The sequence below is a fragment of the Rhyacophila brunnea genome, unplaced genomic scaffold, assembly GCF_057557595.1.
Source record: "Rhyacophila brunnea isolate RB1 unplaced genomic scaffold, BYU_Rbru_1.0 scaffold_1, whole genome shotgun sequence".
In the NCBI taxonomy this organism is placed as follows: domain Eukaryota; kingdom Metazoa; phylum Arthropoda; class Insecta; order Trichoptera; family Rhyacophilidae; genus Rhyacophila; species Rhyacophila brunnea.
This window is the reverse complement of record NW_028232751.1, coordinates 34,393,197-34,537,375: the sequence shown is the minus strand read 5'-3', so window position 1 is coordinate 34,537,375 and position 144,179 is coordinate 34,393,197. Positions and strand designations below refer to the sequence as shown.

General features: G+C 33.4%; 3 protein-coding genes across 7 annotated transcripts; 1 reads left to right on the top strand and 2 right to left on the bottom strand.

The window, feature by feature from the left end:
• Positions 1–47,126: 47,126 nt before the first annotated feature.
• Cat (Catalase) lies at positions 47,127–60,547 on the bottom strand. Its single transcript, XM_085943354.1, has 2 exons — positions 60,401–60,547; positions 47,127–48,902 (listed from the first exon to the last, which is right to left on the bottom strand). The coding sequence occupies exons 1-2, from the start codon at positions 60,455–60,457 to the stop codon at positions 47,433–47,435; spliced, it is 1,527 nt and encodes a 508-aa protein (XP_085799480.1). The 5' UTR covers positions 60,458–60,547; the 3' UTR covers positions 47,127–47,432.
• A 4,843-nt stretch (positions 60,548–65,390) lies between these two features.
• On the bottom strand, positions 65,391–112,065 carry syd (JNK-interacting protein syd). Of its 5 annotated transcripts, XR_015070190.1 has the most exons (21): positions 111,518–112,065; positions 109,917–110,072; positions 108,231–108,378; positions 106,716–106,903; positions 104,626–104,773; positions 104,097–104,132; positions 103,318–103,335; positions 103,026–103,083; positions 101,803–102,106; positions 101,280–101,398; positions 99,938–100,115; positions 87,802–87,938; positions 85,990–86,251; positions 81,971–82,195; positions 81,182–81,465; positions 78,246–78,406; positions 77,250–77,421; positions 76,139–76,401; positions 73,127–73,369; positions 70,657–70,794; positions 66,084–66,853 (listed from the first exon to the last, which is right to left on the bottom strand). XR_015070190.1 is itself a non-coding variant. In XM_085943408.1 (20 exons), the coding sequence occupies exons 1-20, from the start codon at positions 111,842–111,844 to the stop codon at positions 66,717–66,719; spliced, it is 3,564 nt and encodes a 1,187-aa protein (XP_085799534.1). In that variant the 5' UTR covers positions 111,845–112,065; the 3' UTR covers positions 65,391–66,716. The 5 variants fall into 5 exon arrangements, 3 of the variants coding, with proteins under 3 accessions (XP_085799534.1, XP_085799542.1, XP_085799553.1); XM_085943408.1 differs by lacking the exon at positions 70,657–70,794 and having other exon boundaries at positions 65,391–66,853; XR_015070191.1 differs by lacking the exon at positions 103,318–103,335.
• Positions 112,066–127,086: 15,021 nt separating this feature from the next.
• veli (L27 and PDZ_signaling domain-containing protein veli) lies at positions 127,087–143,677 on the top strand. The gene is made up of 4 exons (XM_085943454.1): positions 127,087–127,359; positions 132,789–132,944; positions 134,379–134,623; positions 141,439–143,677. The coding sequence occupies exons 1-4, from the start codon at positions 127,323–127,325 to the stop codon at positions 141,592–141,594; spliced, it is 594 nt and encodes a 197-aa protein (XP_085799580.1). The 5' UTR covers positions 127,087–127,322; the 3' UTR covers positions 141,595–143,677.
• Positions 143,678–144,179: the final 502 nt, after the last annotated feature.

Here is a 144,179-nt window from a genome sequence, read left to right as displayed (position 1 = left end):
TAGGTATTTTTGCTATTTCATAAACAGAAGCAAATATTAGTTTACTGCGAATCTAAAAGAAACAGAACAAATTTCTGCTGTGTGTTTTTTTTTTCAATATATCGCATTAACATTTTTTATAGGTTTGAGGATCATGTCTAAACCCTGAGACCCCTGAGAGGAGCATTTCCTGCGCCCGTTAATTAATCCGACACTGGCCACATACAATTTTGTTTTCAGGTGTGTGATACACATACCTAGACTATGTAGAACCAGTCACTATCAACAAGTAAACAAGATTTAATTATTTTCAATCTACAAGAGATAACGTTACAAAGTACACTGCACTAATGTAGTTAATATGTTTATCATTAAAGTTATCAAAACCGGAGTCCAGGATACCTACCTAAATTCTGTGAAATATATTTTTTTACGATTTTTTAAATAAGTACCTACATAATATAAACCTTCTAAGCCAGATAGTAAATATAATATACCTACTGCATATTAATATGAATCTACCCTCTTATAGTGAAGGTATTGTTGGCGACCAATCAATAGAACAATATAAGTATCTAGTATTTAACAGGAAATTGATTTCTTATAAAGACACATCAACTAGGTATGTTCCTGAAGTGAAAGCAAGAAAAAAATCAATATTGTTGATGTCATTCATTTTCAGTCACCTCACTGAAAGCAACTGATATACCTGCTCACCATTTTTAAGCAATACCAATAAAAATATTATCCCTATCTAATGCCTATCACTCTTCAGCTAAGAAGTTAGTAAAGGAAATATTATACTAGCAAAAACAATGTGGTTTGGTTTTTTCGGTGCGCTGATGGAGACGACCTTACGCTCAGAAATTGTACTTTGCCCACTTTCAGTTATGACTCACGCTGGTGATATAAAACCTGCGACTGTGTACTGCATATTATCAATAAGATAACCAATGAATGGACCTGATTGCCTTACCAAATGTCAGAAACTATGTAGGTACACGTCAAAGTTATGCGAATTTGCCTAAAACCATATCCTATAATATTATGATAAATCATTGGCTAAACCTAAACTCTTAAAACTAAGAAAACTCAGCAGGTCCATATTGACATAATATGACCTTATCAAAAAGATGTGAGGAACCTAGATGTACGTGGAAGTTCGGCGACACCGTTAAGCACGCCATTTCTCGATCGTGTATGATTTACTCTTCAATAGACTGAAAGGAAAGAAGAGATCTGCAAATCTAGACACACTTAATATTCCTCAATAGTCCAAAGAAGTCAACGAGAGCTGACAGTAGACATAGGGATTAGGGGCATTTCCTGGAGGCGATCAGGACCAAATATGCCGTAGTAGTCCAGTCAATCTGTACTTTATGGTTGCAAAAGGTGGGGTAGAAGATTTTTTTCCTACTTGTATATATGGTAATGAGTGAGAAAAAAACAAGGTTGCCAATTCGAATGACTTCGGCACAACTTTTGGCGGGCAAAAAACCGCAAAATTTTGGGATTTTTTTTGTTTTTCGCTTATATCTCAAAAACGGTTGGTCGTAGAAAAAATATTGTTATATACAGAATTAAAGATACAACCATACAACCACAACGTATTTTTCGGTCTAATTTGACTGAACTATAGTTTCGATGATGACGTTACGCTCAGGCTGGTGTCGGTAGTGCGTAACACCGCATACAATCACAAAACATGTAGTGCTTATAACGTTATCATAGGTATCCTCTGCATTAGTGATACGCCTACAATATTAAAAATACTACAGGTCATGTTATAATTTTAATCTAAAATGTAATATTTAAAAAAGAGATGTTTTAAATTTCAATTCTGGGTGGCCAAACGGAACACCTAAACAGTTTATAGTTATCGTTATCTTGCCCAACTACACAAACTATAAAAATATCTACCAACATTCATTATTAAATAAACAGAAATTAAATTTAATTCATCTAAAATTTACCTTATTTTACTATTTGTTATTATGAATGTTAAATATGTACATTTCTACTACTTAGGTATATGTGAATTATAAAGATAAGATATCTGCCAGTTCTTCGGAACAGAGATATTTGCAAAAGAGATTACACAGACTAAAGAAAGAGTCCCATTACGATAGTTAGCCTACAGTTAAAACAAGGATACATTCATTGGCTAAACTAAACTATAAATTCTGGGCCCTTAGCGATGGTGCCCATAGAACGCGTCGAGCGGGCGAAGTCCGCGTATGCAGCGTTTATTCATAACCATAATCACACGTCTCGTGCCGCGCATTACCCTTCACCTATGTAATAAGCGGCCCAAGCAGCACAAAATAATTATTATTACAGTGCCTCTCATAACAAAGCAATAAAAATATTATATTATTTCGGGGCTTGTAATTAATATTTACGACGACATTATTCAACCAGCGATAAACTTGACACGCAATAAAATTAAACAATGATTCTCTGTTATTAAATAATTGCTTTTCGCCCGTCGATCGACGACGCCTCGAGCAGCGTAATTTTGGTAGCCGTGTTCAATGAATGGTGATTCGCGAAAAAACGATGATTCATGCGGCGGGCGCGTATAATGCGTCGTGAAATCCAGTGGGCGCTGGCGTATTTGATTACGTTTTATTTCCGTTGATTTACGCGCCACTTGTAGAAATTTTGCGCGAGCGCCGCACTCGCTGAGTCAATGGGCTTTATGCCTTAGAGCTCGCGCTCATTAGGCCCCCGGCCGTTGCGATTTGACCTCACTATAACGCCGTACAAATGACACATGCCTACTATCTCCCTAGTTTCCTGCAGATGCACAGACTTCACTGTATGTACTCTAGCGGGGTCAAATCTCAACGGCGAAACGATGTAGTGAGCGCGCGCTATTTCGTAAAAATCATAAACGCAACCAATATCCACCTGTTTTTAAATAAAATATGTCATAATTATTTCATTGTGTAAAATTCACAAATATGACCGTAAAGTTGTACATTTCAAAAATGGAGAGAAACTATTTTGCTTATAACCTACTATTTTTGGGATAAATGTTTCTAATATCTATAAATACTAGATAACCACTACGGGTGACCTGCTTTTGAAATTATTGGCGGCCAAAAATAAGTCTAAATTGAAAATAAACATAGATAATGTCAATACCAATTCAATATCAAGCTATTTTAGCATGGATACATGCTTTTACCTTGACCTCCTGGGCGGATTCGTTTCGAAAAATCGCACATGTGTAACGAAAAATAATGTCACAAAAGTAGCGCGTTCGCTAGAGACTCCAATCAGCGCTTCGGGGATGACGTGTAAATCCGCCCCCCGCAATTTATTTTGATAATTGAATTTTGAAGTTTCAAGCTGTGCTATAATTTTTCTTTAATACTTAAGCAGAGATAAGTCGTTTATTTTTGTTTTACTTACTGTTAATCTTTATTCCGTAGCCCCATTTTATGTAAATGAGGCTAACAGAATATTAAATATGATATGTAATCTTTTTAAATGCTTGTATACTCGACAATCATTATGTACTAGTGTACTTGTGAATATATTAAACATTATCAAATCATCACAAACTTCGACGATAACAACGTACTACGCCATTTGACATTTTGCTAAACGTTTCAAAAAACATTGATAACAATAAATTTAACATTACAAGGAGACGGCAATGTTTTGCAATTATTATTGTAGGTATTCCGTATGTATGATAGGAGTTTTATAATATTTTTAGACATCGAAGATTAATCATACTCATAACTTAGGAAGGAATCCAATATTATATCCAGCCTAATTAATGTAAACAATATTTTCCAACCGTGGCAGAATAAAAATATTTTAGGTATCAAAACTATGGATTGTAATACCGAATGAAAATGTCAATACCGGTTTTTCGGTATTTCCTATTGAATACCGGTATCAATACCGGTATCAATCCCTAATCAAAACATTATAAGTGTTCGCAAATGTTTGCATAAAAATGTTGGGTTGACCTGTATCCCTTTAATCATCAAAATATCAATTAATTCATAGCGACTTGTGCGGCATAATATAACGAAAAATAATGTTTCAAGTTTATACAGTGATCAAAAAGGTAGTTCTTTCACAAATAAGGAAAATTTCCACTTTCGCTCCTAAGCGGAGTATACAGGTATCGATAGAGCGGATGTTACAATAACAATCCAATGCGCCAAATCTACGTGGTCGCAGCTATGATTTATTCTGTATCGGAACCGTTTCCTCGTGTCAAGCATATCAGGCACCATTAGCGAAGGGTGCAAGATTAGTAAATACGCTCCCTAAAGACATAGACATTTTCAATGATGTACTTTGCATTTTGTTTTTGAAACTTTATTTTTCTGTATAAAATTGTATGTTTTTTGTTTTCAAAATTTTAATTTTTCCGTATTAAATTGTACTATATATATATATGCTATTATATTTTTTTCTATATCCTCTTCTTCTCTCTTGTGAGGGTAATATTTGACTTATAATGTAATTCTCATGTTGAGTACGTCTTGAATTTAGATTGTTTATGTCCACAATGTTTTGTATTCATAAATAAATAAATAAATAAATCTTCCTATACCCATATTAAAACATCACCAAAGATTTCGGTCTGCAAATTGCAACCTCAAAATATATAAAAAAAATTAAAACATAATATCCAGATTCCATAATTGCATTTTATCGTGGTAAGATGAAGACATCAGTTACAATGAAAAAGTTTAATTTGTTAAAAAAATAGGTATTGAATACGATAGTAGTAAATCGTAATGCTGAATGGTTCCCACAATAATAACTATTATGTTCTTAATTTGGATTTCCCAAATCCCAAAAAAAACACTTGGATGATTAGCTTATCGAACATACTTAGGTATATACTTATTGACCTCATAAAACAACAATATTTCAAAAACAGGAAGTGTATTTTACAAAAAAAAACAATGTTGTCTAAAACCACAGGGTTGATAATATCGATGTAGGTAGGTATTTCAAAGTGACATTTCTTTTAAATCTCGATAAGAAAATAACAAATAAACAATACATACACCCTCAACCCATGTCGTAAAGAAATACATAATTATAAGTAGATAAACAGATAAGTAGAAAATATAATTATTGGTCAAATTGCTTTGTTTATGGAAATAGTGGCGCACTCAGGATTTAATATTGGGGGGAGCCCAAGGAGGAGAATGTAAATTAGTCCCATAGGCTCTTTTTTCTTCATATAATTATTTTTATATTCTTTCACAATATACGGCGGCATATTTGTAAAGTTTCTCCTAGTTTTTATTAAATTGGAGGCATAGTGGCGGTAACCGTTGACCGTGTCATCAGCGACTGGTGGATTGGAAGTGACTAACGGCAACCATGCTGGACATGTGCGCCTACTATGCTAAACCATTTCTCAAATAATATCGGCTGTCGCATGGGTTAGAGAGCTACAATATTTATGCCGAATTCCACTGAAAAAATGTTCTTTTGATTTACACCACCCTCAACTATAAATAGTGGGTGTAGTCGTTCTTTTCGCCGAACGTTTATCGTCGATTTTTGGTTTTTTAATATTGATGTTCCAAAACATTAATTGAACATGGACAAAAAAGTATGATTGCATTTAACTTATACACAAACCTACTCAACATTTGTTTATTCCACTCGGTGTACCTACGCCATGGTCCCCACATCCTGAAACGGGCCATCAGGCCAGGATATTTGGCGCGCCCCCTACCTACCGCTAAGATTAAAGGCAGTGTGAAACACTATATTAACGTTTTTCAAATTGTGTTTTAGTTCAAATTAACGGTACTTATACAATAAATTATTTGCGATTTTTGATATATTATCTACTTTAATAATTGAGCTGTCGAGTATCGACACCAAATAATCAGAAAATATATTGCACAATTATATAATTTAAAATGTTCATGGTCGTGAAGTATAATAGCGCCGCAGGCGACTTTTTTTTACTATTAAAGCTAATTTATGATGTGTGTTAGAAATTAAAATCTAATATTTTTTTCTAAAAAGGGTGCTGGAAAACATTACAAATCATTTTTTGCCGTGTTTTTATTTGTATAAATAAGCCCAAGGTATAGTTTATTGGCTTTCAATTTCAATGTTTAAAATCATTCTGATATTTTTTATGTTTGGGGGGTGCCAGGGCCGGTTGGTACTTAAAATAAAAACAACGAGAAACCATTATATAATTTAGTAAAGTTAAAGTGTGTCGAAATAAACCAACGGCGTTCCAATAAGCGTTCATTTTTCTTGAGTGTGTAATTTAACAAGATAATTAAGAGCTAGTCAAAGAATCTATGTTATCACAAGTTTTGTTTTTGTTTTGTTACGCCAAATAAGTATAACTTCTAACGCGCGTACATAAGTACACACACCGATTTTTTTTTAATTGCATTATAATTCTAATATATTTAACAATATTATAACAATATAGGTATACCTATAATATTATGTATGGTTTCTTTCGAATGAGGTGTTTGTCTATTCCCTGTATTGGAGAATAAACTCAACAGGTGTGTGTGAGAAAGAGAGTTTGTGGGTGTGTATGCATGTGTTAGTGCCTAAAATAGTTTATAGCTTCTAATATAATAGTTGCTATGTACTGGTATGATTTATTCGAAAACAAGTTTATCAATAGGTACCATGGCAACATTGGCTTTTGGTCACAAAAAATTAACTCGTTTAAATAATACTCTAAAGCAGTGCTCCGGAACCGGTGTGCCGCGAGACGATGCTAGGTGTGCCGCGGTGAATTTCTAAAAAAAAACACAAATAATTTTGTATACTATACAATATATTATGTATATACTGATAAATCCAGAGTTCCGGTCTAGCTCAGACAAAGTTCAATTCGAACCCTGGTATCACAATTTTTAGTTAGTAACTGGTAAACTGTCCTTTTTTTTTTTTAGTATGGTTTTTTTTTTAGGATTTGGGCTGGGCAAAATAACGCACCGGAATTAGTTTTATAACGGCAGGGTATATTTACGTGGATGTTATATAATTATTACATTGTTTTATAATTTGTTTTACGGAGGACAAAATTTCGTGAGTTCATTGCTTGACTGTTTTCCGACACTGACGCCATCTTGAAAATCTCTTTCAACGGTTTTTTTCAAGGCGACGTTGCAATATCTCCAACGGTCAAATTATGGCATTGTTGCCATTCAACATATTATTTTCTAACAACTCTTTTTCTTCTCCTTGCACTATCTAACATTCCTCTCTCTCAATTACAATACAAGTTATTTTTCCCATTCATTCTTTATACATGGTATTGCAATTTATTGGCGTTTTGTCTACACATTCTACTGACATGTTTCATACATTATTGTTAGCGACAGTTGGTCACTTTTTATACTGTTTAAGGGGTGAAGCCCAATTTCATTCGTCGTCTCGCATACTTTCTTATTTGTTCACACCTGGTCTTCCACGAACCGTGTCCTCAGCCTCAAAGACACGGGCCGTGGGACTTATTTCTGGAAAGAAACGTCCCTCTGGGTGGTCAAGGGTGCGGCTCGGTGCAGTTTATTTGACTACGAGGCCAAGGGCGTGTTCAGGCCACTCTACACCCCTAAAAGGTACTCTAGGTATAAGACCCGAAGTCCGAGGTCGTGACAATTCGACCTCTCTGGATTTTGGCGTGAACATAATCCTTGGTCTCAAATAGGCCACCGTTCCCACCACTTGACAAACCGTTGGGTATAGGAATATCGTATACAGTGTTTAGTTTTACATTTATTTTAATTACTTTTGGTTTAATAATGACTCATATATTCCAGCCTCGGAATGTTTACTTTAATCAGGTTTCTATTATTCTATTCAGTATTCTACAAGTTATTTCGTCAATAGACTTCTCCAGAATCAGAGTGTCTAAGGTCTAGGCGTTCGCTCTAGAGGGTGACACGATCGGGGCTATGACTCGCCACATCCAACCTATTTAGACCGTGAGTCGCGAATCTCAGGAACCGGAAAGGGAGGCAGACGTCATCTCGGCCTGTAATCAAGCATCACTCCTAAAGGACCGATGTAGACACCAGCATGCGCCTTTTTAGTCCGCCCAATCGAGGAGAGGGTTATTACCAATGCATTGGTCGCAATCCATGGGTTTAGACGGGACTTCCAGTTCGCTCGGGTGACGATACATATACATGCATTCGTTTACATATTTATATATTTCCAGATCTACTAAAGATCTGGCAAATACAACAGAGAAATTCAAATCGAACTTAATTCTCAGGTAGGCTATCAGGGTGTCGGATTATATGTTTTATTAAGCCATATCGTGTGATCAGTGGACTCGCTTATCCGTCCGAATTTAATATGCAGGCATCAGTTAGACCGATGTGAGAATTGCAAACTAATTTATTCCCCCTTTCTACGGCATCGGCTCTCATCTGATCACGTGGCCACACGTCTTACCCTCTGATAGTCTAGAAGATACCTATTATAATAGTTACCTATTGAACCTAAATAGATACTAAAAGGAATCTAGCTTAATATTCTAATTTAACATCTAATCGTGGGACAATTACTTGCTTACCTAGTTTTAACTTGTGGTTTATGCATAATATTATTAATGTTATATCTAAATTAAGTATATATATATTTTTTTAACTAACAAGTAGGTATCGTCTTGACGATCTCAGTATGGTTTCTTTGATATTATTTATATGGGTATCAGATGGTGAATATTGTTTATTTTTCTTTGTTTTCACGGCCGAACAATCCTGTCAATATCTAGCTCGTGATACTGGGAGGTTGTCGGCGCAAATGGGCGTATTTTTTTTTTCAAGTCATCCACATATACAGCCTGTGGTTTTGGTCATAATATGTGGGTCCGGATGCATGTTCATAAAGTTAAGTATTAGCAGAATATATTATTTTATCATAATTCTAAGTTTAATCGCCTTTCGTTCCCGCGCGTGACGTCTTACGACACTATGCAAGAGTCCGCATTTATTTTCGTAAAATTAGTTAAGTTTATATTATATTATGCTGATATAGTAATAAGTTTGTTTCTGATCTTCCTCGTGCGCGGCGTCCTACGCCACAACACGAGGGTCCGGGTTTTATATTTTATGTGGTTACATACAATACGTATCGCGTCTTTCGTTTCTTTTTATTTCTTATTTTTTTTATTACTCGTTTTTGTTAGTTATTTCGTACGTGTTTCAGTGACCTTTTGGTACGTCGATTCACGTAGAACGGTCCGCAGGAAAAAAACGTTTCGGCAGTCGGCGCCTCCCGCTACGTCTAAGTTCTTGAGGGTTTAGGTCGACAGACCTATGTCTTGTAACCGCCTTTTCATTGTCCGCAGTTGGTGTGTTAACTGTCGGATCATTTCCAGCTGAGGGGGGTGAGAGAGGCCTTCTAGCACGCCCCTTCTTTCCGCTCCTAGGGCATTTAAGTGGCTTTTTGATAGGTTGGTGTTCGACTTCTGTTGAAGGCGTCCCCTGAACGAAAGTATCTAACACGTTTTCAATCCTATCGTACGTCACTAGTCCGTCAGACGTTGCTTGCGCGGCGTGATCGTCGACGGACGTCACCTTGGCAACGTCGATCATCGAATCAGCTTCGCAGGGCACAGACGTCGTTTCTTTCTTTTCTTCGCTCCCTTACGAGCGACCGGCAATGCTCTTGGCGAGCCTCCTGTTATCTCCTGTTCCACTCGTGACGGGTCGCTTTCAGGTCGGTCGTGTTGCGATGATGTATTCGGAGAGTGATCAATTCTCATGTCTACATCAGGCGTCTTTGACCCGAGTTGTTCTAGGACGTCGTCTCGAGGGTTGGGGCTTAGAGGAGGCGGTACCCTGGGCTCCGTCGGATCGCTACATATTTCATCACGTAATTCCTTATTACTAACACTTTTTATATCATTTAAATCCGCAGGTAAATGCTTACATACTAGACATACAGCATCTATTTTATTCATTTCGACACTGTAAAAGTCACTCTTACAAGTCGCACATACGCTATTCGTTACCTTATTTATTTTTTTAATAGGTGTATTTTTATTCTCCTTATATGCTAGATGAGTTTTATTAAAGTCATTTATCTCGTTAATAACGTTCCTGTTTATTTCGTTCTTAGCAATAATACTTCCCGGTAATTCCGGCATATTTGTAGTGTAGAGTAAATCAGCTGTCATACGTAGCAAGGGCATTTTTTTTTGATTTGACATATTATCAGCTGGTTTCGTTCCCGCGCGCCGTGGAGATAATTCCCCCCGCACTCTTGCGTTAACGCTGCCGTTGCCTCCCCGCCCCGTACGATGAGATGTTCGTACGCGGTGTTTATTTGAAATGATCTCGTTATATTTCCTTCCGGCATCCAACATATCATTATAAATATTTTTTCTGGTTTGTTCCGACTTATTTAATTGAGCCGGTGTAATACAGAATTTATCAATAACAGTTTTGCCAGTGTCAGCGTTAAATCTACTTACGGTTTTTACTGGTGTCTCTGCTGTTTTTACTGCTTGTCGATGGATCCTCGTATTTTTAATCTCACAAACATTCATCGCCTTTTTAGACACAGTATTTATTATTTTATTACTACTAATAATTATATTTACAGCTTCGATTGGCTCGCCCTGCGGTTGTTTTCCAACTTTTCTATACCGGCGTGCGGCAATATTTATATTGTTTAGCTTGAAAATGGCTAAAGTTTTATTCAGAATCGGTCGGAAAACATCACCAGGCGGTGCGTTACGAATATTTTTTTTTAATATAGACGCTACATTTACAGCCCCTAGGAGAGGGTCCTGTTTCATAACTTTTTCAGCTATCGGAAGGATGTCCTGACTAACGTTACACTTCTTTCCACTTTTGAACACAGGCTTTTGCGCAAGCACTTGAAGAGAGTCCTGCGCGACGGTACCTTTGCCAGTGCCGTATGCAGCACGTCGACTGCCATCTGCGAGCCTCAGACGGTGGTCGGGTTCTGCATCTAATCTTCATTCCCTCGGTGTCTCCTGTGTTCGCTGGATCCTTCGTTTCAGTACCTCGCACTCGGAATGTTCATGATACTCAGGGCAATAGTAACACTTCCGAGCTCCGTTAGCATTTGAGTAACTTCCACGGCCCCTAGTTCCAAATGAACCCCGTCGAGGGTATTGGCCTCTATACCCGTAACTCGTCTGAGCCGGCGGTGCTTCATAATTAGTGGTCACTTCGTTCTCCGTTTTTGTAGCGAGTGATGCGAGGCGTGTATGCGATACCTCGGCGGACCGTGGTTTCGCGTTTCCCCCGGTTTGTTCCATTCGTTTTGTCTGCTCGCCTCGCCACTGACAACTGCATGTTTGTGGCGTGCTTCTTTGAGTGGGTGTTGGTACGGCGATGGTCGGGTTTGTTTTTATCATCCGTAGGTCACGAACGACTTCTAGTAGTTCTTCGAGTGTCTGCCACTTGCACGCTCCCACCCACAATTGTACTCTTTCTGTAAAAAGTTCGTAAAATATGTCGGCGAGGTCTTTACTACTTGCAGTAGGCATTAACGCCTTGGCGAGGTCTCGCTTGTTTAAGAGGAAGGCATAAGGGTCTTCTTCAGGACGCTGTGCTGTGGTTTTCAGTTCGTCTTGTTGTTCTCTGGTCCTGGCAGGTGACTCAAAGTGACGGCGGAGTCGGTTGGTAAAGGTCTCCCACCCATCGTCTGGAGACACTGTTCTGGCCCAGGACTTGGCTTCGCCTTTCAGCTGCCCCAAGGCACGTCCTGTCCAGTTATCCTCTGGGGTTCTATCCAACCGGAAGAACTCTTCGCATCCGGCCAGAAATGTAGCCACCCTATGTTTGGGGTTACCCCCAAACGTCACTTGTAGTTCTGGCTTATGTGCCCACGGTTTATATGGTAGTTCTGGTCGGGGCACTACCATCGGAAGTACACATGGTATACTAGGTGTGGTCACTTCGGTGCGCGGACTGTCATTAACAAATGGTCGCATTGTTTCGAAATTAGTCGCGAACGCGTTGTCCGTGGAGGCCACTTCCGTGTCGATAATCGGGTCGGCCATGTTTAAAGAGTCTTCAGATGTCTCCTTGTTGGTGTCGGCCTTCGTTTGCGAACGTGTCCGCATTGACATGTGCACTCGTTTAGTTTTTTTTTTTTTTTTAAACAAAAAAAAAATATTTTTATTTTAATTTTTTTCGGTCCTCATGGTTGCGGGATCGGCAAATCCGTACAATTCACAAGCCGCATATGTTGGGCGCCACATGATAAATCCAGAGTTCCGGTCTAGCTCAGACAAAGTTCAATTCGAACCCTGGTATCACAATTTTTAGTTAGTAACTGGTAAACTGTCCTTTTTTTTTTTTAGTATGGTTTTTTTTTTAGGATTTGGGCTGGGCAAAATAACGCACCGGAATTAGTTTTATAACGGCAGGGTATATTTACGTGGATGTTATATAATTATTACATTGTTTTATAATTTGTTTTACGGAGGACAAAATTTCGTGAGTTCATTGCTTGACTGTTTTCCGACACTGACGCCATCTTGAAAATCTCTTTCAACGGTTTTTTTCAAGGCGACGTTGCAATATCTCCAACGGTCAAATTATGGCATTGTTGCCATTCAACATATTATTTTCTAACAACTCTTTTTCTTCTCCTTGCACTATCTAACATTCCTCTCTCTCAATTACAATACAAGTTATTTTTCCCATTCATTCTTTATACATGGTATTGCAATTTATTGGCGTTTTGTCTACACATTCTACTGACATGTTTCATACATTATTGTTAGCGACAGTTGGTCACTTTTTATACTGTTTAAGGGGTGAAGCCCAATTTCATTCGTCGTCTCGCATACTTTCTTATTTGTTCACACCTGGTCTTCCACGAACCGTGTCCTCAGCCTCAAAGACACGGGCCGTGGGACTTATTTCTGGAAAGAAACGTCCCTCTGGGTGGTCAAGGGTGCGGCTCGGTGCAGTTTATTTGACTACGAGGCCAAGGGCGTGTTCAGGCCACTCTACACCCCTAAAAGGTACTCTAGGTATAAGACCCGAAGTCCGAGGTCGTGACAATACCTATGTATATTATTAATAGCCAAATTTGCGTACATGGCTTGTAATATATTTGAGTACCTGCATGAACTTAATAAAACAATGCAAGGTCAAAATGAAAATATATTGACGTGCTCTGATAAATTAGGAGTTGAGACGAGTATCTCTACAAATGTGCCAAAGGACATACCAGACCACCATTGAAAACAAGCAATTAATTTTGGATTGTTCTCAAAAACATTTAACTATACTGAAAAGGGAATTTCATCATTACTTTCGTACAATACTGGATTCGAAACCCTTTTGCAACCAAAGCCGAAAATTCTATAGAAACACTTTCCCTATAAATTTGAGTGGAATTTGTTGAATTGACAAACAACGGGGCGTTAAAACTAAACTTCGCCAATGTTCGATCGGCTATTTTCTGGATTTCTGTTAATAAAGAATATCCTCGTATTTCCGACAAGGCTATCGCAGTTTAGTTCCCATTTTCTACGACATATCTAGGTGAGCAAAGTTTTTCAACTCAAGTTATAATTAAAAATAATAAACAATCTTGCTTGAAGGGTCTCGACCAAGAACTTCGGGTTGATCTTTCACATATCAAATCCAAACATATAAAACTTTTACGTTCATTAAAACAACCTCAGGTATCACATTAATTAGTTATTATATTGATCATACAAATAGGTACATGTAAATATGTACATTTGGTTCTTCGTCGCGGTGTTATATAATATATTTAATTATTTATCAAAATAAAAAAAAACATAAAGTATTGTAGTTTTGATGCATGACACCCACTAGGTGGTGGGGCTGACAGATCTCTAACCTGGGGGCTCAGGCTCAGGGTGCCGGCGTGGCAGGTCAACCAGATAAGTGAGATAAACACAAATTACAAATTTGCTATAATTTACTTCGCTGGCGTTCATATTTTAAAACATACGATTGTGGGATACAATTTATAATTATTGTGTCAATCAATACTCGACAAATAATTAGTTTCAACCCGACAACTAACCATATTTCAAGTGGATGTACCTATTAATAAAAATAAAAAAATCGCTAATCAATACCATTAATTTTACCTCGAAAACCATTTGAAAAACGCTATTTTAGAGTATCACACTGTCTATAATCTTAGTGATAGAGGGGGGGGGCGCCGAAGATCCTGGCCTGGGGTCCTCCTTCAGGATGTAGGGTCTATGTTTTACGTGTGGTGTGCCGCGGAATTCTGGGAAGACATTTAGTGAGCCGTGGGCGAGAAAAGATTGCGGAGCACTGCTCTAAAGCGTCAAGGCATCGGAAAATTTAAATATATATATAAATATATAATCTATGAACGCTGATATCTATTCCATAAACATAAAGTTCTTTAAGTTTACGGAAATCCTAATGAAGTTAGAGCTTCGTACATTTTAAGGAAAACCGCCACTCTGGACAGTTAACAGTAGGTATAGCATAGATAGATTCACAAACTTATTGTAAAAACTACTACTTAATTTATGTAATCACAAATAACGTTTAATAATGTGAATTGGAGTGTATCCGAAAGAAATTTAAATAATTATAGTTTACGGCCAATCGAATTAAATACACTGGTAGAGTTTTCTGTTTACCCATTCCGTAATATAGCAAGCATAAAGTAAGCAAATAAACGGTAAAAAATCTTTTATACTTGTTCCGAGAACCGTATTAATGTGTAGGTACATAATATGATGGCTAAAGTGTCGGCCTATAAAAATGTGAGTCCCAGGTTCAAATCAAGGATCTTGAAAATACACGTCATATTGTTTTTCAATTTGTATTTGAGTCAGAGTATGGACACGATAGGTTGAGCAAGTTCAGTGGTTAACATCCCCATAATATGATCTTATTGGGATCGGACATATCAGTACACATACTTATCATAATTTTCTTTGGGATTTTTAGTAGGTAACTACATCACGTATATGCGAGGATTTAATCATTCTTAAATCTCGACTGGGTATGTCATTGCGACCAGCGTGTTATAAATGCCTTAGTTAGTAAACTTTCTGCCACCAAGGTGATGAAAATGACGCTAAAATCGCTGACTTACTACGTTTAGGTAACTATTTCTATATATTCCAAATGATTTTCTTCGATTTGCCGCCCTTCGAGTAACTGCCGCCCCCAAGCGACGCTCAATCTGCCTAGCCCCACGGGACGTCACTGACTATTTCTTTACGATGAGATTTTGGATTGGTGATGGTGACTGTGGTAATACTTATGTACGTATTTCTATGTTGTTCTACATCCTGTCATACTATAAGTAAATAAAAAATCTAGAATAGGATAAAAAGAGTAGGTTCTTAATAAATAAGACGAAAGGGAGTGTGCTTAACCCGTGTACCTACCTACTAATATCGTCAATTCATCATAATACCTACCTAATATGACTACAATAAAATTAATATTCAAAACCTACACTTGACTGTAGAATATAATTGATTGTGTTAACCCATCAGTGACGTCATAAATTAATCAAAATTAATATGTGTACATATTAAATAAAATGACGTACCTATTTCAATAATCACGGACTACAATTTGAACGCTCATTTTTTGGTTCATGGATAGCCCAATGGCATGGCCCCCACAAGAGGGGGGGTTGACAGGACTCAGGAGGGGCCCGGCGAGGCGAGTCGACCAGATAAGTGAGATAAGCATTTTTGATTGACAACAAATTTGATTTAATAGTGAAAAAAGTCTCCTGCCTCGCTATGTTCCTTCAATAATATTATTATTTAACATTATGTAGTTGTACTATACACTTTTTAATAAAATTGTGTAATACTCGACATCTTCATAATTCAAATGGATGTAGTACCTAAAATATACAATAAAACAATAAATATACACATTAATTTTTCCGCGTACACCATTTGGAAAACGCTACTGTATAAGGTCACACTGCCTTTGTCCTTAGCGGTAGGTAGAGGGGCCTGCCAAATGTCCTAGCCTGGGGGCCCGCTTCACGATGTGGGGCCCACGACCAATGGTTATGTTGAAATCACAAATGAGTTTATTTCCATTTCAATTATAATAATGTACCTTTCTAAATTTGCTCAATATCAATATATTATTATATCCAGCGGGTAGACTCGATACTCTTTCAGGTTCTTGAGATTCTCATCAATAGTCAGAGGTACCCACACTAGAAATGGCAATTTATCCTTTTTAACACCATATAAGTGAAAGGCTTTGGAGGTGTGCGACTAAATTGCCAATGATGATGTTTTAAGACGAGCCAATAATTCCAAGATAATAATTTATAGTTAATATAAAATGCAGAAAGGTTGCATACTTCGGCCATATTTTCCACAAAATGAAATAAGGTTTACTCCAGCTCATACTACAGGAAAAGGTACAAGGTAGTATAGGCAGCAAACGCGTTAGTAAGACGATTGTCTTGGCTGTGCAATCTTGGTATAACTACCTAGTTTAATGTCCAAGACGTCAGTGATCTGAAACGACTATCCCAGGATAAGTAGATTGATCGCCAACCTTCGATAGAAGACGACGCCGAAAGAAAAGGGTTACTAAAGTATGAAGCGATAGATGAAAGATGGAAGAAGGAAACTGGTTGACGTAATGCAGGCATGTCCGATGCGTTGATCGCCCCATTGGAATTGAGTCGTGAAAATGTAAAAGGCAGATTCAGTTGTAAGAAAAAATGACTTCATTTAGATTTATAAGGGAAGCATTAATCATTCCTATGTTTATTTCCTTAACCAGCTTAGATGGAAGTCGTTTTCAAATGAACCATGAAGAAGCCCACATCATGACTCATTAGTATTGTACTTTGTAATCGTGTCTACTCACAGCTTACCGCAATAGTGAGAGAAAGAAACTATATGGTTCCCCGCGCTTTAAACTGAGGCGTAGTCTTTTATCGTAGCACAGTGCGTAACTAATATGATATTAGTATGATGATGAATGCCCAAAAGAAAACAAAAACTTATCATTTTCACGACGACTGAACACAACTGTTTTTGTTTAATTTGTTACGCCTCAGTGTAATCCAAATATGCTTAATACGTTTGTTCAAGATGAAGAATAATAATGGGAGAGTGTGTCGACTACTGTCAGTTTTGATACTGGTTAGTGCACCCGACATGAAGTTGGACATCCCTGACGGAGTGGATAACTGATCAGAAACTGAAGAGGCGGAAAATTTGGGAGGCCAATATTCGATTTGGGCTATCTACGGCGCGGCGCTACTATACCGATAGAAGAAAAGAAATATAATTTGAGTTACCTTATCTCCACCCATCATGTATACCTATGATTGATAATAAATTATAAAGAAACGAAATGGATAGTTTCGCACGATATTTATTAAAATTATCTGCGAATTATATTTTTCGAAAACCTAAGCAATCATGACGCCTATTCAGATGTATTAATGTTTTCAGAGGTAATTTCACTTGCGCTTAACGGCCCACATGCTCGTCGTAGGTAAAAATTGAGTTTTTATTGTATTTTAAAACCATGATCCTGGACACTCCTTAAACGTTGTAGATAATCTATTTATATAATTTTGAAGCCTTATTATCCTTTATATTTATTTCAAACATTTGATGACTGCATAAAGTATTTCTGTTACATAAAATAGTATTCTTTTAAACCTATCGCTCTAATGTTTTAGAATATAGTCATATTTCAGTACATAACTGTGCAGTGGTGTTAAGATTTTTTACATTTATTAATTTTTAAACGCATTTATAAAACCATTAGTACAATTTATGACGAGATAATTTTAGTAAAATATTTACGATAAAAAATTATATTGATAATCTCTGTGATCCCAAATTTGACAAGAATTAGGCATTTTATTATTCAAAAAATGGGCAAGATTAACACATTTGAAGATAATTCTAAAGATACTAATTATAAGCTATGTCCTTGACCATTGAAGTGTGATAAACATCCTACGAATAATGATTGCTTTATAATAATTATTGACCTAAGAATAAGGTAGTGTTTTTTTGAAATACGCCATTTCTTTTGGCATTCCCCAGTGGTTAACCTACAACATACGGCCGTAGCCATAAATTGACAAACTGTAATTGAAGTAGGGAGTAAAATTGTGTTAACGCGCGTGTTTGAACATGTACTGTTTAAAAAAAAAAGATTTTTTTTTCGGTTAGGTACATGTTTAACATTCGGTACAATGTTAAACATGTACCTAACCGAACCGAACCTGGTAACATGTTTAACGTTAGGTACATGTTTAACATGTGTAGACATTTTTAATTGGGATTGTTACTTTAGCTAATCGAACAACTATGCTTGTTGTTTTATAAAGAGAGATGATAAAAAGAACATCCGAAATAGTAGATTATAAAATATTATAATGTTTCTCTTGATATGGTCGCCTACTGGTTAACATTAAACGTTTCCATTAACCCGATGGTTTTCAAACTTCACGGCACCGTTTGAAGATTCTATCACGGTGCCATAACAAATAAATGGTAGGTAGGCGGCAATTGAAACTTTTGATTTCTCTGTTGGCATGGATTGATGATTGACCGTTTGACACACAGGATGTAACTGGAGTCACATGCAATTTTGAGTTTTCAGTAAGGGAAGAGAAGTATTCTGCGTTTTGATTGAGTTGCCGACTAAAGAAAATACTCAACGAAGCATACGAATCTGTAGATGTCTTAAATTAATTGTTGGTTCCAGATAAACACATCAAACGAAAAAGATAACAATACACACTCAAGCGGTGATCAATGTGTTATGTTATTATAATATCTTACGTCGATTATATAGTCTCGCCAACTACCTAACACGCAACAATTTGAAAGAACCTGAATAATGTCAATTCATTTTAATATATTAAATTACAATATATTGTTATTTCTGTATATAAACTGATCTAGGATCTAATCACATAATATATTCATATACATGTCGGTTACGAATATAGTGATACAATAGATTAGTACATACTTCAAACTGTGACTGTTGTAATTTCATTATTTACAAATATAACGATAAATCAATTTACATTATTTGTGGCAATTTTCTTGTAGGTATTTTACAACGTTTTTATTAGGTCGTATTCTTGTTTGTCCGGTGGTTGTTTATCCAGTACAAATCTTGCAATCGATTTTTAACTAACTTCCCGACTAGCGAGACATTTGAAACTTTTAGAATATATCAGAACACGATGCCAATGCATTCTTTTAATACTTTTAACCATCTATAAGTAGAATTGAATTCATTTTCAGTTAATTCTGTTTTGTATGAAAAGTTATTTCGGAAGAAATCCGTAAAAAGTAAAACACTATTACTGGTTGCTAGGGGTCTGGGGTCCTAGCAACTAAATTATTAATATATACGTGCGTTACTATGGAAATCAATATGAAATTTCAAAATGACATTTCAGTATTCTATATTTATTCAGTATTTCTATCAAGTACAAATTTTTTTGATCGTTTAAGCCAGTCAAGTCAAGTTTATATGATTCAACAGAAAATTTAAAAACGTTGTGTATAGAAAGTTTTTTTTATCTTGTAATTATTTATAAAAATCTCGTATTTAAACTATATTTACGGGTCAAGGTTAATGTTAAGTAATCGCTTTTTACTGAGAATGCGTCACTGATATCTATATTGTGACCATGCGGCAAAATAATAGAATCACTGAACATAATTAATAATGCCTGATTTTTAAGATATCCGAATATCCTGCGTAGCCCCAGGCTGTTGATCTGCACACTTTGGAAGCCTCTGCATTAACCGGTTCTGCAAGAATATTGTAATGATTCGTGTTCCACCGCTCTTCATTATTATTGCGAATTGAGCCCGGTGTTATTTAGAGGTCAAGAAAATTGCTAAGCAGTGCGCCAACGTTGTAGGTATATCTACTGTTACACAACGCACTGCCGAAAAAAAATATTCTATCAATTAAAAAAATATTAATTCAATATTACAGAACTGCTTAAGTTATCACTTATCGCCTACCACTTAAAATATTATTCCATATCTGTCGCTATGTAGCGCACATTTGGCTACCTATATATTTTTCCCAATTCTGTCTTTCTTGTGCTAAGCAAGGCCACTGGCGAATCCAATAATAAACAATATTTATTACACGCAGAGAGGAGTGAGGCCAACCCATTCCCATCTAAGTTATGACCCTCTGTCATAAGCATGTCCCCCATATCTTGAAGCGGGCCCCCCTACCTATCGCTAAGGTTAAAATCAGTGTGACGATATACAGTTCTTTAATACAAATAGTATAATTTAGGGTATTTTATAGCGATTTTTTGTATTTTAATGCACTTAAATTGTGGAGTTGTCGAATATCGACAAACAATAATTAATGTTAATAACTCGTGAAATAGCGCCGCAGGCGAAATTTTTTACTAATATTGCAATTTTGTGATGTGTGATCGGTCCGCCACGCCAGACCCCCCTTAAGCCCGGGCCCCCAGGCTAGAGCCCTGTCAGCCCCCCTCTTGTGGGGGCCATGGTCATAAGGTGCTGACGAAGACTAAGAATTAGTAATATTCCATTTACCCATATAATCTATATTTTTTCTGACTTATAGGTACGCAATGTGAAAGAGAATTATATTGTTGTTTTTATTTAATAAAACGCAATTTTTTTATAGTACTTATTCCACTTTAATTAATATATTAATTAAAGTGGAATAAGTACTATAAAAAAATTGCATTTTATTAAATAAAAACAACAATACAATGCAGTTCCACCATGAATTGACAGTTAACAAAATAAAAGAAATGAAAGAGAATTCTTTCTTGTGTTAGGTCAGTGGTCGGCGAACTCATTAGTCAACAGAGCCAAATATCAATGGTAAAATGATTGAGATTTCTTTTGAGAGCCAAATTATATTATTACCTACCTATCTAACTATTGAAAATAAGATATTATTCTTTACGTGTTTAAGTTGATCTCCCATTTATACAAACTTGTTACTACTACACCCACAAGGTACCTACATACGTGCACTTCTTATTATGCTGTGTTCCCAGGAAGAAAACATAAACATAATTAATACATTGTGTTTCATTATTTTGTCTATTACCAATGACAAGTTCATTTTTCTCGAATAGTTCGACCATTCTGAACTAAATTACTCGATTTCGACTTAACTTGATTAACAATAGGTCACGTTAAACCATTTGTCGCTTTAATACCCAATTCACTTAAACTTCTAGCTTTTGCGACTAGGTACTCATTATTCGTTTACCATGCATTAATTATTTGATGCCATTTCTGATGCTTTGTTGTTGTGCGAAACCGGTTGTGATCGCAATATATTCTTACAATAAACGTGTACCTAATAATTTACACATCGTATGCGATAATTATTTTACTGTGATCGTTGAATACTGAAGCAGTGCTTCCCAAACTTGTTCACCTACGACCTACAAATGCACCACTCGTTTTGCTTCAAAAATCTAAAAAAATAATCGCCGGAAAATAATCCGACAAAAAAACAAGTCGTCATAAAGTTATAAATCATTCTGATATCTAACAAAAACCAATAAATGTGCGCAATTTGTAATAGAGCTTGCTCTGTTTAATCCGAAATATTAATTGTCTTGTAATATTGTCTCCCATGCGTTAAATTCTTCTTTTGATAGTATTATTTCGGTCAATATAAATATTTTAATGAAAAGTTTGCATAAGGTGTCCTCAAATTTAAATATATACGAATCTATATGATAATTGTAAAAAATATTCATAAATAAATACATTTTGTATATGGATGGAACATAATAATTAAAGGTTCTAAAACTATTCACGCGATTATTTGTACAATTCTGTATCACAGTAGAATAGTACATACATGTTAATCATACCACACCTTTCAAAATACAGAATAAATAATATCGCATAGTAAGATATAAATTCAGGAACATATTATTAAATTTACCTGCAGCAATGGTCACATAAGAATTACGATAGTCGTAAAGTTAAAATCAATTCTATTTAACGACATAGTAAGAGAATACCGATTATTAAGAATTCAGTTTTATTGAATTATTTTATACCCACAGTGAAAGTGTGGGAGTGCCGTCGCCTCTGACTTACTGAATTCATACGTTGTTATTTTTTAATATGCATTTGATGGCACCATAAAGTTTGATTTGTTTTTTATTAAGGGGGGGCTGAAGAGCCGACATTCAAATATAATTTAGTATAAAAAAGACCTCGGCGTCGTAAGTACGTTAATTTAAATCGATCTTTTCGCAAAAATCACTAATCATCGGAGATTTTATTTCAAGAAACATTATTATTATTATTGATAATGTCTGCCGCTGAACATTATTATTGTTTTATTAACACCTGCAAGATGTACGCCGATCAGAAAACAGGGCTGTCAAAATAATATTATGAATTAATAATTTTAAAATGTTAATTTCATCATAGTTTTTAATCAAACCTGTGCAAGTACGTACTGATAACTTGGGTGGATTTTGTAGCAAACATACTATTGATATATATACGGGTATATTATTATTATAACCCAATTCAAATTGAACGTAGGTTGATACTCAAATACTATTATAGTATGTTTATGATTTCGATAAAATAATACGATGGTATAATTAATCCATATCAATTATTTGAAAACATTACATTTGCACTTTGCAAGATAACATCAAAATGTGTATATACTTATCTAAATGACGAATGACATTCATGAGTGAGCACGGCTGAAAGCTTGGAAATGTGTTTTTTTCTATTTCAAAATCTTTTAATTGTGTATTATTTTATTACAGATTCAAGGCCAACTTCATATAACTAATAAAAAATACTGTTTGTTTCTACGAATAAAAAAGACAGGAAGGAAGATGTGTACAAATCACGGCAATCAGAAAGGCCGGCAAATATGGCCGACAATGCGTGATACACAAACATAAAATACACAAAATTACAAACACATTCGAAGTTTGCCGCACACGTACAGACCACGTGATATTTGTTTACGCAAAATCGTCGCTTTTCAAAATGGCGAATTTGATTGCCAGATTTTACTGCGATGAATCAGTATGTTCCTTCTTGTCTTTTTTTATTCGTAGGTTTGTTTACTATGTACACCGAGAAATTTCCATTTATAAAATCGGAAACGATTTTTACAGAAGAGTTTTGGAATATAATGCAACCAAAACTGGAAAAAATTCTATCATGGGTGTTGACTTCCTGAATTAGTTAACCCCAGGTCCATGCCACTACGTGAACCACAGTGGATATTAAGCCATTTCCACACCGGCAACAAGTTGCTGGCAACCTCATTACATTTTACGATACTTACCATAATTGCTTAAGAAATTTTACGATAATCATCATAATTATCGTAAAATCTAACGAGGTTGCCAGTGTGGACCCGGCATTAGATGCACAAAACTTAAATAATATATATTATAAATAAAAATTTAAAATTATAAATATTTATGATTTATGTCTTCGACAACCCTGATGAAATATGAGTCGGATCGAGTCATAGAGCAAATTTATTGACACAAACAACTTTGACACGACCTTTTTATATTAACTAGTAGACCAAATATTATGGACCACATGTTAAAAAATCATATTTTCAATTCTCAAGGCCAATTCTGTAGAACGTCCCCTTAAACTCAAACTATATAATAAGCAGATACACTGATTATTAACTTAATAAAACTTGATATCATACGTAATAATGATCTTATTTATTGATAAAAATTAAATTGTAAGTATGGTATCCATAAAATTAAATCATGAGAATTACTGACAAACACTAAATGTGAATAATGACCTTGCATCTTATTGGAAAGTTTGGGAAGTCAAGTTTTCATCTTGTTGTTTTTTTTATTTTAAGCATGATTCCAGGTTTTCATCAATAAGACGAGTTCTCAATTTGCTTTCATAGAAATCGCTTTACTAACCACAAAACTTACAATATTAACATTGTTGGAAAATTGTATTCAGTAATTAAATACAGAATTTGATTTTTCTTGACTCTTCTAAAGTTCCTCAACCGCTCTCTTCCTTTCATCACTGACAGGATATTTAGTACTAAATGACGTGACAGGGCGTGTTTAGTTGTAAAGTGTCTCTCCAAATTTGACTTCTTGTTATGCGCCAATTTTTTCCGACAAATAATACAGGTCGGTAGGCCATTTAAGTTTTGAATAAACGCGAAAGTCTCGGTCCATTCAACTTTAAATTCATGGTTTTCGTCTTCCGTTTTTCTTTGCTTCTTCTTTGTAGCCATGTCAAACAGGGCAGAGGGCATTTGTGGCAGAGCCGCACTCAAGGGGCCAACGAGCCACATGTGGCTCGCGAGCCGCGGTTTGCCGACCACTGTGTTAGGTAAAGCTGGGGATGGCGAATCCTATAATAAACAAGTTGCCACGCTGAGAGGAGTAAGGCCAGTGATTCCCATATGGTCACGATCCTCATCATAAGGTCCTGACGAAGACTAAGAAGAAGTAATATTCCATTTACATAATTTGTATTTTTCTCCCCCTCCAGCTGTGCGCGCGCCTGAGATGAAGGTATCTTCTTCCTTTTTCAAATCTTCTCGGTTGTTAGTTTTTCGTTGTCACGTACTCCTGCTAAACTCGATTGTTTCATCCACCCAATGAGCTCTTGGTCGACTTTTAGTTTTGTTAACATCTCTTGGATAGCATACAATGGTGATATATATGTTGTTCAGCGATGGTATGTTCTTGTATCTTGATGGTGTGTTCTTTTACACTTACACCTTGTATGCTGCCCGATAATTTTGAATAGGTATAGGTTGATTCATATTAAAAAAATTAAGATACAGAACTGAGACCGCTGCCAAAATTACTTTGTGGTTTAAAATGTACGTACGTAGGCAGAGCGAGAACAGGTTATCAATGTAACCAATTAAATAATATTATACTGACTCGAGAGTGAGATGCAGTTCACATAACCCTAAAAGAGTTCATCAGAATACGAAGAAGTTCATAAAATCAAATATAGAAATTCAAAATCATTAGGTTGTGTACACACAAATGAATATCAGTATTCATTTAGTAAGTATTATCTTATCTTATCATATATAGCAAGATTGGAAATAAAAATCTTTGTGGAGCCAAATAAGATTATTTAATTAAATTTTAAAACAAACAAGTTTTCGAAAAACTAACTTCACATGGAACTAAGAAAATATCATCGAATGTTTCCTTCAATAAATTGATTGTGCATGTGGGCATGTTGCACCGTTTTGCTGAAACCACGGCTCTGCCACATTAATGCCATTCAATTGGGGCACGAAAACTTATCATGGATCTATAGCGCTCTCCATTGACTGTAACGTTCTGGTGGGCATCATTTTTTACATGCAATGCAGCAGTTTTGCTTATTGACGTAGCCATTCAACAAAAAATGAGCCTCACCGCTGAACAAAAGTTTCGCGAACTGAACTACGATTTTCGAAATAAATTTGCACAAGCGTTTTTCTGGTGTAAGTCTATTCATGGTGAAATTGCAAACCAAACTGAGCACAGATCAGCTGTCAGCTATGAAATTGGCTGTCGCTGGAAAAAGTGCTGCCAATTCGAAAAACAAACCAATAAAAAACACCCTATATAATCGCACAATCCCAATGGTCATGTATGGGAAAATTTTGTCCTAATTCTAGTAATAAAACGCCAAAAGAAGAAATCCTATCTTAAGTAGGTTGTTTGATACTTTAATGTAGGTAGTGATTTATCTATATACAGTAATAGGTATCTATTATCAAACGGATCAAATCCCACATAATATATCATACGAATTTTAATTAAATGTACGGAAATAATTTCTATCAAGAAGAATTTTAAAAGATGATTTAACAAATCCTACCTGTAATATGTGATTAATTTTTTTTAAACCTTAATAATTTACGAATATTGCCAGCTTATCAGGATTTATAATATTATAATGTGTGTAAGCACCTGCAATTATCTTACTGATACCATGCTATCACACTACATTGTACAATAATTGTACATAATATGCCCGAATAGCATGGTAGGCATATAGCACCGAAGATATAGTTATGACTGTAGTAATGTGTTATGTAATATATTTCAATGGCGAGGGGTGAAGGTAGGCCGTGGAGATTTGACATAAATAGTTCACACTAAACTTTGTCAGTCATATTTATTTGTTTTCATTGAACTAATACAAATTGCAGATGGTAGGTACTGGTTAGTGTTTAAAATACAATTAAACCCAGCCTAATCCGATCCGACAAAATAGTTCAGACTTTTTCAATCATAGTTAATAATTATTGTTTTCATTGAATTGAGAATACTTATTATAGATGGTATTGGTTAGTTTTTTTAAATTCATTAAGCCCCGCATAACCAAAAGATAACAGACAAAAAAATATTCTTCTATCTATAAAATATCTAAAATTATGTATGATTTAGTGCCATAATTTCAGATGTTTTATCTGCAATCTGTAGTCATAGTTTGTTGAAAACAAATAAGTATGACCGACAAATATTAGTATGCACTATTTGTGTCGGATCCAGCCTACCTCCACCCTTCACCACTGATATATTGAGCTAATTCCATTCAGTGAAAGAATATTATAAATCTGGTAAAATGTAGACCCGATGCATAAAAAGTAGGTTATGTTTCCTTTGCCGGCAAAACGTAATTTCTACATTTTATGACCGTAAAGCGTGTTAAAATATCAAAGACTAATTAAACAGATATTAAATTTACGTAAATTTTCCACAGTATATTGAAAGCAAGGTCAATAAAGTCGCATATGGTATATGAGATGTTATTGCCTTTTGCCTCTAATAACTGCATTTATTTAATTTTATGAGGATGCTTCACGCTGACGATTAAAACAATTAACCCATAGCTTACGGGCCGCACAAAATTGTGTTTTTGCTAATTACTTTTCAAATGCAAATTAACACGTTAATTACAAAATTAATTAAAAGGGCCCGTAAGCATTGTGTTAATAGCTGGTAATATATTTTATTTATCTTGTTGGCCCAAAACTACTGACAATTTTCAATCAATTATAGGTATTTTAATTGTGATTAAAATAGTCGTTTTGGTCTTCTACGACTATTATCCTTATAAATAAACACATACATTCAGAATCAATACCACACCTTACAACCAATGCCAAACTTACAGAACCAAAGCATCGTTACGGCAGAACCTATACATCAATGACCGACTGTCATCTGTGTGCCTCAGTGTTGCCATATTTTTTTTGTATGAAAAGCATCGAAAGGATAATTGTTATGAATATATATGTAGGTACCATGAGCGAACACAAGGGGGGAGGAGTGTTTTCGGGTCCGGACCCCCCCCCCAGGAGCAGAAAATTCAAGTGAATAGAAGACTTCTTCGCAACAGCGTGGACGATACAAACGGACACTAAAGATCATAGTTATTACAATCGCTAGGCAATGCGCATTCGACAACAACACGTGAATGCGACACGTAGAATCATAGAATGTCATAGATCAGGAGTGGCGAACCTATGGCACGCGAGATGATTTTGCATGGCACGCGTTTGAAGAGAAAAAAATACCTATACTAATAATAATAAATGACAGATCGCATTGTATAAAAATGGCAGGAAAATACTCTTCAATAATAAGCATTACGTTTAATTTAAAATATATATATTTGGATAGGTCGGTTGTTAGATTTTATGCGTCACATATAATATTATCACACTAACCTCATCAGGCGGCGGTGGATGCCGCGCCGCGAATCTCTAATTTTGATCGATTTACAATGCTTGAGACCACTGTAGCAAGAGAATGCCTCGTCTGATCGGAGCAATTTTCATGTCAATTTGTGCGATAAGAACCAAACTAATTAATAAATTAACAAACAATTTCATTTCTACCCACAAAAAATGACTGAACCAAATAAGAATCAACAACTCGGTGAAGCTAGTAGTAGTAATTCTGGCAGACAGTTTCAAAATTGGTGGACCGAAATGTATGGCGTAATTGAAAAAGGTGGTAAAGCTATATGTCTACTATGTTCTGTGAGTGGTATCTAGAACAATATTTTGTGTAATAGAATTTTGTAAAACTATTTTTTCCTCGTGAAAAAATGCTTGACACGTCAGGGATTGAAAAATTATATTTGGGAAATTTTGGCACGCGTACATAAAAAGGTTCGCCAATCCTGTCATGGATGAACACCTGAAGTTGCAGCTGCTAATCAAGTGTTCATCACTATCGCGGTGGAGTGTCCGGGTATAGGTAAGGTAACCGAAAAATACGGCTGTCCGCGGTTGAAGTGACGAGAACACATAAGTATTATAAGTAGTAGGCGGGGTAAAATGGAGGTCAGTGGCGCCCGCTAGATTTTGTTGTCCCCCCCTCCCGCCGCTTTATATATCAACAATATATTATGAAATATATATTTTTTCTAAATGTACACCCCCCCCCCCAACATGTTTCAGTGTGCGCGCCTGATAGATATAACTAGGGCCCGGATTTGTATGCAACAAAAAACATGGTTATATGCACGTATGCACTTAAAATCAATAAAATATGCACTCAAACCGAAGAAATATGCAGTTAAAAATTGAATTGAATTGAATTATGCTCTGGCATTAACTTTTTCCGCATAGATATCTATCAGTATTTTGTTTATATGCGGAAAACTATCTCTCAACGTCCACTTGGGCAAACTTTAAATAATAGTGCCCGAGTTGACTTCACTTTTTCCACTGATAAATCCACAGCTCGGAGATGGCATTAAAAATGCAAGTGCATCTAAACTATCTTCCTTCCTAACTTAGTTATATTTCGATAAAATAATTAAAAAAAACTAAAATTATACATTCAAAAGCTCTAAAATATGCATTTATTTATGAAATATGCACTAATGTCTCAAATATGCTCTAACGTCTCAAATATGCATTTATATGCACAATAAAATTTTATTTTTGGATTCTGTGTCTTTCAAAACAGATTTCTGTGCAACTCTCATAGCTGTGTATACACCCTAACAAAACATGCACTAGCATATAAATCCGGGCCCTAGATATAACATATTGTGCACCAGATAAAATGGCGAAGGCTAATGAGGTGAGTGACAAAGTGAATGAAAAACACATAGCATTTCGTCACAAAGTTTGCAGGGGATGGGGTTGTTTTATGAATGCTGCAGTATTTAGATGGATCACGATAGTGAAGAACAGGATGAAAATTATAGACTGCATTCTTGTAAAACAACAAAATAATAGTTTTTATTTGTAAATTATGAAGTTGGCAACCTTGCTCAAACGGTCAATGACTTCTTGAAGCCAGTTCCCAGTATGTATAATGAATACTCACCTAACACAATCTTTCTAAAAGGCAATGCTATCGGATATTGATTCAAGCATTGAGCATCGAAATAAAATATCATTTGATTCAACGTGTTCCGAAAATTTAAGTTGGTTACATGAATGCGTTACATATTCTCGAACTTTAAAAAAATTGATATTTTGTATTTTAATATAATATGTTATCAATAATTATACTATTTTTATTACATCACATCGCAGCATCCATTGAGTATAACTTTAATGAACCAATCTGATGTTTGAGGTAATACAGATAGTTCTTACAAAATTTAATTGTTAAAGTTAATATCATAACATTGACTGTTAAAAGTAAAAAAGACTTAACAGAGGTACTTTTTCAAGACAGTCGATTCGTCACTACTATGCCAGTTAATGCCATTTCAATCAATCTAGACTGCGTGCTTGCTTATACATATTTAAATATTCAACCGTTAAAAAAATATTCTGACTATAATATAAGATTGTTAAAAGGAAAAAGGACGTAACCCACACAAATTTTACAGGAGGCACAAAAACGTTTTTGTTATGGTCTTCGGTCAAAGTTAAATAAATATACAATAGACACATTCAGTGCATGGAGATAATTATTTTTGTGTTTTATGTTCCTAATCTGATATTAATTATGAAAACCCAATAAAAATGGTGGTTAAGTCTTTTTTCCCCTCTTCAATTCCTTCTTTAAAAAAACTTATAAGCTAAATTTAGATACTTAATTCTGTGTTTGCAGCTAACATCGTTTGGCCATAGCGTGTTTTAGTCGTGTTCAATGTTATTATCCAATAAAACCTATTTGGAAAAACTAAGAGTTAACTCATTTTTCTTTTACTTATACAGAATCATGTATAAATCCTCACTTCAAAAATAATATGTTCAGAAATTCTGAAAACACATACGGCATTAAAAGTGTCCACAACATTTTTTTTAAATTGTGCTTACACGATACTTACTACTCTTATTGTTTTTTATCGTTCCCTCGTGGCTGAGGATCGCGACCACCTTTAAATTAAATCATCTTCTGAACGGCCAAGACTCACCCTCCCCTCCCGGTCCTCTGGTTCTTTCAGGGCAGAGTGAAGGCTGCCCCCTGTCAACTCCTTCAATTATTGGTCACTTCAGAGCGCCGACTCACTTTCTCTGCTTTGCCTTCCCTGGAGGTTATCGAAAACCACCAGTCTCTCCAGGTTATCCAGTCCACGCCGAATAATATGTCCAATAAAACTGCAGAGTGCGTCTCAGACATATTGTCGAGAGCCGTTCCTTTATCTAGAGACTATTTTAAACGTCTTTAACCTTGAGTCTCTGGGTGATTGACTGGGGTTTACGCGGTAGAACTCCATTATAACAAAAATAACTTTGTTCCAAAACCATTAAAAATATACATAATAGGTGGGAGCACAGATTTTTTGCGAAGGGAAATTAATTTAAAGTTCCGCTACTGAATATTATTAAACTTCAAATCGACAAAACAAACTTTTGTTAAGTGATGGTCTGGAAGGTATCTACCTACGTGACGCCTGCAAAACTACATTGCCGTCGCAATCAATTCGATAAGATAAAGATTTTTTATACCTAGATATCTTCAAACTAAATTATCTGAACAAAACTGAAGATGAACGTCTTGAACTCAAAGAGAAATCACATCGCCAATTGGACCAATTTGCGCCAATTTAATATTATTAGTTTGCGAGAACTCTACTAATAATTCCGAAAAAATAGTTTAGTGAGTTACAAAATGTAAAGAGAAAATACTTAGGTAGGTATGTATGTATTCAATAAAATATGATTCAAATCAATAGCCGCTGATTTCGCATCGCAATGTGTCGCAGAAAATTCATGAAATCAGAAGCAGAAAATGGGGTTAATTTAATTCTAGCTAGGTAGCTTACAAGAAAAAATAGCCAACGCAGTTTCGAATTTATAAAGCCTGTCGCCCAAATTCGTGGCAAAGAATAACTCGAATGATCAGGAGTACTGAATGGAGATGGGACAAGCTCGCATCTTACATCCAGTCCCAGTCATGATAACGAAATAAATCCTGGTTTGTCAAAACTAAATTCTTGTGCACATGTGCCAAGTAGGTCAAAATAGAGATTTTTATGGTATTTTCATAGTATAAGCCTGGGCATTCATTAAACGTTGTAGAAAGTCTATTTATATAATTTTGAAGCCTTATTATTACTTTGTATTTATATTAAATATTTGATGACTGCATAAAGTATTTTTATTACACATACCTAATAATATTCTTTTAAACCTTTCGATGTAATGCCAGCGCTCCATTGGCGAGCCAAAAGTCCGAGGACAATAAATCGTCCGATTTGTCTATGCTCTGCTACTGATCAACGAACGAATAAAAAAATCAAAGAAAATCAAAATCGAGCTGTCAAAAGTCAAAAGTTGCGATTATCGTAATGTCTTCCGATAATCCTATAATTTTGTGTTATTTATATGTAGACTTGCATAAAATAATATAGCAGTGAAAACAACACAAGTTTTACGTTTTAATTTATGAATTTCATAAATACAAATAAAAAAATAATTGATAAATCTCTCATTTTCTAATGTGTAAATTAACAAATTAACAAATTAATCAATGAAAATGTTTAAAACAATCACAGATTTTTTTTCGGTCCGAATGATCGCGTATTAATGTCAAATCGAATTTGCATAGTGATCGACGGACGAAGTCTGGCAACTCGGTGAGTAAAATATCAAACATGTTTGAAATCCAACGAGCTTGGTCTGCGGATTAAAAAGTCCGCAGATCTGGGCTGCTCCACGCGAAAAAAATGTCCGAAGACTGTTAATCGACTGACTTGCGTGCCAATGGAGCGCCGGCATAATGGTTTAGAATATTGTCACATTTCAGTAGATCAATGTGTTGTGGTTTTTTTTAAACTTTTTTATATTACTAATTTTTCAACGCATTCATAAAACTATAATTGTTGTTAACATCATATAGGTAGTTAAAAAAATCGGCTGCAGTACTATTTTGCTTGAGGGGTTTTAACATTTTAAAATACATATTTTTTATTATTGTGTCGATACTCGACAACTCTACAATTAACTCTACAAAATATACAATACAAACTCTACAAAAAACGACTTAAATATAATGGTACAGAGCTTGAATCCATTAGAATTCAAATTCCATCAAGTACCTTCAGTCGATAGTCGGTCGTATTAATATTAACTCTACAATTATTCAAGTGTATTTATTAAAAAACACAAAAAAAAACGCTAAAAATACACTGAATACCCTAAATTTTATCCGGAACACCATTTGGAAAATGCTACTGTAAACCGTCACACTACCTTTAAAACTAGCAATAGGTAGGGCCATGATAATAATAGACTTCAGTACGTAATGAATTAGAAAAAAAATGAAACTGAAAACCAACATGAGCGGCATTTTGAGTCTGCTTTGGTCGGCACTTTGCCTAGGGACGTCACTGGTCACATTCCTAAAGGCGTGCATTTTTGAAGCAAGTATTAATAGACAAATTTGAAAAGTTTTTAAATAACAACTGTCAGAATTTTAAATGAATGGTAAGTATTTATTTCAAAGTATCGGTATAAGCCCGCCAGTTTTAATGTTGAATGTAAAATATTGGTACAGCAAGAAATAATATTCAAAAATCAGTAGTAAAAATAAATAATAATTATTTAAATGACATGGGCCAATAGATAAAATGAATATCCATTATTATTTTGATAGTATGAAAAGTAAAAAACATTCAATGGGGCGCACGGCATTTTAGGGTTACCATTATCGCATATAAAGTATATTAGTCTATGCATTCATGAATATCGGTAAGAACAAACTATTTATGATTATATTATTATTAAAAGAAGATCAAATAAGAAGTCGCAGAGGTGCAGAAAAAAGAGCTAGATGGACATTTCACAAAATAAATGCGAATAACCTCAAAGATTAAATTAATGATTGATCAAAAATATAGGTTCTCTAGGTAGGTACTACAAATATTACAGAAATCATTTTTTTTAAACTAAGTACATTTTTATTACCTATTATTGTCTAATTTTATAAAAAAAATGAATCTCAGTTTGGATACAACAATAATTAATAGTATGATATTAAATTTATCTCAATTAAAATTGTATGCTAAATAATTAGTTAGGGTCCGTGTATTTTTTATATTTTACATGTTTTTTACTCATCACTACAAAAAAGGTTTTTTTCAACGTCTTTTAAAATTACTAATTTAAGTAAGTATCTTAATTATTTATATAATATGTATATTATTATTTTTACTATTAGTGTAAATGCCGAATCAGATAATAATTTAATATTGTTAATTTATTACAGTATGTAATGTAAACAAGACCGTGAAACGTATTGCCATTGGCGAGCCAAAAGTCCGAGGACAATATTAATAAGTCGTCCGATTTGTCTATGCTCTGATACTGATCAACGAACCAATAAAAAAATCGAGCTGTCAAAAGTTGCGATTATCGGAATGTTTTCCGATAATCCTAAAATGTTGTGTTATTTATATGTAGACTTGCATAAAGTAATATAACAGTAAAAACAACACAAATTTTATGTTTTCTTTTATGAATTTCATGAACGTTTTTAGTAATAGGTTGTACGTAATTGAAGGAAAAGATTTTTATGTTATCGTTTGACTGGGTGTGTATTCTAGATTATCATTTTCAATCATTCACATTGATCGACATCGGTCGTCTTTAGTAATAGGTTGTGTGTAATTGATATACCATTAAAGGAAACGTCTTATTCTGTCATATGTTTGTTACCATTGATTATTATTGTGAATTTTTGAACACAAGAAATACATTTATTGTAAACAACTGAAGTCTGTCTTATTATTTAATTCTGATACTGAAAATAATATGTAATAAGCACTATACAAGTCTGAAGTATGTCTTGTTATTATTGCAAAGTTGAAAATGTATATAATAGACACCACAATTTATTTAACTCCGCAATGAAGTAGAGGTTAAAGGTTTGGATCTCATAAGGTAAGGTTACATATATCTTTGAAGTGCGCTTAGATCAAGAGTGTATGCCTAACAGCTACCCACAACTGATGGTTCGGAAGGTGCAGTTAAGTTAAGTTACAGCTGATAGTTAAAATGAAATAGTATCTTAAAGGCACTAGAAGCTTGCTCAGGAGACTCGCATTGCATCATTGAGCCATTTTATAGATACACAAATGCTGCTACACTAAATGGGCGTAAGGGATGAAATAATAGAGAAATACCATTCTAATAGTACAATCTGTTCTGGAGAGCCAGATAGAAAGAATAATACTATCATACTAAATTTAACATAATAAGGAAGCTACTAAATAAGTTATTTCTGTAAAAGAAAAAATCGGTCCAAAATAGATTTTATACTGACAAATTGATATTTATACTTACCATTAATGATTTAAATAATTCCCGGAAATTATTTAAATAATTCCCTATCATAATTTAAATACTTCCATTGTTGTATTATAATACTTACCAATAATCATTTTTTACTTGCTGTTCATATTAAATAGTTCCCACCTTTTTAATAAAATACTTGCTAGATTTTTTATTAAAATACTTGCTGTTAATGCATATATATACTTACCCAATAATTTGAAGCCATTCCTAAATAGGATATTATTGCAAAATATATTATGTTGCAATATTAAATTATGCGCAGGTCGAAAACAAACCCAACATTTTAAATTTATTTCACACTACTTTTTATCGAGTCAACAAAAGCAGCAAGCGCAAATAATTCTTACGTAAACAAGTTATATAAGAATAATACATAAGTATATCCGTCCATGATGTTATTTTGTTCCGAACCCAATTGATACAGTAATTTATTATTAATACATTACACATCGCATCTGTTTTATATCCTTCTAAAATTACCATCTTATGAGATGGTTATGCCACTCAGAAGCGCACATAGGAAAATGATATGGGGGGAGGTTTCATCATATTCAATGCATTATAGCTATATTAATTTAATTTTGATTTTATGTTATGTTACCTACCGTAGAAAAAGTATTTTTATTATCCCAACTGCACACGTAAAAAAAATAAAACCCAGATAAATTAGAATGTATCAATACCCTCTACGTAGGGATTGCAATACCGGTATTCGTCAAAACATATTGTAGAAAAACTAAGTACCTGTCAATAAATATAAATATTAAAATCTACTTCAAACACTATTTTATAGCAACATAAAGTACCTTCCTGCATTTATTATGTTGACCTTTGTAAATATGTATAAATTATAATATTTTAGTAGTAGGTACCTACTGCCAATTTTTACAAATACTATAAGTCCACATACAGAAAAATCTCTGAAATTCAACATTAATTGTTGGGTGTAGGTACTATCAACGTTGGATCAATAGATTTATAGAATAATTGGAAATATTTGCCACGAATGTTGTCTTTTTCGAAATATATTCATCGCGACGGGATTTTGTTTTAATGTTATTTAACTTTTGTTGGTTCCAGTCAATATATTTGCGTTTTGGTAGCATAAAACTTATGCACTAAATTTGATATATACCTAGTAGTCACGAGTCATGGACCCTGAAGGCATGGGAACGGAAGGCAATTGATGCCTTTGAGATGTGGTGTTGGCGCCGAATGATTCGTATTTCTTGGACGGATCACAGGACGAACCTGTCAATCATCCAGAGACTGCTGATAAAGGAACGGCTCTCAACGATACGTCTGAGACGAATTCTGCAGTTTTTTGGACATATTTTCCAGCGCGGGCCGAACAATCTGGAGAGACTGGTGGTTTTGGGTGGCCTCCAGGGAAGGCGAAATAGAGGAAGGGCGTCTGCGCGCTTGAGCGACTGGGGACACTATCCATTCTGCTCTGCGAGAAGCGGAAGATCGAGAAGAATGGAAAGTCTTGGTCGCTCAGAGGATGACAAAATTTAAAAGTGGTCATGATTCTCAGCCATAAGTGCACGACCAAGAAGAGATAGAAGTAAGTAGTAAGTACCTAATAAAAAATATATTCGTGTATACTTTCTTAATCCCGAAAATACCGGTATTTTGAATTTTTGAAACCGATATTTCGGTATCGATAAATAATTGAATACCGGTTTTGAAATACCGGTATTGCAATCCCTACCTCTACGCATAAACACATAAGTAGTGGGTAGCATTTTATTTCAATATCCATTACAAATTCGTGAAAAAGCATGCTGATAACATAACTTCAATCGCTATTACGATAAGATATAAAAATATCCAACAACATGACTTAAATATTGTGTAGGTATTTTTTTCATTTTTAATTTGGGTATGGTACCTGTATAATAATAATATACACCTATTAACTGCTTCGTTTTTACTAAAAGGAGAAGAAAATTATTAAACGTTACAATTGGTAATTTTTACAATTACGTATTCTCCATTCTGTGGAGACATAATAATAATATAATATGCTCAGCTTAGAAGCGAAATTAGTAATCATTATTGTTTTATTTAAGTAAGCACTTAATCCTACTTCCCTGAGCATAATGAATAACCTTTACCTGTATATAGGAAAAATTCAAATTATCGATATAATTATAATGTATTTTTTTTATGTAATAATAGCGTCTTTTGTATGAGACATGAGACAGTAAAGCAGTACGTTACAAAGGTCTCTAGCCGAGTGAATAACCGGTCTTTCTACTTTCTTTCAGTTGAACTCACATTATGTTTTTAACCACGAGTGGCTTGTTGCATATACGATCTATTTAACCAAATCTGAGCACACAATATTCTCTCAACTGATATGATAATACTTAGATAACAATATATTTTTGCGAGGCTCATTATATGCATAAACCTAATTATACTTAATCCATGTGTCCACAAATAGGTATATAATATACATACTCGTCTATACACTTCACCGATATTTTTGTTCGTATTTTATAGTTAATAATTTTCCATTGTTGCATCGTTATTGCGCTAATCAGCGGGAAATTGTACAGTAACTAACATAGTTTTCTACTTTCTATTTTTCTATAATAAAATACCATAATAAGTGATTTTTTAATTTACCAGTATCAATCATCATACAGTATACCTACATATTTTTGGACTTTCAACGTAATATCCAAATCACATTGGTAGAGTGTACGTTTTATAACTTTGCACTTTTTTGCACTTTTTACTACACTGATACGCCTCTTTGTCTAATTACCTAGCATAGAATTATATCAAACTATATAGATTTCTATTAATGTAAGTTGTAATAAATAAATAAATAGATAATGTATATAAAAATATATTTTTAGATTATATTACAGCATTTTCATCCTAGAGCTGGAGTGCAAAGTTATGATGCGTATACTATATCTGCATTAACAATTCGCTCGCGCATTTCCTAGTCAATGTTTGCTCGTAATAATACGAATAATAAATGGACATTGTATTTTATGATTTATGAGTATGACCCGTGACCTTAGAAAAGAAAGTGAATATACAGGTCAACTGAAAATTGTCAATTGAAATAATTAATTATAGTAGCTACCTATGAAAAGTTTAGACGGTAAGTAGAACCATGATATTGATAATTTGGGGGCCGATTATTAGACGAATACACGTGACATATAATTAAATAATTGGGTTTTTTTCCGACCATGTCTGATCCCAATAAGATCATAATATGGACCTCCACGGAATGGAGGTTTGTATTAACATATTTAGTTTATACGAGAAATGGATTTCGGCTACTTGCTCAACCTATTAGGTCCATACTCTGACTCACACACAAATTGAAAAATAATATATCTTGTACTTGCCAGACACATGATTTGAACCCGGGACCCAGTGACGTCCCTAGACAAAATACCGCTCTTAGGAAACGCCAAAATGCCGCCCCATTTTGTATACAGTATTTTTTATCATTCTTTCACGACTCTAATTTTAATATCGAAGAAATGTGTTGTATGGATATATTACTAACAAAATATATACCACTAAAACATACAAAATTGAATTTATAAATATTTTATCCACAAAAATGGGGATTTTTTGATGTTAGTAATACAATGCCTTCTTAAATGTAATTTTTGCGATACATTAATTTGTTCTGTCTTGAGAAATTAAGGGCGATCCGTGCCGCTTTTCTTCTTTACAAAACTTAGCAATATTTTGTAATGATATTTTTAGCCTGAGAACGCAAAGGTTTAGGCATTTCTAATCGATAATCGATATAATGACGCTTTGCTACAGACCAAAATCGTGGACCAAGAGCGGTAGGTGGGATGGTCTGTAAAGAGGGGGTTTCATCTTTAGTTTCGACAGACTGTAATTACTCGCAAATCCACACGTGTCGTTTTTGGTCACGTAGGATGTCGACGGGCAACGGAATTAAACTAGACATCGCGACCCCGACAAAAAAAATACAGACCCCTTTTATGTTAATTAACACGTCATGTTATTTCCAACCAGTGAGCTGATTTTTTAAATGGAAAGATATTTTCGTTATTAGGTACTAAGTTTAGGTACCTTTTTTCTATACCTATATTATACTGAATGATTCTCCTCGATTTGCCGCCCTTCGAATAACTGCCGCCCCCAAGCGACGCTCAATCTGCCTACCCCGACGGGACGTCACTGCCGGGACTCACGACGCTATAGAGCATAGGATGACGCTTAAGCCGCGCGGCCATCGTGGGCGTAATAATTAGTTAGTAGCCGTTTTTATATCACCACAATCTTATTTATATGGGAAACAGAATTATTGAAACATGTCACTGTTTTGAAGATATGAAAAATTTAAGCATTTTAACATTGGGTTTGCATTCCGTGTACCTATCCCCGGTAGGTATGTAAAATGTTATTATTGTCATAAGCGTGTAATTTGATTTTTTTTTTGCCTGACTTATCCTCTTTATATCCCCAAAACATTAATAAACACAAATAAATATATATTTTTTGCCATAGTAATAATGGATCATTTGAGAACAGTTATGCAGAATTTTCAATTGAATATTATTTAACTATGTATAGGAGTGTAGATGATTTAATCAACTTGGTAAAAAAAATACTACGCTTTAAAAAGAAAATGTCGCTTGCAGTCCAGTTGTATGTTGGCTATCTATTGTAAATATTATGATAATAACAGACAAGTCTGATATCGTAATAATTTTAATATTGTTTTTCGATTCCACGTATCAGCATCATTATGGCCTAATAATAAATGACTTGTCAAATATTTTGACACTTTATCAACATTCTTGATTGTAGTATTTATAACTAATTAAATATTTTTATTAATGCTATGATTAATTATTACCATGTATGCAGTCACAAGACTGTATGTGAATAGTTATTTAATTAGTCATTAAATATTGTACTAAACATCTACCTACATAAAATGCAATCACAAAGGATAAAATAAGCAACTTTGCATACTTATTGCAGACTAAGGATTTCTTATCTCGAAATGAGAAATAATGATAAAAGTTGATTATTGAAGTTATGTCGTCTTTAAGCGCGTTTGGGAAAACAGATCAGAGTGTATTTTTGGCGTGTGACGCGCGCAAATGTAACGCATTAATTTGGCGTGGGACGTGGGACGGAAGTTTTTCCCGGCGATGCAACATAATTTATTTTGCGCGGCGACGTTCAGGTGTTCCAAATAATGTTGCAACTTTTATTATGATTATTCATTAAGATTTGAGGCTATATTTATGTAAGTATTATTTATGAATAAAATTATATATCAATAAATAAATAAATTTTGTGAATGTTGAGTTGGTAAATAATTCAAACAATATGTTGTAAATTTACAATATTTAGACACTTACACAAAAAATACATATTTTTACAGTTTTAGATAATATTTGTGGCATATGCCATGTCAATTTATTTAATAGCAGTATATAATAATTGAAGACAATAATAATTATTATGTTTCATCACAAAAGTCAATATCACGTTTCATTTAAACCATTAAATAGGATATGACAAAAATAGTTGTGCAGTCATCTGTTTAAGCAAAGATGGTCGAAATAGCGGTTTGCTAAATTTTTCAAACACAGGTTTTAGATTTTTTTCTTCCAATACTTAATATTATTGCTGACGGTACATATTATTGATAAAATACCCTTGAGACCGAAATGAATATAATCATAATAACACGCGAATAAAATTTATTTTTTTATTAATTCATCATGGGTACTTCTGAATCGATTATAACCGTTGTATGGCAAAGATGAGTTTTTTTGTTTTGTTACGCCAAAGAAGTATAACTTCTAACGCGCGTATATAAGTACACAAACTGATTTTTTTTTCTTAAGGAATCTTGAGAATCTAAAAAAAGTCGAGAAAGCATAAGCTCTAGTGCAGACTTATAAACCTACCTACAGAATATTATTTATGTTGGTTCGCATATAAATAAATTATACAATGGGTTGTAAACTTTTGACGCAGCACAAATGCAATTCACAATCATTTGTTTGAAGCTTAACGCAAGACACCTGAAAACATTGATATTAAATGCAATGTAGTTTTGCACGCTTTAATGAAAACGACATTCCACAATAATACCAGGCGTTGCTACGCCTGCGGCGGAATACAAAAAACATTGTGATTTGTAAAATTCATTTGAAATGATTTTATACAAATAAATAATCGTTAACAATTGTTTTATATTAAAATGAATATTTGTTTACGGACAGATCTGTGGTAGTCTTTTCAGGCATTTAGCTCTTATCTAAAACAGCTAATTACAAACTCATATATAGTAGGTTTGGAGCTATAAAAACTAGTAAATCTAATCAATGAAATACTTATTTGAATGTATGATGGCCTATGTATGACGAATATCTTAATTATCATGCAATATGAAGATCTTTGCAAGGAAACCTTTTCACAGAAATTTATTATTATATTATTAGTGTTGTTAGTGTAGAATATTTTGGTGATGACACTTCATGTTTGTATGGATAAATGCGAAGGCTAAAGGGCAGTAAACGCAGGGCGGCATATAAATCCACGGATGATTTTGAAAAAAATGTGGTGTAACTACCTATTCTAATTACAGGTCGGCATAAATTATAATAATTCCCGACTATCGCATAGGAAGTTGAAAATAACAATACGTAATAGGGTGCATACTTAAAAAAATAATATACATAGGCCTACACATTATTATTATTGTCAAAGTGAAATCTTTGACAGCAGGAAATAACGTCAACCAACATAAATAATATTATGGAGAGATAGCGTTATTATATTATAATATTCCAGAGTTTCGTTGCCTCTTTGGAATAGGTAAGTATATCACAATATTAAAAAAATAGCACGATTATTATGAATGATAATATGCAGGGGTTTTTTTAAAGGTGCCGGAACTTACTTGCTAAACTTCTTACCTACGAAACTATTCTTATGCCATGAAGCGCATAAAAAATTAAACAAACAAACAAACACAAATAAACAACTAAAGTTCTAAAAAATTAAATTGGAAAAACATCATATATTTGAATAAAAGTTTATAGTGATTTCCATGGTCCCCACATCATGAAGCGGGCCCCCTACCTATCACTTAGGTTAAAGGTAGTGTGACGCTCAATAGTTGCGTTTTTCAAATGGTATTCGAGGTAAAATTAAGGGTATTCAGTGGATCAACAAACATTATCCAAACCATGCAATTATACAACCACATATAAAAATGTTAATACGCCTGAAGGGAATTAGCGCCGTAGTCGATTTTTTTTCACGATTAGGGCAAATTTGTGATGTGCGTTTATCTCACTTATATGGTCAATTCCCCAGGCTAGAGCCCTGTCAGCCCCCCATTTGTGATTTCCAAAGATCAGTCCAATTTTCGTCTTGGAAAATCGTCTCGATTCCTTTTCATAGAGCTTATGGCCGTATGTCGTCCACTGAGTAACCACCGATCAACGCATTTTGAAGGATCGAAAAGTGGTCCATGGTGGTCCAACGAGTTTGATGAACAAAAGTCCCGAAACTGTTTTGGTCTTCAACGAAGCTCTTATTGTAGTAACAATTAGATTCATTTGCGAAAATTCGCGTTATTTACTTGAAGAAATAGTAATAGAATTCAATGCATATACTATCAAACGCGATAGTTTTTCAGATATGTCTTTTTATATGAGATGATTCAGGAAAATTAACTTGTAGGTACTATGTAAGCGCGAACATTGTTTTGCCTAATCGCTTTTGAAAAGTTAAAAATACCATGAAAAAAGGTGCCGGAACGCCGTTCCACCGAGTTACATTACAAAAAAGGCCTGATAATATGTACCGGACTGTAACAGAATCCTGGGATTCATTTTTATTATTCTGGGATTACGTTCAGTATATTACCTGCCTATTCTCACGTAAAAAAAATATAAAATCTAATACCCGAACTTGAAAACCAAAGTTGTTAAAGAATAAATTTAATAACATCAGCGCATCTATTATATACACAATACTGCTATAGGCCGCTATCGGCAGCTATCGAGGGTAGTTTTTCATTTTTTGTATCGAAGTATTAGCACTTTTTGTTACTTACAATAATTGCTATGTTTTAACAGCACCTCTCTTGGCTGTGATACATTTTAGAACGAGATACAGAGTTTTGACTGTTAAGACGGCTAACTTATCGTAATTGTTACAATAAGGATACAAATAATGAAAAACTACCCTCGATAGGTGCCGATAGCGTCTATAGTATCTTGTGTATGGAATATATGCGCAGATCAGAAGTTTCAATCAATCATTATTAGCAAATATTCGTCACTTCCAGTATTTTATAAGACCGATAACAAATACCTACCTATCTAAGCACATTATTTTAATTCAGCGATGTCATACTGCATTTGCGATGAATTCGATTTTTAAGAATGTCTAAAATAATGCTTGAAAAATGTATGAATTGACATTAACCATTTTCACTATTTTAAAATCAAACTGTTCAATCTCTGGCTAACATAAATTAATCTTGTAAGTACTATCGTGTAAGGTTATGTGCATACTTGTCTTGAGTAGGTCTTGCAGCATCAATATGTTTGTTTCATCGTCATTCTAAACGTAATGCTACTCAATTCAATATACCGTATAAATGTATATTCAATTTTAAATGGTACCTAATAACCTCTAGACAGTGTTTTTTTCTTTTTTGTCATTTTTATTATTTATTTTAATGCTTTTTGATACTGAAGTAGTCATTTTAACTAAGTGTTATCTCACGCCTGACATGTTTATGTTGTTAGGTATAAATAAAATGGTCTCAAAATACGTCATTGGCTTTCGTACGGACTTTGCGCCTATTATCGGCTCGATTAGTATGCGAGTTTGGTCTTGCATTGTGAACAAAGTTGACCCGTCTAATACCTACATATCTATCTACATCAGCGATTTCCAAACTAGGACGAACAACCGAAACAACCTTTTATATGACTATGATATTTTTATATAGTTTATAACTAGAGGTCGTTTTATAAACTATGCACTTGCAAACTTGTGGCTACATTATTTTGTGCTAGACTTTTCGCGCCTCCCTTTGCAACACTCCGCGCCTCCCAGTTTGGAAATCGCTGTTGTAAGCATAACGCCCTACCAAATAATATGTATGTGTTCCCTTCCAGCTGTGATGCTGTAGTGTAGTGAAAACATTAGACTTAAAAAAATATAATTATAAGTCATTCATGTGGCAATACGTAATACGGTGGATTAACGTCTTTTTTAACATGGGTGAATACATATGGGGGGGGGAGAAAAATAACTTATTAAAATAGATTTTCACAAAAAAAAAAATCTGTTGATAATGTTTCTCTTTTAACCTCGAATGTTTTGGCTGTCATAACGTCTGCAACCTACGGTCGCTTTTGATACGAGTATAATGTGCATAGTAGACATTTATTATGGTGGCATATTTTTTTTTTCAATTTTGATTTCAATACTATTTGATTGAGAGAAGTCACTCACTTTCGAGATTTCGGTCATTATAGTTAATCCCTCCAAACTAAAACCCGTCCCGCACCACACTCGGTCTTAATCGAGCCTATCACGGGACCCTACAGTGGCGATGTGAAACATATATTGCAATTTTTCCTGGGAATGCCCTGGAAGAAAATACCAAAGACTGAGGTTGCTACTTTCAAAGTGAGCTCTGACTGAAGAATTTACTCTAATGCAAGGTGCCAGGGAGAGAAAAGCACATGGACATTACGAAAAAGAAAATTAATTTAAGGTATATATAATGAAGAAAACGAAGCTAATCATACGGACAGCCAATGGCGGACAGCAGAGATTATGTGAAGAGATCTTCACGCCCGCGGTAGGACGCCGCAAATTTTTTAAATACATGATACTCGTAATAATTGGTCTTAGTAGCAACCAAGTCGGTCGGCCCGATGGGCCCTACAGCTTGTTGGACCGACCTGAACAATTCAATTCATTCATGCGTGGGCAGATGCTTAGTTTGTTCAATGTTTATTTTATTAATGTTTTCAAATTTCATTTCTGGACTATAGCCCTATTATAATAGTAATGCTTTACAAAGGCGTTTTTTAATTAATGTGGTTGAATGCCTATACATTGTGGTGTCCATATGCTCCACTTGGTAAGAATATATTGAAAAAAGAGTATGGACATCTTTGGAGATTATATACCATAATATATCCCTCCCCTGGCTAAGTATAATTTTGCAAAGAGAGCTCGCGATCGAATGGGAACGGTCAACCGCTAACGGCTAAAGCAACAGTCAACTTGGTGCGGAGTCTCTGGGACTCTCAATTATTACTGTAGTCGGTTAAAAGCAAATGCTGCCTATTCGACGCTTGCATTCTGACGGTGCTGCTTTACGGTAGTGAATCATGGCACCTTACGAAGGCTCAGAGCAACCGTGTTCTGAGGTTCGAGAACATAACTGTTTGCGTCTGATACTGGGTTCGCGGTGATATGACCTTCAAATACGTAGACATTTTCGGTGATGTGCTATGTATTTTGTATTCGAAATTTTATTTTTCTGTATAAAATTGTACTTAAGTAGGTATGTGTTTATTTTTATTATTTTATCTTATTCTCTTCTCTCTTGTGATGGTCATATTTGTCATAATGTAAAGCTCATGTTGTGTACGTCTTGAATTTAGATTTGTTATGCCCACAATGTTTTGTTTTCTTATAGAATTAAATAAATAAATAAGAGAGCGAAACAAGTACAACAAAAACAGGTACAATATAATACCAGTAATTCAATTTATCCTGCTCATACTTAATTTACTGCTGCTCAATGGCGATAAACTCAGATGTTGAGACCAGAAAACATAGTAAAAATGACTAGTAAGTAGTACAATAACGCCACATGCAAAAATGTTCACGCGTTAAAATATAATATAATATGTAATTAATATACGTAAAAATTATTTGGTTTCTGAAGCGGGCGCCTCCGCATGTGCGATAGACCACTGCATATACAAGAAATTGATTTCAAGTTAACCATACTTACACTTCGTGCACCATTTTGAAGCATTCTGGGTTGATGTGTGAAACTTCTGTTTTTATTGAGTTAATATATTTATTTTATTCAGTCAGCCTCATAAAACGTATACACAATAATATGTATGTGCACGTGTGTGTGCAAAACATAAAATGGGAGTGTGTTTTTTTAAGTAATAACACAGTATTTCCCAAACTTATAAAATGCTAGTACCCCTTTAGACGTAATATATTGTATTGGTATAAGCCACCTTTCACAATGAATTATTACGAGTTAATTTTTAGGTCTTCTGAACTGTCGATAAAAAAAATAAAACCAGTAAGAGTAAGATATAAGGGATTTTTTTTCTCGTGGTGACGTCATCTATTCGCACATAATATTCTTTTCTTATTTCACTTTATAAATTTTCAAAATAATTGCTGTACATCAGAGCTAGTGCATTTCAGGTCCGATTTTGCAAAAATGAATACTAAGTTACAGAAATTGTACCTAAAGTAAGTATCGTATGTTTTTGAGGCAGTTCACCTTGTGAGCGTATTCATTATAAAAGCTATAAATTCCCAAAACTATAAATCCGTAACATTTAGGTTCATAAAATCTTAAATTTCGTTTTCCCTAAAGTGTTCTTCTTGGCGATACCTTCTGGCTATTCTGACGTAGTATACATACATTACGCGAACTCTAATAATTATAACATTGCGCGAATCACTGATAACGTAAATATTTATAAAAAAAAGTTCAAACGTGTTCAACCCTTCAAATCTTTTGCGCAGGTACTACAAGTTGGGAAACACGGCACTAACGTATAATGGAAAAATTCGCTAGTAAAATATACATACAGACATACATAAAACATTATAGTATCGCAAGCAAGTTTTTACCTAACAAGAAAAATAGCCAAAATATATTATTAATATAATTAATGTGCATTTAGGTACATAGATTTATAATAGCCATTCCTAGTATACAGCAGCTGTATTAATTTAATCAAACTTGCGTACAGTTGGACCGATATACGCCAGCCTGCTTAGATAATAGAATGTATTATACCTTGAAATTGTGATAATGATAACAATAATATGTGCCAAATACATTCTGTATTATAAAAACAGCAAATTAGAAATCAACAGATTGATCCAACGAATGGGTCATGTTGAGTTTAGTGTCATCGCTCTTACGCAAATATATGGCAAATTCAGCAACTTCCACATCAATATTATAATTATTCGCAACATAAATTAATATCTGTGTTAGCAGCTTTTACTTTTTTTAAATTAAATATATCAAACGTCGCAAAAATTAAAAGAACATAATTACAGTACATATTTATTTTATTTCTTGATTCAGTACAGTCATAGAGGTGGATATAAAAAATGTACAAAAACTATTAATATTTTCTATCTATTAAGCACCTGAATATTTAATATCCTATTGACCATACACCCATTCTTAAGTTAAAGTATATCTGTATTTTGAGAAAAACAATATTACGAAATAAAAAGAAATGTTGCATTTAAAGTAATATCAATGCCAGAGAGTATAAAAATGTTAATTTTGAGAGTACCTATTAATAACAATTTGGTGCGTTTGCAAATCAATCTATGTGGAGCGTTCGTCGTTTAGAGGTTGGCGTGGTAGCGTTTGTACTTGGATAGTTCAGCTTGGAGTCTTTTGCCAAACTCCTCATCAGCGCTGGCGAAGTTCTTGACAGCTCTGTCTTGGATGAACCCAGCAGCTCCCCTCAGATGGCCGGCAATGTTGTCAATGAGACGCTGCCTCTCAACATCACACAGAACACGTCTGTAGAAAGTTCCGGCTTGGCTGAAGTTGTCCTCGGTCAATCCGGTGTCGATGCGTTCCACGTCTCCGGTGAGGGGCTGCTTGGGTGTCAGGTGAAGAGCGCGAGGGCATTCTACCGGGCCACAGAACGAATTAGGGAAATAGTTGGGGGCGCCCTGTTGATTGTCCGTGAAGCACTGTGGTCCGTCACGCTGGTAGTTCTTGGTTCCAACTTTGTACGGGCAGTTAACAGGCAATTGCAGGTAATTAGCTCCCAGACGATGACGATGAGTGTCGGCGTAAGAGAACAGCCTTCCTTGCAGCATCTTATCAGGGGAGGGCTCAATGCCAGGAACCATGTGCGACGGGCTGAATGCAATTTGTTCAACTTCAGCGAAATAATTCTTAGGATTCCTGTCGAGGGTCAGTCTTCCTACTGGAATGAGAGGGTATTCCTTGTGAGACCACACTTTGGTCAGATCGAATGGATTATATTTCAGCGCTTCGGCTTGGGCGAATGTCATTACTTGGATAGAGAATGTCCAGGTGGGGTAGTTTTTATTTTCGATTGCATTGTAAAGATCCCTGGTGCTGTAATCGGGATCGGTGCCTGCGAGGTCTCCAGCGACATCAGCCGGCAGGTTTTTAATCTTCTGATCAGTCTTGTAATGGAATTTAACATAGTGGGGTACGCCTTTGCTGTTGACGACCTTGAAGGTATGGGATCCATAACCGTTCATGTGCCTGTAACCATCGGGTGTGCCTCGGTCGGAGAAGAGGAACATGACTTGGTGAGTGGTCTCAGGTCGGAGAGAAATAAAGTCCCAGAACATGTCTGGGTCTTTCAAGTGTGTGGCCGGGTTACGTTTCTGAGTGTGAATGAAACTGGGGAAGAGAGTAGGATCCCTGATGAAGAAAATGGGAGTGTTATTTCCTACCAAATCCCAGATACCGTCTTCGGTGTAGAATTTGACGGCGAAACCTCTGGGATCACGAGCGGTGTCCGCAGAACCGCTCTCGCCGCCGACGGTGGAAAATCGGACGGCGATTGGGGTCTTCTTACCGACGGTGTCGAACACTTTCGCGGCGCAGTACTTGCTGATGTCGTGGGTCACTTCGAAGTGGCCGAAAGCGCCGGCTCCCTTCGCGTGAACCACTCGTTCCGGGATCCTTTCACGGTCGAAGTGAGCCATCTCGTCGATGAAGCTGACATCCTGCAACAAGGCTGGTCCACGAGGACCGACCGTTTGGATGGCTGTCTTTACTCCGATGGGAGCACCATGAGCAGTCGTCAATACCCCTTCATTCCCCTGAAACAAACAACATTAAAACATATTATTTACTATTTTATTATAATCCATAGAAACTTTATATACCTACTTTAGGTAAGGGTATTATGAAATTATTTCATAAAACATAACATAACTATATCAACACTTTATGATCAATGATTTATGATTACGATTTATGGCACAACAATATAGAAAACATTATTGATTACTTGATAATTATACTGATAGTAATTAAATTACAATACAAAATATTTAATCTTTTTATATAATAAATTAATGGATTAGTGTTGAATTTACAACATCTAAAAAATGTTTGATTTTTGACTAGAAACATCATTTGCGTGTTGAAATGTATATCTAACAATTATAATCATACTTATATATTATAGATTATTACATTAAAATAAATTAGAATGATTTTGTTTAAGTCTATATTATTATGTCCCTGTCCCTGTTAATATTAATTTGTTTATTTTTTGTTAAGTTAATGAAGTGAGTAACTATTTGAATTTGTAAAAATAAACGTAGCTTTTAAAGCCGTGACCGTGAACAAAAAAAAATACAAATATCTAAGTAAATAAATTCACTAATCACTGAATAGTGGCAAACATTATAATTAATCAGCTGTGTCCTGAACTGAAAATAATATCACATGTCAATTCATAAATAAACAATTATCGATAGAGCTGTATTATGAAATAACAATACATAAATAAACAATTATCGATAAAGCTGTATATAATGAAATAACAGATATCGATTAAAAAAAAAATTAGAACAAATCATTCTCCCGTCGTATGGCAGTGTATATTATAATAATTTATAATAATGAATGACGCCAAAAAGCAGAGAACCGTGAAGGGTAAAAATGATAGAAACTAGTTGGATGTGAAATAAATGGCGTGGCGTGTTTACATTAAATTTACTATAGCTTACTATAGCTTACTCTTAGCTATAACGATAACTAACATTTTTGTAAAAATATAATAATAATAATATGGTTGAGAAGTTTTGTTTACAATACATATTACTAGATACTGCTTACCAAAAATAGTCAAATTTTCATGATTTAAAAAAACTTATTTGTATATGTACCTACCTACATAATAACCCGGACATGATCATTATCAAATTATGTAGATTAACTAGATTATAATATTATATGTTGTCTAAATTAATCTTAGTTTTGTTGAATTATAACTAGGGCCCGGATTTATATGCTAGTGCATGTTTTGTTAGGGTGTATGCATAGCTATGCGAGTTGCACAGAAATCTGTTTTGAAAGACATAGAATCCAAAAATAAAATTTTATTGTGCATATAAATGCATATTTGAGACGTTAGAGCATATTTGAGACATTAGTGCATATTTCATAAATAAATGCATATTTTAGAGCTTTTGAATGTATAATTTTAGTTTTTTTAAATTATTTTATCGAAATATAACTAAGTTAGGAAGAAAGATAGTTTAGATGCACTTGCATTAATTTTTAATGCCATCTCCGAGCTGTGGATTTATCAGTGGAAAAAGTGAAGTCAACTCGGGCACTATTATTTAAAGTTTACCCAAGTGGACGTTGAGAGGTAGTTTTCCGCATATAAACAAAATACTGACAGATACCTATGCGGAAAAATTTAATGCCAGAGAATATTGAAAAAAATAATGTATTTTTTTTTCTAGAAAATGGTATTTAGGAATAGTTAAGTGTGTCGTTTTTGTTTTTTAAGTTATGTTTGGTTTACATTGCATTTATTATTCAATTATTTGTAGGTACTTGTGAAAAAACTATCTTGAAAATTGTAATTGATTAACTTTATTATATTCTTTGTTTGTGTTTTTTGTTCTGATATCGTATTATGTTGAAAAATTATTAACTAGTTATTCGATTTTTTGTCAATAATATTGGGTAAAGTGGGTATTTACAAATTTTTCCCACAAAAAATGACAATTTTTAACTGTATATTTCTTTGGTTTTAGTGCATATTTTATTGATTTTAAGTGCATACGTGCATGCATATAACCATGTTTTTGTTGCATACAAATCCGGGCCCTAATTATAACATTCTTATTACATCAGTTTACCAATGTGTTTGCATATGACCATGCCCATGTATGAAACGGTTGTGTTATTATTTCCGAATCATAATAATGTATATGAGGTTATTTTTATTTTTAGAGGGCAATATAGGAGTAGGAACCACTTTGATTGTGTTAGCCCGTATTTCTTGGTGAAAAGAAATCGTGTTAATTAAAATACAGCACAGTATAATAAATAGTGCTATTCACATCACAAAATAAATTGTCATCCCAAAAGATGGAAGAATATTGTGCAGTTGAAACTCAATTTAACAATCTAGCAATCTATAACAGGAATTAATAAATAATGTACTTTTTTAGTTTTACACAATTGTATAATAGAATTAGACCGATGATATTATCGATTAAACATTGTATGATCGTGGAAAAGAATCTGTTACATAGCCATTATCATTGTTTGATGCAATCGATAATGGTGATACCTACATATTACATGATTATCGATTCTTATAATATACATTTGGAAACAAAAAAACTGACAGTCATCCTCGTCTTGAGAGAATGATAGCATCGGTGGCAAAGAAAGTTAACGACCTCTACAATAGTGGTTTTCAAAAGAAATTTCCCATCCGCTATTATGGCCACCAGAAATCGTTGTTGGGCGTATTGGCAAAACCATACGTAATGTATCAAAGCAGGGGTTGACAAATGAGGGGCCACGGCCCGAATCCGCTTATTCATCGTAACACAGTTTCTTCACGAAAATGAAAATAGGGATATAACTAAAGTACGTTGACGAATGGCTCATTTGTTAGCCAAGAAAAGAAAACCACTTACTGGTGGTGAGTAATCCTGATAGACTGTAACACCCAAAAAATTGTGTCCATGGGAACATTTTGGGAGGATTTATTCATTTTTATTTAAGAACTATTTTATTAATGGAATCAATTACACGGCTTATGATTATTCGTCTACGGTTATTCACCAGCAGGTACTCTGTAAGAAATATTTTAATCTATCAGGTGTTATGAACCCGCTGTATCTGTACTGCTATGAACTTTATTTGCTCTCGTAGACCTAGCCATCGTCAGTTTTGTGTTTTTTTTTTAATTAGAAATATAAGCTGAATATCCTGACTTGCCTTACCATACAAGAGTTTGATGGGTCCGTATCTAGTGGTAAGAATCTATTGAATTTTTTTGAACTCGGAGGAAAGATTAGTTTTTTTACAACGATAAAAACCACCCTCATCCACTATCATCGAACATTGAATGGCTTTGTACAATAGCTTTAGCTCCGGATATCATAGGATTTAATACGGCTCATCTCATGGTACGAGTACCTATATGAAATTTAGTGCTATGGTAAAGTCACTTCAACAACAACTGGCGTTGATGGAGTGCCGATCAAGCCGTCAAGCTGCCCTGTTCATTTCGCAAACTGTCTAAAATTAAAAGAACAAGTGAAATCTCCATTCTCAAAAATCATACGGATTGACGTTTTGCATCTTTGCTACTTTAATTTCTAATTGAATCATAAATACGAAATATCTTAAATATTATTACGATAGGAAAAGCGGACACAAACTTTTGATGTTTTATTAACTTGGCAAGGCTTATTAAAAAACGTCTAAAAATAAACATAAATCCGGAAAAAATATCTAGTTACTATTCATTCACCTCTCTTTCGAAAGAATCATATTGTGATTTATTCATAATAATTTAAATGATTTTATGTTTCAAATATATTCTCGAAACCAAGCAATATTTTGTGTTTCAAAGTATTCAACAATGATACAATAAGCACCATAGAAGTAACCATTATAAAATTATCTTCGATAAAATATACCTACTGCGGGCGTTGCTAAAAGTAGCAAACTGGACGCTTTGTCAGCTGACTATGATCAGCTGTTGATCAATGTTCGCGAAATATGGGCGCTCGATTAGCGTCATAGTTTTAAAATGTAAATCAATAACTGACAGATTCGATTGAAGTAATTTAAATGAACGAAGAACACTAAATTTTGATTTCATAAAAAAAATAAAGTTCCCACGACCACCGCATACAACGCATAAAATTAGAATTCTTTAAACTTTTACTGTCGCGAAAATCCAATGCAAGTAAGTAAACACCATATTATAATAAATATGAAATAGAGATGCAATATGAAAAGAAATGGTGATATCAAATACTTACTAGGGCTAAAATAAATATATAGAACGTTTATAATAATCATATAGAATGCTGTAATAGTGTAACTATGAAAGTTAAGCTAATCCGATATGCTGGCCACAGACGTACAGTTTTCGTAACAGGTTGAACATGCCAGTTAATACGTAATAGCGGCCATACAGTTATCTTTGGTAGATAATCTGCTGCGCCCATAGACGGACAGTTTTCGACCTGCCAGAAGTGCCAGGTTCAAACTGCCAGCGACCCCCCACTCCCGTGTTTTTGTAAAACTGTTGGAATTTCAACTAGCCGAAAGTTCTCGGGTGACGTTAGATGTTGGTAACGTAAAGTAGAATATACCGCGCGATACAACTGCGGCTGGTGTCGCTTGTTATAAAATACAAATTCATTTATTATTAAAAATGTAATAATATTATGTACGCGGAGATCGCAAATATTATATTTTATTTATTTTTACGAGAGTAAAACAAAGTTATACTTATTTATGTAAACATATTATTTTATACAATATAATATAAACGTTAAAATTTTAGAGAGCATTATAAATATTAAGTTATTGTGAAAATATAGACTAATAACTCAGTATTCAAATTGTATTTATTGTATGTAGTTAATATTACAAATTATTAATTTAAGACGTTCACAACATAAATAAATATACCTAATTGTGAATGACAATGTCGGTAAATCTAAATAACATTTAAGTATATATTTTAATACTATCATAGTAATTAATTATTATACTGATGATTGATGTAAATATAATTTTGTGGCATGTTTAAATTTATTGTATATAAAATCAATACCTTTATAAATATTACCGTTTTCTTACTTAATTAATATTGTCCATTAAAGGGAATAATTTATTCAAAAGAAAAGTTTATATTTTATATTTACACGAATGTGTATAATATTGTTTCGGTGAATCGATAAAATACACAATCCACTAGCGAAATCAGGATTTATTTTTTGGCGTCATATGTGTGTATTTTATGTCAATTTGTTTCTAATAAAAACAATAATTATAACCATAATAAATTTAAAGTAAAATTATTCGTGTACCTATCAATATCGTTCAAGTATACCCTACCTAAAACTAATTTAAGCAATACCCCTGTGTAATATCTCCGCGAACCTAACCTCCATAGTTTTTGACACTTGCTCTGCCACAGACAATAACTGTACGTATATGGGCACGTCTGTCGACAGTTCGACAGATTTAAATGGGGTGGTTAAACTGATCTGTGGTGTGTCCACTGACGTACAGTTATTGAACAGTTATTGTCTGTGCCATGTTCAACCTGTTACGAAAACTGTACGTCTGTGGCCGCCTATTGTAATAATCGCTGAGAAAGCCGTAACACGTCATCGTAGTTTTTTTTCATGTCGATTCGTCACTACTATGCTAGTTAATAACATCGGAATACTAAAACTTGATTAATTTTCAATCAATCTAGGCTACGTGCTTGCTAATACCTACTAACTTCACTAAAGTATATAAATAATTTAAGACGGGATGAATAATTATTTGGTTATAGGTACATACCAACTTTTTCAAATTACTAATTCACATACATATCTACTCATTAGCATAACGTTTGTTTACTAATGCAGTCATCATTGTATGTAAGCTAAGAATGTAGAACTTACTGTAGTTTCCAAGGTACACATTGATAAACAGGGTGTATATAATATGTTAAATTTTAGATATAACAATGAATAATGAGATATTAATACGGCTATTTTAGATAACATAGAAGTCTACCCTTCTACGTGTATATATTATACCTATTATAATTATTAATTAGTTTTAGTAAAATTGCCTTTGATACAATATACTGAATACTGATACATGCCGATGATATTATTATACTCTGTACCAAGTCAACTTTATTATTTTTGCTTCGGAATTTGTCGGCGACCAAGCAAGACAAGTGTCGAAGAAACCTGTTTAGTACCCTCCCCCTCGCCACGATATAAGAACTTACCATCGTTCCCACAAACCAAGAGTATATAATGAAAGGCAGTGGCGAAGGGTGACTTTTTGAAAGAGGTAGGCTGTGGTAGTAACCATGCATGTCAGATATATTTGCGGGAAATAAGAAGATAACCCAATATGAATAGGTACGCTAAAACGTAGAAATTTCAAAAGCTTAATTGGTTTGTTATAATTAGTTCATAAAACTAAGCAATTAGCTTGAATTACTTATGTATTTTCCTAAACATTTATAAACGTAACATACGCTCAAAATATATTACCTATCATGTATGAAAATATCCGTTGTTGTATATGTATTATGTTCCATAACAATTTATAATTTGACCCGTAAAACTAGACATTTTAAAATACTTCTATATTTAAAACACAGACTTAGGTAGGTACAATATCAGATATCTAAATTGTCTAACGAGTGAACTAATGAATAAATAAAAATCACGAGATAAATTATTTTTTATTTTTATCAATACATATTTATGTGATTTAATGGCATAGAAATTATTTTTTTAAATTATCTTTTTATTAATTATTTTGAATAAATGCGCTCTCGCGACGCAAGCGCTAACGAAACAGCTTGCACATTTGTATGCGGGACGCCAGACATTTTGAAATTATGAGAAAAAAACTTCATATTGAAAAACCCGTCGATTAACGCAAAAATAATCCTATACAATATGTGAAGTGAAACGCGGCGTGTTTTATTTTTTTTAACTTTCAAGAGATGCCATAGATGGTGCTTATTGAAATATGGGAAAAGATCGTAAAATTATGACAATTAAACGATAAATGTCTTTGGGGCATATTGAATATATTATTATTTGTGATTATATAAATAGTTAATATGAAAATAAAACTATTTTTCTTAAGAAGGTAGGCTTTAAATAATCGCCTAGTATGGAGTCTTCGCCACTGATGAAAGGGAGTTATGTACACGAGATTCATTCAAGTTATTACATAATATTAAATAATAATAATAGTAAACCGAGAAATAAGGATTTGAGAATTTATCATCGATACAAGTAAGTACATTTTTTTACAAATGGAAAAATTTTTCCATATTATGATTTTTAGTTCAGTTTTCTTATATTGCCTAAATTGCCGGTTGATGAAATTAACACTAAAATGTTTTACAACTACACTATTGTTAGAAATTTTTCATAATATAGAAGATGGAGCCTTCTGCGATTTTCCTATCAAAACCGCTGAAGCAACTGCTTCTCCATCTCTTCGGTTTGTACGTTTTTTATAGATTTATATATGTCTTTGTTGACGTTCATATTATGTTTAGGTTACGCATCTATATACGAAGATTTTCTTCAACATTTTTGATTAGACCTGATCTGAATTACATGGCTCTGTGTCTTGACACAGGGAGTGGGATGGGCTGGGAGGCCACTAAATATTATCTATAGATGCTAGTATGACCTGGAACGACGCAAGACTTGTAAGCGACAGGAATTCTTGGAGGCGCCGCTTGGTGTCCATATGCTCCAACTAAGCGGGCGGATAAAGTCGAAGATATTATGTTTGAAGAAGGGAGTGGGATGTGTGTTTTTATAATTATATATATTATATCATTGAAAACGTTATATATTTTCTTTTTAAATCTGCGTAAGGAACTTATTATTTAAATGAAAAAACTGGGATCACTTAGAATAAATTAATTTCATTCACTAATGTTAATTTGAATTCCAATGTCAAGTTTTGGCCAAGGTTAGAAATGAGTTAGCGAAGATATACGGCATGGTTAATTTTAATCTGCTCATTTACATGCATGTCAATGACGTAAACTGTCGTAAACAATAAAACTGTATTTAATTAAATATATAATAAAATACAGTTATCCAAAGGCAAAATGAGAAGTTGTTTCTGAAATGAGGTACATATTCGTACTTCTCAAAGTTTGAATAAATAATTATTGATAGCGTTAGGTTGTATTATGCATACCTACTAGTATGAATGATAGTGACTGAAAAACATCATGATATATGGGATGTTTATTCTTATTTTATCAGTATGTACTATGGATATAGAATATCTACCGATGTTGGTGTGATAAATAACACTGATAACACGAAGCCAACAAGATTTAATAAAAGTGATACAAAAATATAGAGCAGTGTTTTTATTCAGTATAGCAAAACAGGCACTGTTCATAATAATATGTATGTTAATATTATATACTGTCGTTGTATTGTATGATTTAAATATTTAAAAGATGGTCTGAAGTCTTAAAATAAATAACCCCAACTCGGCATTAGGTGATAAACGGATTCAAAGTGTTCAACATGTACATGCTGGTATTTCAGTAAACTCTTTAATAATGGCATAAAATAAAATTATATATACTATATACTTAATATGTAAGTGTATATTACCTATATGCTAAGTACTCAGTGGCATGCGGTGACTTCTGCAATGACGGATTCTCTTAAAAATAACTGTCTTTTTTACCATATTATTAATTTATGTAAGTATATAATATATTATACATTATATTACTTAGTGGGACATTGTCATAGCTATCTATACAAATAGATTTTTACAAAATAATTAATAAATTCCTAATAAAGCAATGTTGTAAAACTATGTAAAACAAACAAACAACCTCCCAAATTAACTAAGTTTTGTAAAAAATAGTGTAAAATGCATGTTTTACATCAATATCGTTGACCAACATATTATTGTCGCCGTTCAGGTAACGTAAAAGTCACTGAGTACCTAGAAACATAGTTTTTAGTCCTTGAATGTTCAAAAGTTTAAATTTTGATATGCTTCCTATGTTATCGACTTGGTAGCACGCTAGCCTGTAGATTGTAGAATGTAGCAGTCCATTGGCATAATATGCGAATTAAATATTATTTAGCTCAAAATTTTCTGTTTTAAGTACTGGTAGTGACTTCTACAATATAAACAATGTAATATATGGATTTAATAACTAGAGATTTGATATTATAGTATAATAATAAAGGGAATAGAAAAGTATTGTTATAAATAAGCTTCATGACGTCTTAGTTTATAATATTTACAATTTAGTATTTCTACCACTTCTTAATTACTTAATCTTACTTATGGATACCTGTATCACTACTCATATAATGATACATTAAGCGCTCGAAATTGAAAAGTTTACGAACCGGAGCGCTCGACAGCTTTCTGAAGATATTTACATAGTTATCAAATTTTATGTGTATTTCATAAAAATATGTGTGTTAGATTTTTATTATAATATGGCCTGTCTAGCTCAGACGGTGAAATAATTTTTTCCACGAGACGGAGCAATAATTTTACCGGTTAGGCATAAAGCCCACCAAAAAAGCGTTCGGTGCGCTCACTACTGAGTAGGCCCCCTCCCACCCGCGCATTACCCTTCACCTATGTAATAAGGGGCTCAAGGAGCACAAAATAATTATTATTATCAGCGTCTCTCATAACAAAGCAATAAAAATATTATTAAATTTCTCGGGGCTTGTAATTAATATCGGACACGCAATAACTAAACAAAGAGTTCACTGTTCTTAAATAATGGCTTCTCGCCCGTCTATCGACGACGCTTCGAGGAGCGTGATTTTGCTTGCCGTGTTCAATGAATGGACTACGTTATATTTTCGTTAATTCGTATCGCTGAGAAGCCAAAAAACGGTGACTCATGGGGCAGGCGGGCACAATGCGTCGTCAAATCCAGTGTGCGCTGGCACTGATTGATGGCTGGCGTTGGTTACGTTGGATTGACTGTTGTGATTGTGATTTTGTTGGGATTGACTGGCGTTGATTACGTTGTATTTTCGATGATTCACATAGAAAATGCGCGAGTCTGCTTTAGTGGACTTTATGCCTTACACGAACAGGAACGGCGCTCCGCTCATTTCGAGCCCTGAATAAGATCCGATGAACCTTGTCACACCTTTGATTTACGGAAAGTTGATCGTCACGGAAAATAGTGCGCAGACGACAGACTTTTACTCCCTAAACTCATAAACTAGAAATATTGAAAATTCAAAAGGTGACACTCCAATCCGTATTACGAATTATTATTAAAAATGATATCTTTTCACAATATCAAATTGAATATCATTTTTTTATGCATGCGTGCAAGGTATTATAAATAAATATGTATCCACCGGGTACCTATATTATCACTTAGCAGGCACCTGTTATTGTTAGCAATTTATTCCAATGAGAGAAATACGACTATTTTCACACCTACACTATGTACGAGATGTTAATTATTATAACATTATAAGCATTCCATTTTTGCAAATCAATTTTCATAATACATAGGTACATGGCAATATTTTAATACTAATCAACTTGAAAATGCCAAAATAGTAGTAAATGTATAGTATAAATAAAAGTAAGTAAGTAGGTACATAATATAAGGAATAATATTATGTTTTGGCGATATTTTAATACAATACATATTATTACAGATTAACAGTTTCCATAGCAATATTAGTCAATAAATACGCGAATAACACACGTAAACTGTAAAAAAGGATTTATAGACGCGACTGAAAAAACTTAATTTTTTGATCACGACACATTTATCTAGTCGGGTTCAGATATGTACCTATGATATATTGATAAATATTTTAATTACGTTTTAAAGTAGGTATACCAATCAATGTACAATTAATAGTTTATAACACAAGTTGATTTTTTATTAATTCTTCGTTCTATTGCCACCTGTAACCTGTTTTTAATTAGCGTGTCCACAGGTACATATTTTACTCCTAAGTCCAAAGGGACATGCATGTATTGTACCTATGGAAGAAAAACTCCTTTTCAGGAAAATTGATGTTACTGAAGAGTAGGGTAATGTTTTATACAATTAAAAATATGAGCTTCATAAACAATTGATTGATAAACATAAATACAAAAACACTTTTCTTCTATCATGTTTCATTGTTGAGAAAAAAAATCATGAAGAAAAATAAAAAATGTTCAAAGGTACACCACTTGCCCCTACCTACCTACAAATTTAATTACGTAGTGTTATTTTAATTAGTTAGCTTATGTAGTGTACCCGGAATAAATAACATGTTAAAGTTTATCGTTAAAATTATAAATAAAAAGCAAATACTTATATGTAATTATTATTGCCCTGTTTACTACATCTATAGATTTCAATTTTACATTTTCCCAGAACGAACGTAATGAAATGGTAGAAAGGTAACTTTTAAAACAGTGACAGTGTTGTTTGTTTGCTGAGCGACAGCCTAATTTTCTTACCGGCAAAACGTACATGTGTAAAAACGTAAAATATTATCTGTAATGAAAAACTTACTTTGGTGTTGTTTTTGAAGTTGACCAGTTGGTCAGCAGCGGCTTCACGGCTTGCCATTGTAAACTTGTTAATAAATGTATTTGGTTATCCCGAGATACACTAGCGTCGCATCTAACAGACGGCTCGTGGCTCAAATCACTCGAAACTGAATAATTTTCCGATACCGAACAGCAAACTAGCAACTCGAATCAAAATACAAACCCGAAACGTCACACGTCCCCACTTATTGTTAGTTAACGTTTGAGCTCATAGACTAATATTTTGAGCTACTCGCTCTTAGATTTCACGGCCATCTAAAGTGACATTTAATCAAATACTCTCAAATTACTTAATTAGTTTAAAACGTGAAAATTAATTATCAAATATTATTTATTTAATTTTCAATTTTTATTTCTCGCAAACTTGATGTTTTTAAAACTTAAAAACAGAAAATAAAAAAGCGCATTACAGTCACTGAATTTATTTCGTAACAAAAAGGTTTTTCTATGACACCGTTCAGGCCCTGCTATTCTCTTTCCCTAATAATCTTACATTACCACATACCTACTTCTGCTAAGCTTAATAATTATTTTCTTGTCAATTCATCAGACTTCTTGAAGGCCCTTCAGATATTTTGGGTATCCTAGATCAGGGATTCCGAAGCAATTACTGAGGGACTCTCATTCGTCTTCACTTCTGAGCATTATTTGCCCTATGCAATTATAATTAATGGTGCTCCAAATGTTTTGCAGTTTTTTTTGGGATTATCTCAAAAGAAATTATTTTTAAACCAATAATATATTATGATTTAATACATAAATATTATATCTACATAAATAACTCACATCTTAGTATCTATTCTTATACTTGCACTCATTCTTTGAGAAGCAAAACTTTGTAAGTGCAACCGTTTAAATAAAAACCAACAAAATGAATATCATTTGTTTATCTATTTATTCCAAACTTTATTTGTATCAGACCAGCATAAATCAATTTATATTTTGATATTATAATGATATCGAAACTGTATAATTATATTGAAGCTAGAGGCTCTATCCTAAAAGATCAAATTTTCATTTGCTGTTTTCTCAGAACTATCAATATGTTACTTACCAACTTCTGCCAGTACGGTGACGGTATGTGAGTGTCACTTTTTTCTTGGTTATAAATGTGATCCTTATCACAAATGAGTTAACCCCCTGCACCAGATATTGTAATAATTTATCTGTAAGTTTGATGCCAGAAAACAATGCCGATATTATCCTGCTACCAGTATCTGCTTTCCCATCTGAGAAACTCCCAAATCTCTTTTTCCAGGTTGTATGTCGACTCAGATCATGAAAGCGATAGGTACCAGTCTTGATAGATGTTGATTAATGGAAAAGTTCACCTTGTGAAAATTTCAATAGTTTATGTGCATAGGCTAAATTTAATGACTTCAGTAATACATAGTTCTATTCGTCTTTTTTACATTTCGATGCACCAGGACAATTGTTATATATCGTAGTTCTACTATCTTCTTCTTGTGCCATCCCCTATCTGAGGCCACCACCATCAGGCGGATCTTTGCGTTGTTATCTGCTACCTATTTCATTTTTCATTTTACTTCACATCGGACAATTTCGTGGAGTTGCACTGATACCAATCACGGAAGATCTAAGGCACAAAATGCGGTATCGTCCTTTACTACATAAATTAGTTCATTTTTCCTTTGATATTGGGTTCAGGAAATGCTGTACTTCTGTCTTCTCATAATATGGCTGAAATACAAGGACTACTGTCAAGAAATAAAATAGCATAAGAATTGAGATAGCAAAGAATGCCTTTCTTAAAATGGGACACCTAAATAATCAATACTTCAACCTAGACAAGACCCTGCGATTGGTTTGCTATTATGTCCTTACAATCTTCTTCTATGGCCCAGAGGTATGGACAGCTGTACCTTAAAATTCCCTAGAGAGACATGGTGACGGTGTTGACATCCTCAAACGGATGAGATAAAACCGAAAAGTTCAATGTAATTTTACTGCATGATTCACTATTTTGTCTATACCAATTCTGTGATCAGTCAAGTAATAGCCCTTTTGTATATGTCTAGTGTCTATTCATATATAAATATATTTCTATGATACTTCCTATCCGCTTACAATGTGAATCATATTTCAGTAAATAAATATTTTATGTTTGCATCCGGGTTTAATGAATTATTTCAAAGCATGATATAACAAAAAAATAATAAGAGTAGTTTATATATTAATGTTTTATTCAATCAATATACACATCAGCCAAATAAATAGTCCCTTATTTTGAAAAAAATGGGTTACAAATAAATATATTTTCCTTATAAAAAGCAGCAAAATACAACACTCGTTGTCACCTAATACAATACATGGACATACATTCTTTGGTAAGGTATTTAAGAGATATTACCATTATGAAAAAAAATTATGTCAAAAGACATTTAGTAATAATATTTGAGTACGATTAAGACTATACGATGTGTTATTCACTCGAGCATTTGCAATACATTGTACACATTAATTATTCATATAAATATAAATTGAAATTCATTAAAGAAAGCCTATGATCGACATACTTTAGTCATGAGTTTGACGAAAATTTTCAAAGCTATTTTATGATTTAAAAAATATCAACTGAACGAAATAAATTGAAAATATTAAGATATTCCTTTCATACTTACATCTTTATAGACGAAAATATCACATGTTTTAAATAATAGAATATGATTTTCCTATGGTCAATCGACGTATTTGTAGAATAAATAAATTGTAAATTAAATAAAACATCTCAGTAAAACTCTTAAAGTGTAAAAACTCTGTGTAGTTGCCAAAAGGTTATTTAGGCGTCTATATAACATTGCAAGCAATTAAATAAAAGGATGTAAATGGTAACATTATTGTAAAAATAATATAGAAAACAATGGAAAGATGATTATGATTTTTTTTTTTTAAATTTATTAACGTGAATAGGTAGGTACACGACCAGATTATTTGAAACTATTCCATAAACTATGAACTTGATAATGATGATTGATTTTAAATGTAATTATTAGAATAAAACTAATTAATGGCTCGGTGACATTGACCTACTTTACAAGCAGCTTGTCAGCGAGTTTAAAAGCGGGCGAGTCAGCTAGTGCGATTGTGATGATGACACACAAAACTTTCCACTCGTTCAGAAGCCAACAAGCTAGCAAGTTGAAACCATCATTTTTGGTACTATTTCGACAGGACGTACGCCACTATCGCTCTACTGCGCAGACACATATCGTCCACACGCCAGCGTGTAGTGTGTAAAGTAGCCCGGCTTTCAACTTTTGTCATTAGATTGTTTACAATCTGCTTGCCAGCTTGTTCGATGATGACACTGGGCGAATTTACAAGCAGATTGTAAATTCGCCAACAAGCAGCTTGTAAAGTAGCTCAATGTCATTGAGGCTTTTTAAAATTAAAAATACTGATTTCCATCCATTGCACAGGTTACATCATAACATCATTTACAAGATTATGATGGCCACAGTAAAAGTATTTTACTAATTAGTAACATTCGTTACTGAATAACTATTATTCTTGTGACAAAAACTATTTGTTAATAATTATTTAAAATAATGACTAAGGTTTTAAATCAACCAAATAATATTTATGTAATGATTAATTGAAAAAATAAGTGAATGCATTAACTACATTTTAAAAAGATATTAATTTTAATGTGTACCGTTATATTAAAAATAAAAACGACATAATGAAAAAAGTGCATTAAATATAAGAGAATGGCTAGTAAAATTCATTGTTTTCTGTGTATTACAAAACATTTTATCAAAATTCTCCACAAAGTAAACTTTTTTCAGGCTAGGAAATAATTTCTTAGCAAGAATATTACGAGAACATCAACTGCTCCAGAACAGTGGCTTTAGAATGTGGCCATCTACCAATGGCTGTTTTTCTGCCAAAGGACCTTTTAGTTTTTTTTGTAGGTGATTCAAAATGTTTCCTTTCGTATAGGTAATTATATTCAATGTATAATAAATAAAGTACGCTATACATATTAAAGTAAATCTAATGACGTACATGTTTACAAGAAAATTATTAAATTATAATTGTCAGCAAAACATTTTTTTAAATCCAGACCTACATTTTTTGATAACCAACTTATTTAATCATACAAAAGTATCATTTTTAGCATCGAGAGAGTGCACTAAGTTCAACTGCAATGATGATACATTCTTTTCATGCAAAAAAACTGCTAGTCTTCTAGAGCAGTGTTTCAACATCCTCATATCCTGTATTGTAGGGCCACATGGGGACACAACCATTAAACACAGCCACCTGTGGTTGCAACATGTATGGGACGTTGGTAAACACAGTGTAGCTGCATCAAACACATGTAACTTGCTATGGTAGTCATTTTTTTTACAAAAAGTTCAACCCCTACCACTTCAAATTCACCAGCTTGGGAAACACTGTCTAGAGGTTACTAGTTAAAGAGGAAAAAATTTTAAAGTGTTATTGACAGTACCTATATATTTTCAAGTCACAGTACTTTATTACTGAAAATATTTTTAGAATATTTATATTGCAGCAACTATCTTTACTATAGCATGATAATATACATATTACGAAGTTTAAGTTATAAGGCCTTACTACAATATTTGGATAATATTATATAAGACATATTATGTAAAGCATTTTAACAAATAATGTACAGAAAACAAACACAGAATAAAACTATATTTTGTCTTCATACATCTCACGGACAATAGAATAACCATTACCGTGGTATAACACAAATGATGAGTAATATTCATTAACGAGTTGCGCCAAGATAAAAAACAAAGTCAGTAAATAGTACAGAATAGGTCAAACATGAAAGTCTAAATACAATACGTATTGAGTTTATACAAAAATACAGATTTTTAGAAGTGGATTATCAAATATACTTAAAGTGACTATTTAGCACACAGTCAGGGACTATGAATAATTTTTTTCTTCTTCAGTTTCCATTTAATCACATTCATTACTTGGTACATGATATAATAAATTTCGTATAGCAAGCAAAACATGATTATATGGATGATTTTATTGTGAAATAAATAATAATCTATAAAATAAAGCATTAAAAAACAAAAGTTTTACTATGACCATAATGAAGTGACAGTTCTATTACACGCTGTATTTTAACTGCTGTTTAGAAAAATAACATGGTACAGTAAAAACAAAACAATGATTCGGTTCATGGATTGTATGCATACGAATACGTACACCGTCGTCAGCGCTACGAGTACATTGGCTGCCAGGTAATTAGTAGTACTAGTAGGGGTAAACATCCGCACGCACATCATTGAACATTGTTTTTACTGTACATATCATTTATACATACATAGTAAGTATATTGCTTATTCATAGAACAGAATGAAATCATAATATCTGTACCTGAGAGTCAGTATATCTAAGTGGAAATATAACACTTAGAAAAATGCAATTTAACATTTTTCATCCTTTTAATGCCAATGTACTTTATGGTATAAAAAATTTCCAGTTTTTCTTATGAATAGACTCAAAAGATGAATTTATTGGCATATTATTATTATATAAAATATGTACCAGTCATTTTCGACAACATTGTACTTGAGACACACTGGCTCTCGAGGTACAGAATATATATTTTTATTATTTTAATATTTTTTCAAAATACATAAATACAAGTTGAGGTAATTAATGCATGTACTAGAAAAGCATGTATAATTTTATTTGTATTGAGAATGAGACAGTTTTCATTTATGTGACACAAATAACATTCAGGCAAAACTTAGATCTATGTTTTATTGCTCGAAATGGCCACTTGTCTGGTTGCAATAAATATCTAATTATATTGATAACTGCGTTTTGTACATTGTTGTACGCTAACTATTCAACTGTTTCATTGTAATTGTAGAAAAGAATGTTTATTTCGGCAGTTTAAAAACGATTCAACAAAAGTGAGTGTATCGTAACACCTTTTACATTATTATTATTATTTGCATACATTGATTGACTTTCTTTATATGTCCAAGTGATTGAAATTCAGGCAAACATAATCTTAAGTTTAACATTACTTAAATTGAATAAATGCCAGATTATTCTACAAAATAATAACAAAGCGAAAACGTATTTTCTTGATGAATCAATCATCAGAAATGACACCCAATCCAAATTTAAGTGTGAGTAGAAGTTTTTTGTTTTTTTTTTTATAAAAAAGTGAAATAAATTATTTTGAGTATGTCAATACTATACGACATATTTACGTAGGTAAGGAGGCAGATAGATTATGTTTATAATACTTAAGACGGCGCGACCTGCCAGACTATGAGATGACTACGTTCTATTTTTGCTTCCTGAGGATTTGTACCAGCCCCTTCGTTTCCATCTAATGTTTCACCTTCAGCCAACACAACACTATCTTCCATATCACCATCACCTAGAAAATTAAAAAATAAAATAACATTAATTTAACATAGCACATGTAAAAGTTTTTTCATGTATAATGTAATGAAATGCAGATAATACAGAGTACATTCTGTTAATACTAAATATACAATAATTATTATAAAAACTATTGAAGATTATAGAATTTTTTAATATGAGTACAAATCAAGCATTGACTAAACTGTTATAATCCTGAATATCTTTAAATTGAAGAAATCAATTACGCAACTTAGATATTTCGACAAGTTTATTAGTCGAAATCGGGAAAGTATTGCATATAAAAATATCATTAAATGTGTAGTAAATCCACATAATCTTCGATACTTCGTGACTTTAAAATTATTTGGAACAGATAGTATCACCTTCCAAGAGAAGTTCATTCGCATCTTATAACAAAATTCAATAGAAAAAAGCTGGTAGATTCTATCTATTTTTACATATATAACAGGTATAGTATAATTCTTATCAAAAATGATCCCTACAGCAGACCTGTCTTTGCGGTTCAGGGTATAGGTTTGAATCTCATATCTGGCAAAAATCACATGTTATTTTTCAATATATATTTGATCCAGAGCAAGGGCCCAATGAGTTAGGTGAATGTTTAAACACCGTTATTCGTAAAAACTCTGTCAGTATAAGCACACATAGTTTAATTCAACATCATGTGTGAAAAGTCAATCTATATACCAGTACGCTAACTATATTGAATTTTCATTATATAATGCAATACACATACCTACTCAGGTACCATTGCCCTAGTTCTAACACCATGTATCACGTTTTTTGCAGTTTTCAATGCCAAAATGTTCATTTTGTCACCCTGGATCATGGGAACAAGAACTTAGGTTCTCACTCACCTTCGGTGACAAGAGTATTACAATTTTTTCAGCATTATTATTTTCATCATTAATAATGTTATTAAACAACTTGAAGTGTAGATATCATTTCGATAGCAAAATTTGCATAGGGAATATCATGCTGTATTACAACTAGGTCAACGATGTTATGTTTTATCGGATAAGTAACCACTTTTTTGTAATAATAAAATAAAAAAATACAGTTGTACAAAACTACAAAACATCCATAACACCTAAAATAAAAAGCATTGAAATATATAATTACATATGTGGGTCTATTCTATGCTTATCGACCGCTAAAGTGATAAAGTGAAAAATATTATCAAACTTAGGGTAGGTTTGTATCAAAATATTAGCACTTATTGTAACAATTACACGAAGCCGGTTTTTATTGTTGCAATAAGTGCTATATTTTAACAGCACCTATCTTGCTGCTGTTAAAATATCGCACTTATTGCAACAATAAAAACCGGCTTCGTGTAATTGTTACAATAAGTGCTAATATTTTGATACAAACCTACCCTAAGTTTGATACTATTTATCAATTTAGTGTTCGATAAGTATAGAATAGACCCAATGGTGTTGACATGCATTAACCAGAAGAAATATTTTCCATGCATTTACTATAAGTTCTACATAGCGTCTTTCTACAAACAAAACTTTCTTGGAGAGTAATTATAATAATAGTATCCATAGATTAAATAAGTACAGTAAGAACTGCGTGGAAATGGGGAAAATGTGTTATGAAGTTATAAGTTTTTAACATAATTGTTTTATTCAATATGTAGGTATGTAGTTAAAAATATAGTGTCTTCGGTGTATATATAGATTAACATGGCAAACAAAATCATACAACATAATATTGTGTTTCAAAATAAAATAACAAAAATATTACAAAATTAGAGAAATGAGCAATTAGTGATTATGAAAACGGCATTATGCAAATAGTGTATATAATATATTCAATGTATATTATTGAGTAAATACACATTTTCTATGGTATTTATACAAAGTTTTTCTCAATAAGAAATATAATACGTTTTAAAAAATGTTGATATTAAAAGACTCATTTTAATATTGCCATAATATAATATATGTTTTAATATAATATGTAAGGTTAAAAGCATGACAAGAATAAATTAATATTTTTTAAATTTTCGATTACTTTTATCACAATATAGAGTAGGTAAGTAGTGTTAAATTGCCATGATAATATTTATTATTCAAAAAGGCAAACTTTAATTATTTATGAATGAAGAGACAAAATTTCTTACTGCTCTGAAACATCTGGCATTACTGAAATGTGGTGAATAAGTTCCCAAAGAATGGAATGTGATTGCCAAACACAGTTTATTTATTTAGTGTAAAAAGCATATTATAAATGGTAGAACCTTAACACATTGAATACAGAATTAAAAGGAGAAAAAAGTGGACCAATGGCCAAATTAAATTTTGTAGTAAATTTTAACAAGAGTTTACTAAAAACGTCACAATGTTTTCTATTATATGATGTTAAATTTAATAAAATTTAAGGTGTAGGTATTGAAACACTTCAATTTATACTATTAGATATGTAGGGTTTTAAGAAATATCTAAAAATAAAAAATAAAACATTTTTACCAAAGACGAACGGCGCCGATTGTCTCCAATGGGTTAATTACGGATTAATTAGGGATGAAAATAATCTGTATAAAAAAAAAATATTCGTAGGGGATATATATTTTCATATCATTGTTTGAAAATTTGACACGCATTTTTCTGATAAATTATCAGAATTATAGCTAGATCCGGATAATCGATATTCTAGTATTAACCCCTCATATCATATCTAACATAATATTTAATATGAGTTGAAAAAATTAATAAGACTATTTGAGTTATTTGATACAATTATTAGTTTCTATTTATTGAAAACAATGAAGTCAAGAAAGAAATGAATATCTAAAAAAAATTCAAGAATAATTATGTCTACAGTGTGTTTGCATAAAGGCTACAATACAATACTGGAAAAGAACCTTTAGCTGCCCCCACCATCAAATGTATCTACGGCGAAACACAACCATGAATACAATATTGTAAGGAGCTAGAATTGTTAATACACTCAAATCTACGTTAGATTGGTATCACTTTCATCTATATTAAGTATATGTCTTCACAAAAAGGCAGAGTATTGTAGTTGACAATAATCAAACCTAGTAAAAAGTTTGTGGTGAATAATAATAGTTTTGAGAAAATATTCGGTAAAACCTATTACATATTTTTAAATACAATTTTAGAGTGCGAAAATCAACATTCAATGTCATACAGCGCACACCGAAGGGGTTTGTTAGTTTCTTTCGTTTTAATTGTGTACTAATTTTTAATTCGCAGTGCTTTTTAGGCAACATTCAAATTAATTTGGGCGGTTATTGAATATAATGTTATAATATAGTACAAATAAAGCTATTGACAAAGAGAGATGAGCTGTTTTATATGCAAAAAATGTGTACTTAATAATTTTATTGTAACCAGAATCGACATGAAAGTAACAGACATGTATTTTGAAAAAATTAAATTAATTACAATATATAAAGATTGATTCTTTTCTGTCAATTTATATTAAATTCTATAAAGATCATTTACCTGGTCAAAAAAATTGCAAAAATAAAATGTTAAAATAAAAAATATTTCATAAAAGTGTATAAAATATTACATATTGATTTATAAAAACAATTTGACAGTGAAAATATAGACAAGTTAAAAAGGTTTGATTGTCTAATGAGTACCATTGTATACACATTAACAACCCGTTTTCTAAATACCACAAGAATTTTCAACTAATATTATTTGAATGATACCTTCGATTCTAATTACTAACCAAAATCAGACTGACCACAATGCCAAGAGTGATAATAGTGTATTATTGACATAGGTAAATAAACCATTGCATGAAACATACCATCGATATGTTTTTCTTGGGGTATACCAGTAATAAGTTATATAACTGACTGTGAGGAGTTAAATGGTCAGGTATCGGGAAGAATCTGCCACACTATCAGGTGGGAGGCGACATCTCGTGCATCGTCAGCGTGGTCTTCTAACAAAAAACAAAAACTAAACACCAAACTCTAAAAACAAAACAATGCATCTCTAAGCAGTGTTTTCACATAAATAATAAAATAACACTTGCTAAGACATGGTGTAATGGCTGTAGCGTACATGCTTAAAAGGACAAAAGTTGAGCAACACTATTGAGAAGCGCCAAATGATAACAGCAGTGAAATCCAATATGGCTACCCACCATTTAACAGTGGCCACTTTAATCGTCAATTTATGTGTATTTATGAAAAAATAATGGAGATAACTTATAAAATGCAGAAGTAAGTGATAATTATATCCTCAATAATTGGAATGGATTGTAAAATTATAGATCAAGTGACATTTTTTCAAAATGACATACTGTATTGCAATGATTATAAGACAGATTATTATTATACCTACAAATAATAAAATAAAATTATCATAATGTATTTTTAAAATTTTGAAGAAGAAAGTCACAATATGATTACAATAAAAATGAGTATAAAATCTTTCATCAGTGATATTACCATCAGAGTCTGAAACTCCTTCAGTTTCAGTTTCTAATTTTTCTAATTCACATTTCAACTCAGGGTCATTTATATGATACTTTCCCATAACAGCATAACACATCATGTAACCAATAGGTGAAATTAAGCTCAATTCAAAAGCCTCTTAATGGAAGATGGAGCTATATTTTTGACCGCTTAAATATTCACTCATTGATTTAAATATTTTACTAGTGAATGTAAGTTGTTATTAATAACTGATTTTTTTAGTTTACAACATTTTTAGTACCCACTGTATTACTAATCCATATTTAGGTAATTATTTGTTTCATTTGATTTGTGGGTTAATTAGGATTTAAAAAATTTTAAACATTTAAAGTCATTCGTTTGTAAAATGCTGTCACATTGGATTTCATCGAGCATAAATTCGAAACGTCTCAACAGTTCACTCATGAAAAAAACATTGTATTCCTGTGGCCTGCTGAAATGTTAGCCAAAAGCGAGTGATTTTTCTACACCGACCGGTAAACAAATTTAATTATATGTAATAAATACCTGTGCACCCAATATTATTATTTTTTGAATTGTTATCGTAATCTCCACATATTATCATTAATATTTTTAACAAATTTACGATACATTATTGTAACACGTATTTGTGCACAGAGAATTTAAAAAAACCAATATAGGTAATATAAACAAAAATGTATTGCCATCAGCTTTATATTTGAAAAATATAAAAACCTCACTCATTTCAATGGCGTTATATTTTTGAATAACAATTAATATTGATGCGTGTACTTATTAAATCATGTTTATTGTAGAAATAAGAATGAAAATAAGTCCAATTAAAAAAAATTATATTGCTATTTTAGTAAAACAAAAACAAAATATATTTTAGTAACAAACCAAGTTTTTTTTTATATACAACTCTGATTTGGGTGTCCATTTATTAAATACATGTAAGTATAATTTTTAATGCACGTTTACAATTTAAAAATGAATATTATTTAAGTAAGGTAATATGTTACTTCTATAAGCAGGCTTTTCTAACAACTAATATCTCAATACTTTCAATCTATAGCATGTATGGTGAACTCCTGATGAGAAAAATTCAGATTATTCACATAATCTAATTGCGACATTCCTATAACATGAAGTGAATACATTTATATTTGTAAATGAAATTTTCAAGGAAAAACAAATATGTTAATGAAAAAAAATAGTAAAGCTATTTATAAGTATCTACTTAATTACAATCTTGCTTATTGTGTGTGGTATCAAATAATATAACATCAGAATTGGTTTCTAATAGAATATTTTTTAAAGCATAATATAGTATGGAACCAAAACAGCTTTGTATGATTCAAATAAGTTTTGTAATTTGCCATGTATTCTGTTCATAGGTAAAATTTTAGTTAATCAACTCTGTTGTATCTTTAATGCTAGAGTTAGAATTAAGGTCTCTCCTGTTTCATTTTGATAAGTATTTGGTACCAATTTTAGTTGTTGACAATTGAAAGATACACCACACACAATATAAAAAAGATGCTACGAATATTCACAATATACCTAATGCCAAGACTATAGATATGTATCTCGCGAAATATTGTTTCATAATCCATTTCATGCCAAATCTTAGACTATGGTAAAAGCTATAAAAAATATACTCAGCAACAATCAAAAATATAGACTATCTACCGATATGGTTATAATTTTTAAAAAAATCATTCCAAAAAAATATCTTTTACTTCGCAGCTACATCATGTAAATAGTTTTTTAAAAAATGTGTAAACACAATGCAGAAAGAATATTTCGAGAAAATAAATAAAATTGTCTTACCTATTCTAAAATCTATGTAGCCCTCTCCACCTGACATGACTAGCATAGGCGCAGGGGTGGCATGAGGAGAGGGTGGCGATCCAGGAGTGCCTCCTCCGCCACCCCCACTGAGCCCTGGCACAGCAACAAAGAATTTTACAGCATCTCGATGACCGTGGAAACTAAGTTGGGCATGTGCTACTGAGCAGATAGGTACTCGCCCCCCTGATATCGACGTTCCCACTCTAACCAAACTGCCGGGTCCTATAATAAGAAATAAGACACGTACTTAAATGGCATGTTACTATGCTAAATATGACAGTGCCACGGTTCAACACCAATTTTTCCAATTATTGCCACTGATATTTTTTAAATAAGTGTATCAACAAAAATGGTCAAAACCAGTTCCTGTTCCTGCATAATATGCTTTATTAGTAACCAAAGATTATCAAATATATCCGTAATACCTTCAAAATTTTCATACATAAATAAACAAACATATTATTTATTGAGGATTAGCCGTTAACCATTCACCCACCCCATCAGTTCCTTGCACTAAATCAGACACATATTAAAAACAAGTTGTATTATTTGCCTGCCGCGGGATAGAACCTGTGATCCACCAACCAACTCAATCAATAAATATGTGTACTGTAAAAATAACTTTTCAGCCCCTCAGATGATGGTTACTTAAACCTTGACGGCTAAAATTATTAAACATGGATACATGCTTTGCTTACTAATTCTCTGAATGCTGTTTGTCCAAATTCGAAAGAAAATTTATTTGTCAAAGTAACCGAATCCAAAGGATTCAAACAATTGCACTTTTCTGAAAATGAAAATTTTTGAACTCATATAGTAATGTTGGTGCGTAAGTATTTACTACACATAATCGTTAGAAGTAATGGTCAATATGGGTTTATGATAGCTGAAATAAATCATGCAATTTTTAGATTGAATTTCGTCGATATGGCGAGCGAAGATCATATCGATGCACGAGTAGTTGAGATAGCTGGATTCGTTATCAGCAGTAGTCCGAAAGTTTCCTACATGAAAGTGATGAAATATTGGTCTTTTTTGCTAGAAACTGGGACTTTTCTCCGTTGTCGGCTCCTTTTTTCCATTCTGCTGGTGGACTTGGCGCATGTTTAGGAGGAAGCTCTACTCTCTTTCGTCTACGATATATCTTCCATTTATTATTGTCAACAGATGTAGAAGTAAATGTCGAAGTACACACAGAAGTAGATGCGTAATCAGAATGAAGAGTGCATTTACCAGAAGAAGTTGATGGAGAACAATGAGGACCGGGACAGACGAACATTTTGTTGCGTTGTATGTAATTGACAACAATAATAAATTGCAGTGCGCGGGTCCCACGTCATGCCTGAAGTGCCGTTCACGGCCGAGTGAAGGCACTCCGGCCCGCGCCATGATACTTTCGTGATTGAAACCATCTTGACGAAGAGAACTTACCTTACGTACCTAATAAAAACTGCTCATGCACATTATCAAGATTACTGTCTCTGCTTAAGTATTAAAGAAAAATTATAGAACAGCTTGAAATTTGTAATACTTATAGAATTATCAAAATAAGTTGCTGGGTGCGGGTTTACACGTCATCCCCGAAGCGCAGCTCGCGGCCGCGCAAATTTTGTGACAATATTTTTCGTTACGCCTGTGCGATTTTCGTAACGAATCCGCCCGGGAGGTCAAGACAAAAGCATGTATCCATGCTAAAATTATACTGAAATATATTGGTCAGAGCTTTTTCAAGTTTGTGAAATACATACAACAGATAGGCATTGTCTATTATAATGGGTAATCGAAAAGAATAGTGCAGTGCACAGTTGGACAGGCATACTTACGGGACTTTAATAAATAATAATATATTTCAATTGGTGAAAATAAAACATGGATCTTAGTTTATCATACATACAGTATTGGATAATTAAATACAATGCAAAATCGTGGGGCGTATTAACACAAAAAATATTATGGGCATTCGGGTTGGCGCACGAATTCTTCTATTGCAGAGCTCGCGTTCAGTAAATTCGACACAGTAAAATCCATATTACACACGAAATAACGTCGCAACATTTAGAAGGATTGATAAAAAAATAGTTTTATTTTAATGTCATAAATTCATTAGAAATATACTGATATTGAATAAAAAGTTATTATCAACATAAATATTATGAATATGATCCTTAAATCGTTATATATTTGCAAATATTTTAATAGTATTTATCAAAAAATAATTTGTTAGGTACTATGTTTTTCAGCCAAGTAATTGTATTATAACATGATGTCACATGTATAACAATTCTAACTGGGCAAGAGATTTTTATTGCATTTTGTAGACGATGGGACAATAAAATAATGAGTCTGCTTGCTGAGACGAGTGTTGAAAAAAACACAGGTATTCAAAACAATCGATTCGATAATAATTATACATTTTTTGAATATTATGTTGAAATATTATTTAATACAATTCACTATTCAGTATGGTTCCTGCTGTTACGATGTAAAGTCAGTGTTATGAGATGTTTTATCAAAGTATTTCGAGAATTTTCTTGATAAAAATAAATCTAAATAAAGATTCATTGTATATTATTGTTTAGTCAGTAAGTGTTTTAAAATGATATCGGTAGACACAGAATTTATCAAAATTAACAAAAGTTCCTTCGAAATAAAAAAGACTGGTTCACCAAAACCATTAAATATTTTTTTTAAAAAATTGGATCAATACAAAGAGTCTTGTTTTGTCCTGTGTCAAATTTTATCGATATGCTAACTAAAGTGTTGAAAATCATTTGTACGATTCTGATGACATCTGTGGAAAGTGGAAGGTGTTTTTCAACTATTAAAAGAATTAAATCGTTTTTAAGAATCAGGACAGACTGTAATGAGAAAGTTATTGGTGTTCGCTAAGCAGAAACAATGCCGAATTGATTTTTTTTTAAAGGTAAAAAAATTTTTAGTGCACCCCCAACAAAAGTAATTTTGGAAACCACCGGCTGCCACTGATTATACCTGGTATATGATTTCTAATTGGAGTTACGGTTCCTGGGGCAGTAGCTGGAATGACATCAGTCTCAGTGAGAGGCACAGAAATGATGACTCCATTTCCAGTGCCGATCCACAGTCTCCCCGAGCTGATAAGCAAAGCGGTAATCCTCACTAAAGAAAATCCAAGCTTTCCTGTGCCTAGCATTTTACTAACATACGGATCGATGTCTACATCTTGCAGGTGTTCGTATGTATGAGCATGATATAGTCGGAGTGTAGAGTCCAGTCTGAAATAAAAACAAAATTATTTTTTGGTATTAGTAGGAAATTCTTGCATGAAAGGCACATAGATTGATAGATTATGTAAAAATAGTGTGTGTTGATTTACATAATCTTCAACATCATCACCATCAATATATGATTTAGGATGCACGAAATCCTCATCATCACTGTTAACCATTACATCTTTACTTCCACTAGTGTTCTCCGCATTCACAAAGTTATTAATAAATTACATAGTTTTTGTTATTTTTTTATTATTTGCATATGTAAACGACAAAATAGCCAAAGTAGGCAATATGTATTACAGCTAGTCTTTGATGCTTTGAATGCATGATGTACTAAATTTAATTGTAAGCCAACAATTTTCATAGCCACGTGAAATCAAAGGAGTTCACCTTGTCCACTTAGTCTACCTTTATCCAACGTGTCAACTTGATGTAAGTAGTGTTCTTAAAAATTCTCACATTTGCCACATCCTCGATGGTGCAAACAGCCTGATTCACTCAACCGGCGAAATTGCTATAGCGCAGGAAAAAAAATTTACTTAAAAAATTACCTGTCAGAAAAAAAACCTGTTTTCCAATCATAATAATATGTTTGCGAATGTATGCCATGATATTATGATTGTATCACTCAATGTTTGATAAGTAGTATGCATAAAATGACATTTTATTATTAGTACCTTTAAAGCTTTTCATTAATTTCCATCAGTACTAGCTAAAACACACTTAAAAATGTGAATGTATTTATTTGTCATACTCTTAACTTCATATTTTAAGCTAATAGTAACTGATTTCTTAAAAACATGTAAGTGAATACTGTTGATAATATGATGAATTTATAATTAACTGACCTTATCGAAACCCAAACTCCATCTCCAAGATGAGCAAGTTGCCGCACCTGACTCTCTCGCCGCGGATGAGCTTCCAAGCAGTGCAGGAGTTTCAGTGAACGAGGTTCCAGGACGTGAATCTTACTGCGATGTCCACACCATACCGTGTCGCCTACGTTGGCAAGGCACCTCACTAGAAATTGAAACGTTTATCAGACAATTACTATGGATAAAATATTTACTTATGTAAACTTTGTTTAAATAAAAGTTGACTGAGTATCCAAAGTGCAGAGTGGCAAACATGGTGACAAATCAGCGTATACATAATATTAAATATATTAAATTCAACAAATTTGTTTTTATCGATCACTATTTTAATTGCCACAATATTGTCAAGACTGGCTAGTCATCAGTAGTCGTGATCAAGGCCTGGACTGGATTATGACGCTAATGACTACATTATAAGATTCCATCTCGTACAAGGATTGATCTTCTCAATGTCTTTATGCAGCGGAAACGTGGACCATAAAAGATGTGAATTGAAAAGGGATCGATGTTTTTGTTGTGTGGTATTGGAGACGTATGCTGAGGATCTCCAGGTATATCAAAAAATCCATTGTGGAACAGCTAAAGATAAAAAAACAGATGTCTGTCAGGGACAATCTCTTCACTTCTTTTGTCATGTGACTCAGAGGGTGATAGCTTGGAGAGACCGGTCCTGATTGGTAGTGTAAACTGTAAAAGAGGGTGAGTAGGAGCACTCGTTAGCTGGTCATATCAAATCAAGAATGCGACAAGATATTCTCAGTGGCAACAACCTGTTCAGTTGAATCAAAGCATAACTGTGGGAAAATTGTGAGTGGAAACAAGATCATCATGACTCTTAGTAATGAGGTGAGCACTGCAAGGAAAGAATTGCTGTAAGTGAAACACTTTACTACTGGAAAATTATCACTCAAATTGATAAAAACCAAAAAAAGATGCCTAATCTATTAAAAAGATAAGACTTCAACCAACCAGAATGTTGTGGTCCCCCAAGAGTGACTAAGTGGTAATGACTGAGGTCCCACTCTCCATCTGCAGTCCGTGAAAATACACCAACCGTTCCATCAGCCAGTGCTGCCACAACGCGAGTCGCACACTGGACCACTCCCAACACCGCATCTTTCAATTGAACTCTGCAATACGAGTGACAATGGCCATTAGTACTTCACTCAGTTTTCTTTAACTCACCTTAAGGGGAAAACTGGATGAATATTTTAGGTTTAAGTCTGGGAAAAATCTGTAAATTAATGTAAAATATATGTCTCATGATGCTCCATCCTTTCTCATCATTTGACGAAATACAGGTAACGAATGATCATATAAAATAGTATTATTTTAAACCACCTCTATCTCAAATTTAGAATAAAGCACATATTCCATTATATCAGGGGTAGGCAAACCGCGGCTCGCGAGCCACATGCGGCTCTTTGGGTATTGGCGTGCGGCTCTTTGCCAAATTCCCAATTCACATTTTTTACAAAAAAGGTATGATTGTTGTCATTTTAAATCCGACCATTGTAAAAGTCGACAAATTAAATTTTTCTCCATTTCATATTGACACGAGCACTTTTGAAATAGATTTATTTTTGTGGATTTAACAAGCAAAGAGTTATGTAGCTCCAAATTTGTAGGTCTTGCCACCAAAATCGAGGATTTGGAGAGAGAAAAATGCAATTTAATTTCACAACTCAGCGGAGCGCTCTAAAAGATCTACATAATGAGATAGATACTACGATTTTTAATACATGGTATAGCTTTCCAAACTCATATTCGAGTCTACATAATATGTATGTGAACAATCATTTTCAAACATGAATAGTAATATAAATAGCATTTAGAGAAGCCAAATAACTGATGAGAATTTGGAGTCGCGCCTAAAATTGAAAACTACAAGTTACATACCAAACATACAGACACTCTCCAAAGAAATGCAAGGAAGGTCATTGTTCACATTAGTTTTAAGGAATGCGTGAAAATTGTATGTTACTCATTTACTATTTGCGTCAGTTTTATTCGCAAAATCGTCTTCACTTGATAAATAAACAATAACATTCACTGAAATAAATCATATTTATAAAAATATATGTATGGCTCTCGAAAAAAAATTTAACCGTTGTGACACTCATATTTGGCTCTTTTGGTCCAAGAGTTTGCCGACCCCTGCATTATATAATGAATATTTGCGGTTATTATACTTTTTCAATTTTTTCTTTTGCCAACAAGCACATTATACTTTCAATTTACTTTCCGTAAAACATTATTTTGTTAAATAAAAGCGGTAAAACTTTCTGTTGTGAGTTTAAAATAGACTCTTTGCGTTATAGACTCTTACGTTGTGAGTTTAAAATAAATTAGGAATAAATTAAAACATTTTACAACCTATCTATATTTGCCACGATATTCATATCCTATTATCTCAATGCCTATTTCTTGCAATAATTCAAAAAATGATAGTATAAAAACGAGTGAAATTTATATTATGAAATATGATATAATGACACCTGAGAATATGGCACACCCATAAATAATTTGAAAAATGTGAAATCAATTCCCAGCAATATTGTAGAAAAATATGGATAGTATTACTTGTGGTCGCTAGATATGCCATTCAAAAATGTATGTAAATGAATATTGCTAGCCATGAAATATTCCTTTCTATAAGTTCAATGAATCAGGTGCAAGAAGAATAAAATAATTTTTCAGTAGGTATATCTACAAACATTATTATTAAATATGTAATTTGTTTTAAGTAATAATATAGTGAAATATCAAGTCGCAAACATATGCAAGCAACCTGCGCTTGGAACATAATAGCGCCTGTACACGTGGATGGATTTACTGGCAATAGTGCATATTTTAAACAATCATGACAATAACTGTTCACACATAAAAGTGCTGACTGTCTCTCCAATTCATTCTTTAAGAGTAGGCGAGACGCGATGTTGTCATTTTATGGTACTATTTCGTACTATTTGACGAGTGGCGAAAATTGGTCAACCTGAAAATTCATTCCTAGTTCGTTTATTTTGCGGCAGGTTCACCACTATCGTTCTACTGCGCAGGCGCAGATCGACAAAATCCTACGTCACATAAAAATTCAGAAGCTTCCAAACTTTTTTGATTCATGCATGCAATCTTGCCAACAGCAGGATAATAGATGTTTACCCATACATTTTCTTGTTATGGCCGCGATAATACTTACCTACTGTCAACAGTAAATCCATGCACATGTAAACAGGGTATAAGTCTAAAGTATACTGTCGCGCAAAGATGAAAGAGCCATAACATGGTTTTAAGATTATATACAATTTTGTATTCATTTTATTATTACAAAAGGACAATAAATTCACTGTGTGCTATATGACAATGTCCATACATCCATCATATAATATGCTAAATTTGTACAATAAAATCATATCAAAGCATATCCCGAATGTTGAAAATTATATGAAACCAATTTAATAAAAATATACATTATAAATTGATTTTTGGTGATGATAAATAGGAAAAATAATATGTACATAAACAGATTAGTACTATAATATAGGTATATTGACTGAGGACGCTTGATAGAAATTGATCTTTAAAAAACGCATCTGATTACCAAGGGAGTAAATTTCTGTGAGCTGTAGCCACCATAAATTAAATCTCAATCCAAATCGATGTTCTAAATCAGCTAATTTTTTTTATTTGTGGAGTTCAACTTCCATTAGAGAAACACAAGACTTCATGATTTTACAAAATTAATGTCTACGTCCACAGTTCTTAAGGTGTTTCATCAGAAGAGCCATACAATCAACATAAGTCTAGCATCACATTCACCAAATGAGACAAATAGGTTTTACCGAATTAAATAAAAGTTTACTTATAATAAATAATAAATTAGTCTAGTACGAATATAACACAACCTTCCGAGGCAAACATTCCATTTGCTAACAGCCGAGTGAACATAGAGCATGCCGCTTTGTGCCCCCAGCCACATTGTGGGGTATGCAGTGGTATGCACTGGGATATCTTTCTCCGGATCCATTTCTTTCTTCGGTGGATGAATTGCTTCTTCGCCTTCATCCTCCAAATTATCCACTTCTGGGTCAACGCCCTCAGCAGTCTCAGGATTGGTTTCCAATTCTGATGCTGTCATCGGGTTATCAATTGGTAAAGAAGGTACTGTAACTGGTTCCTCAACAGTCACCTATAAAATTTAAAACATCTTTTCAGCTCAATCTTTGTTTTGATTTTTTGATGTAAAAGAAAAAACACTAAGATAAAAGTTAAATTCTATTTACGCTCATAAGTGGAACTTATGGCGAGAATTGTTATGAGTATCCACAGAGTGAAGGTTACATTAACCCATATGTAATACACTCTTTTACAAAGAATGGTTGTTGGCCATTCACCCAACCCATTGGGTACTTAAATTTAAAGTAAAGTAAAATTTGTACATGTAAACACTGTATGAACAAAATATTAATAAAAAATGGCCAGAATCCTAACTATTGATATAGATTCTTCAAAAAATATATACAATTTACTTTGGCTGCTACTAATAATCTATGAATCCGAGAATGGGGAATCAAACCAAAATGTTTTATTTCTGTATCAACACACTCATTTTTTTAATTCTCCAGATGACCTTCATCAACAATAAAATTACTAATCAAGGTTTCATTGTCTAATAAAACTAATTAATAAATTACCAGTGTAACTGTTCCCGCAGGTGTTTCATTCTGACTAGCATTGGCTTGATTGTAAGCACAAATGGCCGCCCTCTCGACCGGTGAGGAGTCTGTCACAATCTTTTCCTCGAAATCATCTCTGTGATCTGAGGGAAGTACTCCAGCAACAGATGCGATGCAGAGTAAATGGTTGTCACATACACTGAACGTGTCCAGTATCTCAGCGGGATTATTGGCGTCAATCACCTGAGAAATTTAAACAAACATATTTTAAATATACTATAATTCCAGCCAAAAGTTTGAGCTATAAAAAAGTCTTATGAATTTTTTATATTACAACACTTGATGGTGATTCTGCAAAAAAATTTGTGGGATTGAATTGAAGTCATAGAAAGAAATATATGGTACTGTTCGGTTATACCGGAGGCAGCGGAAAACGCATTTTGAAAATAGCCGATAAACTGGATTATTTGTTAGTTTGGGTTAGTTTAGGTTCGGTTAGGTTGGGTTAGGTTAGGTTAGATTAGGTTTGGATAGGTTAACCTAACAAATAATCCAGTTTATCGGCTATTTTCAAAATGCGTTTTCCGCTGCCTCCGGTATAACCGAACAGTACCAAATATATTCTTTACCTTAGTGCATAGAAACACGGTGGCTATGAACTATTATTTATAGCTGTTTTACCATTTCAATATAATTACGTATGACATGCAATTTTTATGATTGATCATCGAAATATTCTAACCTAAGTAGTAAGTCCATTCAAATGCAAAAACAATCTATACAAATAATAAAATTGGGGTGTCTGTCTGCCTGCCTGTTATAACACAAAAACTGTTTGACCAATATTAGTGAAACTTTCATAGCTTTTAAGCTAATTTATCGATATCAATTTGTTTGAGCAGACTTTCGTCGTCTCGATATTTCAAAAGAAACTTTTCTAAAATAATATACTTGCAACAATACAAAGTAAGGCACAGTTAAAGAAATAATAATACAAATTAGTCTATTTCTTCACTGTGTATTTAATTGTCTTCTTTTTCTTTCCAAATGCAGATGAAGTCATAGGATAATTTAAAAAAAACACCGGTAAATTATTAGTTAATAGGTAGGTAGTTATTAACCCGGCGCCCGCTTCTGTCACGAGTGTAGTACGTGAAATTTCGCAAAACTACGGGGCTACAGCGCTTCTGTCGCCAATGTTGTACGCAAAAATGCGCCGGTCGATTATGTAGAATATACATGACGTATGATTTTGAAATCTCTACCATAATTTGCCTTATTTCATTACCAACGGTGACATATATGTAATATTGTCAAATAAATTGTGTTACAATACTAAAACTAAGATGTTTGACATGCCTTCGACAGGCCGTCAATCTACGCTCATTTAATTTTGGTTTGAAACATCGTGCCACTTTACTGCGTTTGCGCAGTATGCGTAATATCACTGTTGTGAGAGGACTGTGCAAGGAATCGCTCTTGTCGTTTTTCCGTACAAAATATTACGTATTTTACGCGATCTATTGTATTGTGTGAATTTTATTATAATATTTTGTCTGTGTTATTGTTTATGTGTTTTTAACTATACCATTCATGTGTATTAAACTGTTATAAAGTGTTTTGACTATATTTTTTTGGACTATTTTACCTTTGTTATCGTGTGAGTGTTTGGTTGAGAACTTTTTTCAAACTTCAATATGGCTGGTTTAAGTGAGGAATTGGACTCCGATTACGAAATGTCTGAAGAAGAATTGGAACCATCTGACCTCAGTGATGTAGATATATCAGAAGAGCCAATTGAACACTTGAGAACATGGACATCTGGACCCCATGTTCCGATCGTATATGAGTTTGATGATTTTCAATCCGGCATAGCAAACAGCGATTTGACTGAGACTTCGCCTGAGTGTCTTTTTTTTGAACATTTTTTAAACCGTGATATAATGTTGAAGGTAGTCCAACAAACAAACATTTTTTTCCACTACCAGTATAACACTCAAGAACTTGGACCAAAATCACGTTCTCATAATTGGATCGATACAACTGTATCAGAATTATATACATTTTTTGCGGTGTCAATGCTCATGACACGAAACAAACATTTGTCACTAGAAGAACACTGGAGTACGGATTGTTTTTTAAGTGCACCCATTTTCGGTCAGACGATGCCTAGAGACCGATATGAGTTATTGCTCCAAATGCTCCATTTTTCCGATCCAACAAGTGTTACCTCAGATAGACTAAATAAAATTAGGTTACTTTTAGAGCATACACGCAAAATTTTCAAAGACACGATGATTCCGCATCAAAATCTCTGTATCAATGAGAGCATTATTGTTTTTAAAGGGAGACTTATTTTTAAACAATTCATTCCATCGAAGCGTCATCGTTTCGGTATCAAAATGTTCGTGCTGTGTGATGTTATGACGGGTTATATTTTAGATTTTATTATTTATTGTGGTGACGGGACAGACATAGTGGATAGCCAAAACTTTGGAATTTCCGGAGCTGTTGTGACAACGCTGCTGACCGAGTATCTGGGCAAAGGGCATTCGTTGTGGTGCGATAACTGGTACACCGGTCCACAGTTATTCAAACACCTCCATGAAAATAAAACCAATGCTTGTGGGACTGTACGTAAGAATCGCAAAGAAATGCCATGCTTCAAAAAGCTGAAAAAGGGGGAGACAGAGGTAAAGTCAAACAGCCCATTGTTGGCTCTCAAATGGTGTGACAGAAGAGATGTCCACATGCTTACAACCATGCACGATGACTCCTTCGGTCCAACCGGTAAAACTAATTTTAGAACCGGAGAACCCATTATGAAGCCAAAGTGCATCTTAGAGTATAATAAAAATATGGGGACTGTCGACAAGGCCGACATGATGCTCAGCAGCTTGTCGTGCATGAGGAAATCTGTGAAATGGTACAAAAAAGTAGCATTTCACATGATTGACCTCTATTTATTAAATGCGTTCTATATGTATAAATCTGTTACTGGTAGTAAAAAAACTTTAGGAGAATTTCAGTTAGTCGTGATAAAACAATTAGTAGCTAAGTACGCTGTGAAAATCACGAAAACTCCACAACCCAGACCATCGACTAGTGAAAATCCATTGAGGTTGTTGCCTAGAACTTTAACAGATCATTTGCCGCAACACATTCCGCCCACGGCAAATAATAAAAAGCCCAGAAGACGCTGTCATGTGTGCGGAAATTCAAAAATTAATAAAAAAAAAACATCTCTATCTAGATATATGTGTTGTATTTGCAATGTGGCTTTATGTCTCAGTCCGTGTTATAAAATCTACCACTCTTCAAAACAATTTTAAATGTGTAAAGTAAAAATAAATATGTAACTCAGTAATAATATTTAATAGCTGTTTAAGTGTCTGCCTAAAAGTTTGTTTAGTCTAAAATTATTGTGCCATTTTTACGACCCTACTCAGGGAAAAAACATTATGTGTGATTTTATTACCATTTGTGAAGTGTTTCTATACTCGCTTCAAGCACGAGCGTGACGAATAACAAAATGCAAGCCTTGCAGTGCTCCATATACATAAAACAAAATGGCGGAAATCTTATAAATGGTGAGTCTTTGTATAGAATTAATTTCTTCGGATATTTTTGACATTATGACTGATTTATTACGGTTTTTTAATGTTGTAAAATAATCTGAACATGTCTAGGCACCTAAAGAGCCATAAAACTCATTTTTTATTGCCATTTTTATTATGAAACACAGAAGTTAAATTAAACAAAAACCGTCACCGCGGAGAGTGAATTCGTCATACTACAATAGGCCGCGAGTGCCAGGTTAATTGTTCTGATTCTGAAATTTTCTAATAATCCAATAATTGATTGCCTTCTAAGAAATTTTTTGGTGTCCAATTAAAAAATATTTAATTTAGTTTCAAATTATTATTTAGCACCAAACAATACATCTTTAAGCTGTAAATAAATCAGATCAGATAATCATAGGATACTAAAAGATTATAGGTAATAATATCATTATCACCTCATGGAGAAACACTTACAGTAACAGTACTATTAGAATGGGTGCTCGAGCATATCCAAACAAATGAAGAAAGATTGGTTTGTTCTGGCTGCGCCCAATATGTGCGTCCTTCCATCTGCTCCAGTGGTGGAGAGTTGCTTTGTAGAGCTTCGGCTCCCCTCATTTCATCAGCGAGAGACGGCGGACCCCCGCTGCCGCCCCCTGTATCGAACTTTCCGCCTATTAAGTTCACTCCAGCTCCGCACCAAAATTTCATTCCAGGATTTGCCTCTGACAAGGGCCTACACAGGAAGTCAAGATTAATAGAAATTAATAGGTAAATAAACAAAAATTGTGAATGGAATCGTGTTATGTAAGGATATCACACGAGTGTGCTACGATTATGTAGGTAATGTCAGGCTATTTACGGAATGACATCTATTAGAATAGCTCATAGCCTCACCTCATCTGCAGTCAATAACGACACGGCAACAAAGTAAAGATGCCGTCTACGTATTATATAGCAACAAAGCTTCCTTTACTCAAACATACACATGATGTAAGCCTTTCGGGATTTCGTCAATGTTTCCACGCAATTACTATGCGAAGCAATTCACCTATCTCCTCCTTCATCTAGTTGATACTGAGAACTGAGATTACCAGGTACTTATTTATTTTCCAAGACAGAATACCGGTAACCCCCCCGTTCATCCCAACCCTGGCGAGTGCGGATTCGTTATATCGCAATCTTTTTTTAAAACTGGAAATTGTGCAAAGGGGAAATTATCCACCAAATTTAATTTTTAATGTGAATGAGACTGGACTATATTGGAAACGAATGCCAACTCGTACGTTTATTTCCATAGGAGAAGACTGCTTCTGAATTTAAAGCAAGGATCGTCTAACTCTTCTTCTCTCAACTCATTGTAGAAACTGATGGAGGTGATAAAGATGACACGCGGGATTGGTGGAAATGAAGCATAGAATGAAGTCACCCAGTCGTGTATGAAGGGTGTTTGGAAAAGGTTGTTCAGTGAAATTGTTGAAGTTCACTGCAATTATGAAAATGACATTCAAAATATCATCGAAGAGATTAGTCTTATAACCATATCCAGAGACATCGAAGGTGTTGATGTAAATAATATTCAGACTTTGTTAAAATCACACGGCGAACCCTTAACTAATGAAGAGCTGCAGGAAATGGACTGCCATACGTCCCTAGAAAATGACGTCTCCGAACCTGTTTCCGTGCGAAACTTAAGTGTTAAAACCATTGAAAAAGGCCTTTCTCTTCATAATCAATGCATGGAGTTGTTAGAATAGAATGACAAAGATTACGAGCGAGTGAGTACAGTAAAACGTGGCTGTAATGCATTAGTCATATTAGTCAGCTTGTAGTCATATTATTGACAGAAGACTATAACTGAAAACTTTGTAAGTCGACACTTACCAATATTTTCATGTTCAATTGTTGAATTTTTAATGAATATCTGTACAACAAAACATTTGTAAGTTTAATTCTAATTCAAAAAATGTTATCCAAAATATTTGTAACTATACTTACAAAGTGATTTTATGTAATAAATGCTATTTTCCAGTGCATTATCCTTGGAAGAAATAACTTACTAGTTCTATTATAAATGGGATAAATTAAAGAGGTTGATGAAATTTTTACTAAAATAACAGAATGAGATGTCTTATGTATGATGATTTTTTTTCATTCAGGGAATCTAGCATTTTTTTCTAGCCAAAAGATATTTTTCATGCATATTTTTGTCAACGAGAGCAATACCGTATAAAATGTCTTTGTGAGAGAAAAGGTACAATAGACATGTCAATAGTTTAATAATACCTGCAAAATACTGGGACGGGAACTGGTACCCCTGATGATGATCCAGTAGGGGGAGTAGGCGCCTTGGTAGGACGCTGTGGTAAACTCCACCCATACGCCTGCATTCTTCCATCTTCCTTCCTCACATGAGCTCTTACCTAAACCAAAGAAAATATATATCTTACATATCACATGTTGTTCATCAGCAATATATTCCAAATTTAAATTATTTATTTTGATATAATATTATAATGATAACTCGTTACTCCCAAAACTGAGGATGTGCATAATGTAGAAAAATAGCAATTAGAAAAATACACTCGCACAATCACCATGTGTGCGTGAGATATCACAGCCTACTTATAGCCAAAAGATGTTCATTTAAACATCTCTTAAATGTAGGTGAATCTCAAAAACCAAGACCTTGGGTCAATTAATTTTCAAGGAATCAGAAAGCCATTCATTGTTTGTTGCATAGTAAAATAGCATTCATGAAAAACTGAAACTCACTTCAGCAATTTTGATAGAGAAACCACAGAAAGCTCCATCTGGCAGAAGATAGGTTTCTACAACATCATTGATTTCTTTTCCATCGGAGTGTCACATACCACAAGAATTAAAATTTCGAGAGCAAAAACTACGAAACCAACGTGTTATAGAAAGTACTGCAGGATCATAGCAAGCTCCTTGTAAGCATCTCTAGCGAATTTTTAAACTCAAGACCTTCAACAACAGGAGTAACTTGATAACAGATTGCTCGTTTGTTGATAAATTGCCCAAGTCCCGGTCTCCACTTTACCTAATGACTCCCTGTGTCGCAACCAATATCAGCCGATCTCTAAGAGCCATCCTGACCCATCAAAAATACAAACATATTCCTTTAACGAGCGAATATTTAACTAAGTGTAATGCCTTCCAAAAATTAATTCCTTCAAAATCGCTGTGTACCATTAATTTTATGTGTATTTTAAGTAATATTTTCATGTGTATGTTAGAAATAAATCTCCAAAGCGGGAAGTTTAAATTCCACGTCGGGTTAGTGACAAAAATCCGCCCCCACATATTAAGCAACCAATTCACGCACACATTGCTACTTAAATAAGTTCCGCCGTATTAATAGATAATATCAAATTATTAATTCACCTTATGCATAATGACATTTAGATTTCTTTTTAAATCAATCAGTGAAGAAGTAAAGAAATTTCTACTGAACACACTCACCATAATGCCGTACTTATACTATATACTGATACGGGCACCAACAATTGACCCGATAAATCGATTACTTATATTATAATGAGAATCAACTTTAGATGTTTACTATATTTGTATAAACTATTATTAAACCATTTATATTTACTATCTTAATAATTTTAAAATATATAATTTATCGATAAAAAATACACCCACGTTTTCTAAACTAAATTTAATGATATTTTGATTATTTTAGAAACCTCATTAGTTTGGCTGCGACTAAATACTTATATTTCCCATATCCAAGATACTACCGGCATCCATTAAATTACTGTCTCTTGTATAATATTACCATAATATTGTACTTACCAATAAACAGACAATAAAAAATGCAAAATGCAAAAAAATATTGGCCCAGTCACACATTAAAAATCATCTCGGCGGGGATATAGTCATAAATCAAAACCGGACGCAACATTACAACTTTCATCCGTGCACATAGGCCATGCCGGGACAGCGACATCACACAGCTAGCCAAAATGAATGATAAAGTGACATTTTGGGATTGTAACTGTGCCGCATGTTCAATGGAATTTGTTGCATCACTAGCTGTTATTTGTAAAACTAAATAATTGCAATCATGCGGTGTGCGGTAATATATTTAATTACATGTGTATTGTGAATACCAACAAAATCACATTGATAAATTCGACCTATTGCAGTTGAGACGAGTTTGTATGTGAGACCTGGCTTAGAAATAGTCACAAAAGATTCACCTATTTCTTGTCTCACAAGGGGTTGAACATTAAGCAGAACTTCAAACATGTGGTTAATTGAAGTGTATCCAATCCAACTCGGTGACCAGGAATTTATATGGAAATTACACTCATTTTATTTTCTGGAATTTTCATAACGCTATAAAAAATTATATTTATACAAACAATATAAAATGGTAACCGTGGTGGATTAGGGCACTTGAAGGATCTAGGTAAAGGCACCATAAGCAACTGTCCATTCATCATTTGGTAAGGAATCTACAGAAAAAGAGAAAACTTTTTTTTTTCTTATAATATTCCCCATACGACGAATTGAAATAGAGTAAGATTTATTGCAAACAGTATAAATATGGTAAGAATGCATCATGAAGGACGTCAATTTGTGAGAATTTACTTAAATTTCCAGGCACTTGAAAGATAGGCAATGAAGTGGATGCGTCCTACACATGTGAGATAATTATCGGTGCGTTCTTAACCGATTGGGCAAATCACTATTTATCACCACTAAGATACCATTAGGATTTAAAATTAATGAAAACTCTGCCGTCATGTTTCCAGGGATATTTTTTCCACAGGGTTCTAATTACATTTTGTTTTCTTTCTAAACTGTGAGACAACCCATAATTATTGTAGAAAATTAATATTTAGATTCAAGATGTTTCTGAGTTTTTGTTTCGAGATTCATAAACAGTAGAATGACTCTCCTGTTTACTTTTTTTACAAGTAAAGAGAATATGTATCATTACTTTTACAAAGAATATTTTTTCTATTAAATGTCAAGTCACAATAAATAAAAAAGATGTTGACAACTTCCCATACAACTAAATTATGTAATATATTATCCTTTGCTGTTGATATTTTGCAAACTAGAAATATACATTATGTACTAATTAACAACCATATTGTTTTTTTTATCAAATCCAAATGGCGATCAATGTTATACCTACCACTTCCCACTAGGCCTTCACACCCTTCTTACGGGACGTGTCCCACAAGTGCAATATTATCTGTGTGTTCAATTGGAACATCTCAGGAGCAATAACCAATGACTTGATCACTTTGGACAATGGTTTTGCATAATAAAGAGAGTTGAGATTTACCCCCCAAATGACACTACAAAACTTTCATACCTACCAAGTCAACGTATTATTACTAATTCGAGTCATCAAAAGGTATGGTTGATTGTCATCCACACGACACAAACACGTCATGTCAGAGTTGGGTGATCAATTTTGTTTTCCATTTGAAAGTCATATTTTATATTATAATATGTCATGGTTAAAAGTATTCTGTGTGGTAGATAAATATCTTAAAAATATAAAGATTTGTAGATACCATTATACACCCACTACAAATTATTATTATCAAAAAGTAAACATTTTATATTATGTTGGTTTATTAAATAGATCAATACTACCAGATAATTGATAACAAACCAAATGTATATCTTGATAATAACTAAAATAAATATTATAATAAAAAAAGATGGAAGGAAAAATAAAACAGTTAAATAGTTGTATTACATACTGTAATAATAATATAAAAAAACAACAAAATTTAAATAATAAAACATTTATAACACAAGTTAATATTTTAGTATAATGTTATTGTCCTTTAAACATAGTTTGACTAACAGTAAATATAATTTTAATATAACAGAAACGATAAATGCGAAATAATAAAAGAGTAAAGTAAAAAAATTAGTACATGCTACGAGGGCAGTATGATAAATCAGGTAGAATTCTAAGAAATGAAGTCAGAATCGCAAATCTCACATAGCAAATGTCAAGTTTAGTATCATCTGTTACTAGGCTACATTCAAATTTTCAGACAGATTTGTCAGACTTGACATTTAGTTTAATTTACACAGCTATTGTAAATGGAAAAAAGTGAATTTCAGGTGTTGATAAAACATTATTTCTTACGTGGAAAAACCATTATGCAACCGAAAACAAAGTTTGAAAGTGACTCTTCACCATCGATTAAAATGATTCATAAGTGGTTTACCGATTTTCGTTGTGGGTGTTTAAGGACGAGTAGAGTTGGGTTTCAGGAATTTCCAATGACATTAATATGGACGAAGCATCTGGAAAAAAAAATGACACTCACTTTTTTTGTCGGGTCTGCCGAATGGCATAATCTGTTCTAACGCCATTGCGATAAAGGTGATATTGCTATAAATTCCCGAAACTTTTTGCCGGGTCTGCTGAATGGTTCGGTTCGAACGGTTCGCTCAAATGAACATTGCTACTAGAAACACTGTTCTAACGGCGTTACAATAAAGGTGATATTGCTATAAATTCCCGATGCGTGATATCGCATAATGGATATTACGTGACGTCTACCTATGCACGTGCGAATGTCACTATGGGCGAATTTACTTGCTAGCTACTGTACTGAGTGCGTCGTCCATTAATAATGTCATTGGGAATTTCCCAACGGGAATTCTCGAGAAATTTTCGAGATTTTCCATCCCAAATCTCAAGAATTGAAATTTGTAACATTTCGTGAAATCCCGGATCTCGAGAATCTTTTCTCGAGATTCAGGATTTCTTTTTAAATTGAAATAAATAAACAAAATTTGAGTTCGAGCCTGTCACATTATATTCTCAAATTTTTGTTCACAAAATTGGAGAATCAGCACACCGAATTGGGCGACGAGTTCCTATCCAGCCTAAAAAGAAAACTAACAGATCGTAGATCTAGCCCTTCGTTATCTGCCTTTAAATATATGCACGATCTGGTAAACAGCTGTCGTGACCGTGAGAAATCTGCATTCTTCCTGAAGTGTTCCAAAACAAAATTAATTAAAGAAGCCAAAGCGCACCTGGTCCATCTTCTTCCCACAAGCAATCAAGAAGACCTAGCAGTTTCCAATTCTGATGCTGATTCCGTGCCCGTGATTGTGAACAACAGAGAAGATGTGGTGAAACAACTTGAAAAATATGTCCAGCAATGTATAAGCTAAACAAACTAAATGTATAAGAAAAGACACAAAACATTCAAAGACTGATCGGGGCAATTAACACTCCTCAACAGGTAATTTTGTGTCTCGAAAGATATCAGGGAATTTTGTGTCAGACGCAGCCATTGACAGTCTGTTTTTTGAAATCCTATTTTAATAAGTAAAAAGTAAGTTTCTTAAATAAAAAAAAAAAATTTGGAATTCGTCTGTTTTTACACTGATTTTAGGATTTTTTATAAGTTTTTTTAAATTTTCTCGATATCTCGAGAATTATCAAGAATTATTTTCTGGAAATCTCAAATCTCGAGAATTCTAATCATCATTTCGGGAAATCCCGAATCTCGAGATTGAGATTTTCTCGGGAAATACCCAACTCATAGCACGAGTGATACCGAACGTTCACGATGCCCAATTGAGGTCACCACACCATAAATGATTGAGAAAATCCACGATATTATGATGGATGACCGGTGAATGAAAATGCATGGTATTAGTGAGGCTGTAGGCATCTCAATTGAACGGGTTCAGAACATTTGGATATGAGAAAGCTCTCCGCAAGATGGGTGCCGGAATTGCTCACAATCGACAATAAACGCACATGTGTGAAAAATTCAAAGGCATGTTTGGAGATGTTAATCCAAATGAATTTCTACGTCGATTTATAACTATGGACAAAATATGAATTTATCACTATACACCAAAGACCAAGGAATAGTGGGTTTCTCCTGGTGAATTGGCACCAAAGAAGGCAAAGGTTGTTAAATCGGCAGGAAACGTTATGGCAACAGGGATACACATGGCATAATCCATACTGACGAAAGGGGGAAAACGATTATTGAGGAATACTACTGCAGTTTATTGGACCGTTTCGACACTTTGAAAGGAAAACTACCGCATTTTGCGAGGAAAAAAATTCTCTTCCACTAAGACAATGCACGAGTACACATGTGTCGGTCCCATTGAAAAATTGCATGAACTGAAATATGAGTTGCTTTCTCATCCACCATATTCTCAAGATATAACCCCCTGCAACTCTTTCTTATTCCCGGATTTATAGAAATGGTTTGGCGGAAAAAGATTTTGGAGAAAGACTAGCAATGAGGTCATCAATGAAACAAACGCCTATTTTGAAGGGTTGGAGAAATCATATTGTTTGGAAGGGATCACAACATTGGAAAAGGGGACCATGTTGAAAAATGTAACGATTTTATGCTAAAAAAATCATTCCTTGTTTATCATTATCTAGGCCATATCTTATATAGTCATTTTAACCAGACTTATCATACTACCCTCGTATTATCCTTTAAAACAGGGAGTTAACAAATAATTTTATAAAACGAAAATTATATAGAAAAATTAACAATAATATTACAAATTCCAATTTAAAGATCTTTTATCAGAAGAGGAATAAAATAATAAACAGATTTTCTATTATACATAGTAAAAAATATCTGTCTACATCAGCGTTTCCCAAATAAATTTAATCACGGAAACCATTTAATTTGATGAACAACCTCCAGTCCAAAATCGGTAGGTATCTGATATGTAACTATTAAATTAAAAATAATAAAAATAATAAAAATGTATGTCTAGTGTAGTATAATATATCATTATTTTTCAATACTTGCACTCACTACGGTCCTTTTGTCAAATTAGTTGTGCACCTGGAATTCCTTAGATATTTTACCATATCAATTGAATGGTGAACGGTGAAATGAATTTTTCTGTATGTTTTGTCTTATTTTTCTCCACATCCAATATCTAAAATTTTAACAGACTTCATTTAATTTTGTGAATATCTCGGCAAGAAGCGAGAGGGAATATTTTGGACAAACACAAAATGATTGTTATTTGAAATCTATAATGTCAACACATATGCCAACAACTTTTTTACCGCAGTTCAAACATTCTAATAAAGAGTTTACCTTGTCATGGCGATGTAACCCAGGGCCGTGTGGTGATAATTAGTGATATTTTCAAATATAATTTTTAATTATCGTGACTGTGTCGTTGTTGACTTAACAGAATTAATAATCCAGGCCGTTTCATCTAGGGCGGTTGTAAGCGTCATTAAAGTATATTTAGCTAAATTTCATCAATTCCTTTATCAAAATCTTTCAAAAACCAGCAACTCTTAATTATACCTCATAGAACCCATTTGTGAAACGCTGATCTACATAATATAATTATTACAAAAATCAGATAGGTATTTCTCTATATAAAAAAATGTTAGACAAAACAATAAATAGGATATATACAAAACTAAATAAATATAAATTATCTTACTAAAAAGTAACGCAGACTAGAAATGTTATTTTCTAATTCATAACTGACAATTATTTTTATATTTACATATTCGCTATATTGTATTAAGTTACCACTTATAACTATGAGTAATCTTCTCGTATCTTGAACAGCAAAATTAAGCATAATTTTCTAAGATTGATTTTTTATAAATAATCACTCATAACAATCTCTCATGGACAGGAATGTAAAGGCCAAATTTCGGATGATATGTTCAGCAATATGTAGATTCACTTCTTCATTTCATCTATCTGTTAGAAGAAAAGACAAATTTAGAAAAAAAAAAATAATAATAAGGCAACTTCCCTAGTTTTCACAAATGTCTTTAATTGTTTAAATTGTTATTCATACAAGAGGAAAATAAATAATACATAGGACATCGCTCATAGAGGACAATAAAAGGAAGAAAATACAGACAAACCATCCATAATAATTATTTATATAATGATAATCATTACATTGACATTAATACCAATTATAAAAAACACCTTTCTAAATAAATGTTATATTTATTATCCAAAGACATAAATAATAATCGTATTAACCCTTCAACGACTGATATTTTACGAGGAACTTGCAAATAGAATACCAATTCTTAAATATTTTTAGAAAGTTAAAAAAAAATGATTTCATAAAGTTACAAAACTCATATTATAGAATTTGAAATGATATCTTTATATGTTTAGTGATGATGTAAAATGTTGAATAATTGTTGTAGACTAATCTAACTTTAATCGTCAATAAAAGTCGCATAGTCAATCCTTAGTCGTCAATGGGTAGTACGTAAATGAAATTCTAAGAACATTAATGTCTATTGCAGATTGGAACCAAAAATAATAGATTTAATGGGCCATATTATTTTCTTCTTAGGCGACGCAATTCTGGAAGACGTTCATTGACTTTATACATTATTACAATATACTCGACTAAATCTGAAAATAGAAAATTTCGTGTTTGAAAATAAACGGAAGATATTTTGATAATATCATATTTCAAATGTAATACTTACAATATAAAAATGGAATTTTTCTATTCTGTATTATACGGAATTTTACAGGGCAGAGGATTGATTATGGTATTTTTGGGAAGATATTTAACGTCTTTTGTGAACATTCAACAAATATAAATTTAATTATGGATACTTTAAACAATGCAGACTACAACGTATTACACTTACCTGTCATGGCGTAAATCACGCATATATAATGTGGATTCACATAGTCCTACTATATATTGGCTGCCTCCAGTGTCAATTTTGATTTTTAGATTTCTCAGCAGTATTTCAACATATTCACCACTTATCCAATTCGAAATAATTCAACTTAGATAAAGTTAAATATGTACTTTGTAAACACCTATACACGCTATTAGTAAATTGACTGTCAAATAAATAGGCTTATATATATGCGATGCTATAAGCAAAAATATCCATTTTTTTATAAACGAACATTACTTTTTTACAAGTAGTACCTATGTAGAAACTGCTTAGAAGTGAAATGTAACAGTCGTCAAAGGGTCAAACACGAAATATTCTATGTAGATACAGTCACAGTCATAATAAAGTCTCTACTAAAATATTAATGTTGGTAACTTGATTATTATATTATTTGTAAGTTTGATAAATCCTGTCCATCGGTATCTGTGCTACTATTGCCAAAAGTGCAATTTCGCTGTATCTGTTCATTCAAATCTACGAGTTTTTAAAACACTATGGGATTTCAGAATTAGCTTTCATATGATTTTCATGTGTAATAACCTTTTGTTAACTAAATTATATCTTAGTGAAAACTGCTAGGTTCTCAATAAGTCAATATAAAAATATACATAAATTATATGCACTTTTTCATGTTTTATGGGTCAGTTTTTTAATAGACAACATTATTTAAAATACAATAGACATTCGCCTAGGTCATAATAGGGGTAACAGCTTAAAAGGGCACTGCTAAGAATTTGGACTATCTAGAAGGAGTCATATAAATTATTTCTAATATAGCATTTGAATGCATTTACTGATTGAATGAAGCATGGTTAAGTTGGTAAACAACACTGCTAAGTTGACATTTCCGATTTCTAACACAAACAATGGCTGTCAATTTGAGATATTCATTAAATTTACTGTTTACTTATTCACATAAAGATATAAACGATTTACCGGTATTTTCAACTAAATAATTAATGCTAGGGTGCCATATTATTCGCCGCTTATCTACTCATCATGACAGATTATAATTTCTTACCCCTGCAAATTGGAAAATAAATGTCAAAATGAAAGTGTGAAGTTCTCTTCAAATGAACCTGCAATGCAAAGTCAATCGTGGCTATCCTAATCAGTAAACCAGGGTCCTTTTTTTCACTTTCATATGCTTAGGCTCCATCTATCTATACAGAAGAAGGTTTTCTTCAACATCTTTGTTTCATTGATAGTAAATTTTGACATACGGGCTCGGAAAATAATATACATTGGTAAACTTTTAGCAACCAAATCGTTATAAAAAGACAACATTAAATGTGAAATATTTATGTTGAAGCAAAAATTCATATTCACATTACATATATTGAAAAGGTTAAAATGTTTTCATCCATCCTGAAATCCCAAGATCGCAATCCCTAGTCTGTATATACAAATATATCACATATGTATGTCTGCAATATATATATTATTGAATCATTCTGCTTAATTAAAAAACAATGTACCTAGTTATTAAGGTGACGCATCAGTGAAATGGCAAATAATTTTCAACTGTAGGTGCGACGAAATTTTGGACTCACTCGCATTCAGTGAGAGAACGTAGAGCTAGAAGCACGTCACTTTGCTTCGTGATGGCGACGGGCCAATTAATTCTTAAATCGTGTAAAGATGACTAAAAACGTTACCCATTTACTTTAAAAAGAAAACATGTCAATGAATATATTCTTATTGTTACTAATAGAACAATAAACAGAACATAAAATGGACATATGTTGGATTTATAAGACAAATAATATTTCGTTTGACAGGCGTCATTTGCACCCGCAACCCGCAATCCGCGCATCGCCTAGCAACGATCTTTTTAGACCGTGCCTCAACTGATGTACGGCCTTAACATCTGGCCAGGCATAAATAATCATATGGTATGTTATACCTAGTTAATTTGCAGGTACATACTTATTTATGACTGTGACTGTAAGGTACTGGTTTTATTCAACATTATTGTTATGATTATACACTATGAAGTATGTAATCATAACATTTCTACATACCACCACCAAAATAATATTGTAATCAGTTTCACTATCAGTAAGTATAATAAATTTAGATGAGTGTGATATGATTTTTCAAGACTATAAAAAACGATGTATACTTAGCAGATGTCACAAATTGGGAAGTAGAAAAGAGGCCTAAGAAAAATAAAGGCATTCACTGAGAGTATTTTTTAGTATTTACAATTCAAATTATTTTGATTTTATTGCTTGCCTTTTGTCAAAATGGAAACATACCGGTACACATTATATAATATATAAATCAGCATAAAAATGTTTAACCCTTTGAATGCTAAACAACGATATATCGTTGTTCATAATACCAGCAAGAAATGCTAACCACAATCATTGTTGGCGTCACAATACTTAGAATGGTAAATTTTTTTTGGGAACTTCATACTGCTCCATTATCAAGCCGGTTTTTATTATGTTTGCTTTGCACATTTAATTACTTTCACTTCTTTTGCAGAGCGGGTTAGATTCATTTATTTATTTGAAATTAAAATAATTTATAAAAGCGGAAATCCATGTATGTACCTACGCCATCCTGTTAAAACTTCTAATTGACATTAAAACGATACAATTAATTACGTGCACTTAATGGCCCATTGTTGTTAATAAATTTTACAACATACATACCTATTATTATTATTGTGTCATATTCTGAATAATTGTTATAATAAACTGCACTGTTCGATATAGAGATAATAAATTTAAAGATTTGTCAATAAACCTGAGAAATAGTGAATTAACAATAATAATCACGGTCTCAGCTAATACAATTTGGGAATTACAATCAACAAATAAAAAATTACATAGTCAAGTGTATATAATCTGATATTATTGTCAATTATCTAATCAATATATAGGTCGGAATTATACTCCAGTAATTTATTTTCAACTTATTTGGTTCTGTTGACAAAACTATTAGAATGACCTTCGAAAAACCTTTAGAAGTCCAACAAAGAGAAAATGTGTGTGACAGATTATAAAAACAGCATATTTGTAGACAGGGAATATAGATTCGTCCACCCTCAATTGGCAAGTTTTCAAGCAATCGGGCAATCCTTTAGCCAATTCAACCTACTGTGAGTTGTTGGTATTAGTCTCCCGCAAGCTTGGTGTTAAAATCAATCAATAAGGGAAAAATATTATTTTTTTTATTAACAATAATTATAAATGGTGGCATGCTGGGATTTTGAATAACATCATAACAGCCAAAGGGTTAAACATATTTTTCAGTTCAGCACTTTTGCCGCTACTCTACTTAGCTCCTCAGAACTAGAAACATAATTGCATGTCATAAAATCTGTTAAAACGGAAAACAACTGATCGGACTAAGATGCACCAACAATACAAAAGGCAGAAATAATTATTGTAAGAGATTGGACAAAAAAGTTTATGATCGTTAAATAGTAGAATAACCAACTGTTTATTGTACTTCAAAGGAATTGCAGTATTCATTAATTTATGAAGTTTCTTAGTTGCAGACAGGCTTTTGATCATATTATTAATACAGTAACATAATCAATCAATGTTTATTTTTATATGAAATTAACGTTTGTTAATTTTTGTATCATTATCGAGACGTAGAAATCATTCCGGTGTAGTCTTTGTTGGATTATTTAATCGATGAATGAATGAGCCACAACTAAGCTACTAATAAAAAAAATCGTACCTGTCTGTATTGATCACGGCGTTCTATCTTTTTCCGCTGTTGAGCTCTATCCGAAGTGGTCTCTAAAAAGTCTGCGTGAGTCCGGGAGTGCCGAAGCCGCGACGGACTGCCTGATCCACCAGCAACACCTGCCATACGCACATTCGCTGACAACGGTCTAGAAGGTCTTTCTCCAGAACTAAACAGAACAATTCGAAAATTAATATTACAAAAGACATTACAGTATGGTTGTTAGCAGTTTCCTCCTGACTAGTATCTGTATACAGTTCAAAAACCATCCTCTGACCAAGAAAATATCCAGAGTGGCACCCTCTTTCTTACACTACACACATTCCCAGTATACATTTAGAGCCAAATGCAAAGATGTCAACAATAAATTTTCTCTCATTTAATAAATAAATAAACTCATTTCGTTGCATACTTAACAGTTTATCAAAACAATAAATAACACGTATGGCTATGTTGCCTTTGGTGATCAGAAGTGCTGACCATTTTTTTAAATTCATCTTTTCCACATTTTTTTTTAAATTAACACAGGTTGCGTTATTGGTGACTTTTGACATGCTCTCCGTGTTCATAATTTACAAATCTTATACAATAAATGCAAACTATTCATTCCAATGGTCTTTTTTAGTTGGTGTTTGAGTAGATAATCAGTAACTTGATATAATTTGGTTTAACCGAAGGGAGTATATTCCATACTATGTATATTATTTAATAAACTATATCTTTGGAAAATGTAACAATCTTTATATTGAACATGGGTATATAATTGGAAAACATCTCAAATATATAACCTACTAAAAAAAAAATCATATTTTTTTTTTTAATATGACGCTCAACTTGAATCTGTAATCACCAAAGCACTGTGCCGCGAATCTAAAATCATATATCGCACTGTGAGTGTAAAACCAAGGCATCTGCAAAAGACATATTTTGGATATATTAGGGTTTGAAGTCTTCGTTTTATTAGGAGAAATAGAGTTTCTAAAAAAACCATAATATTTGGTTTATATCTACATTATATTGCATGTTCTTTCAGTTACTTCACTTTTACATTATCAAGTTCACGACTTTTGCAGTTGTTTTGCATTTAATCTCGAAATTGAACAATTTGCAGATGCCTTGGTTCTACACTCACGGTGCGATATGTTCAATACTATATACAATTAATATCATTTAATTGACTCCAGTCACTTATTAAGCATTATATTATGTTGTTCATCCGAAATTCGGATGTATAACGCATAAGCCCACTTATCTAAATAAGTATGACTAAGCACAAGGCTCTTACTATTTGTATTTGGGATGAATTACAAAAAAAAAAAAATTTTAAAATCACCTGAAAAGTTTATTAAAAAAATTCCATATCCCTTGTTTCTTTTCCAGTGTGTCACTATTTCGGTTGGCTCTGATTATTTCCGTTAAACGAACGGCCTCTTGCAATTCCATGAAACGTTCCTATAACAAAATATACTTAAATTACTACAAAAAATAAAAAGAGGAGACGAATCAACAATGAAACATAATTAAAGATCTCTCCTACAATCGGGACATGAACTGGCTCCGCTAATCCAATAGAAGGAAATAAATCATTCTAATACCACGTTAAACTTATCCCGATTGTGTCTCCAAAACTGGATATTACAAATCCGATAATTAAAACACTAAAGACAGACAACTTTAACGTGAGGCACCGCTGCATAACGTGCGCTATGCAGCGGAGTCTCTAGAAAGAATTTTCGCATTTCTACAGTCGCAAAGTGAGATAATATAATTATATACAACTTTTAATGATTATGATTTTTTTATCAACATTGGATAAAAAATTAAGTTTATTTTATCGAGACTATCATTACAAATACCTTGTATTGATTTCGCTCCATAAGAACTCTTGCCATCTCTACGCGAGTGAACTTCTTTCGCTGGGCCATAGGTACATCAGCTTCTTCTTGTTCTGTTGACCCTTCCTGACCCCGGTTTCCTTTGGTCCCCACTAATCCTTCCTCCCTTATCTTTCTTAGTTCTTCTTCCAACTCAGCCACATGGTCCTTTAGACGTTGACGAGCCATGCTAAGCGAAGTGATTTCTTCACGCAGGATTTCTTGCTCACCCACTAGTTCGTCTACTTTGACTATAAGATCATCCTTCACAACGTTCAGAGCATTCCTGTAAATAAAACAAATAATATTATTTTGTTAGTGATATGGCAGAAGTACAAACTATAGTTTTTTTAATGTACAAACGTTTACATACTTGAATAATAAACTGTTTCATTAAAGACAAAAAAAAATTATGTCATTTAAATCATTTTACATTCTAGCAAGTTAGGTATAATATCCATCGCTAAATAAGCGAAAAGTGGGCAAAAACAATTACAGAATTTTGTTTTTGCCTTGACTGAAAAATTTGCCCTTTTCAAAGAACGCAGTTTATCTCACAGGTCCAAATATATAGTAAACACCGTATGGAGCATTTCGTAGATGGAGGCAAGATCCACAGAAGGGTTTTACTAAATTAAAGAATTCATTTCATTAATAAAATAACATCGCTGGATGCGAAATACCTCCAATGTATTAATTTTGCAAAAATGAGTTTTTAGTGTCAAAAAACTCCTTGATTTTTTCTTTATCGTTGACAAAAACTTCTGTGCTATGTCGTTTTGGTTGAAAGCTATAAATCTCCAATGTGATGTATTCTTACCAAATGTTATGATGAACATTACTAAACAACTCCATTGTGCACATCGGAGAAATTGTGCACGCACTCACGGTGTTCAATTGTGGCAAAATATATATTATATTGCGAAAGAGATAGACTGCGAAATAAACCTCCAACGTAAAAATATATACGTTTAAAGCATTTTATGAAAAACTTATATGAACAGTTTCTATAATTTTATAATCCAAAATAGTGTAAATAATATAACTCCCACTAAACTGCATTATTATTTATTTAATTATTCTAAATATTCTGTTCTAGATTGCTTAAAGCAGTTTTTTGTCTCTAACTCCTAAAGATGGTTTTACCACATTGGAGGAGGTATTTCGCGTGCAGCGACGATATTAAGTTTTCGATGGTAACTTACTTAGTTGCTAGGAGTTCGTTATTTTCTAAGATGAGGTTTTCCACTTCTTTCCCCATTCCTGGAAAACAAATATATAATTTAAAATTAAGAATCTTAATATATTATGTTCTCTAACAAATGATGTGTAATTTATTTTGATCATTGCATGATAATAATATAGTTTAAGCAAATTAACTACATAATAGAGTTTAGTTATTTCATGATATCAACTAGCACAACTGTCAAAGGAATGATTAAAGTATGTAGCATTAAAAAGTTAGTGAAGTATTTAGATTAATGGCGAAACACTTACCAAAATAATTATCATTCACTGTTAATAGACAAACATTGGCATCCAGCATGTTGTTTCAAGACAGGAGACATTAGCACCCAGGGAAAACAGAGAAAAAATAGGTAGGTATGTGCAATAGACATTATTATGCAATACATAGACATTGGCAGATTGGCAACTGAATATTTAAGTACCCAAAAAAACAAATCTTATTAAATGAGAATTACTGGCCTTTTTAGGGTATTTAATAAATATGCAGTGGTTTGTCCCAATCGGTGAATGGCTATTTTAGTAACATTTCATGCAAATATTAAACAAAATAGTGACCTAAATGCTTATAATGTTGATTTTTAATACCCATAAAAACCTACATAAAATCCTACATAAAATGAGAATGCTTTCTTTCGCATGTTTTTACAATAATTAGGTATTTTTTATTCAACATTATTAATGATATCCATATAAAATGATTATTATTGAAATAAAACAGCAATTACGACAAATCAGTTTTTTTAACCATAAAACAAAATTATGTGTGTTAATATTTACTAAATGAATAATTTTAATTATGTATCTACAATATGAATAGCGTAATCATTTTAAACTTCTATAAGGCATTAATGAGATTGACAAATCTGATTATATAGTTACACCCGTAGTAAAGAAGCATGCAACACACATTGTTTTAGAATGTACTCTTCGGACCAAAACTGTGATAAAATATAATAATTTATTCTTGATTTTTAATTTTGCATAATTTAATTAGAATGACATAACGATAGTATTGGGCATATACGAACCAGAAGACGCATATTCTCCAGGATGCACCCAACTGCCTGGAATGATAAACAATAAAATCAATCAACCAGTATTGAACAATAACTCATGCCAAAAATCCTTAAAATTGATATGGATCAAATATAAATGTATTATTTATTGCACCAAACTAATTATAGTGAATCATATTATTCACTTTTTTTTATAAAATCTTGTTATCTGAAATGTGGCTCTAATGACGTGTTATGAATATTGAGAATTGATAAAGTTACTAATGAATGGAACTTTGATAGAGGTGGGCGTGCCTGATCACACAAAAACAAGAAAGATGGAGTGTCTGGGAAAAGTCTTGGAGATGACTGGGAAATTACAACACATTTTAAGATTCGGATGGAAAGGACTCCGAAGATGATGATGGAAATGGGGTATGAGTGGAGGTGGCAATAACACTGTTCTGATAATCTAGGGACAGTAATAAATGGAAGGAGAAGGCTTCCAATCTTCATTAGTGATTAGAAGTGTGATTTTGTACATTGCAATAAATTATCTTACCGGTAATATCAGTTGCTTCATCACCCTCGTTAAGGTTTGTATCAGTATCATGGAAAGAAAGTTCTTGATACAAAGTGTTCCCACTTCTCTGCTCACGTTTCGTTTGGGATCTTCCTGACGGGACAGTAGGCACTACCGGAGACGTTGCCTGTAAAAATAATTACTGTATCGTGTTACCAGTTACATGACAATAGTACAATAGTACAAGATGCACAATCTTTTTATAAGTAGGGCTAATTTATTCAGTTTCTAATTTATTAATCAAGCTCACCGTGTCAGTAAATATATGTGTCATTAAAAAAAAATCGGTGTGTACTCTTCAACAAGAAGATTTAGGCAAAAGCCGGAAGGCGCTGTTGTCGACTAAATGGGAGGAGCTTGTTAGTTCACAGTTTTAACATGTAGCCAAGAAGATGTTCGAGTATACTTATGTACGTGCATTAGAAGTTATACTTCTTTGGAGTAACAAAACAAAAACTAGAATTATTGGAGCGCCGCTGGTTTATTTTTACACTTTAACTCACTTTATACACTTTAACTTATATAACTAAATAAATTATATAAAAGGTAACAACTATCACTGTGACGATCCTTTGTTGACGTAAAGTATTGCAAATGGCCAACAATGACTGTTATATTGGTATGTTGGTATACCTCGATCTTCATTTTCACTATTTTCCAGTATAACTTCAACAAATTATATTACCTACTTAACTTTCAACATATTTCATTTAAACGTGTTTTATTTAAGGGAAATTTAGTGATATGTAGTTACAAAATGCTTTTTCATAAATATAACCTCAAACTGACGTAAACAGTACATATCATTTTACGAAAACGTTGAGTCTTCGCCTAAAATAATATTTATCGATGATAAATGCTTATGATATTGATTGAAAATACAGTATGTTTAACGATATTTAACTCATTTAAATATTTTTCGAATGTTTGTTTGACAATCAAATTTGAGTGACATGGTTTGTCATTAAAATTTTTTGTATCTGTAACAAAGTATTAACTTGAAATTTTTTTTTCTTAATCCTAAAAATATAATGTTCATAGGTAGGCTTACCATAATTATGAAACTCTAAACCGGGACAGGAACGGGATATATGGCAAAGAAACAAATTTAGCCACCAAAAATTGTTTTAAAGTAGATACCTACCTACCTGTGTACAAAAGAAAAATGCAGAATTTCTGCAGCAGAAATTTAAATTATTTAATTTATTTATTGTACCAGTCCGTACTTCTCGCTGGAATAACCTTTTTTCGTACCCTTCCCCGCCATCTCATCAAATAATGTTTGCTACTACGGTCAATCATGACAATTTATTATTGACAATCATTCATACGTAGAACAGCCGCGACAAAATGGCAAACCGGCCGGGACCAATATGTGAAACCGAGACATATGATACCTTAGCCTATTCATAGGTAACGCAATGTGGAGAAAATGACAGATAGGTACGGAATATATTAAAAACACATGCTAACAGAAGTTCAAGTCATTTTTTATTCAATTACTGCGATGTTGTGAAATTAAATTTATTGTGTAAGCACTTCAGTTGGCAACCGTTTGCTGGTAATATTTATATTATAAAATTATCAATATCGACGCGGCATAAGACGCGGCATATCAAGCCATAGCACGAGGACAGCGCGTTTGCCAAGCTAAAGGTCGGTGGTTTGAATCCACTCGTGGACGCTGTTTTTTTCATGTAAAAATAAATGATTATTGGCGCTAGCGCAGTATAATATTATATGCGTCTTTGCACAGGCGGCCGCCATGACAGGACAATATATTAATTCGCAAATGCACATTGGTATACCTTGATAACACGGCCGACGTCATTTTCACTTCCGAAACGGTTTCTCAATACGGTTTCTTAATTTCACTACGTCCCAAAAAAGTATAACTTCAAAAATGATGTAGTGAATACCATTTTATAAAAATTTTATAAACATTACTCTTTTTTGTTTAATCAATGGTGTTGAATAAAACTAATGTGTATGAGACATTTATGACTAAAGAGTTTATGAGAGGTAATAATGCAAACGCGGATGCATCAGTACAAGGATGTATATCATACCTGGCTTTGTTGTGTAATGGCGTCAGTCTGGTGAGCTCGTTCCATAGTTCTGACAGCAGCTAGTTCTTCACCAAGCGGAGGTGAAGGTGGAGACGGAGAAGCACTAACAGGACTTCCCCCCATGCTTTCCGTCCGTTCTATACTACCTCCTGCTCCCTCCAAGCACGCATATCCAAAGGATATTGGACCTGAAGACACCACGATCAATAATTATTATCTATACCCAATTTAATATAAATATAAATCTACAATCACCAAACTCAGTGGTTGGCAAACTAATTAGTCAATAGAGCCAAATATCAACAGTACAATAAACTACAATAACAATAAACTTTAGTTCAAGGTTTAAGTCTTAATTAAATTATAGGTACACTGAATAAAACTTGATAGCATACGTAATAATGATCTTATGTATTGATAAAAAATTAAATTGTAAGTAAGGTATGCATAAAATTAAATCATGACAATGACTGACAAACACTAAATATGAATAATTGTCTAGCATCTCCTTGGAAAGTTTGTGTAAGTCGAGTTTGTATGTTGTCGTTTTTAATTTTAAGCACGATTCCAGGTTCTCATCAATAAGACGACTTTTCAATTTACTCTTGATTTCCTCTCTAGAAATCTCTTTACTAACCATCAAACTTGCTATATTAACATTATTGAAAGATTGTATTCAGTAATTAAATACAGAACTTGATACTTCTTGACTCTTCTAAAGTTCCTCAACTGCTTTCTTCATTGCATCACCGACAGGATATTTAGTGCGAAATGACAGGTGTTTAGTTGTAAAGTGTCTCTCTACATTTAAATGCGCCAATTTTTCCAGAAAATTAATAATACAGGTCGGTAAGCCATTTAAGTTTTGAATAAACGCGAAAGTCTCGGTCCATTCAACTTTAAATTCACGGTTTTCGTCTTCCGTTTTTCTTTTCTTCTTCTTTGTAGCCATGTCGAATAGGGCACGGGGCATTTGTGGCAGAGCCGCACTCAAGGGGCCAAAGAGTCGCATGTGGCTCGCGAGACGTAGTTTGCCGACCACTGACCTAACTTATGCTTATAAACAAAATTACAAGTTAGGAGATGTCTTACGGAGAGTAAGTAGATCTCTCTCTACTGAAAAATTAGTACATGATATTGTAGGTTTACTACCAGTAACCATTTGAAGATAGGTTTTGCAATATATATATTTATAATATGTTTGGACGTGGAGTGTAGTGTTATTACAGCAGAATGAAGGTTTTTCAGTCACACAATAAATTAATTCCTGTCACTGATATTTTCATTGGATATTAGTTTATACGACAATGAATTTTGGTACACGAGTTGTTTTTGTATAACTAGTTCAAATAATGGTAATTGTGTTTAAGATTAAGTAATTCATTTTTTTTTGTGTGACCTACACTTTGGCATTCTATTAATATAGAAAATTTACTATAAATAAATAACAAACTTAATAATAATAAATTTGTAGTAAAATACTAACTAACAATCAGTAAAATAAACAAAAATTACCACTTGATCTTGACATTGGATTTAATCCTACACGATTGCGGTTCTCGCCCCGGTCTCCACCAGCTCCCAAAAGCAGTTTGGTCCTTTCCATATAATCTACATGTGTTTTGAAGAGTTCTGTATATCGTTCATGAAGTTTAGCATATTCCTGAAGGCAAAATAATAATAAGCATTTAGTGATTGAGTCCGAAATGACATCATAAATACTATAAACCTCTGCCACACCGATTATATATATATTGCATATCGCTTCATCTTAGGTAAATAGAATGTGAGCTGATAAATCAGTAGAAAAACAAAATCTCCTAAAATAATATCTAACAATAGCATTTTCCATGATGTTGAAAAACTGAGGCAATTTAGCATGACATATTATCCTGACCTGGCACCATCAGATTACCATCTTTTTCAGTCTACGAGACCATATTAATGGGTAACCGTTTAGTACAGAAGACAGTGTCTGAAGGGGGCTTGATTTATTCTAAGGCTCAAAACTGAGAGAATTCTACTGCCAAAGAATTGAAAATTCAAGGGTAAGATGGAAAAAAATCTTAAATAATAATGGTAAATATCTTGGATTAGGCTTACAAAACCATCATTTTTTTGTTTCATATCAAACATTCTGAAAATACAGCATTATTTATAGGATGATCCAATATTTGTGAACAGAATATTTGACAGTATCAATTCTAAAAAACAAAACACAACTTGTTTATAAATGTATAGCAAAAAGAACACTGTTAAGATAAATCGTATCACCGAACACCGAACCGCCCATCTAACACCGTTACAATTATCACTCTTGTACCCATAACAAGTTGATGGTACACTCTCCAAAGTGATAAACCTTCACAATATGTATTGATCTCAAAACTGGGTTCCAAGAGTCGGAAAAAAATACATAGGTAAGCAGTTACTTAAAATTTCACATTATCGACATAATGTTAAGTATAACCCAACAAAGGACCTGTGGGAATAACATTAATGTTGAGTTCTCCAGCGCTTCGTCGATCCAGCAGGGTTTTGGACAGGGACCCTTGTGCACAATGTATGACAGCATGTCTCTTGTCCACCTCACCAATCAGTTTTTTTTTATGTTCTATACAAGATAGGTACACAGAACATGCACCTTTTCATGCCACATTTCCCTACATGCTTTTCCCTCCACCACCCGCCACGTCTTCACACCTGTCAGGCAGGCATATATCATTGCGTAATGAACGTTAGGCGCCCTTCAATGTCGTGTTAAGATTGTCCCAGGAGCAACTTCCCAAGACCTTGGTTAGCGTGCACTGGAGTGTGCATGATGCCTATTATGATATAATATATTACGGTCAATCCTCGATGAGAAAAGACCTTCTCGCTCGCTGTAAAATGCCGCAAACTTTTTGAAAGGTGAGAATTTTCCCTCACAGATACCATGTCGCAAAGGCCAACCAGGCCAACTGAGAGTCGGACCAACTTGAAAAACTCTTCCCTTTCAATCAACATATGGGCACTTTGAGAATGTGATCGGCATCCTGCAATTCACCACATAAGCAAGTCGGAGATTCCATTAGATCAAGCTGACAAGAGCTTTGGAGAGAAAACTACCGCTACTCTTCATTTTCATATTTCTGTTACATTAAGGATTCATTATATTATAATAGGATAAGAATAAAACTGTTATGGCTAACAGTAAATAACCTTTTTCAATTCGTTCTCCCGTTCCTCAAGTCGACTTGAATGTTCTAATGAGTTTTTATGCTTCAATTCCAACATTCGTACAATACTTTCTAAGGCTTCAAGTCTCCCCGACAATTCCTTTTTTTCACCCTCGGCCATATCTTCAACCTCCAACAACTGTAAAATAAAACAACAAATATTTTTATAAAAAAATTAAACAATTATTAAAAATATTATTTTTCCAGTCACCATAGTACAATAAATTAATATAACATGACAAGTTTAGGTTAGACCCCCTGCTGCCTGGATGAAATTCACATGTTTTTTCATGATAGATGCATAAATTGGATCTAATCTCCCTCCCACATTATAAAGCATCTTCCACATTGAGGATGGGTATACATATATTGCGACCATGCGCGATCCTAATAGGATCATATTATGGGCTTCCACAGAGTAGAGGTTTGTATTAACAGATTTTGTTTTTTTATGAGAAATGGATGTCAGCCACTTGCTCAACCTATTAGGACCATACCCTGACTCACACACAAATTGAAAAATACGTGTACTAGCCAGACCCAGGATTCAAACCTGGGACCCACATGGTCATAGTCCAACGCTTAAGCCGCGCGGCCACCGTGGGTGTTAAATATGTTGGTAATTTATATACCTTATTTGTTTATATTTAAACATCTAGGTACCTTTTAAGAATTAAAATTTGTATGAATGGGTGAAATTATTGCCAACATAGGGATATTCAGCTCAAGTTTTGCTTACATTGAATTACCTCACTGTACAGTAGATGCTGATGATTGGAGATTTTCATGTCAAAAAAGGATTTAATTAGAGCTTGCGGTACTGTTCGGTTATATGGAATACAGCGGAAAACGCATTTTGAAAATAGCCGATAAACTGGATTATTTGTTAGGTTAACCTAACCAAACCTAACCTAAACTAATCCAAACTAATAAATAATCCAGTTTATCGGCTATTTTCAAAATGCGTTTTCCGCTGTATTCCGTATAACCGAACAGTACCGAGCTTGCGATTTTTTTGTGATCACTGGCGAATTCCAGTTGCAGTCGGCAGTTTAGTCACAATTTCTCCATATTCTCATTGAGGATTTCTTGAGAAAGGAGAATTCTCAAAATTTCAGTTAATTAATTTCTCGAGATTCGAAATTGACTTTTTATGATTATTTCTCGAAATGTCTCCATCACAACATCTAAGTTTAATGTGTGTTTGTCTATAGTTTTATGATTAAATGACTTACTTACATCAAAGTATTGAATGTTTACAATACTTGAATGTTTACATACCAGCATGACAAACATGTTGAAAGAATGATAAAACGAACTTTGACCATACTTTGACCGAGTATTGATATATTTATCTAATTCTAAATCTTTAAATCTGAAATATTTCAATAATTTCTTATGAAATGTTTTGACCATTATTATATTCAAATAATTCGTTTACAATCTGTACAACTGATGTTAATGTGAACCGTATCCAAATTTGTTAGGAAATTATTATAAAAATGATATAAATAACTTGGGATGTAGTTAATAACAAATCCCAAGCAAAACAGATGATTCATATGGCAGATTGAAAAATATTACCTTTTGTTCAGATTGCTTCCTGGCTCCTTTCTCGCGTTCATATTGTGTTACTAATTGTTCATTATCCTCTCTTAAAAGCTCGAGCTCCACGTCGTGTTCCTGATTGCTTTGATAAGCTGCGTCTAGACATTCTAAGACATTTACTAACAAAGGCATCAATGTTTTGACAACGTCTTCATCATAGCGGGCGATCATCCTTTCAAATTCTTGATAAATACTTCCCGCAAGATTTTGTACCTTCTCAGACATGACGACGTGAGGATCTTCATGTGTTCCATAAATCGTCTCTGAGCCTAAGCCCCCATTGGGGCTCTCGTTTATATTCATGATGACCAGTCAATTCCCACGCGATTGTATTTATTATATACAAGCAACTATTGTGATAAGAATAATGAAAATTAAATCTATTTGCAGAGGTAACTCGACAATTCTTTACATTTTACACTGACACACCGTTGCACTTGCATTTTAATAATTAATTATCCATATGACATATAGTTCGGAACTGCCATCACAGAAGGTCTGCCTCCGCCATGTTTATAAATCTTAAGCTGGCTCAGTGTTGCCATATTTTTCTATGCTGATTATAGTACAAAGGCGTAAAAATTATAGTATTTCTGAAAAATATATAGTACAGGAACATTTTTCGTCTTGAATCCTTTAAAATTATAGTATTTTGGTATATTTGGCGTAAAATTATAGTATTTTACATTTTTCGCGAAATCAAAATTATAGTATTGTACTATAATTATAGTACGGTTGGCATCACTGAGCTGGCTACACACGTACATAGGGCTGTCAAAAAGTATCGATACTTTCTTTCTATGCCAATATCGATATTATGCGATGTTTTTGGGAAAAAAATCTTGCAAACAAGCATCATTTTGATACCGGTACTTCCAAGTACAGATACTTCGATATTTCTCTTCCGATACAATACTTTCTTTCGTTACGATATCGATACAAGGTATCAATACTTTTTCTTTCGATATGGCGACATATACGTGTATACTTGAGCGGAATACTAGCCAAATATTTTGTACTTTGGTGCATATATTTTGCACAGGTCGCTATCATTTTCGTTGCGTTTTTTGGTGACTTCAAACATTAATTAATACCGTCATATCTTCTTGTGCCGTGTGGGTACTATAATAATATTATTATAGCCGTCACGTATATTAATTGTGCAAAAAAATGCGCAAGTATTGTCACGTCTGTAGTAGGCTTTAGATGTCGCACTATCGTGAAATAAAAAATATATCTAGGAAAAAAAGGCTATGATTTCCTTTTTATAATGTGGCCACACCATTATCCATTGGCTTTTTCACTTTTATTTTCCCTGTACAAATCTAGGAATCAAATCAAATCGAGTAGGTAGGTAGGTACTTGCATTCATTCAATAATAGCAAATTATTACATACATACGCAAATTAAATTAAAATCAAATCAGACAATATATATTATATAGATATATCTTCACTATTACATAGTACAATAATATTATTCTCAGTGTCGTACATAAGTCACACACGAGTGTGTAGTCCATGGTATTTACCAGGGAACTTGAAATAAATTTATTATCTGTTCTGTGGTATTTACCAAAGAATACCTTAGGTACTAGGTTTAATGTTTTTGTGTGTGACTTTTAATTTTAAAAAAATCCCACATTCAGAAATATATTATGAATTACCTACGAATGTATATTGATCTTTTCAGCGTATCTTCAAATATGAACCTACCTATTGGATTTTTTTCAAAGCGGGTAGGTACATATGCTTGTATCACCGATGAAGGATGGATGTAGGCTGTCGAGATCCACCATAAATAGTGCACACTGAACTTTGTCAGTCATATGTATCTGTTTTCATTGAACTAAGACTACAATTTACAGGTAGTGTTAGTTATTTTTTTAAATTCAATTAAACCCTGCTAAACCAAGCCATAATAAATAATACTACTAAATAATAATAAATAATACCTAGATAATAGTCAAAAAATACTCGTCTATCTATGAAATATTTAAAATTATGCCATTAATTTAATTTTATAGACATAATAATATTTTTACCTATTACACTTTGGTTTAGGCAGGGCTTAATGAATTTTAAAAAAATGAACTAACAATATGTGTAATATGTACTCTTAATCCAACTTAGGTAAACAAAATAAGTATGGCTGAAAAGTATGCACAATTTTGTCGTGTCGCCCAAAACAATTATGGTTTAGTTTAGGTAAGGTTTAATTGAGTTTTAAAAACTAACTTACACTATCACCTGTAAAGTATAGTCTTAGTTCAATAAAAACAAATACGTATGACTGACAAAGTTTAATGCTCCACCCTTCGCTACTAGCTTGTATATTATATTCAATGTCTCAAAATTAGTGGTAGTAGGTACCTACGCCTATTTTACAAGATTTGGAAACTCTTTATTAATAAATGCCGAGGCCAAGACCAAGGAGTAGTTTTGTTAATAGGTAGGTAGATTATTTATTATTGTAGATAAATAGATACAATTATTATTATATTACCTATTGAAACTTTATTGTGTATATAAAAAATGGAAATGTATAATAGTCAAATCGCCCTGAAAGTGAAAGTAGGTAGTTTGCATTGTACCAACTGACATGCAACTGACGTAGGTACAAGAAGATAATAATATTAGTGTCTTAACTATTATGTTTCATTGGATTGGGCAAATAGATAAATGTGTCGCTATATTTCAAAATCAGCCAAGTCCATAATAGATGAATTGGAGAAAAACAGCTTTTTGTTTTCTCAAGTACACAGTCACAAGGGTGAGAGTTTATATTATTTCGAGTACAGAATATTTAAAATTAATAAGTTCCACATTCCGATAATGCAGAAATGTTAGAAAGTAGTAGTTCTTCAGCAAATTCACAAAAAAGTCAAAAATACCTAAAGGTGGACTTGGCTGATTTTGAAATCTAGCGACACAAATACTAAACCTCTTAAAAACATATGTTAATAGGTACTTATAACATCCACGTATGGTTCATTTAGGAACTAAAATGGTAAGTATCTAGGTAGGTAGTTATATTTTTGTTTTTACAATAGCATAATTTGAATTCCGCAGATTTAGTTTGTATTCGATAATTATTTGGGATAACTCACTATTATCAATACCACCAAGCATAGTCCTAATATTCCTGATAATGGTGTTCCCGAAATACCAGAATAAAAACAAATTTTTAGAATTTAATATTACTATGTAGGTACTTAATAAATTGTAAAATAAAATTCTACCAAACAAAATGCTTTCTCAGTTTTTTTTCAAATAATTATTGGGTAAGCACATAGGTATAATTTTATTATTACGACCAACACCCGTATTTATTATGATGACACAGAATATAATTACTTCGTCTATTAGGTATACTTCTGTTTAAAAAAAAGTAGCTACCTACCTAACGAATGAAAATATATGTTCACTACCTGGGTATCACCCAGGGAACTCATTATCACTGTTCTGTGGTATCACCGCTTTCATGCACCTGTTCATATTGTATATTTATTATCTTATATATTTTATATGCGCAGGTACCTATATATATGTGTGTATATAATTGAAATTTATAATATTAGTCGGCACTTATATTGAACATGATTATATTATTATAAATAATATGTAATCGTTAGATATCGTTTCAGTGCAAAATGTATCTACAAGGTTAACATTTAATTTTTAAAATCATACCTATCGAATTTTACAATAAATAAAGCAGACTATTTCAAAAATGTATGGGGTATATAGAATGTTTCTGCGATAAGTCTGACGTATTAGACTTATGAAACCATGTATACATACCTGCAAAGAGACACGGCACCGGCAGATGTCAAAATTTGCAGCGGGTAGGAACGGAATTTAAATAAAAAAATATATTTTTTGCTGTGTCTTGGTCATGGCCCACACAAGGGGGCTGACAGGGATCTAGCCAGGGGGCCGGGCTTAGGGGAGCGGCATGGGGGTGGACCAGTTAAGTGAGATAAACAGACACCACAAATTAGCTCTAATAGTAAAAGTCGCGATCAGTGCTTTATAATAATATTATGATGTCGAGTGGCGACAACTCAATAATTCAGGTGGATTTATTGAAAAATAGAAAAAAAATGCTAAAAGTACACGGAACACCCTTAATTTTATTATAACCCGCAAAACCATTGGGTTCCGCGAAATACCAGTTTGGGGAACTCCACTATAGGTAGAACATCAAACTGTTATTAACCTTGGCGATAGGTAGGGGGCCTGCCAAACATCATAGCCTGGGGGCCATGGTCTGGGTATAGATATTAAGATATAAGTAATAACAATGACTATAATAAAACATTCAACGTCTTTGGAGGAAGCGAAAACTTCAGTTATAAAAGCAGGTAGGTAGGTACTGTGATATTACATGGCTACAAATCCATCCGAACGATGCAGAAGACTGGCTAGCGACATGGATTCTTGGAGGCGCTGCGTGGTGTCCGTATGCTCCAACTAAGGGGCGGATATGGCCGAAGAAGAAGAAGAAAGAGAAAATCCATCAACGAATATCAATGTGTGCAGTAATTTACGGCGTCATAATATTGCCAATGTGAAGATCTCGTCACTTAGATTGTTCGATAGTTTTGTATTAGCTTTTGTTACTTACTATACCTAATTTTTAAATTTGCCTCTACGTGCTCCTCTCTCCCATGGGTAGGTACTCTTAACAGTCGTGTAAATTCAGTCAAAGCACATTTGAGTGCATGGTGACCTGAGTCTTGGGTAACTGCTCCTGAGACATTCCCAGTCATAAAAAAAATTATGCTCTACATCCAATGTAGGGTCGCATGGTACGCCCGATTAGGACCGGGTGTGTTTGGTGAGGCTATTACCTTCAATGTGTGCAGTAATGAATCACATATTATTTATAATGTGCATACAAATAATTATATTCTAAGCATAAGAATAATAATATATTCACTAAAGTGCACTATAAATAGTGCATATATATAACACTATAGTGCCTGAGTGCCTAACTACTCACAGGTGACTTTAGCCATTCGAATAGATACCAAAACACCCTCATAGCAAAACACTAAAAATGGATACATTCAGGGAATACAAAATGGGAACTGGCTTTGGGTGTGATATAACAGGTTACGGATCTCGAGTGTGGAAATGAATAATTATACTTGAAAACGTGTTAAGGAGTGCTATTTAGAATAGTTACGTCTATATGATAATAATAATATGCATTAAAGTTTGTCACCTAAATATAACGTCCATTCAATATTTAGGGCAGTCGGCACTAGGGATTCCAATCCCGGGATCCCGAACTATTTTCGATACCTATGAATCCCGGGATTGGTAAACATAATCCCGAAGTTTGATTTATTACCCATGTGTTGTCAATTCTTTTTATTTTTTCACATAAATTAATAAAAATGAGAAAGATTGGAAAAAAAACAATGCTTCGTACTTTCAACAGTGATTCCACCATGATCTCATACGTTTCACGACAGTTTAATATTTGGCTGACTAATTAGATTTATGAAGCGGAAAGGTCATAAACCATGGTTTACTTATTTTAAATCTCACTAACCCATTCATTACGTCTTTACTATCAGAAATAGCAATCTCATATAATATTGTAAACACTGAACACAATAATGATTCTACGAAATTTTATAAATGAAAATCGTTTAGACTTGTTTAAAAATGTTATATTAACTATTGAAAAAAATGCCAATCCCGGGACCAGTCCCAGGATCGTCAAATTGTAATCGCTAAATCCCGGGATCAAGATTTTGGCTCGGGATTGGATTCCCTAGTCGGCAGACTTTGTTATACTTGGGTTTTGTCACATGACATCCCCTCCTAGCTTAACATATTGAATTGAATGATAACTGATAGGTTACAGAGATCAAGACTCTTCTGATTAATTAGTTAAAGTCAATGACATTAATATGGACGAAGCATCTAGAAAATAAAATGACACTCACTTTGTGTCGGGTCTGCCGGATGGCGAAATTCATATTTTAATATCGGTATTCTACGCTCAAATGAACATTCTGCTTGCAAGCGGTCTGGCGACACCGCTGGGTCTGCCCATACAAAATTTCTGACTGTCAGGTTTCGACTCCACCGTTATTATTGTGTTACAAAATGCCAATGTGCCTAGTTAAAAATTGTAAAAATATCTACTAAACACTCCAAGAAAGATGGGATATCACTTTTCATGTGTTAGTATTATTTATTATTTATAAAATGCCATTTTAAGATATTGATGAATGTTTATTCAATGCAATTGAATGACAGGAACCATTGGACAGTCAGTCGCCTGTGATCGCTAGGCTCACTTGCGTCTAATCTCCGAGAAGTCGTAAGTAACCGAGAATCTGTTTCTAACGCAATGAGTCATGACACTAATACGCCATTACAATAAAGGTTACTATAAATTCTCGAAGCTTGTATCGCATAATGGAAACGGATACGTCATATGGTCACGTGACATCTACCTATACATCTGTGAATGACTTTCATGCACAATTTCTCGTGCGCGCCGGGTATGAAGTGAGTTGTCCATTTAATATGTCATTGGTTAAAGTACTCACTCGGATACCGAAATACAAGTGTTTGTAATCCTCTGAGTTTACTTATAGAATTTTAATTATTTCCTGTTGATTTTGGTTACATTTTTGTTACTAAAGAGTAGGTACCTATCGGTAAATACGCCCTTAACAATATAAATACGTCATCAGAAGTGGTAGGTAATTATAACGTTATTCTGCTGGTTAGTTGGTTCCCACTCATAGAGTGGGGGGGAGCTCCGTACTGGCGTATTCTAGGCCGGTGAAACATATTTTTATAATATTCTCTTTTGAAATATTCGCAACAAAACTTTTCAAAAAGATTTGTGGACGTAGTCGACGTAGAACCCATTCACAAACACGTCATGAAGCTGAAGAAGAAATTCTACAGCACCATGACAAAGAACTTTTTCAATCAAACCACCAAAAATATTAACAAATTACGATATGTAGGTACCAATCATTGATAAATTGAAACAATCATGAATTTAATTATTTTCTTAATTATTATTCACCGGTTCCGATTTATTTCGAATCCTATAAAAATCTATTTTTCGAATGGTTGTCTTATTTAAAAAAAAAAAGTATTACAATAGGTACCTACGTCACTATAATTTGAGAAGCTGGCGATTAAAACAGAGTGTTGAGCGTAGCTCGGAACAGGAGTACGAAGCACTGGAGCAATGGGATTTTGCCCGGAGCATAGAAAATTTGTAGTGCTCCAGATGCTTTTTTCTATTTTTAAATTTTCGTCCTAAAATCTATGATATGAATCTATATATACTTTGCAACACTGGAATTATTTGAAATATGGCAACACTGGCAAGTGATAAATAACCTCACTTTTTTGACAGAAGAGGCAAACAATGAGAGACGACTTGCTGTCGGTGTTTGATAGAATTAATAATGAAAATGGCGATTATTTTAAAACTACTCATTTTTTAATTGTTTTAACATTTGGATACATATAAACTTTTTACCCGGAGCGGAGCAGACCCTGGAGCGGAGCCGGAGCAAGTATTGGTCTCGGAGCGGAGGATTAAACTAATACACATTGAGTAAATCGACATCCAATATGTGCGGTTAAATTCTGCATACCTATTTTTTTTCAATATTCTGTAAACGGTCGTTGTTAAATGTAAGTAGGTACTATTCCAACCTTTATATATTTTAATAAAAAAAACAATCCTATTTTTTTGTGTATTTAACGCTTTCACATTTTGAAGTAGGTAAAACTAAAAAGAATTTAAAGAAGGTGGGTATGCCATACCTAATATTATTTTAAAATTCGTTTTTCTATTGATATTTAAATTATTTTATTTACTATCAATTTTTATACCATTCCATTGTACGAAATACCTACTATAATTTTGAAATTAGGAAAATAAATATGATAAAAACATATTCTTATTAAAGAGAAGCATTAAAAATATTAAACATACCTAGTTCGTATATTATTATTATGCCACAGAAAACGCTGCGAAAATACTAGGTATATGTTTCGAAAGTTGTTGACAAAACTTGTAGAGATAGAGAGCCTATAATTATTAAGGGGGACATGCTCAGCGTAGGTCAAAATGGAGCTTTTGTTCTATTTTCAAAGCATTGTCCTGGACATACCTTAAACGTTGTAGATAATCTATTTATATAATTTTGAAGCCTTATTATCCTTTATATTTATTTTAAACATTTGATGACTGCATAAAGTATTTTTACCGTACCGTTTTAAAAAAAATCGGTTAGGTACATGTTCAAACACGCGCGTTAACATCATTTTACTCCCTACTTCAATTAAAGTTTGTCAATTTATGGCTATGGCCGTATGTTGTAACTTAACCACTGGGGAATGCCAAAAGAAATGGCGTATTTCAAAAAAACACTACCTTATTCTTAGGTCAATAATTATTATAAAGCAATCATTATTCGTAGAATGTTTATCACAATTGAGTAGTCAAAGACATAGCTTATAATCAATATCTTTAGAATTATCTTCAAATGTGTTAATCTTGCCCATTTTTTGAATAATAAAATGCCTAATTCTTGTCAAATTTGGGATCACAGAGATTATCAATATAATTTTTTATCGTAAATATTTCACTATAATAATGTCGACATAAATTATACTGATGGTTTTATAAATGCGTTTAAAAATTAATAAACGTAAAAAATCTTAACATCACTGCACATTTATGTACTGAAATATGACTATATTCTAAAACATTAGAGCGAGAGGTTTAAAAGAATACTATGTTATGTAATAAAAATACTTTATGCAGTCATCCAATGTTTAAAATAAATATAAATGATAATTAGGCTTCAAAATTATATAAATAGATTATCTACAACGTTTAATGTATGTCCAGGATCATGCTTTAAAAATAGAAAAAAAGCTCGATTTGGACCCACGCTGAGCACATCTGCCCTTAAGCCTATAATAGGTAGGTATACATTATTTTTACGAAATTGAAGCAAAAAAGACCATCGGTCTATGTATGTCTACATCCTAAAGTGGGCCCCTGTCGTTAAAGTGGATGGCAGATATTCGACAGACCCCAAGAGTTCTCGGAAGGTAAAATGAAGGGTATTCTGTTTATGTTTAGAGTTTTTTTGTGTTTTTAAATAACCCCACTTGAATTATTTTATCGAGTTGTTAGCACATAATAGGTAGGTATATCTTAATACTACTGTCCATTATTGATCGGGAAGAGAGTCACCCCGGTTTTAGGATGATGCACGTATAATAGGTACATGCATACACTGTAATATCTAATTTGTACATTGATGTAATATGTATTGCAAAATGAATACCTACTTAATATCGGCCGATCAATCAGGGCCGATGAAATCGACTCATGTGACCAGTAAGTAATAATTAATTAATATCAATAAGTATTAGCCCAGCACATGCTTTGGGTAGGTACCATAATAAATATGAAGTGTATTTCGGAACATGGCACGCTATTGACACAGCATTAAGTAGGTAATAGATATCGTCAAATCATTTTTCTCAAATATTATGCCGGGTCCACACTAGCAACATGTCGCCGGCAACCTCGTTAAATTTTACGATACGTATGATAATTATCGTACAATTTCTTAAGCAATTGTGATGATTATCGTAAAATTTAACGAGGTTGCCGGCGACATGTTGCCAGTGTGGACCCGGCATTAGAATTAAGTACCTTTATAATGCTGAATTTAGAGTCCCAACATTTTCTGTTTAGATCAAAATTACGGAAGCCCACAATTACCATGATAATCAAAAATACATAATCGGTATCTCGTGCCGCAGGCGACTTTTTTACTCTTCATTTACAAATTTGTGGTGTACGGAATGTGTACAAAAGCAACATCTGTTATTAAACAAAAACTGTTGTCTTCTGATTATTTTACTTATCTGGCCTACCCGACCCGCCATGCTGGGACCCCTCCTAAGACCGGGCCCCAGGTTACAGCCCTGTCAGCCCCACCCTTGCGGGGGGGGGGGGGGTCATGGAAATTAGCTACCCACAAGTCAATCTCGCAATTTTTCCAATCAGGGGCGCATTTCGATATCAAAAGCGCACGTTTTGCCAACGATCTACAAACCTAAATGATTTTTTTTAAAACACTTTTTCAGGTTGAATAGTTTTGTCCATTCTAGTATTTTTTATTATTAATTTAGTGTAGGTACCTATTTAAAAAATGTATTCTTTCTTGGAAAACCGTGACTTGAAATAAGGACACATTTTTGAGTTTATTTGTGCAGAAAAGATACCATTCATAAGGATTTAGTCAAAAGATTAAAGAACATGGAATATAAATAATATATAATATAAGCAATAACATAAGTACTTATTTTTAAGACAGTCATGTCAGGGGGTCGAGAGAATATAATTGCATTTGAAATGGATAAGATAAACGTTACATAACGTAGGTAGGTATATATTATTTCTTATTATTACTTCTATGTAATCTCCTATATATTATTATCCTACAGCTGTGCCCGTTTTTGCGAACGATTGTGTGCCTTATTCGTCATGTCCAATAGGTTTAAATGAAAAATGCAGTAGAGAAACGTTCTTTATTCAAGTAAAAAAGTATGGAATTTGATAAATTTTGTTGCGTTTTAGGGTTTTTTAGGGTTATTTTGATTGTTTTACAATAGGTTTTCGATCGGCACGTGACTTTTTTTACAACACATATTAATTGGGGAATTTATTTTTTCAATGTGCTTGCAACACTGCACAAAGAGATTTTAAAAAATGGCCGCCGCGTATTTACGTTTTCACAACCGGTAAATATAATATTAATATTAGAAGTGATTTAATTTGTTTTAAGTTAAGTTTCTACCTACCACTCTGTTCGGCTCATCTACGTTTATGTTTTAAAACGTGTTTTCACTAATATTAAAACATTTGTGATAAACTATTCTCAAGAAAATTGATTGGATACACCGGTTCATTTGTGTTTATATTTTAAAGCGTATTTTACTAATATTAAAACTATTCTCAATCAAATTGACTGGATACACATAATATTATAAGTGATTCAAGTGTTTTGTAATGTTTCATCCGTCTGAATGTCAAGGGAAAGTTTTTAAATAACTAATTTAACACTGCACATCGACTCGATGTGTCAAAAATCCCAACTCTAAAATTAAAATATCGTCGCACTAATGAGGTAGGTACTGCAGCTGTCATTATTATTTAATTTGCACCATTCTGCTCTGCATATGAATGTTATTATTAATGTAATTTTGCATTGAACTACCTACATACAATGACATTATCAGCTGTGATATTTTGTTTTTAGTTTAAATTTTATTAGGTACCCATCGCTTTGCTTAAGATTTGTTACATATTATACTATGAATGTTGCACGATTACTGATATTCGTAGTATGTATACTAAGAGCGGAATGCAGAAACATTTGTCATAACTAAAATTTCCTTAGCAGAAAACACTATGCAGAAACACTGTCCTTAGTTAAGATCATTTTTATTGAAAATAATACCATATTTAAAAATTCTCGTTAGGTAAATTAGGTAAATTATTTTATAATCGTTAAACGATGACAAAAATATGACAACTGCATTTTATAAATGCAATAACTATAAATACATATTAATATTTAATTATAATACTCTTATGTTTCCGTTATAAGTCATTATACGTGATTCCACAGGCACCACAAGCTTTTTTTTTAACATGGTAACACTAGCATCAAGTGTCATTCTTCATCTGGTATTTTGTATTTCTGCGGGCTGGCGTAGTGCAAGTACATGCCAAACGAATTAACACTATCAATATCCATATTGAGATACATTGTCAAATGAATTTGAGTGTATGGACTGTGTTATAGACATGCGAATTTATTTTGACAGCAGCTGTCAGTGGTAAATGGTAATACAGAAGGGGGCGTGTTCATAACAAAAGTAGTCTATGGTTAAGGATTCCTTAACTCTATACTCAGGATTGTCTATAGTTAAGTCATCCTTTTCGGCGACTTATCCTTAGGAACGAAATCTTAGATTGTGCATTCCGCTCCTAGATAATAATTATAATTAAAATAAATTAAGTAAGACGCAATAGTTCAAATTATTAAATAGGTATCTTTTCGTTAAAGTTAGGCGATTGATAGCGGAATAATTATTATTATATTATGGATTGTCATGTTTCACAGGAATCTACCTTATCGACCGCTAGAAACTATGATCACACGTATATTATCTACGGTCACACCAGTACGATACCAATACGCTAAGATAGGGACTCTTAACTGATTTCATTTGATATTATATTTTTTTGACTATGTCCGATTGGAGTGGAGTTTTTATTAATAGATTTTTTTGTTTTTACGATAAATAGATAGAAGCCACTCGGTTAACCTATTCGGTCCATACTCTGACTCCAAACACACACTGAAAAGCAATATATGTATTGGTCAGGTGCAGGATTCGAACATGGCCCCACGACATTATAAGCCGACGTGTTAGCCACTCAGTCATCGTGGGCTAAAAAAACCTGACTGAATATGAACTGAAGGGTTTTTTTAGAAACCCAATCCCTAATGGAACTTCTCGGTGTCCACCCGAATTCCGAAGTGGTGTAGGTCATGGCTGGGGAGGGCTGACAGGGCTCTAGCCTGGGGGCCCGGACTGTGGGGGCCCGGCATGTCGGGTTGACCAGATAAGTGAGATAAACACACATAATAAATTAGCTTTAGTATTAAAAAAAGTCGCGTGCGGCGCTATTATATTTCATGACCATGAACATTTTCAATAATATAATTGTATATGTTGTGATACTCGACAGCTTCATTATTAAAGTAGATGTATTAAAAATCGCCAATAATTCACTGTATAAGTACCCTTAATTTGAACTAAAACACAATTTGAACAACGTTGATGTAGTGTTTCACACTGCCTTTAATATTAGCAATATGTAGGAGGCCCGCCAAATAACCTATCCCGAGGACCCGTTTCAGGATGTGGGGGTCATGGTGTAGGTACACTGAGTTCAATAGACAGAAGACCGATAAACGAGAAATTAGGCTGTGTTGTGTTGAGTAGGTTTGTGTATAAGTTTTTTTAATGCAATAATACTTTTTTTGTCAGTTTTCAATTAATATTTTGAAAAGAGCGACTACACCCACTACAGTCGGTGGTGGTGTAAATCAAAAGAACATTTTTTTTCAGTGGAATTCGGCATACATATTGTAGCTCTCTAGGTATACCAAGCGGGTAGCACAGCCGATATTATTTGAGTAATGTTTTAACATACTAGGCGCACATGTCCAGCAAGGTCGCTGTTATTCACTTCCAATCCGCCAGTCGCTGATGACACGCTCAACGGTTACCGCCACTATGCCTCCAATTTAATAAAAACTAGGAGAAACTTTACAAATATACCGCCGTGTATTGTGAAAATATGTAAAAATAGTATATGAAGAACAAAAAGAGCCTATGGAACTAATTTACATTATCCTGCTTGGGCTCCCCCCCCCTATTAAATCTTGAGAGCGCCACTGTATATACCTACCTATTCAATTCATTATTATTATCACCATCATCCTGGACCAATCAACTGTTAGATGAAGTTCTCTCCAACCTAATTCTAGAGTGCGTAGGTACATATTAATATATAACATATTTTGTGATACGTTGTATTGACTTTCAAAGTGTTGCTCAGGCTTTCCATGTAGCACCGAGAAGTACCGATCAGTGTTACATATAAAACTGTTTGAAATCGGACCCACTGAGGTAAATTATTATTTTAATGTGGTGATAAAAATAACTATTTTCACTCCTAATCGGAGCATTTCAAAGCACACAGGGTAGTTTTCACAAAACCTCTTCGGATAAATAGTTGTTGGGCATTTTTCAAACTATCAAGTGGAAACTACGCACCATCAACGCATATAATTTTTATTAGATTTTCTTCGCAATTTTATTGAAATACAACATCATGTCATTATGACGAAAAGCTGTCTGCAAGACCTAGCGAGACAGACTGGCGATCGCCAGCTGGCTCAGCTAGTATGTATTAAAACCAAATTTTGAAATATCCCAACCCACACCATATTTGCTCCCGTAGGAAGTTGTTCCGGGCAGCTAATAATATTATTATAATTTTACCTACTTTTCGTACAATGTATTATAGCTTTCATATTATTATTGTTATTGATGTATGTATTGACAAATAAGTACCTAGTAGTAGTCCATTCAGTGTTGCCAACCGTACTATAATTTTAGTACAATACTATAATTTTGAACCCGCGAAAAATGTAAAATACCTACCTACTATGTTTTTTTGCAAATATGCCAAAAATAATATAATTTTGAAGGATTCAAGACGAAAAATGTTCCTGTACTATAGTTTTTTCAGAAATACTATAATTTCTACCATTTTGTACTGCATAGAAAAAGATGGCAACACTGAGTCCATTGCTAACCATACTAGAGTGTTATTATAGTACATTTATTATATTGTGTCCTTTAATTTTCGTCTGCGTACTATGTACCTACTATATAAAACAGGTATAGTACGCCCAAAATACTATAATTTTGAATAGGTATCGGAAAAATACGCAAAAAGTACTAAAATTCGATATTTCTGTCCTATAAATTGGTAAAAAGTAATATAATTGGTGGTTGTGACTGTTCTCCCCGTCGTCAGCCTGCTGTCAGACGCAATTGTTATTAAATTCTATCACAGTGTTGCTATCTTTTTGTCATCGAAGTATAGTACGCGGTCCAAGAAATTATAGTATTTCGCCAAAAATTATAGAACGCGTTGTCATGACGTATCCTTATTTACGTACTCCATTATTTAAACACCTCTTACGACCCAAAAATGCTATCCGGCAAATTCAATATATTCCATTTTTAAACAAGTCAAGGACTTTTTTTTACCTCTTCGAGCTTTTTACACCAATTATTCATAGTAGGAAATATCGAAATTTTAGTTCTTTTGGCATATTTTTAAATGTCGAAATTAAATCGTTAACATGAAAATACATTTTTACCGATATTCAAAATTGTGGTATTTTGGACGTACTATACTTTTTTAATAGTACGCGGACCAACATGATAGTACAAGTACTATAATTATTATAGTTCGGATGGTACCACTGCATTCATTGACAGATCTGATGGCACCACGCGAGGGAGGAGAACCAGTCACAAGACCCCTATAATTTCGCAATATAAGCAAATTTGGAGAATCTGGAAAAAAATAGCTCGAAAAGCGTAAAAAAATAAATTTCTTGAATTAGTCGGTAAGCGTTTTTGGTCGAAAGAAGTACCTAAACAAAAAGGGATCAGGGAATTTCTCATATCCGGTGAGAAGCAAAAAATCTATACATTTTCAACATGACAACGCGAACTATAATTTTATCGAAATACTATAATTTATTCGACCGCGTACTATAATTCGCTGACAAAAAGATGGCAACACTGATATGGCGACCATGATAGTATGATATGATAATGGCAACACTGGGGTCGATCGAGTCGAGTGAACTGGGGTCTGAATGTGTGAATGGTTCTTTGCAAGTTATTTTGTTATTATAATTTCTAAACAACTGTGAATTACTGTATATTATTTTGTTGTCATTTACATTGATTAGCGCACACCAAATAATAATGTCGTAAACAAAGTGTCAAATCAACTAAGTGCTATCGAAATTGGATATTATTTAGATTGAATCTGTCAGAACTGACTTATATTGATTTTTGACAAAAAAATGAGCGTTATGGGTGAACCACTTACATTAGCCCGAGGTTTGTAACAAATATTTAATTCATTGATTTGTTTATTCATAATATCATTATATATGATCGAATTGTCCTAATTACATACGTATAAAACTTCCCAATTTACCACCCATGGAAGACTTCATTGTCAGACTCACCGGATCCTGGTGACCAGGATCTCGTACCTGTGACCTAAAGGCCTTCCATCTTCTTATATTTCTTTATAAGATAAGCACATTCCAGAAGGATTACACTATAAATTAAAATGCATAATAATAATATTATCATTGCTTTTAAAAAGGAAACTAAAAAAGGTTCCAAAGAGTTGTGATGAAAACTAATTCGTGGATATAGGTTATACAAATCGTAACATAAATTTCGTTTGAATTTCTTTGCATTGTACAGTCGTCATATATGGGCAGGGAACTGTTAAGTCATTGAGAAATATAGCTCTGTAAATTCTTCTTCATTTTGTGCCATCCCCTACCGAAGGTCGGCCACCATAAAGGCGATCTTCGATTTGTCGTCTGCTACCTGGAACAGTTCAGTGGAGCTGCACTTGTACCAATCATGGAGGTTCTTAAGCCACGAAATGCGGCGACGTCCTCTGCTACGCTTACCATTGATCTTTCCTTGAATGACAAGTTGGGGAATGTTGTACTTATGTCCTCTCATAATGTGGCTGAGGTACTGTAGTTTCCTGGTTTTGATACTACGTAGAACTTCTCGGTCCTTCCCCATTCGATTGAGAACTTCAACATTTGTCACCCGGTCAGCAAAGGAATTTTGAGGATGGGTCTATACAGCCACATCTCGAAAGTTTAGCATCCATACTTCCAAACCATAGAAAACAATTGAGAGAACATAACAACGTACCATACGCAGTCTCAGACCTAGGTTAAGGTCTCATTAATGCATTCGACAAATTCGAACGCATAATTTTTACTTCGCCAGCTTTCGGGAATATCTGTGTATTTAGATACAATATGATTATGAATATCTTGTACAGAAAGCATAGAATCATTTATTTTTATAGCCAATAGTACATTATCAATTAACACTTTGACTAGATCGCAATGAGATTTTTTGCGCTCAGCGATCTCAATCCTATTCTTTCGTTCTTCGGGTGTTTCCGTCATTATTTTGAAAAGTCCACCTCTTTCAAATTTTTGAATTTCGTAACAGCATCCCGGTGTACTTTTTGACTTAAATGCCTTTATAAAAGATACAACCTCCATTCAATCCACTTCTTTCCAGACGTGAATTATTCTTCTTGCAAAATTGCTGCGAAGCATATGATGCATTTGACAATGATCTGTTTCCGAATAAACAAATATATCACCAATTCTTACTTTTTGCGAATGCATTGAAGATGGCATTTCTGTTTTGAAGATTCCAGATAGCCATTCCAATTAAAATTTATCGTAGGATTTCTTCTTAATGATCACATTTGAAATATCACATCCACTCCTTTTTGATATTTTTAGGGGATAAGTTTTCTATACCTAATTAATAAGTATAATTGTACAATATACATATTATGTAAATGTGCAAGCAATCGTATTGTTCACTTGAATTGTTGCTTTCTTTTACAATATTTTTGTGTGAGGACTGTGCGGGGGATGAAAACATATGTGCGGACACATTTTGATAGGTGTGCGCGCGCACATCTTAGAGGGAACATTGCTTCTGAGTACAGGTTAAATAGTAGAGGTGACAATATACACCCCTGTCGTACACCGCGACGATGTTTTACCTCTCCACTGATTTAGTTTTCGATCTTAATATTTGCTGTTTGTTTCCAATGTTAGCTATCAGTTGAATGTCTCTTGCATTGATGCCTATCTCCTGTAAGAGTTCGAGAAGTTTAGGATGCCTAACAGTATCGAATACTTTCTCGTAATCGATGAAACACATATAAACATCAACATTAACATCTAGGCATCTTTGCACTAGAACATGGATGGGGAACCTTTTTACGTACGTGTGCCAAAATTTCCCAAATAATATTTTTTGACTGTATGACATGCCGAGCAGTTTTTCGTGGGGAAAAAATAGTTTTTAAAAATCCTGTTAAAAAAATAATGATGTTCTAGATACCACTCATAGAACATAGGACACGTAAAGCTATATCACCTTTTTTTCAATTATGCCATACATTTCGGTCCACCAATTTTGAAACTGCCTGCCAGAATTACTACTACTAGTAGCTTCACCAAGTTTTTGTTTTATATTTGGTGCGGTCATTTTTTGTGGGTAGAAATGAAATTGTTTGTTATTGTATTAATTAGTTTGGTTCTTATCGCACAAATTGACTCGAGAATTGCTCCGATCAGATGAGGCATTCTCTCGCTACAGTGGTCTCAAGCATCGTAAATCGATCAAAATTAGAGGTTCACAGTGCGGCATCCTCTGCCGCTTGATGAGGTTGGTGTGATAATATTATAATGTGACGCATAAAGTCTAAGGACCAACCTATGCAATAAAATTATATATTTACATTAAACGTAATGCTTCTTCTTGAAGAGTATTTGCCTGCTATTTTTTATACAATGCGATCTGTCATTTATTATTATTACCTATTATGGGTATTATTTTCTCTTCAAACGCGTGCCATAGGTTTGCCATCCCTGCACTAGAACATCAAGCTGAAAAGTGCTTCGCGAGCGCTCAAACCACTTCTGAAGCCAAATTGTGTGTCATCCATGTCTTCTTCGCATTTTCGAAAAATCCTATTAATAATGATTTTGAATAAAACTTTAAACATGTGGCTAATCAAATTTATTGTTCTAAACTCGCTGCACTTCTTTACATTCGCCTTTTTTGGTAGAGTAATGTATGTCGATTTCAACCAATCATCGGGAATTATGCCTGTTTCGTAAATTTTATTAAACAAATCAACGAGAATTTCTAATTGATCTTCTAATAATTTTATCATTTCGTTGTAAATATTATCAGGGCCGACAACTTTACTATTTTTAGAATTTCGTGTTGCGCTTATTTTTCTGCCCTAATTATGCCTGGGGCTTGTTCACGTTCATCAAAAGTATAGCCAATAGGTCCCCTATCATCATCAAACATATTTTCAATGATAATTAACTATTTCTTTTATTCAACGAATAATTCACAAGATTTAAGAATATATCATTCTGATTATTGAACATATATTATTTTGAAAAAAACACTTTCTGATATAAAATATATGTTTTCCAACGAATCAACTTCTTTTCTACATCTAATACAATACACCCATCTTCGTCTTTCAAGATAGTTGATAAGGTTCCTATCGTAATTCCTAATGTTTCCTTTATTTTCTTGTGCATATTAAAGGAATCGTATTTTCGTTGGAGATTTTTAATTTCTTTGCATTGGTCGGACATCCATTCTTCTTAAGCTGTACGAATTTTTCTTTTGATGGTGTTATGAATTCTCCTGTATTGAGTTTCATTTTTAATTTTCCATTTTCTTCTTTCGTCCATTAAAGACAGAATCTCATCTGTCATCCATTTTTGCTTCTGAGCTGTTGTTTTATATTCTAATTGATTATTAGATATGGATTATGGTACGTTTACATCTGACACTTATACCGTTATACTTATTTTATGTGTCGGACATAAAATTTCATTTACTGTTTACACCTGCATGGATCTGACATAAAATTCTGGTATACTTCTCGTTGAAATAAAGTCTCGACACTTTATTCAATGGCAACATTGGAATAAATATATGCGGTGTTTACATATGATATTGTAATTTATTCGGACACTTATTTTGTATACTTCTCAAAAACGTTATGTCAGTTGTCAATATGGGAATGTTAAAAAAGAAAGCAGCGAGTGTTATTATTTTAAGTCTTTTGGCAACAAAAAGGAGGAAAAATGGTCTAGATGGGTGCGGGAATGGATTCAGCGACGAGAAGAACTAGGTGCCTTCCGTTTAATGTCAGAGTTTAAAATCGAAGATCCAACTCAATTTGTGAACTTTAGTTTGCAAGATTTGACCTTTTGCCAAAAAACAAGACACACAATTCAGAAATGCGTAGAAGAACGATTAACAGTAACATTGCGATATCTAGCACTTGATCGTCATTGCATATTCAATATAATATTATCGTACCTAATACGAGTGCAGGTGTGGGCCAAAATGAATTAGGTAATACCATTTGAAGCGCATTTTTTCTTCACAGAGTGCATCAGAATTAATCGTATGTGCCGAGAACAAGCGATATTTTATTTTCGAACAAAATCCATAGAACACGGCACATCCGATTTATTTCTCATTGTCTATGATTTTTGACAGATCGCTACAGTACATTTATTAACGTAAACGTTGGGCATACATTCATGGTGTACCTATGATTATTGATTGTCCGTTGTTTTAGAAATATACATATGCAATTCACTAGGTACCTGTCAAACTACGAATATTGTGTCAGGTACTTGACATAAAAGTAGACGGTGGTCCAACTTCGGTGATATATCGCTCCAAGTTCGAACTTGTCGAAAACGCGGTGTTTACATTTGCGTATATAAGTAGATTGAATAAGTGGTAGGTGAGAGTCGACACACGCAAAATAAGTGGCAGATACAAATATACTTACTGTTTACACTTAAGTGAATATGGTGTCATACATAAATATGACGATATTAGTGTCAAATGTAAACGTACCATTAGAACACATCTTTTATCCTCCCCCACTTGTCTGTTATGTCAGAGGATGTAATTACTGAAGTTTTTATTTGTTCTATTTCTGTGTTCAGTGCACTTTTCACTTGTTGTTCGACATCAGGATCTTTCAGTTGATTAATGTCAAACGTTGGGTTGCGTGTAGTTCCCTCAGTAATCTTTTTAATCTAATTTTTTCTGTAGCTACAACAGGATTGTGGTCAGATGAGATGTCGGTTCCTGGATAAGTATTTAGTAAATATTACGCTATTTCTGTAACGATTGCGAATTAATATAGTCAATTTGATTTCTTACAATGTTATTGCCATCATCTTGTTGGGATTTCCACGTATACAATCGCCTTGCTGGAAGTTTGAATAAAGTGTTACTCACAACCATATTCTGTTCCTAATTGTCCTGTCCTGTCCAAAATTGTAGTACTCTTTCTCCTCGATCATTTCTTTATCCGAGACCAAATTCTCCTACTTGCTCACCACTTTTACCTTTACCAATCTTTGCATTGAAATCTCCTATAATCAAGGTAACTTCATTATCTTTCGTCGATTCAAGAGTTACATTCATCTGTTCATAGAAATCTTCTATAACGTCATCATCTTTATCGGCAGTCGTACACCTGTATTATATTAACGTTACCCCTTTTTCTGTAAACAATATTTGACAAATATTTTTTTTAGTTTACAGATTGTAGTGATTTTAGTTCCGAATTAGTTTGGCGGTCGTCTTTTGGTATGTCTCTAGGTAAATAATTACTCAATTAATAATTTTTTCAGATATCAAACGGTCGATAGAATTATTGGAGAAACTTCAGCAAAGCGGAGAAGTTCCTGCAACAAAGTTAGCGGCGTTACAAAAAGTGTTGCAAAGTGATTTCCTCAATGCAGTAAGGGAGGTGTATGAACATGTTTATGAGACCGTTGATATTCAAGGTAATTATAATACTAGCATCGGATGATGTTGGCCTGATTCTTTTTTTTGCACTCGTAACCTGATGTTTTGAATATGTTACAGAATTCATTCTCAAGTGAAATAATGTTTGAATTATTCTGCTGGTTAATTGAATGTAAACTTTGTTAAAAATAATGAGCATGTTATAAAATTATAATATCATTGAGAGCGTAGTTAATGTTCCCTCTCATATCCCTTGACAATGAATTCTGTAACAAATCTAAAATGTTGGGTTATGAATGGTTTTGACCTTGAAGCAAGTAACTTTTAAATATAAAAAAGAACACTACAATATAAAATTTCACTAGCGGTCATAAAATACATGCAAATAAGACATAAAACATAATGTTATAAAATTTATGTCTATTTGTTTACGCGAATAACTTAATTAAATTTAATAAGATCATTTTTTTTTTTTTAAATATTTATAATAAACATACCCTAAGTACCTAAAATATTTTTTTCTTATAATTAGCTATGTTTCTGAGGTATTTCGAATAATATACATATGTCTTTTATTACATCGTTTTTCTTAGCTCGTATTCTTATTTGCCCGGTGGTTGTTTGTCCGGTACAAATCTTGCAATCGATTTTTAACTAACTGCCCGACTAGCTAGACTACTGCTATACTAGCTATATCAGATGCCAATGCATTTTTTTAATACTTTTAGCCATCTTTAAGTAGAATTGAATTCATTTTCAGTAATTCTGTTTTGTATGAAAAGTTATTTCGACACCATTATTGGTTGCTAGGGCTCTGGGCTCCTAGCAACTAAATTATTAATATATACGTGCGTTACTATGGAAATCAATGTGACATGTCAAGTACAAATTTTTTTGATCGTTTAAGCTAGTCAAGTCAAATTTATATGGTTCAACAGAAAATTCAAAAACGTTGTATATAAAAAGTTCTTTTTATCTTGTAATTATTACATTCTTAAATCTTATGTATTATTTATTGAATAAAAAATTGTTTAATGGAAAAATTTTAGTTGGCCAATTGACATAAAAAATTGCGTGCGCCAGTAAAATGAATGTTTCTGAAGGGATGTTAATATGTTATATGTTTGGAAATCACTGTAAATTTAGAAGAACAATAATAGTAAATAATTGAATGACTTTACCTAGCACATTCTAGTTTTTGACGTCAGCCCCATCACCACATAATATTAATTTAGCCTGAAGACGTACGAAAGTCAAAACCAGTGTTGTGGATTAGCTCTGGGGTGTTCATAAACATAATACAAAGGCCCCTTTATTCGAATACAAAGGCCTCCTACATTATATCGAGCGCGACACTGGTGTCCCGTCTGAAACGGGCCTAAGTTGTGCCGTTTCAATTTAACAGTGATACCTACCCAATTAAAAATATAGTTAATGTAGATCAGACATTAACAGTATCAATTATTTTCAAGGTTCAGCGGATATAAGAGCTTCCGCAACAGCTAAGGCTACGGTAGCTGCCTTTGCTGCTTCAGAAGGCCATGCTCATCCAAGAGTAGTTGAGCTGCCAAAAACGGAAGAGGGGCTTGGCTTTAATGTTATGGGTGGAAAGGAGCAGAATTCTCCTATTTATATCTCTCGTATAATACCAGGTGGTGTGGCCGATAGACATGGAGGCCTAAAGAGAGGTGATCAGTTGCTGTCGGTTAATGGTGTTGTAAGTAACTAATTAAATAATGTGGAATTTATAACTCCTTGCCTCTATCAAACCCATGGAAGTCGAGTTCGTAGAGCGACCGCCTATGAAGCTATGGGTCGCGGGTTTTATCCTGCGGATGGACAAAATAGTGTATTTTTAATATGTGTCTGATCGAGTGTAAAGATCCCGTGGGTTGGGCGAATGGTTACTAAGCATTCCTCGTGAAAATCTATAAATATAAGCGCTGTTCTGTGTAAGCTCATATGGTCCTCTTATGAGCGAACATAGTAATTTACTTGCCTTTTTTTATACATTATAAGTCGATGTTACCATGTTCCATGCTAAGAGGATCATATGGACCTCCATGGAATGGAGGTTGTATTAACTGATTTTTGGTTTTACGAGAAATGGATGTCAGCCATTTACTCAACCTATTAGGTCCATACTCTGGGTTCAAACACACATTGGAAAGCAACATGTGAATTTTCCGGACTTGGGATTCAAACCATGGTGGACCCATGACATTATAAGCCGACACATTACTACTCGGCCATCGTGCTAATTTGTAAATAAGTTAATAAAATTTGGCTTGCCCACTGCACACGAAAGCAGTGACAGCAAATGTTTGTTTTGAAAATCTACCATCAAGTATTGAGTAAAAATAATAATTTATTCCATAAAAATATTTGACATGAAAAAAGATACATATACAGTACACTCTCAGTAATCTGCCGCTCGATTATCAGACAACTACTATAATCCACCGTTATTTTTACTGGTTGAAAGCACAAAATCAAGCTCTATAATTTGCTGGTAATCTATTTTCAAATTCAGTAGTCCGCCAAATACAAGTATACAACGCAGATGACACGGGTTTATTTTGGAAACTTCTATGTAAAACGTACATTCATTGCGAAGAAAGTAATGTACGAGGGAGGAAAGTGCCCAAAAACCACATCACAATTATGCCGTGCTCCAATGCAACCGGGACACACAAAATGAAGCTTTTGGTCATAGGGAAAGCCAGGAATCCTAAGCCATTCAAGAATATCTGCCTCACTGAACAACTTTAGTGGTTGTGTCAAGTGATTTACTGTTTAATATTCAGTTAATAAACTTAGTTTATAAATATGTTCTATAATTTAGTAAATACTTGATTTTGATTATATACCTGTTTTAATTTTTACTATATTTTGTATGTATGCACTATAATCCGCCGCTTTCACTAATTGGACACTTGTCTGGTTTTTGGGGTGGCGGATTACTGAGAGAGTACTGTACCAGTTATATAATATTATATACAGTTGAACTTGGTTATTACGAGGACGATGGGACCGACTGAATTTGCTCTTTATAAGCGTTACTCGTTATATCAGAGAAAAGATATTTTTAAATGAGCGGACACATTATACTGATGGTTTTATAAATGCGTTTAAAAATTAATAAATGTAAGAAATCTTAACACCACTGCACATTTATGTACTGAAATATGACTATATTCTAAAACATTAGAGCAAGAAGTTTAAAAGAATACTATTTTATGTAATAAAAATACTTTATGCAGTCATCAAATGTTTAAAATAAATATAAAGGATAATAAAGCTTCAAAATTATATAAATAGATTATCTACAACGTTTAAGGAATGTCCAGGATCATGCTTTGAAAATAGAAAAAATAGCTCCATTTTGACCTACGCTGAGCACGTCCGCCCTTAAGGGAACGTTCTACAGAATTGGCCTTGAGAATTGAAAATATGATTTTTTTAGGCGTGTATTTTTGAAGTAAGTATTAATAGACAATTTTGAAAAGTTTTTAAATTTCAAGTGTCAGAATTTTTAATCATTGGTAAGTATTTATATCAAAAGCGTCAGAATAAGGAGGCCAGTTTCAATGTGGAGGGTAAAATAATGTTTGAGCAAGAAATAATATTACAAAATCGGTTGTAAAACTAAATAATTATTATTTAAATTACGTGTGTCAGTAGATTAATGATATATCCATTATTATTATGATAGTTTGACAAGTAAACAACTTTAAATGGGACACAGAGCAATTTAGGGTTACCATCCTCGCACTTTAAGGATATTAGTCTATGATCGCACGCCATATTCATGAATATTCGGTACAAATAACCATCATTATGATTATTAAAAGAACACCATCTCAAAAGTATCGAAGGTGCAGCAAATAGAGCTATATGAGCACACCACAAAGGGAAGACAGATAACCTCAATTCCGATAACTTTAAACCCAAAATATAATAAGTGATCAATTGATTGATTGACAATTTACAAATATTATGGAAATAAATCTATTAAACTGTTATTGTCTAATTGAAAAAACCCGTTTTATAAATTAATTCTATTGAAAAACCTAATATGAATTTGTCTTCAATAATTGAAATTGCAAGCAAAATTACTGCAATTACAAAATAACCTAGCTTAAAGTTAAGTGTGAGTCAGTGAATTATTTCAACCTCGAAAGAAATTCTTCGACGTCTTTGGAAATTAAGAGTAAGTATAAGTATTGTATAATGGAGTGACTTTATTCCACATAATTATTGTAATTCGTCAAAATATTATTGTACCTATCGTATAACTAATAACCAAACATGGATCTTAAGATTGTACATCTGTTAAAATAAATTACAATTGCTCGTTTCATAATTTAAAATTGCTTGTGGGTACCTACATAAAAATAGAATAATAAATTAAATTATAATTCATCGCAACTACCAGGTATCGTTTTAATCACAGCTTTTTGAATTTAATGTACATATTATGTACTTGCTTGTGGATATTATATTCCTTGATAACTTGTATTATTCATAAAAACATCTAAGGACTTAATAATATCATTAATTAAATTACATAATGCCGGCGCTCCATTGGCGAGCCAAAAGTCAGAGGAGAATATCGTCCGATTTGTCTATGCTCTGCTCCTGATCAACGAACGAATAAAAAAGTCGAGCTGTCAAAAGTTAAATGTTGCGAATATCGTATTCGAATGTGTTTGTAATTTTGTGTATTTTATGTTTGTGTATCACGCATTGTCGGCCATATTTGCCGGCCTTTCTGATTGCCGTGATTTGTACACATCTTCCTTTCTGTCTCTTTTTATTCATAGAAACAAACAGTATTTTCTATTAGTTATATAAAGTTGAAAATCTGTAATAAAATAATACACAATTAAAAGATTTTGAAATAGAAAAAAACACATTTCCAAGCTTTCAGCCGTGCTCACTCATGAATTTCATTCGTTATTTAGATAAGTATGTACACATTTTGATGTTATCTTGCAAAGTAAACAGTTATCTCACCTTTACACTATAATATGTACATGCGAATGTAATGTTTTCAAATAATTGATATGGATTATATACCATCGTATTATTTTCTCGAAATCATAAACATACTATAATAGTATTTGAGTATCAACCTATGTTCAATTTGAATTTGGTTATAATAATAATATACCCGTAGATATATCAATAGTATGTTTGCTACGAAATCCACCCAAGTTATCAGTATGTACTTGCACAGGTTTGATTAAAAACTATGATGAAATTAACATTTTAACCCGGCACCTGCCTCAAAAATCGTATGACGCACCATAACTACGCATGAATTTCATTATCGTCTTTGTTCTATACTAAAAAAAGCAATAAAAAATATGTCACAGCTCCAGTCGAGAACCCAAAGCCATTAAGATAATTTCGACACACTAAAAAACCGTAATAAATCAGTTATAATATCAGAAACACTCGAACAAACGAATGCTATCCAAATTTGAAAGAACTTACCGCAAGTCGCCATTTTGTAGCAACTAGTTAGAGCTCTGCGCGGTGTGTAATATTTCGACACTTGTGCATACGTTCCCACGAATCGAGCGTTACTAATTTTCAAGTGCATATCGATAAATCACATATTAATGTCTTCGGGTTGAGTCGTAAACAAATATAAAGGGGACCCTTTTAATATATTTAAACTACACAAACACTTCACTTATTGAATATTATTGATAAATTAACACGAACTCACATATTAAAAAAAAAAACAAATACAATAATAAACCTATTTTAAAATTCTTTAGATGTGTGATATATTTTAAAGCAAGGTGACAGACATAACGCAACATCACACGTTGGGCACATATAGCGAGAGTTTTGTTTTTTTCGGATTTTTTTTAGAATTCCCGCATACGAAACATCTTCTTCTAGGCTTATCGGTATTTTGTGTCGGTAAAATGTATTCTGGCAAATGTCCCGTTGCACTTTTGGGCAATAATCGTACGGGATTATCGCTAGTTGACGCTGTCGGCTTAGGCAGGGGTGCATTTGAAATTCTCACACAATATTTGTCCACTAGTTGTTTTATTACACAGAGTTGAAAATCGCCCAATGTTTTTTTGTCAGATTTAATAAATTTATATAAATAAAAAGCATTTAATAAATATAAGTCGATCATGTGGAATGCGACCTTTTTATACCACTTGATCGATTTTCTCATACACGACAAGTTGCTAAGCATCATGTCGGACTTATCTACCGTACCCATATTTTTGTTATAATCTATAACACATTTTGGTTTTTCAATGTTTTCGCCAGTTCTATAGTTCACTTTTCCCGTTGGTCCAAATGATGCATCGTGGAGGGTGGATAGCATGTGAACATCCCTCCTATCGTGCCATTTCAGAGCCAAAAGTGGACTATTGTACTTAGCCTCGGTATCTCCCTTTTTCAGTTTGCTGAACTCTGGCATATCTTTACGATTTTTTCTCACTGTACCGCAAGCATTCGTTTTGTGAGAGTGAAGGTATTTAAAGAGCGCCGGACTCGAATACCAGTTATCACACCATAAGGTGTGACCTTTCCCGATATAGTCTTTCATTAGCGTTGTCACTACCGCACCGGAAATACCGAGATTTTCATTGTCTTGTATGTCAGTCCCTTCCCCACAATAAATTATAAAGTCAATAATATATCCTGTCATTACGTCACACATCACAAACATTTTTATTCCAAATCGATGTCTTTTGGAAGGAATGAATTGTTTAAAAATTAATCTACCCTTAAACACGATTATGCTCTCATCTATGCAAAGATTCTGATACGGTATCATCGTTTCCCTAAAAATTGTTCTTGTGTGTTCTAACAGTAATCTAATTTTAGCTAGTCTATCATTTGAGGCGGTCGCACTAGGATCAGAAAAATGAAGCATTTGTAAAATAAGTTGGTATCGATTTCTAGCCATTATTTTCCCAAAAATGTCTGCATGCAGGTAAGGATCGGTACTCCAATGTTCCTCTATCGACGTGTGCTTATTTCGAGTCATCAGCATTGATACGGCAAAAAATGTATACAACTCCGGCACTGACGTGTCTGTCCAATTGTGTGACCGCGATTTCGGTCCGAGGTCTCCCGCACTGTACGAATGGTTAAAAAATTTATTCGTTTGGTTCACTATTTCCGACATTATATTTTTATTCAAAAAATGTTCAAAGAAAAGACATTCGGGAGAGGATTCGTCCAAGTCGTTCGATGTCACGCCAGATCGACAATCATTGAATTCGTGAACTATTGGAATATACGGACCAGTTCTCCATGACCGCAAAAATTCAATTGGCTCGTCAGAGTCCGTATCGTCAACATCATGATCAGTCTCATGTTGTTCCAATTCCTCTTCCGACATGTCATAATCTGAGTCCAATTCCTCATTAGTACGCACATTTTCTTCCTCCATATTTACGCACTATAAAACTATGAAATGTTTTTAAAATGTTTAACTACAGTATTAAGAAACGCCAAATCACAGAAACCATTAAACTCACACACCATAGTTATTGATATCAGTATTAATTTTCACATTCACTAAAATGGGACACGGTAGACAGTACAAAAAGTATTTTAAAAATCGCGATAAAATAAAATCATACGTTCAATAGTTAATCATGCCAGTTTTAATGTGATAAGTACACCAGACAGCAAAAAAAGTATTTATCAACGATTGCGGTAAATATTCAACTTGTATGCGATAAATACAATCCCGCGCAATGGCCCGCTCGGTTGAAAGTCTGTCGTATACTGCGCAGTCGCGGCGCGCAGTTCAAACTGATTTCTGTCGACCGGCAAAACTTGGCCGTACGAATTGGTTCGAAACTTTGGTGATTATTTTATATTTAGAACCAATGCTTTTAAAATATGTCATAGGTGGCAGGAGAAGGACAAATCAGGCCAAATTTACGTGAAAAAATCAGTCCCGTATGATAAATATGGACGCGGTGGCATCGATTTATACACATGCGCATTGCGAATTTGGCCGATTTGTACAAGGTGTGTGACATCGGCGCCGGCCGGGTTAAAAATAATACATATATTATTTTGACAGCCCTGTTTCGACAATATCAATAATAATAATAATGTTTCTTGAAATAAAATCTCCGATGATTAGTGATTTTTGCGAAAAGATTGATTTAAATTAACGTGCTAACGACGCCGAGGTCCTTTTTATACTAAATTATGATTGAAGATCGCTTCTTCAGCCCCCTCTTAAGGTCGAAATGTTTTTAAACGATCGACACATTAGGAGTTTTAAGAAAATTTTTGACGTTATTATAGCTCGGTATATCCGATAAGTTGCTCGTTATAACAGTGAATAAATGTATGGAGAAAATCATAAACTAAAATATTAACGAATGTTTCTTCATTACATCCGAGATCTCGCTATATCCGCGATCGACTGTATTTGAAAATACACCCTAAAATACTTGTGTTTAATATATTCTAATAATATGACAATACATAATTGTTTTCTCGACATTGTACTTTTTACAGTCAGTCGAAGGAGAGAATCATGAGAAGGCAGTTGAACTCCTGAAGCAAGCTGCTGGCTCTGTGAAATTAGTTGTCCGTTACACTCCAAAAGTTCTCGAAGAAATGGAAATGAGGTTTGACAAGCAACGAGCTGCACGAAGGCGAAATAATTATTAATTTGCTATAATGTTCGAACCGTTATTCACCTGTTTTATTACTTACTGTTTATTACTATTAATTATTATTCCATTTGACATATTATAGAATTTATTCACTTGTGTTATTTGTATTATATACGTTGAGGATTACTTTTAAGAGTAAATTAATTGTAATATTATAAAATCAAATTCGCAAAACATTTTTATACTATTTGATTGTCTTATTATTATTTATTGATGGTATTATGTATCTTCACTATTTTTATTGTATCATTTCATTTTCCAGTAGCCATAAATGCATGCATATCTTTGCTGTTCAGGCATAAGTCACTGTCAGCAGAAATAAAATTTTTAGATTTTAGAGGTTCAACAAAAAACAGTGTATGAAATATCAAAATTTAATCATATTATATAAGTTTTTGATTGGATTGGCACAGGGTCTCTATTTTTCCCTTATAGTGAACTTCATCCCGATAAAGAGTATTTCCTTCTGAATCTATTGGCATATTTAACTCAAAACTGTCACATCTGTTGACTCAAACGGCGACACTATATAAATGTGGTATTTGAAAATTTATGAAAAATGGTGTATTGGATATCACGATTTTAACATATTTAACTCTGGGTGAGTTTCAGTATTATTTCCTAATAGTGGATCCTGGCCCAATTAAAAAGTATTTTCATCTTAATCCATTGGCATGTTTAACTCAAACTTTTGCCCAAACAGCGACGATGTATGTGGTCTTTGAAAATTGTGTATGAGATGTTACAATTTTATCATATTTAACTCTCTGATGGGTTTCAGTTTTTTTTGTCTTATCGTGGACAGCACCTGATTAAAGAGTATTTTCTTCTCTATTTACATATTTAATTCAAAACTGGAACCTTATCCCGATAAAGAATATTTCCTTCTGAATCTATTGGCATATTTAACTCAAAACTGTCGCTTCTTTTGACTTTTGCCATGCAATGATATAATTATGTGGTCTGAAAATTTATGAAAAATTGTGTATGAAATATTACAATTTCATCATATTTAACTCTCTGATTGGGTCAGTTTCAGTATCATTGCCTTATAGTGGATACTGGCCCGATTAAAGAGTATTTTCTTCTGAATCCATATAATTTCTATTGACTTTTGCCCTAACGGTGATGATATGTTCAAATTTATTTTATGATCTTAGACTGCCAATATTTCCATCAATTAAACTGAAAAATAAATAAATATCGACATGTAGTTTTAAATAAGTGTTTTGATGAAAATGTTGACAGTCCAACCTTTATTTTATTCTTGAATGAGAAGTGGCATCAAATGTTGGTTTCACTTTTGAAACAAGTAATTTCATTGCCTGCACTTATTTTAAAATTCCGCCAATGACAGTAGGATTGTTATATTTTTATTTATTTTGATGGCCTCATTAGATTACCAGCTGTTAGTGGCAGTTAATAAGTATAGGTAAAATCTATTGAACATGTTAATTATAGAAAATATAATGATATATGCCAAACCACAGTAGATCATGTCTAATCATATTTTTATTACTAAGGTAGAAGTGAATCTTTGTCATGTAGCACATCATCTTCAAAAAAAGTTTCACTTCTATCTCTTGCACAAAATCTAAGGCTGAAATTATAGTAGACATTTAAAAAAAACCTGGTGTTGCGTGCTGTTTTAATGTCTTTTGTGTTCGTTTAATTTGGCAGACTTTCTTTGTATGCAATGTTGTTTTTATTAAATGCCTCGTCTATCTGTTTATCTTTCCACTATAAATTCAGCCTTATTTAATAAATCAGTATAAAAATGACACCTATGTCTATATTTTATGTCTCTTCCTTTTTATTGCAAAGGACTGGTAGTGTGAATCCCAGGCGAAACTGAGATAATTTTGATGTTATTTTTTTGTATGTTATCATCGAAAACGTGTAAGGCCCTAATTTAAGTTAAATCCCATAGGATAAGTTACTCACTCACAAGTTTGAAAATTCACACAAGAGGCACTTAATTCATGAGTATATTAGATTGTAATGATTAAAATTATGTATTAATAATTAATGCAATATGTACTGAAATGTGTTTTAAGAAATAAAATGCTTAACAATTATTGTATTTTTTTTAAAACAATATCCCTATCTCATCAAATGTTTGCTGTGAAAGTATTTTGTAGAAAAAAATGATATTTTTGAAAACTTTTTTATAATCATTTTTAGTATAAACACCCACTTATTTTCAAAACTTGACTGCATTTTGTTGTACCTACCTTTGGGTCGTGGGTTTGAAACTTATACTTAAAAATGTTGTTATTTCAATGTGTTTTTGAACCAAGGAATGAGTTGGGAAAATGGCCAACAACTACTATTCCTTGTAAACAATCTGTTCATGCAACCTTCACTTTGCTTAGGAGCGAAGATGCTAATTTACTTACTTTACGTACTCTAACGGAAATACAATAAAATACATATATTACTTATATAATATTATAATATATATTATTCTTCTTTTTTATTTGTACATTATGACTCAGACATTGATACCGCCTAAAGCATGGCATCCTCAGAGGATCCAATGCCATGAGGCCTGAACCGTCAGCAGGTGGATTCTTGGAG

Bases quoted from the DNA above. Each gene is read 5' to 3' on its own strand.
- Cat (XM_085943354.1), bottom strand. From the start codon at position 60,457: ATGGCAAGCCGTGAAGCCGCTGCTGACCAACTGGTCAACTTCAAAAAC. The intron at 48,903-60,400 runs GTAAGTTTTTCA...TGTTTGTTTCAG, and splicing joins ACTTCAAAAACAACACCAAA to GGGAATGAAGGGGTATTGAC.
- veli (XM_085943454.1), top strand. From the start codon at position 127,323: ATGAGCGTTATGGGTGAACCACTTACATTAGCCCGAG. The intron at 132,945-134,378 runs GTAATTATAATA...ATTATTTTCAAG, and splicing joins TGAGACCGTTGATATTCAAG to GTTCAGCGGATATAAGAGCT. The intron at 134,624-141,438 runs GTAAGTAACTAA...TACTTTTTACAG, and splicing joins TGCTGTCGGTTAATGGTGTT to TCAGTCGAAGGAGAGAATCA.
- syd (XM_085943408.1), bottom strand. From the start codon at position 111,844: ATGAATATAAACGAGAGCCCCAATGGGGGCTTAGGCTCAGAGACGATT. The intron at 102,107-103,025 runs GTAAGTTACCAT...TTTTATTTACAG, and splicing joins AACGAACTCCTAGCAACTAA to GAATGCTCTGAACGTTGTGA. The intron at 77,422-78,245 runs GTTGGTTGAAGT...TTCAATTTCTAG, and splicing joins TGGGGGACCACAACATTCTG to TGAGGTGCCTTGCCAACGTA.